This window comes from Phascolarctos cinereus, unplaced genomic scaffold (assembly GCF_003287225.1).
Source record: "Phascolarctos cinereus isolate Bilbo 61053 unplaced genomic scaffold, phaCin_HiC Scaffold_4;HRSCAF=312, whole genome shotgun sequence".
Classification (NCBI taxonomy): domain Eukaryota; kingdom Metazoa; phylum Chordata; class Mammalia; order Diprotodontia; family Phascolarctidae; genus Phascolarctos; species Phascolarctos cinereus.
Genome location: NW_027555847.1, coordinates 148,928,121 through 149,072,299, shown reverse-complemented (window position 1 = coordinate 149,072,299; position 144,179 = coordinate 148,928,121). Strand labels below are relative to the sequence as shown.

The 144,179-nt window shown below is 38.5% G+C and overlaps 1 pseudogene; it reads right to left on the bottom strand.

The window, feature by feature from the left end:
* Positions 1 to 84,858: 84,858 nt before the first annotated feature.
* LOC110214478 (large ribosomal subunit protein P1 pseudogene) lies at positions 84,859 to 85,240 on the bottom strand (annotated as a pseudogene).
* Between the last annotated feature and the right edge of the window lie 58,939 nt (positions 85,241 to 144,179).

Sequence of the window (144,179 nt, the reverse complement as noted above, 5' to 3'; positions counted from 1 at the left end):
TTTGAGTTAATTCTTAAAGGAAGTAAGTGATTCTTAGAAGCAGAAATGAGGAGGGAACACATTCCAGGCTTAGGGATAGCTAGTACAAAGGGATGATGATGGGAGATGGTATATTGTGAATGAGGAATAGCAAGGAGGCCAATTTGGCTTGTCCATAGAATACAAACATGGAAATAATGTATGATGAGTAGCTTGATTGAAGTGGAACACTAGGAAGATTACTCAGGTAGCATTGTCAAGGATGGATTAGAGAGAGGATAGATTGAAGGCAGGAAGACCAGTCAGGAGACTATTACAACAATTTTGAGAAAAAATAAGGCTCCAAACTAGGGTGGTTATAACAGGAACAGAAAAGAAGAGTTGGGTGTCAAAGATATTATAGAGTTAAGGACTTGACAACTCTTTGGATATATGGGATGCAGGGGCAGGGAAAATTCAAAGAGGATGATGGTGTCATTAACAAAGACAAAGAAGTAAGGAGGCTGGGCAGGTTTAGGAAAGAAGATGATAACTTTAGTTTTAGAAGTGCTATAGATGTTTTGAAATGCAGGAGTAGAGGTCTGGGAGTAGATTAAGAGCCTGGGGATCAATTATCTGGGGATAATTCTCAATCTCTCTCTCTCTCTCTCTCTCTCTCTCTCTCTCTCTCTCTCTCTCTCTCTCTCCTCTTCCTCCACCTCCTCCTCTCTCCCCTCCTCCTCTCTCCCTTTCTTTCTCCTTACCTATCTAATCTATGATAATCTATCCCCAATTTGAGGAGAGATAAGGGAGTTACCTACTCAAGAAGTGACAAAATCACTTCACCAAGGTAGGATAAATAGAGAAAAGAAAAAGGCTAGGATGGAACCATGGAGAAAACTCATGTTTAAGTGGTGGAAAAAAGGATGCGATGCCAGCCAGAGATTGCAACGATTCAGGCAGAAGGAGAAAGCAGAAAATGTAGGGTCAAAGAAGAAAAGAGAGGAGAGACTGTTAAGAAAGAGAAGGTGGTCAAATGTGATAGATGCCACAAAAAAAGTCAAAAAGGATAAGGACTGAAAACAAGTTATCATGTTTGGTGATGAGGAAGCCACTAGAGATCTAGAAGAGGGGTGTTTCAGAACAGTGGTGGGTATAGAATCCATACCGCAAGGGGTTGGAAAGAAAATGATGGCAAGGAAGTGGAGGCAGGGAATGTCGACTCATTTTCTAGGAATTTGATGGGGAAGGTGAGGAGAGAGATAGAATAATGATGTGGGGGCAGTTTTTTTTCTAAAGAAAGTCTTTTTTTTTTTTGATTGGTTTGTTTAAGATAAACATAACTGGACATTTTGACAGATAGAATGTAAGCTCCCTGAGAACAGGCACTTTCTTTCTCTTTCTTTCTTTCTTTCTTTCTTTCTTTCTTTCTTTCTTTCTTTCTTTCTTTCTTTCTTTCTTTCTTTCTTTCTTTCTTTCTTCCTTTCTTTCTTTCTTTCTTTCTTTCTTTCTCTTTATATCCCCAGTGCCTAACATAGTCTCTGGGATATAAAAAGTGCTTAATAAATGCTCGCTGATTGTTAATTGATTTTTAGATGACAAGGGAAAGAATCAGTAGATAGGGATTACCTTAAGATGCATAAGAGAGAGAGGGAATGTTTGCTAGAACTGATTAAAGAGGAATCATACAGAATCTCAGATTGTGAAGGAATGCAATAAATCAACTAGTTTTACTCACATCTGTACATGAATCCCCTCAACAGTATTCCTGGTGAGTAAATAACCATTCTGCCTTCTCTTGAAGACTATTAGTGAGGGTAAACTGCACACCTTCCCAGAGTAGCCCATTTCACTTCTAGATAGTTTTGTTAGGAAGATTTGATCCTCGCACCAACTCTGTTCAGTAGATGCTATTTTTATCTCTATTCTTCAGATAAGGAAACTGAGGTTAAGACAGGTTAATTCACTTGCTCAGGGTTGAACAGCTAATTAGTGTCTGAGGCAGAATTGGAGCTTGGGTATTTCTAACTCTAAGTCCTGTATTCAATCTACTTCAACAAGCTATCTCTTATGAGCTTAAGCTTGTCTCTATGTGGTTTCTATTTCTCTTAGTTCTGACCTTGGGTGCCACAAAGAACATGACAAAGAACATGTCTTCATATGCTTACCGACAACTATTATGTCCTCTCTCCCTACATTGCCACTGAATCAATCCTTGCATAGTATGGATTTTCTCCATCTTGTCATCTTGTCCATAGCCATCCTAAAATGTGGTGCCCAGAACTAGACACAGGCCCCTAGATGAGGTCTGACCATAGAAGAGTAGTAGGACTATCACTCTCTTATTATGAATGTCATAATTCTTTCAATATAGCTGAACACTGAATTTGTATCATTTGGCTATTATTTTTCATGGTCTGTCATATTAAACTTGTTCACTAAAATCTCCAAATTTTTCTCAAATGAACTGCTGTCTTCTCTATTTTGTATTGATAATGTGGATTTTTTTTAGTCCATATGTACATTCACTTTGTTAAATTTCATTCTGTTGTATTTAGTCCATTATTCTATCCTGTTGTGATTTTTCTACTGTTTCATTATGTTCACCATTCCTCCCAGCTTTGTCTCCATTGAAAATTTGACAAGCATGACTTATATGCCTTCATCCAAGTCAAAGATAAAAATGTCAAACAACACTGCACCAAAGACAGATCTTTGGGGAACTTCACTGGTGACCTTCCTTCACATTGGTTTATACTCCAGTGGAGCTGTAATTATTTTGATATAGGTATTCCCTCCATTGGTATGGTCCAGCAACTCCATATTGACATTGAACTGGTAATGACAATTCTTTCAATCTGGTCATTTAGCCAGTCAGGATCCCCTTAACTATACTATCATCTAGCCCATATGTCTATGTCTTGTTCACAATAATTGCATTTTGTCAAATACTTTGTTCATATCTAAGTAAACTATATCTCTCGATCTTTCAGTCTCACCAACTCTGTAAAAAGAGGAAATGAGTCCAGCTCAGCATGGCCTGTTTTTGATGAAGTTATGTCGTTTGTTGAGGTCACTGCTTTTCTGTCTAGATATATTTACAAACCATATTTTTAATAATATATCCTAAAATTTTTTGTGAGGAATTAGTGGAATTCAGTGAACACAAATCACTTTATTCTCTTCCATTTTTTAAAAAAGAGCCTTCTCCTGTCCTGTAGTATTTCCCCCATTCTCCATGATCGTTCAAAAACCAGTAATAATTTCTCAGCAATTATGTCTGTTCATTCTTCCAGTCTTTAAAGGAGATGTAGTTCATTGTGGTCTGATCATTTGAATTTATCAAGGGCAGCTAGGTCTTCTCTTTATCTCTTCATACCTAATGTTGAGTTTCAACTCACTATTAACTATTTTTCTTGTGCATTTCAAGTCTATATTTAATTTTCCTCGGAAAAGAAAACAGAAGTAAATGAAGAGTTAACTAGTTTTGCCTTCTCTACATTGCCCATTTTAATTTTCCCATATACCCTGAGAAGCAGTTCTAATAGCTCTCTATAGATCCTGCTAACTAAAAAGCCCTTTCACTTAACTCTGTGTAAGGTAGTTCTGCTACCTTATCTGGGCATTTTACTTACTGAAGTGGGCAGAAGAGATATTTATATAAAAAGCACAGAGAAGCATAACTTGAAGACAAAAGCAGACAGTTCTGAGAGTAAAATGTACCCTCAGATGAGAGTGCTAGGAAAGAGAAACATAGACTATTCTGAAAGAACCCAAGTGGAAGCAGCCCCACAGAGGCAAGGGTACTGACATGGCTCAGATTGTTATATTACATTATTTCCCTTGAATTTGCACATGATGCCTCCTCCTCCTCTTCCTCCTCCTCCTCCTCCTTCTTCTTCTCTTTCCCTTTCTCATCCTCCTCTTCCTCCTCCTCCTCCTTCTGCTTCTGCTTCTTCTGCTACTTCTACTTCTCCTCCTCCTCCTCCTTCTTGTATTTGGACATTTATTGCTGAGAAACTAAGTTAAAGAACTGATTGGGGACCATGAGAAGATTGTATTTGACTATTTGTGCCATATCTGACAGAAATGTTGATTTGGAGTTTCTTTCTTTTTTTGTCATTAATTAATTAATTTATTTTTAGTTTTCAACATTCATTTCCACAAGATTTTGAGTTCCAAATTTTCTCCCCATCTCCTCCCCACCCCAAGAAGGTGTGCATTCTGAATACCCCTTTCCCCTATCACCCCGTCTTTCTCTTATTCCCTTCCTCTTCTATTTTCCTGTAGGGCAGGATAGATTTCTATACCCCATTGCCTGTATATCTTATTTCCCAGTTGCTTGTAAAAACAATTTTTAACATTTGTTTTTAAAACTCCAAATTATCTCCCTCCTTCCCTCCCCACCCCCCTCATTAAGAAGGCAAGCAATTTGATATAGATTATACATGTGTAGTCATGCAAAGTACTTCCATAATAGTCATATTCTAAAAGACTAACTATATTTCCCTCCATTCTATCCCACCCCCCCCATTTATTCTATTCTCTCCTTTGAATGTGTCTCTCCTCAAAATTGTTTGCTTCTGATTAATCCCTTCCCCAATCTGCTCTCCCTTCTATCATCCTCTTCCTATCTTATCCCCTTCCTCCCTATTTTCCTGTAGGGTAAGATAAATTTCCATACCCAATTGAGAATGTTATTCCCTCCTTAAACCAAATCCAATGACAGTAAGATTCACTCATTCCCTATCACCTCCCCCCTCTTCCCCTCCACTGTAAAAGCTTTTTCTTGGCTCTTTTATGTGAGATAATTTACCCCATCTATCTCTCCATTTCTTGTTCTCCCAGTACAATCATCTCTCACCCCTTAATTTATTTTTTATATCATCCCTTCATATTCAACTCACCCTTTGTCCTCTGAGTGGTTTTATATATATATATATATATATATATATATATATATATATATATATATATATGTATGTATGTATGTATGTATATGTATGTATGTATGCATGTATGTATGTATGTGTATATTCCTTCCAACTACCCTAATAGTGAGAAAAGTCTTATGAGTTTCAAAAACCATCTTACCATGTAGGAATGTAAACAGTTCAACTATAATACCTCCCTTATGATTTCTCTTTCTTGTTTACCTTTTCATGCTTCTCTTGAGTCTTGTATTTGAAAGTCAAATTTTCCATTCAGCTCTGGTCTTTTCATCAAGAATGCTTGAAAGTCCTCTATTTCATTCAATATCAATTTACCCCTCTGAAGGATTATACTCAGTTTTGCTACATAAGTGATTCTTGGTTTTAATCTTCGCTCCTTTGACCTACGGAATATCATATTACAAGCCCTCTGATGCCTTAATGTAGAAACTGCTAAATCTTGTGTTATCCTGATTATGTTTCCACAATACTTGAATTGTTTCTGTCTGGCTGCTTGCAATGTTTTCTTCTTCATCTGGTAACTCTGCAATTTGGCTATAATATTCCCAGGAGTTTTTTTTTTTTTTTAGGATCTCTTTCATGAGGTGATTAGTGGATTCTTTCAATTTCTATTTTACCCTCTGGTTTGAGAATAGCAGGGCTGTTTTCCCTGATAATTTCTTGAGAGATGATATCTAGGCTCTTTTTTTTTTTGATCATGTCTTTTGGGTAGTCCAATAATTTTTAAAGTGTCTCTCCTGGGTCTATTTTCTATGTCAGTTGTTTTTCCGATGACACAGTTCACATTGTCTTCTATTTTTTCATTCTTCAGGTTTTGTTTTATAATTTCTTGATTTCTCATAAAGTCATTAGCTTCTATTTGTTCCATTCTAATTTTTAAGGAATTATTTTCTTCAGTGAGCTTTTGGACCTCCTTTTCCATTTGGCCAATTCTGCTTTTTAAGGCATTTTCTCCTCATTGGATTTTTGGATCTCTTTTGCCATTTGAGTTAGTCAATTTTTTGAGGTATTATTTTCTTCAGTATTATTTTGGATCTCCTTTTAGCAAGCTGTTGACTTATTTGTCATGATTTTCTTGTATCACTCTCCTTTCTCTTCCCATCTTTTCCTCTTATTTACTTTTCAAAATCCTTTTTGATTTCTTCCATGGCTTGAGACCAATTCATATTTTTCTTGGAGGCTTTGGAGGTAGGAGCTTTGACTTTGTTGTCTTCTTCTGGTTGTATGTTTGGATTTTTTTTTGTCACCAATGTAAGATTGTATAGTCTGTGTTTTTTTCTGCTGTTTGTTCATGTTCCCAGCCAATTGCTTGAGTTATAAACTCTCTGTTTAGGTAAGGCTCTGCTTTCGGGGTGGAGGGTGTACTGTCCCAAGCTTTGGGGGTTTTGTGTAGTTGTTTTCAGAGATACTTCTAGGGACAAGTAAATTTTCAGTTCTTCCAAGGTGGTATGGTCAAAGGCAAGGTGTTTACTCCTTTTCTGGACTGTGCTTCTGGTCTATGACTGACCACAAGCACTCTTGTCTGAGTTGGAATTGTAAGGAGTATTCTTTCTGTACAGCCACCACATGCTCCCCCACACCAGGCTTTTCCTTGTCCCAGGACCAACACCCAGGACTGTGACCCAAATCCAAGCACAGGCAAAGCAAGAGAATCCTGCCTCAATGTCAGCAAAGGGATCCCTGAAATGCCCCTCTACTCAGCCACTTGATTACCCCCACCATCTGTGGATCAAGAGCTCAGGAAGCTGATGCTGCCATTGCCCTGAGACTGTGCCAGGACTGTGACCAGACATGCTCCTCTCTTACCCAGGTCAGACAGACCTTTCCTACTCATCTTCTAAGTTGTCTTTGGTATTTGTGAGTTGAGAAGTCTGGAAATTGCCACAGCTGCTAGTGAATAAGTACCCTGAGGCCTGCTCTATGTTCACTGGAGCCCTGTGTTTGCTGGTATGGCCCACACTGAACTATGCTCCTCTCCCAGCCTGGTGTGATAGACCTTTCCAATCAATCATCCAGCTTGTCTTAGGCCGGAAATTTGTTTCACTCTGTCTTTTTGTGGGTTCTGCTGCTCTAGAATTTGTTTAGAGTCATTTTTACAGGTATTTGGAGGGCTTTGGGGAATAGCTCAAGCAAGTCACTGCTTTTACTCCACCATCTTGGCTCCACCTCCCATGCATTGGAGTTTCTTAAGGTAGAGGTGGGTCACACTACATACAAAGAGGTACTGATTTGTGTCAGGAGAGATTGAGAAAACAGAAAATTAAAAGGCAGAAACTGACTTAAGAAATTGCTTATGGTAACTACTAGCCGATGGATCTGAGAAACTGACAGAAGTAGAGAAGTGAGACAGAGATATATGCTGAGCTCAGCTGACTAGATATAGATAGACTCTACTTGTGGGAGATGATTTCATTGGAGAAAAGCTTTAATACTGGTTGCTGAATAGAGAAAGCAGAATTCCTTGCTGTTTGAAACACTGACTGGAAAAGGGCTGCTTTACTCTTTAGTGATATCTACAATTTGAAATATCACCAGTAACCATGATGGTGTGGTTACCAATATGGAGTCAGATATCCTGGAGAATGAAGTCAAGTGGGTCTTAAGTCAAGTAAGCCTATTGCTAACAATAAGCCTAATGAAGATGATAAAATTCTGCTGAGCTATTTAAAATAGTAAAAACTGGTGTTGTTAAATTGCTGCACTCAATATCCCAGAAAATTTGGAAAACTCCACAATAGCTACTGGATTGGAAAAGATTAGTTTATGTCCCAATCCTAAAGAAAGACAATACCAAGGAATGTTCAAATTACCAGACAATTGTGTTTATCTCACATGCCAGCAAGATAATGCTTAAGATTCTGTGTGCTAGGCTTCAGCAATATGTGAACTGAGAATTACCAGAAGAGCAGGCTGGTTTTCAAAAAGGCATTGGAACTAGAGACCAAATTGCCAACATTCACTGGATTATGGAGAAAGCAAGAGAATTCCAGAAAAACATCTTCTTCTGCTTCATTGACTGTACTAAAGCCTTTGACTATGTGGGTCATGACAAAATATGGCAAGCCCTCAGAGAGATGGGAGTACCAAATCATCTTACTTGTTTCTTGTGGAACTTGTGTGAGGGTCAAAAAACAATAGTTAGAACGGAACATGAAATAACTAATTGGCTCACTATTTGGAAAGGAATATGACAAGGCTGCATATTGTCACCTTACTTGTTTAACTTATCTGCAGAGTACATGATGTGAAATGCCAGACTGAATGAATCAAAAGTAAGAATTAAGGTTGTCAGGAGAAATATCAAGAATCTCAGCTATGCAGATGATACCATTTTGATGGCAGAAAATGAAAAGAAATTAAGAAGCCTCTTGATGAGGATGAAAGAGAAGGGTATAAAAGCTGGCTTGAAGCTTAACATTAAAAAAACAAACAAACAAACAAAAAACAAAACTAAGGCAACTGGACCCATCACTTCCTGGCAAATAGAGAAGAAACGGAAGCAGTGTCAGATTTTGTATACTTGTGCTCAAAGGTCACTGCAGATGGCAACTGCAGAAAATCTGGACAGCCTTGCTGACAAAGGGCTGTATAGTCAAAGCTATGGTTTTTCCAGTAGCAATGTATGGCTGTGAGAGTTGGGCTACAAAGAAACCTGAGTGCTGCAGAATCAATGTTTTCAAACTATGTGCTGGAGAAGACTTTTGGGAGTCCCTTGGACAGCAAGGAGATCAAATCATCAATACTTAAAAAAATTAGTTCAGACTTTATTGGAAGATCAAATACTGAAGCTTAAATACTTTGGCCATATGATGAGAATACAGAACTCATTGGAAAAGATCCTGATGTTGGGAAAGATCAAAGGCAAAGAGAAGAAGGGATGGGGAGGGCAGAGGATGAGATATTTAGATGGTGTCATAGAAACAATGAACTTGAACTTGGACAGACTACAGGATATAGTAGAGGACAGAAGGGTCATGAGAGTCAGACATGACTGAACTACTGAACAACAACAACAAAAACAGTTTGAGAGTGTGAAACCCCTCAGGGGCTTGCTTCTACTATCCCTTACTGACCTCTATGATTGAGAGTGGGGACCTTCAAAGCCTATAGAGAGCAGATATGACTAGCTTTGTAGATCTTAGACTCAAAGAGAACTGTTTTTCACTGAAAGCGCAATGTTATCTCAATCAAAAGAGAAAACCCAGAAAGCTCTACAAATCCTGAGCTGTTGTATGATAAAAGAAGTAAACATTATTTCAGAGACCCTAACAAAAAACCAAACAGACAAAAAACTTTCATCCAACTGGAGTAAAGAGAGATTTGAACAGGGAATGATCTTGCCCAGCTTTTGACATGGGGTACTATTCCCTAAAGAGATTGAACACATCAAGGCCTGCAGTCCAGAATTATGAATTGCCTCAGATACAGACTTCCCTACTTATGTACTTCAATACTAGATATTTGTAAATTTGTGCTCACTTTCCCTTGTGGACATTATGTACATTGCTGGGAGAGTGTCCATGCTTATAGATGGACTATTATGTTATGCTATGATTATTATTGATTTTCCTTCTGTTAGTAAATATTTCACGATTATGAGTTAATGGTGTCAACCTGACTGATTTGCTTAAAGGAAAAATATTCTGGGAGGGGCTCAGGACTCATAGTTAAGAATAATAGATGTATATTTCCCACACCTTTCCACACATACCAGAATAATCCCTAGAGCCCTGAGCATGAGTCGTAGTAACATGGTCACTTCAGGAATGTGCTACAGCCAGCTCAAAGTGACTTGCAAGAGCTGATAGTTCAATTTTGAGTGTGAGCACTTACATCTTGGAAGCCACAAACTAAGGCTTTATTATTTTGTTGATTGTCCATACTCAAGAAATGATGGAGGTAGTGTTACTAATGCAGATTAAACTTACAAGTTTGTTTTGTGTAATTTTTTTTTCTGGAGAGCCAATTGTTAAACATTTACCAGCATACTCATGACCATTTCCATCTGAGGAACCACCTCAACTTGCCATAGTAAAGATGTATGAGGTCAGGGTATAGTCCTACATCAGAGAGATATAGAAGAGTTTGGGGTTGAGCATTACCCCCCACAGGCTAGCTTTCATTTTCAACCTCCACACATTCTGAACTTTGGTACCCTTGTATTCTTACAAGACAGTTCCATATTTTGGAATTTACCTTCAGTTTCCTGCCCCTGAGTTCAATTTCTATACCTTTCTCTTAAATATTTAAGTTAGTTTATGAGTTTCCTGTGCATACACATTGGTCTTTTTAGATAACTCCTTTTTTTCTTACTCAGTGAAATAATTTCTCTTTGTGTCTCATGAATTTTTGTTTTTGCAAACTTCCCATTCCTCTCAGACTAATTTCCCTATATGGGATGGTTCATAGGTCTTTTCTCTGAGTCCTCTGAAATCTGCTTTCCCCAATTCTAGGATATATGTCAGTCTATGCCCAGATTTTCTCTCCTTCTCTAAGGATACAAATTCTAAGATGTATTGGTCCTTGCAAGATTGACATGATTTCTACTTCAGTCAGTTCTCTTCCTCATTGATCAGAATCAATAGTCTAGAAGTACGGTAAAGCCAACCAACAACACCTTAACTGTTCTGCTTTGGCAAAGATAAAGCTCTAGGAGATGTTCTGATAAAAGTCCCCATCATTCTTATGTGCCGGGCATATAATTATTTTCCTGAACTCCTCTTTTATCTTTCCCTTCTACCTAGATGGTCTGTAGAATATTTCCATGATGATACCACTAGTCTTTGTTGTTGTTTTTCACTTTTACTGAAATGCTCTCCACTATGCTACTCTCCCGTGGTTCTTTGATCTCTTCCCTTGAGTATATGTTCTTCATATTCAGTGCTACTCTACTCCCTTTTACATATTCTGTCCCTTTTGCATGAGGTGTTCCCTTCTGTAGCCACATTCCTGTGATGAGTATCTTCTTTCTAGGTCTCAGTTCCTTTGTACCTTAACAACTCTAGTTCATCTTATTTATTACCTGGATGGTGTATAATTATTCACAACCATCTGAGGCCATAGTTTATTGCTGACTCCTTTCCTGGAATTTGTCCTGTGAATAAGTTACTGGGTACCTCTACTGCTATTCCCCTTCCATTATTGTACCTTTGCAGATAGATACGTGTAACAGTTTTCTCCTTTAGTCAAAAGTCTTCATAATTAGGTTTTTGAGATTGTAGGCAAATATATTTTTACTAAATTTTTACTAAATTTTACCAAATTTTTGCAAATATATTTTTACTAAACCCTTGTTACTAAACCTCTGTCCAAGAGCCCATAATTCTTGTTCTTTAAGCCATGGTCCAGTGATTCAAATCCTGTTTTCAGACAGTTATGTCCATAACACTCCCCTCATTCCCCAATTCTACCTTTCTCTTCTGAAGCCTATGTCTTTAATGGGCAATAGTAAAGAGAATAGCACCACCTGTGTTCCTACAGTGTGAAGTTTCTTGCTCAGGACTTCATAATCTTTACCAAAGCTTCCTAGGTTTCTTCTGGCAAATATCTGTATTTCCCCATATAGTTAGTATTCCTGAGGTTTGACCAATTTTGGGAGCTTATTTGCCATTTTTTGGATACACACTAATAAAGACAAATTGCCTTTCTATTGTTAGGTCAACAAACAATGGCTTCAGTACTTGGTGGGAAGGAGTCATCAACAACCACCACTTACCTTTTCTTACTCTGACCTTTATTATATAATCTCTCTCCTGATGCCACTTGTGAATTCATATCATCAGTCCTTGGAGGACAATCAACTATTTATTCCTCAAGGGGTCTGGCTCCCTGCTCCTTTTCCTCTTCCTCAACACCAATGGGAATATCTTCATACATATTACTTTGTTCCCAGTGTTCATAAGACCCCAGATCTACAGCTGGAAGGGATCTCAAAGACCATTTTGTTCAGTTATCTTATTTTAAAGATGAGGAAACTAAGGCAAGAAGATTCGGTGATCTGCGCGAGGTCCCATGGGTAGTGTCAGAGGTGGGATATTGAATGTTCCTTTTTTTCCCCCTTCTTCCTCTTTTCATATTCCTTCAACATCCAACCTCTGAACAGGTCAGAATTCTCTCCAGTTTCTCTCCAACCCCACTTTGTTTTTATACTAACAACCTTCCTTTTTCTTCAAGGGACATTTTCTTTTCTTTGATAACATGGAAAGTGGTGAGACATTCCTATAACCATTTTTCTTTCTGTCTGAGAAGGTAGACTAACCTCTGCTTTGTATATTCACAGCGCCTGCTTGTCCATGTTGGAAAGACAAACATCGAACCTACTGTGCAGTGTTAGGAAAATTCTCACTGCCCTTCATATGGGCTTGAGACAGGTGAGGATAGAACTGAGGGAGTAGTGACAGGGTTAGCGTTAGCACGGAAGAGGGTCATCTTTTCTGAAACTAGAGAGAATAAGGGGTGAAAACATTGAAAAGATTCCAAGAAGGTATTGGCATTGCATGGCTTCAATATTCTCAGCAAAGCAGTTAGTATAGTCACCTGCTTTGTGTGAGGGAAAACATGATCAAGCTGTAGTACCCATCATGGGGCAAATGACAAAGATAACAGTTTGTGGTCACTATCTCTCCTCCTCCTTTCATTGCCTGTAGTCTATACCTCATGTTCTTATACTGCCCACAGTCTACACTAAGGGAAAGCCCCATACTGCGATGATCCTTATTGTGCCTCCTTATTCTCCCCACATGGATAGCTGCTCTTGCTAAGTAGAACACAGTAGTCCCAGGGTAGTGCTGCCATTGCTAGATGATTATTACTTACACACTCTTCTTGCTGTTTGGGGGTTCAGGTAGGAAAATTAGTCCTCTTCCCCCTAGGGCGTTGGCAAACAGCAATGATTTATATGTAGAAATTTGCATGTAGAAATACATATGTATAAATGATTTATATGTATAAACCAGTGCTCTTTCTCCTACTTATTGGTCTTAACAGGGAGAGCAAGGGAAGTATTGAGTGTACTGGGGTAAAACGACTCAATAATTTCTTGGATTAAGCCTGTGATTTTGTTGGTATAGGGAATTTCCAGGAAAGAAACTCCCTACAGCAATACAAATCCTCACTTTCTCTTTAGAGTCACAGGGACAGCATATCTCAGAGTCAGGACTTGAACCCAAGTCTTTCCTGACTTTGATGGTGGCTCTCTATTCATTATTCTATGCTGCCTCTCAAATTAATAATAACAATGGTGGTGATGATGATGATAATAGTTCATGTTTATGTAGTACTTTAGCACAGGGTCACGGATTGAGGCCTGAAGAGGTCTTTAAGGGTCATCCTGTCCAACCCTCTCACATTATAAATTTACAAACTGAGGTTCAGAGATTAAGTGACCTGCTCAGGGTCACACAGTTTGTTAATGTTTGAAATGGGATCGAAACTCAGTTCTTTCTGACTGCAAGTCACTCAGTGCCCTATTTAGTTCAAAAGCAATCCTGTGGGGTTGCCATTAGGATGGGGAGAACTATTGGTATATATGGATACTTTCTTCAACTACACAGATAAGTAGCTCATATATAACCTATAGTCTTAAAGGGTTGTCTGAGGGCACTAAGAGTTTGAGTAACTTGCAAATTATAGACTTAGAATGCAGTAGAGGCAGGAATGAAACCCAGTTCTTTTTGATTACAAAGCATGCCTTCTATTCCTTATGCTACATTACCTCTCATGTATATATGCTTTCCATTTTACAGATGAAGAAATTGGGACTTAAAGGGTTAATTGATTTGCCCAAGGTCATTGGTATTCAAACAAAGGTCCTCTGACTATAGTTTTTATGTGTAAAGTACTTTAAAAGTTTAGTAAGCTCCAACATTTTACCTATGAAATATTATCTTTCTATGATAGCTTTCGAAGAGTTCAAAACAGGATAGGGATCTAGAAATCACTATTGCTGACAAAAGTTCTCAATCGTTTGGGAAGAGGAGGAGTTTAAATTTCAATATATCACTATAAAATACATATTTTCTTAAATCTCAGGTTAGAGCACATTCATGAATCTGCTATGCGTTTAAATCTTCAAAGACATGCTACTTTTAGTCATATCATCAATATAATTTTTAATATATATTTTTTAGTCTTTCAATATTGCTTTAATGGTTACATATCAATTCCTAAAAGCTATATGGGGGCAGTTAAGATGTTCATACTTCTTTTCTGACTTCTAATTAAGCATTCTTTTCATGGTATAGTAGATAAAGTTCTAAACTTAGAGTCATAAAGACCTGAGTTTAAATTCCCCCTTAAACATTGATCAGTTTAAATAATTGGGCTCATTTATTTATTCATTCTTTCATTCATTTATCCATCCATTCATTTATCTATTCATTTATTCATCTATCTATTTATTTATCTGTTCATTTATTTATTCTTTTATTCATTCGTTTGTTTGTTTGTTTGTTTATTGTTTAAGCCCCCCACCCCGCCTCAGTTTTTGGGGATTATTTAAACTATTTGTTAAACATTGATCAGCTTTAATTATTGGATTTATTTATTTGTTTGTTTGTTTGCTTATTTATTTGTTATTTAAACCTCCCCCCTCCTCGGATTTTGGGGTGTTACAACAATAGCATCTTTCTCATAAAGTTTGCTTTTAGGCTCACTGGATAGTAATGTAAAAACCTTAATTTGTCTAAACCTTAATTTGCCTTATAAACGTAAGGAATAGCAACAGCAACAATAAAAATTTACTTCGATTATCAGCACAGTGGTGTCTAAACTCCAGCCCTTGCTCCATACACAAAGAAATGGCTGTTGGATATATTGTTCTCTAACTGCCCGGCTGTTGGAAGCCTGGTAGAGCCTAACTGTGCTCAAGGAAGCGCCTGCTCATTGTGTAGCCCAGGAAAGAGACCAACAGTGCTTTGGACGCCATTCACTTAGCAGTCCTCTCTCAGGTCATTATAAAAACTTCTTTGCAAGCAGAGGCAACAAAGGCATTCCCTTTTCTGAAGAACTTTCTGAGTTCAGAGATGGGATGGCCGTAGCCCTCTGGTGTCAAGGGACTATAGATGCATTTCTGTCCGGGGCCTTTCGAGGCCATTCGGGGTATAATTTATGTCCATCTCCATGTTGAGTAATGGAGATGACCCTGTGACTCACAAAGCTTTTATAACAATAGGACCCAGGGAGTTCAAGCCCTGCATATAAAGAGTTAAACAGTCTACCCTTCTTGTAGCTACCTTGACATTCTGAGGCATAGTTCCTAACCTAATCCTTTTTAAATCAGATTAGTCCATCCCCATTGCTGACAGTTCACTGACTAGTGCCTTGCTCAAAGACAATCTAATCTGAGATGCAGAGCACTTGCCACGGTTTTATAGTATCAGAGTAGTAATTCATGCCCCGAGTAATAAAGAAACTCATTAAATGTAGAATCTCCGCTCTTGCTTTGTACTCAGACCTCCCAGTAGTTTAAGTTATGCATAATGAGGCTAAAGACTTTAAGGGATAATATAAAAATTATCTACTATTCTTTTATATCTAAAATTGTTCATTTGTTTCCCTTCACTACATTGCTAACATAACTAGGAAACAATATATTACCCTAATTACATGTTATTTATTAGTCAGGAAGCAAATAAGTCATTCGGAGACAAATCCCTGTAGTTATTCATGGAACTGCTTTAGATGACAAAGATAGAGGAAACCAAGCAGTCTTTCATTATATTTATTACACACTCTTTGTGCTAATGAACAATAACAGGCTTCACTGAAATAATGGTCTCAGCTCCAAGTTGTACGGAATGCTATAGAGGCCATATTTATCAAGGGTATGTCCATGTCGGGCTTTGGGTGCCTCTTGTGTCATTGCCTTCTATTGAAGGCCCTGGTGGATGCAAAACAAAAGTAGTTTGGGGGATTTTCAAAACACAATGAAGACTAGTTAGAAGGCTTTTTAAAGACAACCTGTATGCAAGACTTCTTTATGGAAATGAAACGAATATTGATCTTCCCATACTTATCTATAGAAAGCATTATTTATCCTCCCCAAATGGCAAATGAAATGTAACATACATTTGTATATATATGAGATATATGTATATGTATGTACACATGTATTACATATGTGTGTAACATATACATATGCATATATAAGTATATGTGTAGAAAATGAGGGAAAAGGGGGAAAAAGATTCTGAGAAGCATAGTATTTCCCATATTATAGAGAGGGCAGCCCTTGGAGTTAGGAAGACCTGGGTTCAAGTCCCATCTTTGTGCTATGTGAGCTGCTGAGTGGCCATGGGTGAATCACCTAACCTCTTGATGCCTGAGACAACTTTCTAAGACTATGAGTTACAGACCAGTTGCTGATCTGACTTCATGAAGGGAAATTCTGCATTGGGAAGCCTACACACCAAAAACATTATAGGACCAGTCATGTCATCCCTGTCCCAATCATACTTGTAAAACAAAAACAAAAAACTTCATGGTCCTAGCTCTTTGAGATCACCTAGTGTAATACATGCATATATATATATATATTATATATATATATATATATAATATATATATATATATGTATATATGTTTGTGTGTATGCATCTTTTCCTCTGACAGGAACTTTAAAACTGTTTTGTTAAAAACTTAAATATCAATTTGTAATTAACCTTGCTTAGTAACCATTTACATTTAATTAATTTGAATACATGAAGTATCATAACAATTTTTAAGTTTCTCTTTCTAAGTCCCCATTAGGATTCTTTGTCCTTTTTTTCTTATTTACCTTTTCTCACATGATCATGGTAAGTTTGTAAATGAATAATGCTAATAATAATAATATCTTGAAGGACATTTCTTATATTTTAGGAGACTATCTTATATAACACAATATGCATTCACTAGTATATCTAAAAGGAATTCTTAAATCTTCCTTTCAAAATTTAATATATATCCATTGCCACCCAGACATGCCCTTCACCAAAGTATCCCCGACATCAACGGTCTTCAAGTAGGGTGTATGTGGGTCAGCACAGTGGATAGAGCATCAGCCCTGGAGTCAGAAGGACTTGAGTTCAAATCTGTTCTCAGACCAGACACTTGATACTTACTAGCTGTGTGACCCTGGGCAAGTCACTTAACCCCAATTGCCTTGCAAAAAAAAGTGGGGTATATATATATATATATATATAACAATCTATTGGTGTGCAGAAAAAAATAGTAGGTTTAAGGAGGACAACATAGTTGTTCAGCACTGCAGTTACTACCTGTGTCTGCAGACTGTGTTCCCAAGACAGGTAGTCATCCCATACCTGTCCCCCTCCTGCACACTTGGTTTTCCCCCTTCCCCATCTCTACAGCAACAGCAGTACAAACTCTTTGCTTATTCCTCCCCAGCCTTTTCTCTTTGCCCCTAGGAAGCTAGCATTTATATTGGGCTTTAAGTTTTACCAAGTATCTTACACATATAATCTCTTTTGATCCTCATAATAACCCTGGGAAGTGCTATTATCCTTCTCATTTTACAGATGAGGAAGCTGAGGCAGGCAGAGTTAAGGGAGTTGTCTGTGGTCACATAGCTAGTAAGTATCTGAGGCTGGATTTGGACTCAGCTTTTCCTGACTCCAGGTTTGGCACTACTGATTACCACCTGTCCTGGGCAAGTCACTTAACCTTTGTTTGCCTCAATTTCCTCATCTGTAAAGTAGAGATAATAATAATACTACCTCACAGGGTTGTTGTTAGGATCAAATGAGATAATAATTCTTCAGTGCTTGGCACAATGCCTGGTACATAAATTTTAGCTATTATTATTAGTTATTGTTACATAGATGCAAATCCCATCTCAGACTAGCAGAGTGTTAAGGACAAGTCATTTAACTTTGTGAGTCCTTCATCTATAAAACTGGAATGGTTGTATTTGCTCTACCTCCTTAAGAGAGTTGTGAGAATATTAAAGTTTAGTTGTTAGTATCTATGTATATATCTATTGCCCATCACTGTAAACTGTGAACCAAAATGCTCACAAATTGCCATTGATGCAAGACAAAGGTTGCCTGCTCCACTCCACCCCTACAATCTTGCTAAGTGAACCCCCAGGGTAATTTGCATGGCTCTGGCACTTAGAGGCTAGTGGGATGATGGGAGTTGAAAGAAAGCCCAGACTTTTCTGTATTCTTTTTGTGATTTCATAATTTGGGGACAAATATCAGTTATAGCCAATGTATTAATTATGGAAAGAACATATTTTGATTATCCTAAAGATTGTGAACTAATGATCTTGAGCATTTCCAAATATTAGTTTGGGTACAGAAGAAGAACAAAGATAACAAACTCTTACTGATGAACCTCTTTTTTTTTTTTAAAGAAAATGAACCTCTGAAACAGAGCTTTACAAAATGAGCATCTCACATTCTTATATACCAACTCCTACTGTAGTCCTTGTAAAAAATCTTTCTTTTTGAAAGGATCCATAGACTTCATGCCTTTAGGATCATGACAAGGGAGAAAGCTTGCTGTCTATTTCTTTTTTACGCAAGTTGTCTAGGCCTGTGGTAGCTCTAAGAAGGAAAACATTCTTATTTCACTTCTTTCAGGATAATTGAACCAATATGTTAGCACTTAGAATTGTTGCCTGATGGGGTACCAGAACTGTGTTTGAGGATTAAACCACAGATAACAAAGGAGTATAGAAAAAAAATATAGCAGGGAATGAAGCCAAGAAACTCAGCTGGGACCATATCTCCTTTTGAATTAGCAGATTTACCCTTCAGTTGCTTTTCATTCAAACATTTGTCTAGCTCTTCTTCAAAACTGTCTGTTGCAGTTTCTCCTCCATAGGAGTATACAGCAGGATTTCCCATCCCAGATCAGACCACTGGTGCATGTAGCCTGCCTGGTATGCTAACTTTGGCAGGTGGCCAGGAATAAGGTTTCAGTGAGGCAAACGAACAACAATGCATATTGCCAATTATCCAAGGCTGTGAAACTGGATGAGCTTGTGGGTGGTGGGAGGGGGGAAGACAACCAGGGGGAAATGATCAGTTTAGGGCTAGGCGTGAAGTTTTCTTCAAGAACTGACTCACCCATCCCTGCTCTAAATCCTTTCTAAGCTCCTCACGGAGATCAAATAAAGTTAGTTTGTCAAATATATATTTTGGAAAACCTGCCTCTGAGTCAAGAGCTATGAGAGTGAGTGAGCCCAGGCTAACTCTATAAATCCTGTTAGAATGATAAACCCTTCTAAATCTTCTCCTCTCTGCCTTTGGCTTCTGCACCATGGCAATATTTTTGCAGACTAGTGAGGAGTCACAGGCAGGAACTCTAACGTCAGCCAATTATGTGGACCCGATTATTTCTGGGTTATGTTTAATTCATCTAGAAATGTGTACTTGGTGACTCAGTGAAAACTCCAAGTATGTGACTTTAGCCTAGTCACATTTACCCAAGTTTTTGAACTACTTTAAGGGGTGTATGTGTGTGTGTGTGTGTGTGTGTGGGTGGGTGTGTGTGTGTGTGTGTGTGTGTGTGTGTGTGTGTGTCTGTTGGGGGAAGATTTAATATGTGACCCAGGAAAATGAAAACAACCGTAGCTCACATTTCAATAGTGCTTTGTGGCTTAAAAAATGCTTTACATATATAATCTTATTCGAGCCTCACAAGGTTCTCATGAGGTAGTTTCTTACAGATATCCTTTGCCTGATTTTATGGATTAAGAAACTGAGAATTTAAGTAATTTGTCCTAGGACAAGTAGCTAGTAAGTGGCTGACCTGGAACTAAAATTCACACCTTTTGCCACCAAATCTTATTAATACACCACAGAGATTCAAAACTTACTGTCTATAGCTATCTTCTTGGTTTTGGTGAGAAAAGAAGTTATTGAATTTTGATTTAGATAAGTAAATCAAAAGATACCTTGGAGTGATGGACAGAGGACCTGCCTTGGAGCCAGAAAGAGCTAGGGTTAAGTCACGCTTTGCACACACAAATTTTGTTACTGTAAGCAAGTTACATAACTTCTTAGTGCCCCATGTAACTCTAAGACAATAAATCACTGATGAGTCACCTATTTTCATCAGAAGAGGGCATTTCCACACAGGGAGTGGGGCACACTGATGAAATCCCAGGTCCTGAATGCCCACCCTTCAAAAAGTCCATAGCCCTAGTTTAAGGGAGAAGAGATAATAATAATTATGCCTCACAGTGGCATAGTACTTTCTGGTTTACCAGATACATTCACATCCTCATCTTATCTATCATAAGATCATTTGGCCCTCACAATAACACTGAGGTAAGTAGGGGTCAAGGATTATAATCCTCATTTTACAGACGAGTTGCAAAGAGGTTAAGCAATTTGTCCAAGGTCACTAAATGGTAAAGTTAAGACTGGAACCCAAGTGTTTTGACCCCTAAGTCCAGTGATCTTTCTACTTTATCATCTTACTTCAAAACTGAATTGGAAAAATCTGCACTCTTGGGTTCATGTTGAACGTCAGAGTGGATAAAGAAAGGTAGGGGTAAAGAAGAAGGTATTTCTACTGAATTTATTAACAATAAGAACTTTAGATTTAGGGACATCAGTGATCATCATGTTCAACCCATTCATTTTAGAATAAAGAAATTGACATCCAAAGAAACTAAATGACTGGGAGGTGGTATGATATGGGGACTGCAGTAAGAGGACCTGGGCTCAAATACCACCTATTTCTTGTATGACCATAGACAAGTCATTGTACCTCCCCGAGCCTGTTTGCTCCTCTGTAAAATGAAGTGATCATCTAGATGACTTCAAAGTTTTCCTATGCCTCAAGATCTATGATCCTATGGTTTTGGGTCTCAGTGTCCCATAGTGAGGCAGTACTGGGGTCAGATTTAGAACTCAGGGCACTTGATTTACAATTCAGGGCTCTTTCAATCATAAACATTGTTAAATTTCCACCATATGCCATTCTCAGTACTATGGGTTGGGAACACCATCCCTATCCCCCCAAAATATATTTTAATGGGAGTCAATAAAAACAGAGAGATAAATGTAATACAAATATGTATAAAATAAATGTTTAATGGAAATATGAAATACTTGGAGAGCAGTTATGGGGGTGATCACTTTCATCTGCTGAACAGGGTGGGAGGGAGGGCTGGGAAAGTCTTCATAGAAAGGTAGCATCTGAACTCAACTTTGAAAGATAGTCCTTGGAGTATGTCAATGGATGTAGGTCCGGGCAGGCAAAGAGGTGAGGAAAGTGACTTCAAAATGAAAGGAGTGGGATGAGCATACTCCTATCCAAATATTGACAAATATCCACATGCTGTGATTTCTTCCTCATTATTAAAAGGCATTTATTAAACACCTGCCTGGGTGTGTGACAAAGGGTCTATTGATCTAAAGAGAATGGTGTCTGGACTTAATCCCTACCCTGCAGAAGTTTTCAAGCTAATTAAACTAGTCTTTCAATCAACAGCTTCATCTGCATAAGGAAGACATAAGTTTTAGGGGGTTTTGTTTGTTTGTTTGTTTGTTTGTTTTTAGTCTTGAGTGAGATGAAAGTATACCATGTGCCTTCATTCCTTTCTGACAAGCTCTTGGAGTGCCAATCTTTTCTATTTTCAGTTATAGTTGAGTGTCTTTTTGGCATGCCCTTAGCCAAGACCATATGCTGCCTCCCAGGACTTATTATTGTCTGCACTAAAAACATTCTAAGGGGACCTTAATCAATCTAACTCCTTTCAATTTTCAATGTAAATGGAAAGAACAAATGGAATTACAAGTTATATGTGGATAGTGAGTCAGAACAACATGGCACTTTCAACTTCTCAGTGTGTTCTTGGTAGCATTTAGCAGTCATACTCCTTTGTAAAATTTACCAGACCATTCAAATGGGTCCCGAATTTCCCTGATATGGCTATTCCCTTCAATGATGCGTGTTGCAACTCATCCATACCTGCCCATCCTGGGTGCCTCTTTTGCATGTCTTTTCAGAAGTTTGCCATAAGGGGCCCACTCAATGTGTTGAGAGCCTTCCTTAACTCCTCTTGATAGTGTGACGATAAGAGTGGACCACTTGGACCAACCTAAAGTTATCTCTCACTTGACACAAAGGCTAGCCCGTATCCTTTTTGAGTCATACTTTTCTTTGATGACATCTTTATTTGTTATACATTACAGTCTGCTCATACCCACATGTACTTGCCTTCTGAGTGATGCTCCATGTGAATTCTTCAGAGGTTACAGCATTCTATAACTTGAAGATCTCTAAAAACATCTTCATTTCAGAAAGAAGTACAGGGTCATTAGGAACTCTAATTTCTCATAATCAATCCAATATCAACTATAAGATATCTTAAGATTCTAAGAAAAAATATTTTTATCCAACTAAATAATTTGTCCTTGAATGTTTCTCCTGTTTGTTTTCTTCCCCAATCTGCTATGTAATAATAATAATAATAATAATAATAATAATAATAATAATAATAATAGGATTTAGGTAGTGTTTTATGTTTTGCAAAGTGCTTTATAAATATTTTTATCTTATTCTATCCTCACAGCAACTCTGGGAGGTAAGTGCTATTATTATTCCCATTTTTCAGATGAAGAAATTGAGGCAGCAGAAATTGAGTGATTTGCCCAGGTTCAAATAGTGAATAAGAGCCTGAGGCCATATTTGAACTGGGGTTTTCCTGACTCCAGATCTAGCACTCAATCCCTTGTGCTACCCAGCATCTATCAGTTCAGTAACAAGGGCCCATAGCTCCAACAGTGCTTAGTCCCAACAATCTAGACTTCAACAGGAACTGTCCAGAATGTCCAGAGTCCATGTCCTGAATTGGATGAATCATCTTCAGGGGAAAGGACTGACATTATTGAAAGGAGGGGGAGGGAGAATTAGCCAACATGAAGGCTCATTCACCTCTGACTTTCTGGAAATGTGGTTTCTTTAGGTCAGTGGCAAGTACGTCAGCAGAACAGCAGGCTGGGCCCCACTGTGATGGATGGCCGTGAATGAAGGGCACTCAGGGGTTCACTCAGAGTGATTTATATTTGTGGACACAAATGGAGGCTGCTGGCTTGAAAGTGAGATGGAGGGTAGGGTGGAGGGGGGCATCCGTGTTGCGGCAAACTCAGTGATGCGTATATTGGACTTCAGGCTGTGAAAAGCCTGGAATTTCGATCTTCCCATCATAGTCCCTATTTCACCATTCCTAACCCTGACAGAGACAACTAAAGAGGAGCTGCCCTCACTAAGCCTAGTGGAAACTTCAGTATAGAAATGATGCTGTGTGCATTTAGAAAAGAAATATCTATCAGCGGAGTGTGCCTTTTTTCCCATGCCAGGGAAGGTTGTAAAATGCAGACTGTCTCTACAGAGGTGAAGTGAAGAGGAAAATTGGAGTCAGCTAGCTGAATAATTCAGACCAAGCTTCTCCTTTCTCCCTCCTGTACAATTGATGGCAAAGAGGCCTCAGAAGCCTGGATTCTCTTGTGTCACATGTGGTGGTCTTACCTTTGCTGAGACATTGTAAACTCCCTGAAGGCAGGAACCCTGGTTTATACTTCTGAAAACTTGATACAGTTGCCTAACACAGCATTGAGTACAGAGAACTGAGCAAACATTTTTTAAATTTGTTAGTTGATGTTATCCAGATTGATTTGAGACAAAGCATTATCTAGTGGATAGAGGGTTGGCTTCTAAACCAGGAAGATTTGGCTTCAAATCATTCTCTGACATAATGGCTGTGACCTTGGTGAGTTGCTTGACCTCTCAGTGCTCTAGATAACTCTCTAAGATTCCTAAGTCTTCAGAGAAGGTGCTGATCTATGTCTGCAGAGGGAATTTCCTCATTCAGGAATTCCCTATATCAATGAAATCATGGGTCTAGTTCTTATCTGGATTCTCTGTATTGAACAAATTAATAACATAATTTCTCATTCACTTTGCCTTTGTAGATTGACCTGTGATTTCATTAGCAAAGGATTTCCTCTAACCAAAGTAGATGTCACTTTATCTGCAATTTAGAATTTTAAAACTTTTAAAAATTTATTTATTTTATTCTGAACTTAAGAAATAAAATAAGCATTTCCATAACACAGTAGAATAGAAAAAAGATAATTGTACATAAAACTGCAAATCTATTAGGTACTACTTGCTATTCCTTGCAATGAAGTTGCTATGAAGTTATCATGTAATTTTCTTTTTTTCCCCTTTTATTCTTCCTTGTGCTCTCTGCCCCAGATGGCTACCATTAGACACACACACACCCATACACACACACACACACACACACACACACACACACACACACACACAAAGCCATTTTATACCTATTCTGTTTATCAGTTCTTTCTCTAGATGCAGATAGCATCTTCCTTCATATGTCCTTGGTAGTTAATTTGGGTATTTATAATAGGCAAAATGACTTAGTTGTTCAAATTTGTTCTTAAAACAATATTTTTGTTACTGTACACAACATTCCCTTAGTTCTGCTCATTTCGCTCTTCATCATTTCATGCAAGTCTATCCATGTTTTTCTAAGATCATTGAGCTCATCATTTCTTATAGCACAGTGGTATTCCATCATAATCATGTATCCCAGTTTAGAATTTTTGAGAGTTTCTTGGGAGTGAAAAGTTTAATGTCTTACCCAGTAAGTATCAGACTTTTGACTTGAACCCAGATTTTCTTGACTTTGAGGCTAGCTTTCTCTACTACTCCATACTACTTCTTAGGGCACTTAAGAGTACCCCAAACTTTATACCTCTGTAAATGGAGGCAGCTACCAAGACAGCAAAATCCATGCTCTGCTGCCCAATAGCCAGATTTCCTCCCTCAGTGTGAAGGCATTCCTCTTCAAAGCTCTGTGGTTCCATTCCTTCTGAATGACTGAGGAGGGGAATAAGAAAAGCTTAGGGACAAGTGGAGAGAAAGAGAAAGATACCTGCTCCTACTCCCCTAACTCTTACAATATAGATCCTGTAGGAGGCTCCAGGCACATTCTCCAGCTTTGCCTTTGATTCTTTCAAGAGCCCTTTTAGGTGGGGCCTGCCCTTCCAAGTCTCTGGTGCCCAGTAATGCTTGATGACCAACCCCAACATACCTTCTGCGTCATGATCACTGAGATATCAGGACTAAAACTCCAAAGAATGTTGTGTTTTCCTTATGCATGTGGTATTCTTGATGGAAAGACTAGCAGAATTAGATTATAAATCCTACAGGTCAGGGAGTAAGTCTGGCTAATAATAAAGCTAATGTTTATATATAGTACTATGTACTAAGCCATATGCTAAGTGCTTTACAAACACCTTATTTAATATTCATAGCAGCCCTGGGAAGTAGGTGCTATTATTACCCCCATTTTACAGATGAGGAAACTGAGGAAGAAGTTAAATGACTTGCCCAGCTAATTAGTGTCTGAGGTCAGATTTGAACCCTGGTCTTTCTTACTCCAGGCCTGGAATTCTAACCACTGCCCCACCTACCTGAACTGCCTTGCAGTGTGTCCTATATTTTAAGAAATACAGAACCTATAGGCTTGCCATAGCCATAGAACTGCTTAATCAGGAAATGTTTTTTGACAGTAATGATGATTAATTAGCACAGTGTAATGGAACTTGAAGTCCTAGGACCTGAGTTTAATCTTGTCTCTGACATTTACTCTATGTGTGCCCTGGACAAAGCATTTGACCCCTTTGGGACTCCATTTCCTCATATGTAGAGTGTTTGTATTAGACTAGAATGACCTTCAAGGGACTTTCCAGTTTGAGTCGTGTAACCTCTTTAAGGCTCAGTTTCCTCATCTTTAAAATGATAGGTTGAATCTAAGATCTCTTCTAGTTCTAGACATAGGACCTGATAATTCTATGCATCTTGTCCTAGGATGCTATGAAATCCTATCACAGATTCGTTTAACTACCAACATTTTTATGATTTGTTTAAAGTTACATAGGTTTTGACAGAAACACATCTGGAATTGTGGATAAGATTCAAATATCATGGCCAATCTGTTAGAATCACATCTCCATGGGATGAAACATACCTGCTTATTGGTCTATCAATAATTTTTTTTTCCCGATTTATTGTGGTGGTGTGAGAAGATTGCTAAAGATGATAGGTTTAGAGGACTTCGAATTATCTGCCTAAAATTGCTGGCTTCAGAAGCAACCAGGTTTTCTAAAGTTTCTTGAGTGACATTCTAGAAGCCAGTGGTGGGGTGGGGGCCTGGGGAATGGGATCTAGTGTCAATAGAGGGAGTGAAAAAGCCATTTATTGCCATCCTTTACCAGTGTCTAATGTGGAACTCCAATGGCATCCTATAGGCAATAGAGCCCTTCAAAACTTAACCCCAGCCCACTTTCTAGGCTTTGTGCTAGGCATTAGGGACGCAGATACAAAAGGGAGACAATATCTACCCTCAAGGAACTTACATTCTAATACAGGGAGATAACACTTATAACTAGTGGAGTTGGAGACAGAGGGAAGTGTTTTGGAAGTCACAGGGATGGTGAATGGAGCACTAGGGGAAGTAGTCAACATATGCTTTCTGGCAGCACTGGTAGCACATTTCATTATAGTTCCCAGAACGTGTTGTTTGTTTGGCAGGGGGACTAGGTATGTATTATTTGCACGGCAAAAGGGGCAGGAAACAAGAAAATAGCTGGGGGTAGAAAGCTGAATGGGACGTGAAGCATGACCTGGGACCAGCTGTGTGAGTGGGCTAGTTTGTTCTCACTCATTTACCAATGAAATGAGTTCCAGCTTCCCAGGGCATGGCCTTTGGAGGTCTGGCCCTCAAAAACAGAGAGGAAATCTTCAAAAAATATTCCCACCAGGCCTGGTTATTAATACAAGCTCTAAAAAAATGACTATTAGGGGTAGCTGTGGATCTTTTTGACAGTAAAAAAAGAGAAGGCTTATCATTTTGTGTGTGGTTCTGTTCTATAGAGGGCAGGTAGGTGGCCCAGTGAATAAAGTTCCCAGACTAAAGTTAAGGAAGACTCAGCTTCCTCGGCTCAAATCTGGCTTCAGACACTTAATACCTGGGTAACCTGGGCAAGTCACTTAATCCTATTTGCCTCAGTTTCCTCATCTGAAAAATGAGCTAGAGAAGGAAATGGCAAACCATTCCACTATCTTTGCCAAGAAAACTCCAAATGGGGTCATAAACAGTCAGACATGACATACATGACTGAACAACAACAGCTCTATAGATGTCTTTTAGTAGTAAGCAACCAATGGGCTCAGTGCCGCATGATATTTTGTGATTGAGCACAGCTCTGAAACTCTAAGGGCAAGGAGCAGAGCTTTCTGCCCATTATAATGCGTTAGCATAAATTCAACAAAACTGACCTGCTTTTTAAAGTTGCTACAGTATGAAAGGAAGGCACCATGCTAGAAGGCTGCAGATGGAAAGATTATCTATCTATCTATCTATCTATATCTATCTATCTATCTCTTTTTATCTATCTATCTACTCCCTTTCCTCAATCCCTTACAGCCTACAAGGGGAAATATAACATATCCTTAAATAAGTACAAAGCAAGGTAGTATATGATAAGGAAAAGGACAAAGAGAAAATATTCAAGGAAAGTTTGAAGAATGCAATAATAATTTTATCTGGGATAATCAGGGAAGACTTCATGCAGACAGTGGTACATAGGTCAAAATTTAAAGGAAAAGGAGGATTAAGATAAGTAGAGATGAGGTAGGAGTTTCTCCTGGGGTAAAGAGGAATCTCGATCAATGCCCAGAGGAAACAGGGGGCAAGACAAGATCAAGAGAAAACTAGGGCCAGTATACTAGAAAAAACCCAGAATTTAGAGCCCTAAGACCTTTGTTCAAATCCTTGCTTTGCCGTGTGACTTCTGTGACCTTGCCTCATGCCTCTGTGACCTTGGATAGGTCATTTAAAGATGGAGCCTCAGTCCCTCATCTATAAAATGGGGCTAATAATGCATATGTTATCTACCTCATTTGGTTGTCATAAGGTAATATGAGGAAATATATATAACAAATTTTTACTTAAGAAATCTGCAAAACTGTAGTGTTGAGGTAGAAGGCATAGCCCCACCATGTCCCTCTGCCATGATTCCCTTAACAGCTTATTGATTTCTTTTGCAAATTATTGACTGATAGTGCCAGTGAATTGTATATTTTCAATAATCTTACAAGTTTATCAAATATTTTAGTCTTAGATAAAGTAGAGGAGCCTAGGAATCTTAATATGTCACATATTTGGCTTCACAGGTTATCAGAAGCACAGATTGTAGCTCTTAAGGACTCTCTGTTTTGTTTATTTCAAGATAGAAATGCTCCTCCCCAATAAATTTTTAGAAGTTATTTTATTTTAGACATATTTTATTTCCCCCCCCCAATTACTAATGTTCCTCTCTCCTCATCCCCTCCATTGGAAAAAGAAAGAAATGCAGAACTCTTGTATTATATAGACAGTCAAGCAAAAGTTTCTATTTTTATATATGTTGTTTTTGTCTATCTCTATAGAACGTAAGTTCGATGAGGGCAAGGGCTATTTCACTTTTGTCTTTGCATTCCAAATACCTAACACAGTGCTTGGCATAGAGTAGGTGCTTAACCAATGCTTGTTGATTGATTGACCATGAGATGTTGGCTCATGCATATCAGACCCTTCATTCTGCCCCTTTAAATCCTGAGTTCAGGATAGAAACCGTTTTCATGTCATGTACTTGAGAATGACATTACACTGTCTGTGGCTTTTCCTCTCTGATAGGATATCCTCCTTGTCACCGGAAGAGATCTCAGTAAAGGGCAGTTAGCCTTCTGATGAAAGTTTATTTGATGATACAAAACTATTCAGGACCAAAATATTGCTGTAGAAAGTACTAGAGCATTCAACAGTGAGAATTCAAACCAATCAGCAGAAACTCACTTTGTACTACATTGTCTCTTCTATACATATGCCCAATGTAATGTAACTCACTAAGGACTTTCAATCATTTATGCTATTGTGGGATTTTGTAAAAAACAAACAAACAACAAACAAACAAACAATGTCTTTGAAAAGGTTTTGATGGGAAAAGGATGAAAACACCACAAATTTTAACCCTGAGCACCTCAGGAGGATCATGGGGAAGGGAGGGAATGACATTTATAGGAGGGAAAAGTAAGTAAGGTTGGTTGTAACTAAGCTAAATGTCACCTACTTCCCAATGTTGTCCTCAATTTGACCAATGCTTAACAATCCTTTACTCATGGCGGCCAAGACTTTAATGAGGGCAGGGATTCTGGGGCTTTGCAGCAACATTTAGAAGGTGTGGAGAGTACATTCCTCTTTAAGCAAGTAGAGCTAAGTTTTTTATCTAATTATTGATCAATCATTTAATCAATAAACATTTGTTAACTACCTACTACATACCAGGCACTGTGCTAAGCCTTGGAGATACGAAAAGAGGCAAAAGACAGCCACTGCCCTTAAGGAACTTATGATCTAATGAGTAATTATTAATTATAATTTATTATTATATTAATTATTAAGAATTATTAGATAAATAAAAAAATAGTATGATAGCAGATGGTATGATTACTGTCCCTACCCTTCTGGAACCATACTTCAAGTGAGCTCCTCTTTAGCCCAGCCCCTCCCTACTCTCATCCCTACTATGGCCTCCCTCAGTAGAGTTATAGGATATCTTTCTCTATCTACACATGTCTTGGGTCCTCAAGTATGAGGATGGGAGACATCCTGAACTCCCATTCAAGTGAATTTGCCTTGAAAAGTTATTTTGAAGTACCTCACACATTGCTTGCCCAAGGTAGCTTTTGTGGTTGCTTCCCTACATATCCAAATTGCAATGATGTCTCCAATGGCAGTCCTTAACGTTGAAGGCTGTGGCTATTGCCGTGTTGTCTACTGAACTTTCTACTCTCTATCCATTTACTTTATTCCAGCAACTCTGAGAAGGCCATGGTGCTGGTAGATCAAGGGGGACGTCAAAGAAGCTCCAAGTACATTAGGCAATCATCCCTACTGAGCTGAATCTCAGGAGACAGCTCTTACCCAGAAGTGAAACAGAGATGCCCACTTACAAGTTGTATTTGGTTTAAAATGGGAATTCAGTTCCCTCTTGCAATGCTTGATTTGTGCACCATTTAGAAATATGCGTAAAGGTAATGGCTTTCCTTTGCCAAATTGAGGAGTTTTCCTAAAAAGCCTGACAACAGAGAGTGATGGAATTTCCTAAAATGTCTGGTAACAGTATAAGACATCAACTATTGGATAAAGGCTACTGATGGGGCACTGGAGACTTCTGGTGGTTGGTTGCTTGAGGAACGGCTATGCCTCTTGAGACTATGAAAAAGAAAAACATAACAAACAACTCAGCAACAACAACCTGGCCATATTTGTAAAGTTGGTGAGCTTGAGGAGGGCAGCTCTGGAGGAAGCCCTGAACTCTTTGAAGAAGGTTTCGACTCTTGGAAGCAAGATGACTCAGTACAGGCAGGGACCCAGCTGAACTCTTCCAACATTCTTCTTCAAACAACTTCAAAATGACACATCAAATAAAATTTTGGACCAGCAGAGCCAACACAAGATCAAAGGGGAACATTTTTCTAGCCTAAGACACTTAGAAGTTCTGCAGGAGAGGTCTGTAACATCTACACGGGCCCAGAGCAAAGAAGCACCAGCACTGGGCCCCAAAGGTGGCTGCAGCAGCAGCAGCAGAAACAGCAGCTTCTGGAGCTCTCAGCCCAGAGATAGAAAGGGAAGTAGAGAACAGGTCAGAAAAAGATTACAGAGGACCCTTTGCTGGCACTGAGTGCAGCTGGCACTGATTCGTAACTCTATTGTCCATAAATAGTTGTGGGTCACAGTTCCAGGGCTAAGAGGAGCACTAGTACTTGTGGCTGCAGGGGAGTAGGGGCCCTTCCTGAGTAAAGACCAAGGAACAGACCAGGAGCAGTGACCACACCTCTTCCAGGATAACACCATCATGGAAGCATTGAAAACTTGCAGACACTCAGAACTAGTTCTGAAAACAGCAGCACAAAAAAGCCTGAATCTTGGCACAGTGCATACCCACACCCAGGTGAACAGAGCCCAACTTTAACATAAAGTTCAAAGTGAAGCAATAGGCTGGGAAAATGAGCAAGCAAACACACAAAAACTTGACCAAAAAGTTCCTATGGTGGCAGGGAAGACCAAGACATAAACTTAGAAGACAACAATAGCAAAGCATCAAAGAAAAATGCTAATTGGACCCAAAGCCAGCAAGAATTCCTGAAAGAGTTAAAGAAAGACATAAAAGTGGTAGAGGAAAATCAAAGAAAGAAATGAGAGTGATGCAAGAAAATTATGAAAAAAGAATTAATAGCTTGGTAAAAGAAGCATTAAAAATACTGAAAAAAATATCATCTTAAAAAACAGAATTGTCCTAATGGTAAAAGTCACAAAAATTCACTAAAAAAAAAAAAACTCTTAAAAGCAGAAATGGAAGAAGAGCTCATTGAAGAAAATAATTTCTTAAAAATTAGAATTGGGAAAGTGGAGGCTAATGATCCTATGAGACTTCAAGAAACAAAAAATTCAAAAGAATGAAAAATAGAAGAAATGTGAAATATCTCATTGGACAGCCAACTAACCTGGAAAATAGATCAAAAGGAGGTAGTTTAAGAATTATTGGACTACCTTAAAACCATAATCAACAAAAGGGTCTAGACATCATATTTCAAAAAATTATCAAGGAAACCTCCCCCACCAACATCTTAAATCCAAAGGGATCTTATAGAAATTGAAAGAATCCACCTAAAATGACAACTCCCAGTAATATTATAGCCAAATCCCAGAGCTCCCAGGTCAAGGAGAAAATATTGCAAGCAGCGAGAAAGAAACAATTCAAATATTGTGGAGCCATAGTCTGAATCACACAAGATTTAGCAGCTTTCATATTAAAGCAGTGGAAGGCTTGGAATATGATTTTCTGAAGGGCAAAGGAACTAAGGATTACAACGAAGAATAACCTACCCAGCAACCTGAGTATAATCCTTCAGGGGAAAAATGGACATTTATGAAATAGAGGACCTCCAAGCATTCTTGATGAAAAGATCAGAGCTGAATACAAAATTTGACATTCAAACAGAAGATTCAAGTGAAGTATAAAAGAGAGTAATTAAAAGGGAGTCAAACTGTTAATATTTCTATGTGGGAAGATGATACATGTAACTCCATAGAACCTTATTATTATTATTATTAGGGCAGTTAGAAGGAGCATGTAGACAGAGGACACGAATTTGAGTTGATTATGTTGGGATAATCTCCAAAACAAAACAAAAAAAAACATGGAGGGGTAAGAAAGAGGGATGCACTTGGATAATGGGGAAGGGAGAGGTAGAATGAGGAACGTTTTCTCAAATAAAGGAGATATGCATGCAAAAATTTTTATACTGGAGAGGAAAATTAGGAGGGCTGGGCAATGCTTGAACCTCTCACTCTCATTAGAATTAGTTCAAAGAGAGAAATACACATATACACATACACACACTCAGTTGGATATAGAAATCTATCTTATCCAAAGGATAATGACAGGAAGATATCAGGGGAAGGATGTAACAGATTTGAATGTGGGAGAAGGAGAAGGATGGATTGAGAAAGGCAGTGTTCAGCATGAAGAGCCATTTGAGGACAGACAGGGTAAAAAGACAGAGAAAAGGATAAACAGAGGAAAATGGGATGGAGGTAAATGCATAGTTAGTGATTATAACTGTGAATGTGAATGGGATGAGTTAACCGATAAAATGGAAGCAGATACCAGAATGGATTGGAAACGAGAATCTGACAAAATGTTGTGTGCAAGAGACAGATTTAGGACAGAAAAACACACAGAGTTGGAATGAAGGGCTGAAGCAGAATCTAACATGCTTCAGCTGAAGTGAATTGAAGACTATTACGCTATAAGAAATGACAAGGAGAGTGGTTTCAGAAAAATAAAAAAACATGGCAAGAACTACATGAGCTGATGCAAAGTAAAGTGAGAAGAACTGGGAGATCACTGTGCACAGTAACAGCAATATTGTAATGATGATCAACTGTGAAAGATTTGGCTACCCTGATCAATATAGAGATCCAGGACAATTCCAAAGGACGCATAATGAAAAAATTCTATGAGAGGGAGAGAGGGAGGGAGGAAGAGAGAAAAACAGAGAGAGAGAGAGAGAGAGAGAGAGAGAGAGAGAGAGAGAGAGAGAGAACACTGATGAACAGTGCAAATTGAAGTACAGTATAATTTTCTCACTTTTTTTTCAATATGGTTAAGATGGAAATGCTTTGTATGATTTCCCATGTATAACTGCTATTGTGTGATTTGCCTTCTCAGTGCGTAGAAGAAAATCTGGAGCTCAAAATTTCAAAAAAATGTTAAAAATAATCATTGATTTTAAAAAAGAAAAAAATATAAGTTCTCCATTCTTGAGGACCCCCTTGTGCTTCTAACTTACTTCAGCAAGGAGGGGGTGGATAGTATCCTGTGGCAGACATGCATGACCACAGGAGACCTGTTTGCATGTAGATTATGGGGGAAATTCAAGATACTTAATCCTGACCATCTGTATAGAGGAGGGAGATCCTGGATGGCTTAGATCCTATAATCCTAGAACCTAGTTTTCTTACAGAAAAAAGCAAATTTCCAGATCAGCACCACCTTTGAGAGTTACTTTATGGATAACTACAAATTAAGAATCAGTCATTGAGTCAACTAGCTTTTATTAAAAGCTTACTATGTACCAGGCACTGTGCTATGCTCTGGGGACACAAAGGAAGGTGAAAACACTGTTTCTGTTCTCAAAAGCTCATATTGTAGTGGGGAAGGAACAAGTACATAACTATATGCATTCAAAGTATATACAGATTAGATGGAAGGTACTCTCAAACAGAAGGCCTTAGGGGGAGATGAGGGAGGAACATCAGGGAAAGGCAAAGGGCTCCTGTACAAGACAGAATTTCAGATGAGTATTGAAGGAATCTAGAGAAGCTAAAAGGGAGAACATTTCAGACATTGGGGACAGTCAGTAAAAGGCATGGAGTCAGGAAATGGTACATCTTACATAGCTGAATTATAGTGTGTGATGAGGAGCCAAATGAAAGAATACTGGAAATATTGCAAAGATCCAGATTGTGAAGATCTTTAAATGACAGAGGACTTTGTATTTGATCTTCTAAGTAGTTCAGGAGCCACTGGAGTTTACTGAGTACAGAAGGGGTAATGTGGTCAGAATTATGCTTTAGGAAAACAGTTTGGCAGCTGAATGGAGGGTGGATTGGTGTGGGGAAAGACTCCTGGGGGATCAATTAGAAGCTAGTGCAGCAATCGAAGGGAGATATGATGAGGGCCTTAACTAGGGTGGTGGTGATGATAGCAGAGAGAAATGGATGAATATGAAGTAGAAACAACAAGTTGTGACAATTCATTGGATACATAAGAAATGAATTCAAATGAAGAATTGATGTTACTAAGGCTGTGAGCCTTGACAACTGTGATGATGGTGGTGCCCTCAACAGTCACAGGAAAGTTGGGAGGAAGAGAAAATTTGGAGGAGAAAAATAATAGGTTCTATTTTATACATATTCAATTTGAAATGTCTATGGGACATCCAAAAATCAATTAATGATGTAGGAGCTCAGGAGAGACACTAGGGTTCTATGTATAGATTTGAGTCATCGGTGTAGAGATCAGAATTGAATTCATGGAAGTTGGTGAGATATATTATCTCTTAAGACAATATAAAGCAAGAGTTTTTAACCTTTGTGTGTGTGTGTGTCCTGAGCCCCTTTGGCAATCTGATGAAGCCTTTGGATACCTCAGAATATAGTTTTTAAATGCATAAAATACCAGAAAACCAATAATTTTGAAATACAGTAATCAAAATTAAAAAAAATATATATGCATATATATGTATATATATGCATATATATATACATATATATGTATATATATGCATATATATATACATATACATATACACATATATATATATTCATGGGCCCTAGGTTGAGAATTTCTAGTACAGAGGGAAAAGAGAAGAAGGCCCAAAGCTACTGGATATGACATGGATGAAGATCCAGCAAAAGACACCGAGGAGTGGTCAGATAAGTAAGAAGAAAAGCAAACAAGAATGGTATTATGAAACACAGAGAGGAGAGAGTACTCAGGAGGAAAGGATGTTGGGTAGTGTCAAAGACTGTAGAGAGTTTAAGGAGAATGAGGATTGAGAAAAGACTATCACAAAGGATGTGAACAGACAGTTCTCAGATGAAGAAATTGAAGCCATCTATAGTCATATGAAAACATGCTCTAAATCATTATTGATTAGAGAAATACAAATCAAAACAACTCTGAGGTACCACATCACACCTGTCAGATTGGCCACCATGACAAAACAGGAAAATAAGTGTTGGAGAAGACATGGGAAAATTGGAACACTAATGCATTGTTGGTGGAGTTGTGAAATGATCCAACTGTTTTGGAGAACAATTTGGAACTATGCCCAAAGGGCTATAAAAATGTATATACCCTTTGAGCCAGCAATAGCACTTCTAGGGCTATATCCCAAAGAGATACAAATGGGAAAAGAACCCACATGTACAAAAATATTCATAGCAGCTCTTTTTGTGGTGGCAAAGAATTGGAAACTGAGAGGATGCCCACCAATTGGGGAATGGCTGAGCAAGTTGTGGTATATGAATGTAATGGAATACTATTGTGCTATAAGAAATGCTGTGCAGGCTGACTTCAGAAAAACCTGGAAAGACATGTATGGTCTGATACTGAGTGAAGTGAGCAGAACCAAGAGAATATTGTACACAATAACAGCCACATTGTGCGATGACTATTATTGATAAACTTAACCCTTCCTAGCAATACAAGGATCTAAGACATCTCCAGAGACCTCATGATGGAAAATGCTATCCACATCCAAAGAAAGAACTATGGAGGTTGAACTGCTATTTTTTTCTCTTCTGTTGAGTTTTGTTTCCTCTTTCTGATAGTTCCTCCTACTGGTTTTAATTTTTGCTTATAACATCATTAATGTAAAAATATGTTTAATAGGAATATAAATATATAGCCTATATCAGATTGTGCGCCATCTTGGGGAAGGTGGTAGGGAGAAAGGGGGAGAAATATTTTAAACTCAAAAGCATATGGAAGTGATTATTGATAAATCAAAACAAATTAATAAAATTAAAACAAAAAAAAAGAAAATTCCATCAAATATAACAATTAAGAGATCACTGGCAAGTTTGGAAAGAAAAGTTTCCCTTGAATGACAAGTTCAGAAGTTAGACTGCAGAGGGTTTAGTGGCAGGGTAGAGAAGAAGAGAGGAAGTATAAAGCCATAGCATATATAGCTTTCTCAATTAGTTTAGGTAAGGGGACAAAAAGAGATATTGAATGATAATAGGGATGGTTGGATCAACAGAGGGTTTTTAAGAATGGAGGAGACATAGGTGTGTTTGGAGGCAGCAGGAAAGATAGGCAGAGATTGAGGATGAGAAAGAAAGTGAAGACGATAGGAGGTGAAATCTACTGGAGAGGGCAGGAGGGAGTGGGATTAAGGGTACGTATAGAGGAGTTTGTTTTGGCGAAGAAAAGGGCCACTTCATCAGAGAAAGCAGAGAAGAAGGAGATAAGGGAGGAAGATATTTGAGTGATGTGAGATGAGGAAGAGGGAATTCTTAAATAATGGTCTCAATTTTTTTTTAGTGATGTATGAGGCCAGTTCCTCAGCCAGTTGGTACAGGGAGTACACTGAGAAGTTTGAAGAGAGGTGAAAAAAGGTATGGACTATCCCTTGTGGTGAGTGGGATTATATTGTAAAGCATCGTAAACTATTGTAATGAAGTGACAGTTCGGTTGAGGTTATGTAACATAAATTTGCAGTGGAAACAATCAGTTCCAGGCATTGGATCTTCTAGAAGAAGAAGTTTCTCTAATGCATTCTCTTCTTTGGAGAAGAAAAAAGACATTCTACATGTTTCTATTCAGAGTCACTGATAGCTGAGTCAAAAGCTGGAGATACTGGGGACTTCAAGACCAAGATCAATGGAAATGGTAAAAAGACAATACTGGTCCTGTAGTTTTCCCTCTTTGACTAGGCCTTTGTCATGTATTCTCCATATATCTGCCCCTCCCTGTGTACATCCTAGCCATATGTGTGCATCTCTCTAATTATAGTCTCAATGTCTGGCTGCTCTTCTTCCCACTGATGCTAGAGAAATATACCTGTAGAGGAATATACTCCAGATTTATGGAAAGATGTTTGTTGCTACTTTTTGTGCTTTGCCATTTCAATAAATACCTTTGCTTTAAGCTAATTGTGTCTTCTGACTAATGAAAGGTAAGCTTATTGGTGGGGACTCATGAGCTATAGTTCCAGGGGATATGGACCAACAAAGTACCTTGAACCTGAGGTAGCTATTCTCAGGGGAATCCATTCTGTGAGTTCGTAGGCATCCTCAGGTGCTTTATATGAATTGGGCCTTATCTAACCTCTGGACCAAAAAGAAATTGACCCTTCAATTTATAATCTCGAAAGTTTGCTGGTCATTTGGAAATTTTTACTTATAATGTGCTGAGTGAGATGTTTAAATACATGTGAAACTATGTCTATGTGCTACTGAGGTGCTAGGTGCTACCTAGCCCTCTGCTGGTATATCTTTAATGATTATGCTATGGATTAAGATGCCATTAGTCACCTCTCATGCTGGACAGAGAAAATGAAACTAGTGATGCTTAGAACTCAGCAGTTTCTTAAGCTTTTCATCAGATAACTCCTAAATTTGCTATGGCTCCAACCTGCCTGTCTCACTGATTTCCAGAATGAAAACTGTAGCACCACTGGGAAGTGAGGAAGCATAAGATTTGCCTTAAAGATAAAAAAATTTAAGGTTTAGACTAGAAAGATGTCTAGCTTTGGTGTTGTTATTGTTATTGTTGTTGTTTTCACAACATAAGTTTCAGAGAGCTCTCTCAGCCTTGTGTTTATGCTGGCTTCTCTTGTGCCATTCTGGAGGTGAGAGAACATGTTATCTGAAATAAATAAGATTACTTTATGTCCAAAGCCCAGCACTATTCCCTCTACCTGTACATAAAACAGAGGTAACTTGCTCATTATTTTTGTCCAACCCATAGTTTACTCTTCCCTGGGACCCTGCAAGTGCCAGCTACACTGGTAATGGTAATGAAGAGCAAACTTGAAAACATGAAAGGAATAGTACATCACTGAACCAGTGGGAATTTCCACTTGCAGCTTTCCTGGAAGCCACTGAAGTTTTTAATCCCTGAGATAAGGTGCAGAGAGGCAGCCTGGTGCAGTGGATAGAGAGCTGTTCTGGGAACCAGGAAGACCTGAGTTCCAGTCCTGCCTCAAACAATTATTGATTATGAGACCCTGGGCAATGCACTTGACCTCTCATAGGCCTCAGAAACCTTTCTAAAACCAAGTTGCAGAGATGCTACTGTTCTGTGTTGGTAGAAGCTCCTCAATAGGAGTTCCTCTTAATAATAAAATCAGAGTTCTACTTAGAGAGGACAGAGAAAAAGAGAGAGAGAGAGAGAGAGAGAGAGAGAGAGGAGAGAGAGAGAGAGAGAGAGAGAGCTTTTAAAGGGGGAAGTGATTTTTTTTTAATGGAGAAAAGGAGGGCCATGTGAGGGACTCCAGTGGGGAGGAACTTGCCACATGATTGGACTGTGGCACTGCCAATTCATTCATTTCAGCCCTGTCAGCAATCAATGGTGATCACCACAGGATAAATGCAGCTGCTGAGATCACTATTGATCATCAGGATGACTGGGATGATGGCCTTGGCCGTGCTGCAGCTCAGCTTGCCTCAATCATTCCTTTTAAATGACTCCTCTCTAGAGTCCAAGAGTCAAAGGAAGCAGAGACAGCAAAGCATGGAGCAATCCAAGAAAGCCTTAAAAGTAGGTTTCTTTTTCATCTATTCATGATCAGAGAGAGAGGGAACAAAAAGGGACAGTGAGGAGGAGGAGGGCCAGTTCAATGCAACACTTAGAAGAGAGGATTTCCTTTCCCCCTGTTAGAGAGATGGGTATTGTAGATTTGGCCCCTACCATGCCTGTCATTGCTCCAGCAGCTTACCCTTGGTGGGGACCTTGTGACTCAGCCTTTGGCAGCAAATGCCAGAGCTAGGAGTCACTGACTGTGACCAGTGACTACTTCTATTCTCTCAGATTTTTAAAAAATACATATCTCATTTTTTTTTCATCTGTGATCAGTCAAGGAGAGAAAAGGCAAACACTTTGAATTTTACGCACGCGACCAGAAGAAAGAGATAATGCTAGCACTCTTTTAAGTGTAGTGTAGTTTTTTTTCTTTTTTAAAGGTTTACTCTCTTCTCTTTTATACAAAGACCAAGACATTTATGATGCTAAAACCAATGTAGCATTTCTTCCTTTAGCACTCGCTCTCTTCCCACCCCCCTTCTCACCCTGTGCTTCCAACTCCTCCTTGGACATATTGTTAGATGTATTAAATCTGGGGCTGTATTGAAGAAGGCAAGTGGAAAATATTTGATCCTGAGCACTGGAGCATACGGAAGAGAATGCAGTTCTCCTGAACATTTATTTTGTGTTCCTGACACCAGCCAAGGAGGTGGAAGGGCCTGGTGCAAACATTTCATCGCCCTCTGCCTTTCAGGGTCCAAAGTGGAGAGCTATTACTGCAAAACCAAGATGATCCTGAAGAGCTCAGAGCAATGCCATTGAGCTGTACAGGGGCAATCGATGGGGATATTAGGTTTTTCAGCTTTCCAATATTTGGCTCCTTTACAACCCTACTCTATAAAGATTTATGTAGCTTTGGGGGATGGTAGGAAATGCGGCCCATCTGATTTTGAAGCTGTCAGTCAGGAAATGAGATCGAATGACTCCTTTTAAGTGCTGCTTATGCCCTGTGCAAGTGTATATTCAGTTAGGGTGCCATAGATCAAGATGTCATAGCCATCTCTCAAGGTTGGGATGAGGAGATGCAACCAGGGCTGGCTAAGGCAAAGCAGTTTCTCAAGCTTTTATTCTGATTCCCTCTAAAGCTGCTGTGGTCCCAGACTGCCTCTTTCTCTGACTTTCAATATGAGGACTGTTTTTTATTTGACTTTGTATGTCCACTACCTAGCATAGTGCCTTACTCATAGTGTTTCAAAAAGTTTCACTTGGACCCTAGAGAACATATGATAAAGTCATCAAGTTGGCTCCAGGTTCTGATGTTCTAGGATATGTTACCTAAAGGTTGCCCCAATTTTCCCATGGGTAGATTAATTTTGAAAGGCAAATACGGTCTAATAGGGGACAGCTAGGTGGCACAGTGGATAGAGCACCAGCTCTAGAATCAGGAGGACCTGAGTTCAAATCCCACCACAGACACATGATACTTACTAGCTGTGTGACCCTGGACAAGTCACTTAACCCTGATTGCCTCTCTCTCTCTCTACACACACACACACACACACACACACACACACACACACACACACACACAGAGACATATATGCACATGCATATATATACACATATGTGCACAGACATATACATGCATGCATATACATATATACATGTATGTACACATATGCATATATACATATATGCATATACACATACATACATACACACTATACATATGGTCTGCTAGCAGTCAAAAGAAACCAGTTGTCTCTCCTTGGTTCTTCTCCTTATTCTTTGTATGCCTATAGAGTAAGTTACTTGAGACCTCTCTATTCCTCAGTTGATTCATTTGCAAAAGGGAAAATAAAATACTTGCTACTCATATTCCTCTTATTAAGATTAGAGGATTAATGAAGGAAGAGATTTTAGCCTCCCCAGAGTCCGAAGGCATATCAGAGTCTGAAGGTGATCACCAGGGTAAGATTTGGTACTCTTTAGCTGAAAATATAACAAAGGTATCAATTTATCAACAGCTTTACAATTCCCCTGAGATGTAATTAAGGGTGATTTTTTTTTTGAGACAGTGCAGCAGTGGGGTTAGATCCAGCGTGTATTATGGAGCTTTGTGTCAAATGAGTTCAGTTAATTAAAGTATGGTGCAACTCAAATGGAGGTGATGGCTAAGACCATTTAGCTTTACTAGCATCCGTGATTGATCACTGCAGTCTTAACCCTGTTCTGATGTCTTATAAACAATGTAAGTCACAAAGGGAACTGGGCAAGAGAGTGTGGATGACCGAGAGAGACACCATCTCCATTAATGCAAAAAAAAAAAACCTAACAAAAAAAACCAAGTTAAGAAGCACATGTCAGCAGCATAATCTTCATCCATAAGGGAAAACACACAACATACTAACTGGTTCCTGAATATCCTAATTATCTAATTAATAGGGAAAGGGAAAAGTAGGAGAGGTGACTGGTGCTTAAGATATTGAGAACTTAGTATCTAAAAAAAATATCACTGAATTTCCTGATTGGTCCTATAGACACAAAAGGATTGCTTTATTTTTAAGATAGCATAATACTAACCCCTATCCATTTTAATAAGACCTTTGGTTCACAGACCCATAAGATTAGAGTTAGAAGGGACATCAGATGTCATCTAATCCATCCCCCTCATTTTATAAATGAGGAAACTGAGATCCAGAGAAATTAAGCAAATTTCCTGGGTTACACAGGTCATAAGTAATAGAGCTGAGAACCCAAGTTTTCTGAATTTGGATTCAGAGAAAGCCATTGATTATTGCATATTTATATTAGAATCACAAAGGGTTTTTAACACTGCAGAATTGTCTCCTATGTATGCCCCATTGTGGCTTGCATACCAGAAGCTTACTTCTGGCAAAAGGCAATTAAAAAATATTAATTTTTGTGCCCACATGACCTGATGTAGCCTGAATAAAGCTTACTCTCTCTGTTAGTAGTAATAATTTCTCCTTGTTCTGGACCTGTTTCAAAAGATAAATTTTAGTAATTGCATTTTGTACAGTGTTAATTATTTTTTAAAAAAAACATTTTCTGTGTGAACACTGTCAATGTTCAATAAATAATCATAATGGTAATTATGGTAACAAATTTGATGCTTATGGAAATGAAAGATAGCATGGCTTTGAGCCAGAGAAGGCATAAACTTGGAAGCTGGTGTGTGAAATTTCCTTACCAGGCTCTCAGCCCATGCACCTTGGGCCTATCCATACCTGGTTAGCACCACCTCACAAAATGGGTAAAGGTCATGTTGTCTTCCTTGCATGCTCTGGCTATGGAAGATATTACTTATGGAAGATGAGAATTAGAAATTTCATTTAGGGTCAAGATGGTAGCTTTGTGATGTCTTCCAGGGTCTACTTAGGACAACTTTAATGTGCCCAGTGTATATTGGGTAAGACATGAGTCAATGGGGATAAACTCAGATGCCAAGAAGGAAACAAATCACTTCCCAAAGTAGGAAAAAGCTGGGACAAGTGGCTCAATATTTCCTCTTCCTGGGAAGCCCAAAGAGACAGGGCTTCTCTCTCGGACAAGGCTGACACTTTTGTTAGAAGCATTTGTTATGAGCCTAAGTCTCACATCTACTTTTGTGCAAATTAGGTAATCTGACCTGAAGAAGAATCTTGCATTTCTACCTCCTCTTTCTAAAGTCTTCCACCACTGCTCAGTGGTAGACCATAAGTCCTACCACAATGCAAGAAGTGTCCAGGGTTTGCCTTTCCACTGGTTTCTAAATTCAAGACCACTGTTTTGAAAGCTCATTGTTATCACTTATTGTGCCAGTTCCCTTGGTTCCAGCTCATAATTTTCCAGTTGTCCTCATTTTGGTCATTGCTTAGAAATTTGCCATTGACTGTTGAATTAAACTAGAATCTGCCTGTCCATAAGCATTGCCCAATTGGCAGACTTTAGAAAGAGGAGGTAGAATAATAAGCCTCTTCCACAGGCCAGATTGCCCAATTTGCACAGCACTATAGTAGATGTAAGACTTAGGTTCATGAAAAATGCTTCTAACAAAAGTGTCACAGCAAGCCCTCCATATATCATCATTCCCTTCCTATCACCATGACTGTTCTCTGAAGAGCCCTTAGAAGTCTTGGCTGCAGAAATCTAGATGGCATTCCCAGGCAGCCTCCACAGAGCTATAATCCAAGGCCACATTTTACCAGCTCTTAAGATTTCAGTTTTGTGATTTTAAGCACACCTATTAAGTTTTCTTTGCTTTTGCAGGATGTGGTAAAAGGAGGGAATTCTAGGGTGATATCTTGCAAGGGATCCTTGATGCAAAGATGGTACAGAGAAGCAATTCCCCTTTCTTAGCCTGGTTTTTGTGGAGATGACTATAGTTTCCAAAGATGTCTCTAAGTTCTATGCCCAGAGAACCTTTTCAAAGATGTGGCCCAGAGAGAAACCTCTACTTAGACTCTGGCTTACTTTCCAGGAAAATCTTGGGGCATGGAAGAGGAGAACATCAAAGAAAGATGGTAGTAGCATTGCACCAAGAAAAAAGTGTTAGATATGGAGTAATGGGACCTTAGTTGGAATCTTGGTTCTATTATTTAATTACTATGTCACTGTAATCAAGCCATGTCACCTCTTTAAGCCCACTTCTTCATCTGTGAATGAGAGGGTTGGAATAGATGACCTCAAAGTTCCCTTTTAGTTAAAAATCCAGATTCCAAAGTTCTCAATTGCTAAAATATGATACCTACTCATTAAAACTTAAATACTGGGTTAGGCTGTTAGTATTGGCAGACCAGACTCCCTCCCTGCCCCCTCCACTCTGTCCCCTCCCCTAGGCCCCAGTCTTATAGGATATAGAATGAGGTATATACTAATGGTCAATGCTGTTGCTGTTCAGTTGTTCATTTGTTTCTGATTCTTTGTAGCCCCATTTGGGGTTTTCCTGGAAAAGGTATTGGAGTGGTTCACCATTCCCTTCTCCAGTTCATTTTACAGCAGAGAAAATTGAGGCAAACAGGGTTAAGTGACTTGCCCACGGTCACATAGCTAGTAAGTATCTGAGGCCAGATTTAATCCCAGTTCTTCCTGACTCCAGGCCCAGCATTTTATCCACTGTGCAACCTAACTGCCAATAGTCAACTCTAGAAGACTGCTAATCAAACAGGAGTAGCTGGGTGACCCAGTGGATAGAGTGCTGGGCCTGGAGTCAGGAAGAACTCAGATTAAATCTGGCCTCAGACACTTAATAGCTGTGTGACTGTAGGCAAGTCACTTAACTCTGTTTGCCTCAGTTTCCTCATCTGTAAATTAGAGATAAAAGCACTTACCTCCCAGGGTTGTTGTGTGGATCAAATAAGGTAATAATTGTAAAGTTTTTTGCACAGTGTCTGGCACATGGTAAGGGCTTCTTACTTGTAAACAACAATAGCAGTGATAGGTAGACACCTGATGTATTTCTGAGCAAACACTGATGGGCTGAAGGTTCTGACCTGCAGTTGTTCCTAGTCTCATTTGGCATTCAATTTCCATCTTACATGGGGAGGCTGCCCCCAGGAGAGCCAGGGAAATGCCCAAAGCCAGTTTCGGAAGTTCTGTCAAATGACTGTAGAGATTCCTGGGGCCAGTGCCTGGAATTCTGCTGTGTGGTGGGTTGTACAACTATAACAGCTTTCTTGCCTAAGGCCTTTGATGAACAATTACAGAAACAAATAGCTGCTAGAGCAGCTGAAAGAAACACACACACACACACACACACACACACACACACACACACACACACATACACACACACCCCACCCAAACACACAGAACAAACAAAACAAAAAATGTTGCTCAGTGCTGGTCCCCATCATTCAAATGGAAGCCAGATGTATTTTTTTTTTCCATCAAAGGCCTGAGAAAGGCAGTTTCATTGAGAACAGCCTCCGTGTTTGGCTTCAACATAATTACTGAAACAGAGATCAACTCATTATTTCATATTCCTTCAGAAACAAACAAACAAAAAAATCGAATAAAAATCTCTCCCTGATGTTCTGCAGCATAAAGACTCTGATCTGCCAGGCAAAGCTTATAGCTCAACAGCTGATGGACAAGCAGAGAATGTTCCTGTTAATGAAGCTGGAATGTGGAACGTGATTGTAGACTGCCCTCAGCTATAGCTTATGAGATAGCTTGTTGATAAGCCTTATACATGAACTGTTTCCTACAGACTTATGTGAGCTTGATGGTATCTTTTCCTTTAATTCCATCTTCTGCACACTTTGTTTTTGCAGGTCTTTGCACTATAGATCTTCCACTCATTAACTCTATCCAATACTGAAGAGTTTGAGAGCCAGTTCCTAAATTGCTTCTATCCCAGCACATATTACCCTAATTTGATCAATGTACATGTCATCTTTGTCCCTTTTAAAGGGAAGCATTTCCAATGAACCACTAATATAGAACCCAGACCCTTGTTAGTCTGAATGCCCTCATCAGGATTGAGCAGGATAGATCTTATCCTGCTTAAAGAGAATGTGTCTTATGAAATTAAAGAGTAGGAAACATCTCCTGACCCTTCCCTCCCCAACTCCACTGCATTCTTACCAACTAGTGTTGTTCCTCAAATGTTGCCATTAAAATTCTCTCCTTGTGTCTCAGTCCTTTATTTGATTTTTTTAAAAATCCCTGGGAGAATTGCTTATTAAAATATTTAATTGACCCTTAATCTCATTAATGTGGACATTCCCTTCATCACTGCAGAACATAGTTTGATCACATCTTCTCATCCTTTATGATTATTGTCCATAGGTCCTCCAGAGACAATTTACCCCATACAGTGAACACCTTTGACATTTTGTGGTACCACCACAGTCCTCCAGCTATCCTTTTTTATTTAGCCCATGACTGAACTATATCAAGTTTTGATTACACATTTTGGGGACACTTCTTACTCATAATTCATTCCTGGAAAGATGCTGCTGCCTTCTTATATCCACTACATCTCTTTACTGAACTTTAGGTTACCATAATATTGATTCTTTGGAGGGATCTCTTTGTGCAATAGATTAGTGTTTTTGACTGATAATTTACAGGATGGTGACTTTTCCTACTTAGAAAACTCCCTTTAGGGTTCTTTGCCCTTTATAAGTTGGTTTGCCAGCTATCATGGAGGGGCTGAGGAAAATAGATAACTCTTTGAGAGGCAGCTTGGTATAAGGAGAACAGGGCAAAGGACTCAGAGTCAGGTAGACCTGCACTTAAAACCTGCCTCAAATACTTACTAACATGTGACCCTGGGCAAGTCATTTAACTACCTCAGTTTATTCATCTGTAAAATGAGAAGATTGTACTTGATGATCTTCAATATCCCTTATAGTTCCCTATCTACGATTGAATGAGTTAGTATGTGAAAAGTGCTTTGCAAACCTAAAAGTGCTTTACAGATGTTTTGAAAAATTATTGTTGTTGTTTTTTGTACTGTTGATCACTCTCTCCTCTTTCATACTCTATTCTAAGTTTTCAGGATACCACTTTTCCCTGTTTTTCCTCCTACCCGACTGACCACTCCTCTGTCTCCTTAATGGATTCTTTTCTAGATCTCACCCCTTAACTGACTGTGTCCTTCAGGGCTCTGTACTGGATCCTCTTTCTTTCTCTCTTTATACTACTTCACTTGCTGATTTCATCAGCTTCCATGGATTTAATTACCATCTCTATGCTGATGGTTCTCAAATATACCTATCCTACCCCAAACTCTGCTGACTCCCAACCTTGCATCTCCAATTGCCTTTCAGACATCTCAAAATTATGTCCTATAGACATCTTAAACTCAATAGTTCTAAAATGGAGCTCATTATCTTCCCCCCACTGAAACCCCATGCCCTTTCCCCCCCCAAGCTCCCCTACCTTCCCTATAACTGTAGAGGACAATTCATCCTCCCAGTACCTCAGGCTTGCAACCTAGGAGTCATCCTGTGTTTCTCACTGTCTCTCACCTCCCATATCCAATCTTTTTACCAAGGCCTATCAATTTCACCTTTGTAACATCATTCAAATATGCCTCCTTCTCTCCTCTGATACTACCACCACTCTAGTGCAGGACCTCGTCACCTCATGGCTTGATTATTGCAATAACTTGCTGGTTGGTATGACTGCCTCAAGTCTCTTCCCACTCCAATCCATCCTCAAGTGATTTTCCTAAATTGCAAATCTAATTACATCACCCTCCCCCCACATTTTAAAAAGAGACCTTTATTGTTTTCCATTCATACCTCAGTCATAATGGGGTTATTGTTGTTATTCAGTCATTTCTCTCTGGGATATTAGCAACTTTCATTCATCTTTTCTCCCCTCTAAGTAAAAATAAATGGATCTCTTTTGGGGCCTCCACAAAAAAAAAATAGTCTGATTCCTCATTGTGGCACAGAAATGATCCCTAGTTCTTGAAGACTGTAACAATGGAGTGCAATCTCTGCCTAGTTCTATGATGCTAGAAAGGCTTTGAGTATGGTCGTGGCTAGTAACAGACTGAGAGACTCATCGACACATCAACAAAAAGGTGGGCCCTTGATGAGAAATCGTTTGGTCAAAGTAACTTAAGAAACAACAAAAAATACAAAAAGACCCTTAGTCCTGTGTGTCTCCCCACCCCACCTCACACACTATACCCTTTTGCTTATGCAGTAATGGTGGCAGAATAAGAGGCAGAATGCATTAGAAATAACATGGATTTCAAACATACATAAGCATCGACTTAGCTATTGGCATACTATATGAAATCTGTGTCCAATAGTCAATGAAAGGGTTGAATGGTTATAAATATTTGCATTATTGTCATAAACAAAACCAGCACAGAAAAGAGGTTCAGCTAAATGCCAGGATGCCTTACAGGCTGTCCTTAGAGAGATAACTTTTTAAAAACGTTGGTAGAAATTGGGTTTTTTTGGGCATCTGAAGGTCACAAAAGAAATCAATTCATAGGATATTTGGCCATCTTTTAGTGCTCATAATAAGCATTTGCAAAAAGATCAACATGATAATTATTGCAGCTTATACATCAACATCTACAGAATGAGGTAAAGAGGTAGAGAAACTCTAAGAATATCAGAGCAATAACCTTTGAAGTAAACAAATTATTTGAGACATTGTGGCTTCAATGAAAATGAAAGGGTGGTTTAAAAAAAAAAGGTTGAAAGATGTGGTCCAAGAGTACTGCATGGGGAATGCCCAAGACTTACAAACCAACAAAGAAGTCTAATACCTATCCATTATAAATGCTTTCTTAAAAAAAAACAGATCAAATAATAACTCAAAAAATGAATTTGATTTTATTTTGACAGACAGAAAATGACTCATTACTGATCTGGGAGTCATTCTTGAGTTAGCTGTCCATGTACAGCCAGATTTCTAATTCATTAAAGATCAAAATTAATACAAAACTAGAATAAAAATGAGAAAAAGATATGGCATGCAATTAAAATACTTCCAATCTGATCTGTTTAAACAAGTTATTGATGCCAAAGAAATAGAAATGAATAGAGAAAAAGACATTGACAAATTATAACAATTTCATAAATGTTTAGTGTAAATCAATTGCCCAAACTAGGAGACCTGTAGCATCTAAATACTGCCTAACTCAGCAAGTAATTGACCTACTTGATAGACAGATACGTAAGCTAAAAGGAACATGGATTTAGAATATAAACTCATCTGTGAAATCTTACCCAGAAGATTATGAACAGTACCAGATTATGAACAGTGGAAACCATATCGTTTCATAAAATAGCAAGAATCAGTGAAGGAAATAAAGCAGAACAGCTTAGACAATTTGGTGAGAGACTCAACTAAGCAAAATTATCCTCAGGGAATTTAAAGATGAATCTGGAAGAAGGATAAATGGGGAAAAAAGATGGAAAAGATTTGCAAATATTATTAGAACAAACTCTTCACCCTTAAGGACGGTGGAGCCATTGTAGTTGAACTGTATTACAGTTCTCAATGTACTTATAAAGGAAATAGAAATAACAGTGAAGAAAGAAAAAAATAAGGAAAGTAGCTACATTAGAACAAGTAGAGACAGGAGATTTACAAAAATATACAGGTGGTGGCAAATTCTCGAAGACATTGAGAGATTAGTTGTCAAGGAATCTGAAAGAATGGAACATACTAAGGGTGTGGAAAAAACAACCCCAAATCTTGATTCCAAGAAACATTAGTGAATATCACATCAATAACTATTGACCCATATATGTTTACTTTCAATTAATCAACCTTTCACATTGATAAAAATAAATGTTATGGAAATTATCTATTCACACTTTGAGGGCATTTTTTTTAAAAATGAGGACATTGGAAGAGGATAAGGAAGATTTTTGCAAGTGATATTATATAGCAGACCACACCTTAACTACCATAAACTGACTGAAAGATTTAGAGAATACAAGATTTGGTGGCATGAAATGCCCCCCTTGACAACTTTTCCTCAACAAGGTGTCTCCTATATACTTGTCAAAATTACATGATTCTTTGAAAGATGATCATGTTTGCGACCTTCTCATCTTCCTGAGTTCAAACTTGGCCTTAGACACTTACTAGTTGTATGATCCTGGGCAAGTCACTTACCCCAGTTTGCCTCAGTTTCTTCATTTGTAAAATGGGCTGAAGAAGGAAATGGTAAACCACTCCAGTATCTTTGCTAAGAAAACCCCAGATGAGGTCATGAAAAGTTGGACAGGACAGGAAATGACTGAACAAGAATAACAACAAAGGAACACAGATACACAGTCTATGATTTGATTCATCAGTATATTTCAGACAGATATTGCAAATGGACAATGAATTATATCCAGTAATGAAGAGATAGAAAATAGACTGGACTGACTAGAAAATTAGGTAGTCATTTTAATGATTCCAACTTTTTCCTGAAAGAGAAGCTTATCAACACTATTGTTATTCTAATGCTATATGGCCGTGAGTTATTAAACACCACAACCTCTGAAGAACTGGAGTTGAGGCTCCCCAAAAAGGCTTTGGGAAAGTGACAGTTTGACATGAACTCACTAGGACATATTATAAACAAGAATTATGAAGCAGGTCAAATGATGTCAGAAAATTATATGATTGAAAAAGTTGCACTAGGCACATAGTGACAATGAGACATAATCAATGGACAGCTCACATATTCCGTTTTTATCTTCATGTTATCTGAATAACTCAAGGAAGATCTGTCCTATATTAAATTTATGGGAGGACGTGAACAAGAGTCACACAGGATGTGTAGGCATGGATGGGTTACAATTTGCATCATTACCCACATCTAGGAGATCACAGACCCACTGAAGCATTGTTTTTGTTTTTCCCTGTGGATTGTTGGGACAATCTCTTTTGTGTAAGCATAGATATTATTGAGAAGGCACTGTTATTTTATGGGACTTGATGCAATCAGCATCAGCACAATGTTATTGAAAATGGGGTCATTTGGGATACTTCATTATCTATATGGAATTCTTCTTCCATTTTGATTCTGAGTAGGGCACCCTCCATGATACTGGTGAGCACTGGTGAGACTACATCTCACAGTTTAATACTTTTATTGAAGTTAATAACTAAAGGCTTGTTGAACAGGATTATCTTTGAAGTTGCATTTTTTAAAAAGAATTTTCAAGCAAGTCAAGGAATTCCCATATATAAGGGGCCTGGATGATATAAGGGGAAGTGCCTTAAGGAGAGTGTGGTGGCAGTGCCTCTTGACATAAGTAATCCCATTTCAGTGAAGACTAGTAGTCACATACACTCCCTAAATTGGTGTTTTCCTCTATCCTAGTTCTTGTGCAAGCTCAGACAAAATATAGAAACTGCTCTGTTTCATCCTGAGGCAGATAACAGATTAACAGATTTTAAAGTCTTGGTTACCTCTCCTGGAACACAACAAACTGACCCCAAGGCCAATGGCAGACCATTTGGGAGGCCAGATTGAGTATGTGCTTTTCATATGCTATAAGGATCTGTAGAAAATGAGTTATTTTTTTTTAAAAAAACAACCTCATTTGCCCCTTAGAGACTTCTATCCTCCTTGGGTCAGCTGAAGGTTCTCCATGCTAAGGCTTGTAATTATGGGTGAAGTATTTTTTTTTTCTGATTTGCATCCTTAATTGTAAGCTGTGGCCATTTTCCCCATAACAAGAGTCTATTGATTTTTCATATTTTTACTGAGAATGTTCTGTATATATGTGTATAGAAGTCATGTTCTGCTCAAATAGTAATGGATCATTGTGAGTAGTATACAGACTTAGAAAATCACAATTATCCATGTTGTATTGCACTTTTATTTATTTTGTTAGCCGTTTCCCAGTTACATTTTAATCTAGTTCCTGCCACACTCAGATATTTTGCAGGCCACTTGCCACCCTGCCCTTAGGCTTGGCGTTTGACGCCTCTGGTGTAGAACATTCTCACGAGGATTATATAAAGATGAGAAAATGGAAACATGACTTGGTAGCTATTGATGTACTCTTTTTTGTTTGTTTTTAGGCTATTGGGGTTAAGTGACTTACCCAGGGTCACACAGCTAGTTAGTGTCAAATGTTTGGTCTGAGGCCAGATTTGAACTCAGGTCCTCCTGACTTCAGGACTGGTGCTCTATCCACTGTGCTGCCCCTAATGTACTCTTGATTAGATTTTATTGAGTGACCATGCACAATTCCTCCCCATCTCCCCGCCATTCTTTTAGTAATTTGTCTTAGGATATATTGTCAAAAAGTCCTCCTATAGTGTTTTCAATATTGTATCATTCCAAACGTGAATTTTCTCTGTGTAGACTTAGTGTGGACAAACAGCTCTTTCAAATTTCTTCTTCAGTGTTATTTCTGTTTTGTCATACTACATGGTGGTTACTGAGGTGTTAGTTTCCAAATATGGTGGTTGTATTATCATTTGTATTAAAAATGTATTGTTATAGAAACCCTGACATCTGTTCTATTTTCTATTTGTTCTCTTTCTGATAATTTAATTTATGAATGCTCTTGGGATGATATGACTGCTGGTTCTTATGAGAAGGTTTTGTTCTTTTATGAGGCAATGCTACATGTAATCTTTTGCCATCCTCCTCCATGGAATTCCAAAAATGAGTTTGCATTGCAAATTGGCGTGGCATGTGGCTTCCATATATTTCTACTTTACCATAAAGTAAAGTAGACTTTACTAAACATGATGTGCTTGTTGGCTAAGGAATTTTATGGGAATTCTATTTGATCCTTGTTGTAGCAACTGATTGATGTTGCTTATTTTAGGATAGGGGAGACCTAGACATGTTTGTAGGCAGTAGGAAATTAGCCAGGAAAGAGGGAAATATGAAATTATATGAGAATTAGGGTGACAGAGGGGGCAATCTGTTGAAGGAGATGGGATGGAACAAGCAGAGGGATTAGCCTTGGTAAGAATACAGCCATTTCATCATGTGAGACAGAGGTGCTATACTTGGTCAGAACATATATAGAACAGTGTTTTCAGTTCTTCCTTATCAGAATTGTTTATGTTTTTATTCTGAGAATTGGGGGGGAGAGTCTTCAACTCCTTTTGGAATGATTTCACCATTAAAATTTTATTCCCTGAGATCCTACTTCTCTCTTTTCTGGACCTTTGAAATATATTCTCCCGAAATCTAGGGAAATGTGAGACTATGTTTAGTTTTCTGCCCTTTCTCTAGCACAGAACTGGAAGTGGAATGATCACTTTTCTCAAGGGTCCCAACATTTCTACACTGACAACCAATTCTCCCAGAATCCGATTCCAAATAGTATTTTCCCTCATTTCTTCCTCTACCTTTGCATGAATGAAATTATTATTAAGGTGAACAAAGAATTTATTAACAACTCTCCTTTTGATAAATTGAGAACTCTAGCAGCTGTCTGGATTACTAAAATGCCCCATTATTACTATATCATGCCTGTGTGCAAGGCTTATGATCTATTGCCTGAGCTCCTCATCTATTTCTTCTTTCTGCCTTAGTGGTCTGTAACATACTTCCTTGCCAATATTACTTCATGCTTTCCACCATGCTGTTCCCCTTTGGTTCCTGGATTTGCTCTCATGATTATGTCTTAATATACAATCTACTGCTCTTTTTGTCTAGTCTGTTCCTTTGGCATAATGCATATTTTTTTTCAGAATTTTAGTCTAGTCATAAGTTTCATTCCTCAAAATCTCAATGATATCTATGAGGTCAGATATGCTTACTTGCCACAGTATCTCTAGTATACTTTGCTTATTATTCATATGTTGTGTGCTTGCGTGAACATCTTGGGCCATGTGATTTATTACTAGATCTTTATCTGGATTTAATCTCATGTGAATTATTGGTGGACATCTCACTTTTTTTTTGCCCTGTGTTGTAGCTATTTCCTATGATCTCTAGATTGGTAGAGGCAGTTTTTTTTCTTCCTCTGCCCTTGCCTCCCCAAATTCCTTTTCGGATTAAAGACAGTGTGATTATATTTGTAGGACTTCAGGAAACTATATATCTTATTAGCCCTCCTGAAGTATACTTCATCCCAGGTGAAAAGTCTATATAATTCTTGTATTTTAAGCTGTGGTTTAGAAATCTAAATTCCGTTACCTGACAATATTTACTCAACCAGTTGTTGATTTCCCAAATCTATTTCTCTCTTTTAAAGCCCAGTCCTGGGCTGTTAATTATCAGACATGATGAAATCATCACCTTTGCCACTAAGGCCTTCAGTTTCTTGCCTGGGACTTCAGAATCACTAGCAATGCACTGTAGATTACTGCTGGCAGTATCATTTGCTCTCCTGTATGTCACTACAAGTGGCTAGAGTTTATCAGATTTGTCATGTCTTGGAAGATTCGCTGTCATGTCCTGTGTACACGCCCCATGAAGGGAGCTGACCTCTCAATTGTAAAGGTCAAGTTGGCAAATAGCTGCCTTATACCCAGCCACCACTTTTTGTCTCTCCTTCCTCTGAGTCTTACCATAAGCTGATACCATTTGTCGTTTCACTTCATTATTCATTTCTTTTGGAGCTAATATTGTAATTATTACTATGTTATAATTATACTTCAGAGACTTTGACTCCCTCCTTCAATTACTTAGCTCCAAGTACTTAGTTTTAACATAGTTGAAATATAATAATAGCTAAAATTTGTATAGCACTTTAAGGTTTTACAAAGCACTTTACAAGCATTATCTCATTTGATCCTGTTGGGGAATTTCTCAAATCCAGAGGTCCTAAGAGCCTCCTGGAGAGTAATCTCCTTGATCCTTTTGATTAGAGGTCAATAAATCAAGAGGCAAGGCTAGAAGATAAACAGTTTAATTAGAATCAGCTGATGGGCAGTTGCCAGGTGGCCAGGAACTCCACAGAAAAAGGGGAAATTCACATGTACAGTTATCCCTTTCACATTGTGACTTGCCTATATCATGGTTTTGATATATCATGGGTTGGCATAAGAAATTAAATGGAGAGGTTTTGGGGATAGTTTGGGAAGCTGCAGATGACTCATGAAGGCCAGCAGATGACACAGAAAAAGTTTGGAAACTCAGAAAATGCAAAATACATATGTATAGTATTGTATAACATCAAAATATTTTATCTTTTAATACCATAACAACTAAGACTTCTTCTCTGGCATGAAGGGAGGGCCAAAAATTTATATGCTTTTCCAGGTCATGAGCATACTGGGCCCCTAACCACCCCTGTCCCCAAGCCCAGTGTGAGAGGGATAACTTTACAGAGTTTCACACAACTGTAGGGCAGGTGGCAAAAGGTGAGGCTGTTCATCCACTTTCCTCATTTGTGAGGTTGAATAACAAGGATAGGATATCAGATGATTTGGGGAGAAATATCTTAAACGTGAGTTTGTAACTTCTTAATCTTTGTGTAGCCCAAGATCAGGTCTGTTCCTGTGAGGGTGTTTCCCCGTAGTTAATCTCATCAGACCTTGTTGTGGGGCAGAAGATCTCTAGTTAATCTCATCAGAATATCTAGGTGGTAGTGGAGGTTCTAGCTAATAGAGGTTTCCCTTTGAGGTGAAATCTGAATCAAATACCGACTGAGAGTCTTAATTTCACACAATCCTGTAGCTCCTTTTCTTTGACCTCTATGGCTATTCTTTCTGAGAAGATGTTGCCCCTAAACCCACAGCATACAGGTTTTCTCCATTTCCTCTCCATTCCTTACAACAACCTTGTGAGGTAGGTGCTATTATCATCCCTATTCTATAGTTGCAGAAACTGAAAGAGAAAGGGCTTAAATGACTTGACCAAGATCACAGCTGGTAAATTTCAGCTCTTCCTGACTTCATATCTTGACCACCTAGTTGAGAGATACTCTAGACATTAGCTCTGACTTGCAAATAGTTACTAAAAGTTTACCAGCCCACAGAAACCTTCAGCACTACTGGAGCCAATTTAATTTCTAGGGAATACAAAACTTACCATCTGCTCTCTCATTCCCCAACACATTCAAAGATACTGAAATTAAAGCTTCATTACAGTGTTCTGGTTTATATGAACCCCAACAATTGTTATAGTGTAACACTAAAAAAAAAAAGTACCATAGGGGCACAATAAGGGTGACTGGATTTTTACTAGCCGGCCACCTTAGTGGGTCCTGGGTTTCTATGTGAAAATATCCCTTTGGTAAAGCATATTTCTCCAGGGAAACAAAAAGCTTGTGGGTATACACATTGGACAACTGATCCATCTATTTTATAGGATATCCCTTGGATTCTGAGATTGCTTTAGGGGCTTCCAGATCAGAAAGCACTGTATGTTTGATCAGGGATAGCACATGGAGAAACAACTCTTGTTTGGAGCTCCCAGAGATCTAGAAGTCCCCTAGGCAGGTAGATCAGTTCCATTAATACCTTACCAGGTTTGACAGGTAGGTCTGAAATCAGCGGAGGGGAGAAGTATAATCCATCAGTACCCATGCCATGCTATGGGTTGTGGTCTAGCCTAAAGGGAACCTAGTACTGAAGGGATTAACAGGAAACTGGGGGAGGAGTGGTTGAAGGTCTCTTTTGACCTGGATCAGTCACATATGTGTGTGTGTGTGTGTGTGTGTGTGTGTGTGTGAGAGAGAGAGAGAGAGAGAGAGAGAGAGAGAGAGAGAGAGAGAGAGAGAGAGAGAGAGAGAGAGAAAGAGAGAGAGACAGAGAGACAGAGAGACAGAGAGACCCAAAAGGTGAAAACCCACAAAAGGGGCTAATGACCTCTAGCAATGGGAAATTTCAGAAGTGGGGCCTGGGATTTGGTTACATTTGTTTGAAATTTCCAGGGAAATTTCAGGGAAAAAATTGGTTATACAAGCTCACATAAGTCTTATAATCATTCACATTTATATAGCACTTTAGTTTTTCTGTGTTTTTGTCATAACCTTAAGGAGAAGGTAGTATTGCTATTACTACTGCCATCTTACAAATGAGGACACTGAGGCTCAAGGGGCTTAAATGACTTACCCAAGGCCACACAAGTATGGGATCTGAACCCATATCTTACCTGTCCAGCACCTTTTCTACTCAACTCTTCAGGCTGTTTGAGGAGAGTTGGGAATTGAAGTAGAGAGATAAAACATTTATTCAGCACTTTCTATGTGCCAGGCATTGTTACAAGTATTGGGTATACAAATGTCAGGAAGCAAGGAGTGTATTTCTTGACAGGAGTATACTGGCAAATGCTTAACAACTTCCTCTATGGGGGGAAGGGAAATGACATACTTTTAAGTTTAATCTGCATTATTAACTTTTTCTCTGTCATTTTCTTAAGTCTAGAACAGAGCTGTCAAACATCCTGCTTATGGGACCCATTGTTGCCTGCATCAGAACCAGATTAAATATATATTTGGGAATTTTTAACAAAATAAATGAAAATACAGCAGGACATAGATAATGTTCATATATGGTTTTGTAAGTGTGACCAGGAGAGATCCTAATAGATGATTTAGTGGTCCTGTTTCTATTTGAGTTTGCACAATCAACAAAAACAATAAACTAAGCCCATGAGTTGTAGTATTTGCAGATTTCTGAAGTATAAATACTCACACTAAAATTTTAACGGTTGGTCATTGATAGCCAGTATGAGCTAACTTCAGCATAACTCTGGACTCTCTGCCTTCAAAGAGCTTACATTATAATGGGGGAAGACCACACAAAAAGGGGGAGTGGAAAAGGGAAAGTATATATCTGGAAAGTGGTTTGGGGAGAATACATGTGTGGACACTGGTGTGGAGGCCTTAGTCCTATGCAACTTAAGGCAAAAACTTATCTATTAGAGCAGGGTCACCCAGATATATAAGTCTAGTTTCTAATTTTGGAGAAAGGTGAGAGTGATAACCACTAGAGAGGGTAAGATGAGGGAGACAGGCAGAAAGTGGTAGCTCAAAAAAAGAATGAGGAAAAGATCCTGGAGAAGCCAATGTCAAGAGTTAAGGAATAAGAAGAGAAGCCAGGAACTGACCAAAACTCATATATATTCATGGGATAGTTGGTCAGATGAATAGCTAGAGATTCCTGGGAAGGAAAAGTGAGCTTATAGTGACAGCTATGTTTTAAAGGGGTCACCTGGTTTTAATGACCCAACTCCTTTGTTTTTTAAGATGATCAAGGCTAGCCCTGTACTTGAATGAGATCTGATAGGTTGTAACGAATGATTCACATGGCAAAATGGATCATTGGTTGAAGACCCTTAGGGAACCAGATGGTTGGGACTTATCAAATGAATAGGTGCATCCAGCTACTTAACGGCCCAAAGCATGCTGTTTCCTTGGCTTCAAGGTTGGTGACCTTGGCTTGACAGCCTGATCCCAATTTCCAGCTTAACTTCATGCAAACTGCATCTGCCTCATTCCATAGATGGATCTTTTATTTCCAACCTAAGCCAGCCCACCTGATCCTGGATTATAACCTGATTTCAGTCAACTGCAACATGAAAGCTCAGCAGAAAGAGGGTGGAGGTGGTTCCCTTATCAGCTGAGTACCCTGAAGCACAATGTGAAAATAGTAGAGAAATCCCATATTCCCCAAGAGATATATTTGACCTTTCTTGTCTCTGTGCCTTTGTTCACATTTTTCTCTTCAACTGAAAGACCCACTCCTCTTTTCTCCATCCAAACAAATATTACGCATCTGTTGAAGCCCATCTCAAAGCCCATTTTCTGAATAAGATGACTAAGATTAGATCATAAATGATCTTATTCTTTGAATTCTCAGGGCACATGACCCATGAACCTATTTTCATTGGATGCTTAATTACACACCGCCTGTGAAACTCCCGTAGGATCAATCAATCAACAAGCATTTCTTAAGTATCTACAAAGTGCCAGGCATTGTGTTAGGTGTGGGAATATAAAGATGAGGAGTGACACAATCCTTCCTCTTAAGGAGCTTATATTCTAAAGGGTGAAAGTACATGTAAAAATAGAGATGAAGAAATGTGAAGAGAATAAATACAAGTACAAGCAAAGTAGTTAAATTCATGGTAGTTTGGGTAGGAGAACATTAGTGCCTGATAGGGGGGACAATCAGGAGAGTTTAGTTGAGCTGCATCTTGGAGGAAGAGAGGGACTCTGTGAGGCAGAGAGGAGAAGAAAGTCTATTCCAGGTCTAGAGGTTGGAGTATTATAGAAAAGAAAATCAGTTTAAAGGGGGAGCAAGGTACAATAATACTTAAAGGGTAGGATGGGGCCAGGTTGTTAAGGGCTTTAAATCTAAACAGAAGACTTTATATTTTATCATAAAGGAGATAGGACTGGAGTTCACTGAGTAGGGGGAATGACATGGTCAGATCTATGCTTGGGAAAATCTTTGTGGCAACAGTGGGGAGGATGGACTAGATTGGGGAGAGAATTGAAGCAGAGAAAGAACAATAGTCTAGGTGTGAGGCAAGGAAGGAATGAACTAAGGTGGTAACTGTGGCTACAGGAAAAAGGATGGATACCATAGATGCCGTGGAGATAGAAATAGCAAGATTTGGCAAATGACTAGATATGTGGGGTAAATTAGAATTAAGCATCAAGATTTCCAAAGAGGTTACAAACCTGGGAGACTGGAGAAAATGGCAGCATCCTTGATTGCAATAGGGAAGTTTGTAAAAGGGGTAGGTTTGGGGGAAAAGATAATGAGGGTTTGTAAAAACCTGTTGAGCTTAGGATGTCTCAGGGACATCCAGTTTAGAATGTCTGATAGGAAACTGATGATAAAGAACCAAAGATCAAGATTGGAAAATGTCAGTCCTGGAATCTGCCTTAGTGAGTCCAGTTCTCTCATTTTCCTGATTCTACTTAGAATGCACCCAGGTGATTGACACCACCAAGAGTTAATAGGTGATAATAATGACAGAATTTGTGTATCACTAAGTTTTGCAAAGCACTTTACCTATGCTGTCTCCATCTGATCTCATGAAAATTTTTGTGAGGTAGGTACTACTAACTTCTGTGAGCCTCATTTTTCTATAAAGTGAAGATAGGAATGAAACCTACTTCACTCTGTTACTTGTGATAAAATAGTGTATTCATAACACTTTGTGATTTTTAAAGTGCTTTATAAATTAGAAATGTTAATTTCTACATATTTTTTGTTGGCATGAGGAGACATCATTAACTTATAGTTTAACAGTGCTTCCCAGACTATTTTTTTTTGGAGTCACGACACTCAATACCTTTCACCAGACTTCATGTCATTTATCCTAAAGAGTGCTGTCTGGCAGATAGATAAATTTAAATTTAAAAGGAATTATAATAGTTTTGACTTTTTTGAGGCAATTAGAGATAGCCTAAGAGCATTATAAAACCAGGCTTGAGAAATCACTGATTTAATAGATCATGTTTGGGAACAGAAATGTGAATGAACTGGGCCAACATTTTGCTCTACCTAGTCTGTCTCTGATAGATGTACTAAGAAACATGTTAAGAAAGGAACCATCCTCAAAGGTTGCTATATACCTCAACATATCCTCTTTTCCCTTATGTATCTGCCAGCCATAAACTTAATTCAACATTCTGAGAATATATTTCTAATTTCACTTTGTATCACTTTGGGGGGTGTTAATAAGTTCCTTAAATTTAATATCTGTTCTAGAAAATAATGCCTTTAATTTGTTCTGAATGTTTCTTATTCTAACTTTCAAGGTGTGTACTTTCCTTCCAGTATTCTAGGACTTAATGAACAGGTTCATATTTACCTTTATTAACGCTGTTTATGTTTCTGTAATTCTTGATGATAACTCTCCTTGGCCTCACTAGACTGAAAAAAGGTTGTCCAGGAGAAACATTTATTTCAGTTTCTCCCCCCCCCCCATATAACCATCTGCCTATCACTTTGAGCACTTTATTTTCCCTTCTCTGTATATTTGCCAGTTCTTTTATATTTTCCTTGAGATGAAATGATAACTGCCTATAATACGCCAGATGTGGGTATACTATAGTTTTGTAGAAAGATAGGATGGTGTTTTTGTTCAGTTTCCTTTTTTTTTTTTTAGGTAATTGGGGTTAAGTGACTTACCCAGGGTCACACAGCTAGTAAGTGTCAAGTGTTTGGTCTGAGGTCAGATTTGAACTCAAGTCCTTCTGACTTCAGGGCCAGTGCTCTATTCATTGCACCACCTAGCTGCCCCCTCATTCAGTTTCCAAAGTGTCATAATAAGAGGTAAATTCAATGGTAAATTCATGGTAAAATTCAACACAATTTAATTATTTTTTAAAAGTGTTATTGATATCTTTTGTTTTTCCTCCACAGTAATTTGCCAATATAGTTTTCTTAGTCCTCCCATTAAACTTTCCTTTGTAATAAAGACTAATAGTTAAATAAAACCAATGACTCTGTGTTTTGTAAACTTAAGGTCCCACAACTCTATGAAGAAGTTTGTTATACTATTTTTTTCTGGAACTGAAATTAATCATAACAATTCATTCAAGTTTGGCTGCCTGTTAGCATTGTTCCCATTTACTTTATTGTCCTTATTTTGTGCAGTATTTTTCTGATTCTAAATCTATTCATATAAGTCTTCCCCTGTTTCTCTGAATTTCTCATATTTATTGTTTCAGCAAATAATGTCTCATCAATTTAAATCAACAAGCACATATTAAGCACCTACTTTGTGCAAAGCACTGTTCTAGATCTTGGTGATATAAAGATGAGGGGACACAGATTCTCAAGGAAATTAAATTGGAGGAGAATAAATACATACATAATTACTACGCAAGGAAAAGAGCCAGGCAATAGGTGATTAAGAAGTTTGAGCAGAAAGAGATCATTTTCACTCAGGGGCAGTGATAACTTTCATTAAAGGATGATTCAGACCAAGCTTCTTCAATGACTATAAATTTAATTAGGACCATAAAGATCTTGTTTATCCTGCTATCTTCATGATGAAACTGTACATCTGAGACCTCAAAATACTAGTTTTAATACTCTCTTTATTAAGATGATATACCAACCTGTCAAATACTTGTTCTACATTATAGCCCTTCAAATATTTGAAGGGTGTGATCACATTCCACCTAAGTTTAATCTTCTCCCAACCTAGCAGCTGCAGTCAAGAATTAAGAAACATCTCTATTCATAACATTGCCATCAAGTTACATGACCATGGCCAACTCATTTAGTTTCTTGTTGCTTCAGTTCACGTGATTAGAAGGGGGAACAAAAATGATCAAAGCCTTATAACAATTAATGTGGTCATGGAAAAGGTAATCCAAACTTAAATTTTCCCTTTTTATCCCCAAACAAGTAGATGAATGCAAAGACTTGGCTTAATGATACTATTTCAGCACTGACTTCTTGGATAGCAATTGCAAATGATTTCAAGATATGAAACAGGTGTTTCTGCATGGTCCATTGGACAGAATGAAGAAAAATGTCCTCCTGGATTACCCTGCAGATGATGTACTCAGTGGTTTCTACTTTCAAATGAAAAATATGCTCAATCATATAGCCGACAGAATTCCATCTGGTCTGTCTGCAGTATCCTGAATTGAAAAAGAAAGGCCCCTCCATTTCTAGACTTGGGCTACAGTCTTGCCATGTTCCGGTGAAGCAATTAAAACAGGTGTGTGTCATCTACACCTGCTGCCTCTGCAAACAGTCAGCACCCATACTCATGGACTGGAAAATTACTTTTAGGTTGTGTCTGTATGGCAGCAAATGGCTGTTTTGGCAGGGGCTAGACTGGCTGTTGAGTTCAGTGTGGAGATCAGTGTCGATGCAAGACCCAGTTCATCCCTAATTCAAACCTTTGTTTCCAAATATCTGTTTGTGCACCATTCCAGGCAGTTTTCCAGACAAAAGCCTGCAGATTGGCTTCTGGTGGGTCTGGTTCCCATATGGCTATAACTGGGGCTAAAATTTAGAGCTTTTTGGAAAGACTTACCTCATATAGGCCTCAGCTAGTAATTATAGAATTTTAGAACATTTGGAAGTTTGGAGTTCCATTCATGAATTTTGATATACAGAGTGCTGGGCCTGGAGTCAGATAGGCTTGAATTCAAATCCAGTTCCAGGCACTTACTAATTATATGATCTAGGGAAAGTCATTCAACCTGTTTTCCTTAGTTTCTTTGACTGTTAAATGAGGATAATGATAGCCCTACCTCCCAGGGTTGTTGTAAGGATCAAATGAGATAATACTTGTGAAGTCTTTAGCATAGTGCCTGGCACATAGTAGATGCTATATAAATGCTAGATTGCATCATCATCATCATCATTATCACCATCATCATCATTATCAGTCATGACAGCTGACTTTCAAGGCAAAGGCCTTGAAAGTGAGGACACACTTCGGTCTACAATTTCCATTATTTCACCTCCTAGCTTGGAAAATTTTGGTCAGAGATCTATAATATAATAATACCCACAGTGGGCATTGTTTCATTAGTCTTTCTGAATCTCCACTTCTTAATCAGTAGTTTGGGGAGATTGCTTCTTGTGAACTCTAAAGTGTTCTATAAATATGAGTTATTATTATGCAAATCCTCAAAGGATCTACCTTTACTAGTCTCTGTCGCTATAGATAAGCCCTAGGAAGTTATCTGATGTACATTTTGATGAAATGATTTGCCCAGGGTATATAGCTAGTAAGTGTCAGAGGCAAGATTTAAACCTACATCTTCTGGGCTTCAAGTTTATTATTCTAATCACTGTGCCATGCTATCTCCCAGTTATCATCATTGTCTCATTTGTCTCATGCATTATCAATGCTGTAGTTATTTTTATTATTTCTGAAGACCTTCAAAACAGGTCCAACCCAAGTTGATCCTTGACTACAGTTATTATTAAATGCCTGGATCAATTACTAATGTTTATTAATGTTCCTAAAGGGTAATCCATAACAATGTGATTTATAAGCATACCAAATATGAAAAGAAAGCATTTTTAGGTGTTTCAGTCAAATAGTTGATTCATTCATTATATACTATTAAGAAGAGCACTGGAGCGGCCATTAGGAAACTTGAGTTCTCATCTCAGCTCTTCTAATAACAAGCAGAGTGATTTTGGATTGGGTCTAAATTTCCTCCTCCATAGAATATGGATCTTGAATTTAGGGACTTTAGAGGTCCCTTCCAACTTTAAAATTCTGTCACACATTAATCCCTGAAATTTTCTATGGTGGTGTCTTAATGAACTAAGATACATTAATGATTACAGAACTGAGAAGGATTTTGGAGAACATTTAATAAAATCCCCTCATTTATACATGTGTAGCAAAGTTAGTTTTCCATAATCTCATGCACTTAGTTGAAAAGTGCCTAATGATCATTATGAAACTGATCACTTAATCTGAGCCTCAAATGCACCAGGATAAATTTGTATTCATTTGGATAATTTTTTGCCCAAGATTGCTGTTGGACCAAATCTTCTCTCCATTGGATTTTTGTTTGTGAAGCCCAATTTGATTTCAGATAAGGCTGAAAGTCAGGATGTACACAGCTCCAGCTTATTTATATTAACAGAGATTAACTTGAAACAAAAAAGGGAGATTTTATAATATGTATGGTCTATACACATATATGCACACACACATATATATAGGATATAGTATATATATATACATATGGTCATATACGCACATATATGACATTTATGAACACATAGATGATAGATAATCTTTCCAAGTTTCAGTCATAAATTTACAAAGCATTTATGGCTCCATAATTAAAAATAAAGAACTTGGAGGCTCATACTTTATCTCATACTTTTAGAAAGCCATGTACTACCCAAATGAGTGGGGGTGATAGATGAAGTCTTAGGGATAAAGTCTCCCCAATGATCCTGTCAGTTGCCACTGTCATCGATTTCCAAATGACAGAATCTTAAAAGTTAACTTCAAATGATAGTAACTTAATTGAAATACTAAAAGAGACTAATGTAAGGTAAAAAGAGTCAAGATCTGTTGGACTTAAGGTTAAGTCACTTCTCTTGGCTTCATTTTCTTCATCTGTAAATGAGATGTGAACAGAATTGTAACAGGATTTTTCGTTTGTTTTGCTTTTTACTCAGGGCAAGATCAATTGGGTAGGATGGAGTGGAATAAGAGTTAGTGGCAGCACAGATTACAGGTCCACCATGGGTGTAGCTGTACTGTAATAGGTAAAGGGAAAATGGTTGGCATAGGGAGGACATATCCTCCTTCCATGGCAGTGCCATGGGGAAAATGTTTGCCTCATATTAGCTATGGCTCTGGATTTGACTAAATGACTCAAATTTGGATGACTTAAATGCAATGACTTAAATCTGGATTTGACTAAATTTGACGAAGTCTTAAAATCTTGTCATTCTATATAGTCAATTAAGCAAACAAACAAAAATCTATGGTAATCATAGATCTATGCCATATACTACAGACAGATGAATAGATAGAGTGTTTATTAAGTGCTTATGGTCTGCCAGGCACTGTGCTAAACACTAGAAATACAAATAAAAGCAAGAGGAATTCAGTTGCAAGGATGAGAAGACCGCTAAGGAGGAAGTAGTCCTGGGACTTATGGGCTGAGATATACTCTTCTGATAAAGGGATGTGGACTGCCATGGAGGGGCAAGGATAAAGAACCCAAGGAGGCCGTGTGGTTTCCCTGCCTCCAGTTTCTCCTCCCTCTAATCCATCTTCCATCCAGCTGCTAAAATGATTTTGCTGAAGTGTAGGTCTGATGTTGTCCCAGCCTCCCTCCCTAATACCTAACTCAAGCTCTAGTGGCTTCCCATTCTCTCTACGATCAAATATAATCTCTTTCGTTTGTCATTTTAAGGATCTTCACTAACAGGTCTCTTCTCTTTCCAGTTTTCTTTCACATTTTTTCTCCTTCACGTACACAATAAGGAGAAAGGAAGGAAACAAACATTCATTAAGTTCCTGCTAAGTGCCAGGCACTACTAAACACCTTATATATATTATTTTATTTGAATCTCACAACCACCCTGAGAGGTAGGTACTATTATTGTCCCCATTTTAGAGTGAGGAAACTGAGGGAGATAGTAGTTAACTGCCTTGTCCAGAGGGAGACAGCCAATAAGTGTCTGGTCTGGGATTCGAACTCAGGTCTTCTTGACACTTGGCCCAATACTCTATTTTGTCACCTAGTTGCCTGTATAGTTCAGTCATACTAGTCTAATTTCTGTTTTCAAGTGACACACCATCTCTCATCTCCATGCATTTGCACTGCCTGGAATGCTCTTCCTCCTCAGCTCTGCCTCTTAGAATCCACAGCTTCCTTCAAGACTTAGCTCAGACACAACCTTCTGCAGGAGGACTTTCTCTAGGTCTCCTTTCAGCCTCCCTTCCCCAGATACAATAGACTTCCCCTAGTAGATTACTTTGCATCTAATACATACACATAAGTGTATGTATATGTATACGTGGAATACATATAGTATATAATGTATACTACAAAAAATAACATAATCTATGGAATGGGGCAGCTAGGTAGCACAGTGGATAGAACACTGGGTCTGGAGTCAGGAAGACCTGAGTTCAAATTCAGCCTCAGAAATTAACTAGCTGTGTGACTCTGGGCAAGTCACTTAACCTTGTTTGCCTCAGTTTCTTCACCTGTAAAATGAGCTGGAGAAGGAAATAGCAAACCACTCCAGTATTTTTGCCAAGAAAATCCCATTCCAAGTCATGAAGGGTTGAACACAAATGAAACAACTGAACAACAATATCTATAATAACAAATATATGCATGTACACACACACACACACACACACACACACACACACATATATGCATATACATATTTTTTCTCCCCCATTAGAATCTACTTCTCTTGAAGGCAGAGATGGTTTTTGTTTTATCTTCATATCCCTAGGACTTAGCACAGCAGTTAGTGTACAGTGAGTACTTAATAAACGGTTGTTGATTGACTGAGAGTGAGGAGGCCTGAATTATCAGAACTCTGCTGCTAATTAGCCATATGGTTTTGGGTAAGACACTTGAATCTCTCTAGTTCTTAATTGCCTAATAACTCACATTTACATAGCACTTTCAGTTTTAATAATAATAGCTAGTATTTACTCATAACTTTAAGGTTTGCAAAGCACTTGGTGCTATCTCTGATGATCCTCATGACAACTCTAGGAGACAGGTGTTATCACTGTCCCCATTTTACAGATGAAGAAACTGAGGCTGAGAGAGGTTAATGACTTGCCCAGGGTCATACAACCTCAAATGTCTGACGCCTGACTTCAAGTCTGGCACTCTAGCCACCAAGCCACCTCAATTCCTAGGAAATACTTCTACAAAGAGCTTTCCTCACTAAGATCTTGTAAGGCAGGCATTTCAAGTATTACTCTCTCCATTTTACAGACAAGGAACCTGATCCTGAGAAAACTGAAATGACTTGCATGGTTGCAAAGGTAGAATCAAGCTTAGGGCATAGGGCTCCATGGTCTAGGCTTAGCTCTCCCTCCACTGAACCATATACATTTTCTAATGCCTTCGAAATCTGAGGTTTTACATGGCAGATAGTGCTAATTAATTCAGCTTTCAGAGATGCCAAAAACAGAAATCAGAGCAACCTAATGAACCTTGATGATCCCTAAGGTCCAGCTCTAAGTTCTAATATCCCCCCCACATTTTGTTGAAAACTGACAGCCCCTGCATTGGGCAGCGATGATTTCCAGAGGACACAATTGGATACTTCCTTGGCAATATGACTATTTATTCCAGCATCACTTGAGTAAATTAAATTGTCTCTTCCAATTTTCCCCCAAGCTGCTCCTCGCGGTTGATGGGATTGGATGGGAAGGCAGAGGCTGGGAGTTGAGTCTTGGTGATAGGTACACCAGGACACGTTGCTGAATGTGACAATGCAGAACAGGAGGGATCCCTCCTCCCCCAACCTGTTCTTCATTTTCAGTACAAGCTTGACTAAGCTGCCATTCAGCAGTTGTGGGAAGAGATAGATCGTCTGAAAAAGCAGAGCCAAATATTTGATTTGGATGATTACGCTGCAGGTGTCTCATCAGAGCTGTGCTGCCTAGATTACTAATTATTTTCCCTCAACTTAGGGCCTATTGCAGTGAACACATAGAGCATGGCAAAAATCCGGAGGAATGGCGCTAACAAACGAAACCCTAGCCTGTTGATGTTTTCTTCCAGAGGCAGTTGAGACCATCAGTGGACACAAAGGTAGATAGATTCCATAAAATAGGATTCCTTCCCTCCCCCTCCCTATTTTTAAAGCAGTATCCTTTTGGAAGTGGCTAGATCCACCTTGCTCAACTCAGAGGAAAATAAATGTCGTTATATAAAAACCAAGCCAGAAACAGTTGGTGTCATTATCTGAAACTCGTTTCGTCTTTCAGGAAACCACCCAGGCTATCTTCACTTTTCAAGAGGGACAACTAAGTTGACTCCAGAGAAAAGGATGGGGAGCAATGGGGAGAAGTTAAAAGAAGGCAGATTTGGGCTCACTGTGTGACAGAATAGAAAGAATATGGGAAAGAATTGTTTCCTCTTGGAGAGAATTCTGAGTTTAGGTTCAGGAATTAAGGAAAACCTTAATCCCTTCTCTAGCAGAATGACTCTCAATGGATCAATTAACCTCCCAGGGCCACATTTTCCTTATCTATAAAATGAATGGCCTGGGCAGGATGACCTCTGAGGTCTCTTCCTGCTCTAAATGAAGGTCTTATTCTTCTGTGTGCCCCAGGCGACTTTTTTGGATTTACCTACTAAGTCATTGATGGGCTACTCCAAGCTTAGGAAATCACAGCTTCTTCAAATATTGTTTGAGAAAGAACTTTAACACTTAGAGCTGTCCAAAAAATGGAAATGGAGTACCTAGTGTGGTAGTGAGCTTCTCATCACTGGAAGTGCTAAAATTCCACATTAATACAGTGTTTTAAACCTTTCCTATAGTAATTATCCCTATTTCTTTGATGAGGAACCTGAGAATCAGATAGATTATTTGACAGTCAGCCAAAGAACTATTTCTAGGATTTCTAGGACCTTATCTCCAAGTATAGTGTGTGTTTTCCATCATACCACCCTACCTGTCAATAGTCCACATAGACTGAGTGATTTTTTTTAAGGAAGTTAGTAGGGTTTAGACCTGGAAATGGCATTAGAAGTAATTTTGTCCAGGTTTTCCTCTTTTTTTTTTTCCCAAAGAGGCAACCAGGGCCCAGAGAGGTGAATCTTACCAAAGTTCTGGCAGTAGGCGGCAGAGCTAGGATTCAAGCCTCTCTCCTCTGACTCCAAATTCGATGCTTTTTCCATGCCATCACTCATGCTTTAGATGGGGATAAGGTGACCTTCTGAGTGCTCTTGAATTCTGAAGCTTTACATGCCTTATAGTAACAATTAATTCAGATTTCAGAGATGCCAAGCACAGAAATGAGAGCAACCTAAGCCTGGAGTGAAGCTGATCATCTTGGTGAGAGTGAAGAATTGAAAGTCTGAGGGTCCATTCCCATACGAACCAATGCACTGAGTGTATCCATGGCTACATACCCATAACACATATGGGCACCATCCTGAAAATATATAGCATTGGTCACAAGGGGAACAGGCTGAAAATGTGGAAGGAGGAACATAAATCTATTTCCATTTCAGGACAAACTTGGAATTCATGCCTTATTGATTTTCATTGGTAAGATAGTCTTCACAGTTGAAGAAAACATGTTCTCTCTGAGTATTGAGTTGACCCAGTTCCTATTTCCTAAAACCTTGCAGTATGTTTTCAATACAATGCAAGGTGTCCCAAAAGTCTGAGTGCTGTTTTTGTTTTGTTTTGTTTTTTTTGCTCTTACAAATTTAAATAGCAGCTAGGGCAGCTAGCTTGCAAAGTAGAGAGAGTGTCAGGCCTGAAGCTAGGAAGACTGATCTTTTTGAGTTCAAATCTGGCCTTAGACACTTCCCAGCTGTGTGACCCTGGGCAAGTCACTTAAATCTGCCTTAGCTTCCTCATCTATAAAATGTGCTGGAGAAGGAATGGCAAACCAGTCCAGTATCTTTGCCAAGAAAACCTTAAATGGGGTCATGAAGAGTCAAACATGACTGAAATGACTGAACAGCAAAAGACTTTTGAGACAACTTGTATATTCAGACTTTGTAATGCCTGCACATCTCTCTCTCTCTTTCTCTCTCTCTCTCTCTCTCTCTCTCTCTCTCTTTCTCTCTCTCTCTCTCTCTCTCTCTCTCTCTCTCTCTCCATATATATGCATATATATTCATACATGTAGACATACTATGTATGTTACAGTAATATGTATTATATATTAATATATTACATAGCTATACATTTATCGTGGACAATGATTTTGCTAATATATGTTTAAGATGAGAAGAGAAAAATCAATAGAATTCCTCATGGAAAGCATATTGTATTTGGAGTCAGAGGTTCTGAGTTTGAATCTTGCCTTTTGACTACTGAAGATTGCAAGGCAATGGTAGGAAAACTAAGGGTGAGGTAGGATTCTGCTCTACCCTGCTGATGACATAGCCCCTTGGTATTATGGTAGTGCAGTAAATGGGAAAGAACACTGGTTTGTAATCAGAGGGACTGGGTTTGAATCCTGATTCTGCTGCCTAACAATGCAATACTTTAGAGAAATTATTTTTATAACTAGACTAGTTTAGATGGCCTCTAAATCTCTTTCTTTCCTCCCTGCCTCCTTCCTTCCCTCCTTCCCTCCTTCCCTCTGTCTTTTCTTTTCTTTTCTTTTTTCTTTTCTTTTCTTTTCTTTTCTTTTCTTTTCTTTTCTTTTCTTTTCTTTTCTTTTCTTTTCTTCCTTCCTTCCTTCCTTCCTTCCTTCCTTCCTTCCTTCCTTCCTTCCTTCCTTCCTTCCTTCTTTTTTCCAGAGAGTACATTCTGCTTAGTGGTAATGTTTAGCTATGACTGGTGAATAAGTAGCTTATCTGCAAATTATCTCTTTCTTTGTCTGAGGGAACACAAGAGGACCTAAAACTAAAATTCAGGGGATGCTAAAACATAACACGATGACTTTTTTTTTTAACATGACTTATAATCAGGAAGGCAGAGGAGTATGTGAAGTGAAGAGGTTCTAGAATAGTGGACTCCACTGCCTTGCTGTGAAATTCTGACAGTCAACCAATAGATAGATAGGAATGTTTTCTACTTCAAGCAGTTGGGTCTATGAGAGGTTATGTTGTGGATGACTTACCCAGGGTCGCATAGCAGAACCGATATTTGAATCCAAGTCTCTTGACCCCAAATCCAATGCTTTTCTTACTATAATATATCACCTTATTTTACAAATGTGGGAACTGAGGCTCCAAGACATAAAGTAATTTGCCCATGGTCACACAGATAACCAGCAGCACAGTCAGGATGAGAGCTGTCTTTATGCGTTTAGTCCTGAGAAAGACTTTCTCTGCTTGGCCTCTAAAGGCTGAAATGGGACCAAGGAGCAAAAAACAAAAACAAAAAAACTGGACAGTTGCTGTCAGCTAGAATAGAGGGTGGTTTGATCAACAGCCTATTAGGAGTAAATGGAGAAGGTGATTTTGTGAAATGGGCTTTATGGCAAGAGGAATCTCAATGGCCTTCGACCTTGGGTAACTGTGACAACTATGCCTCAAGCTGGTAGAATGTGTTGAAGTAAAGTGCAAAGGGGGGATGGTGGCTGTAGCCCTGGGAAAGGACATGTATTCCCATCTCCTAGAAGCTGGTGCTTTGGGACAAAGTTCCCCTCGTTCTGAAGTAATTGTTAGTTTAGACTTGTTACAGTAACATAGTTAATATCCTTGAAGTATATTATCTAGTCCAACTACTTTATTTTACAAATGAAGACATGGAGGCCCAGAAAGACCTCCATCAGTCAGTCAAAAAGCATTTATTAAATGCCTACTATGTACCAGACATGTGCTAAGGCACCACGATTGATAGAATGTAAGCTCTTTGAGGACAGGGACAATCACACTTTATATTTGTACCCCCAGCACAGAGCACAGGACTGGCACATCCTGGGTATGTAAATCCATTCTTTCTTTCCAATATACTAGGAGATTATTGTGTAACCGTCTAAAAGAGTTCTCTGACTAAAAAATGTCAAAAGGCACCAAAGGTCCTCTTTGATTCAAAAGGAGAGTGGATTTAACTCCCCCCCCCCTTTTGCAACCTGTGGCACCTTATTAATGATGCTTAATAAGTAGTAATGAATAATTGTTGAACTTGAATGAATCTTCACTCACTGACTTTTCTAAGCCAACTTTTCCCAGAACAGGGAAGCCCTACGTGGCCAGGCTTCTTAGGAACAGCATAAAGTGTGTCACCTGCTTTTGTCCTGCTCAGCAGTTGAAACAGTGAAGAGAAGTGAGGCTTGGCTCTTCTGGGGTTTCTCTTTTTCCCAGCAAGCCCCTCTGCCCATCTTAGAAGACTGCTGGGCTCTCTCCTGGTGTCAAACAATCCCACTGTTTCAGAGGCTGGTAGCACCAAGCAGGTGGTCGCCCCTTTCAGAGAGAGACAGAGTGGCGCTCTCACCCTGTTCCTTGCCCTGAAGGCTTTCTGGCAACGTCAAGCATCGAGGCACAGCAAGTAATAAATTTCCTTCACCACAGGGCCAAGGGATAACACATGGGTAGATTTTCTGGGGTTGTTTTTACTTTATTTAGTCTGCATGGAAATTCGTACTAAGCAGACTGAATTAGAAAGAGGGGCTGCTAAACTGACCAGGAATGTAGGAGGTCTCAAGGAAATCCAAATCAATTGTCTCATGTGATGGTGGCAAATGATTCAGGTTTTGTTTTTGTTGCAAGATGTAAGTTTCATCCAACCCCGCCTGCTCATCCCTACTAGGCATGGCAAAGGAAATGATCATGGGGAGACCAGACAGTCTGTTGTTCATGTTGTTACACTGTTATGGTGATTGCAGTACAAATTCTCAGGGTGGGAAAAAAAAGGTATAATGACAGATTGTGTGATTATACCCATACTTAGAATTAAGCTGTTACAATACAGACAAGCTACTGCTCTCTAATGTCACCAACAGAAACCTCTTTGCTTGGAATGGAAAGAGACTCATTGGCAATTAGGAGTTTCCCTACAGGACTACATTTTCAGACCTCACCAACACCCCAGTCAGAGAATGCTGAGGCTCATCAGAATCATAGAGGAATGCACAGATACCCGGGAGCTGCCATCTGATCCCCAGGTTCCTGATGTGGTCCTGGTTATGTATGGGGCTGTCATTATCAAAACTCAGCAGCCTGCAATGCACAGAGCTTGGCTCTTGTGAAGTGCCTCTCTGCCAATTTGACGGGTGATAATGTGGGGCTATGATTCCTATGATCCCTTCATTTCATCATTGACATAAGAAAGGAGAGACAATATATTTGGTAGACAGCAAAGTGAGGTCAGGGCTCAGATGATATCCCTGACCAGCTGTCAAAATCTTGCCTTTTGACTACTGAAGATTGCAAGGCAATGGTAGGAAAACTAAGGGTGAGGTAGGATTCTGCTCTACCCTGCTGATGACATAGCCCCTTGGTATTATGGTAGTGCAGTAAATGGGAAAGAACACTGGTTTGTAATCAGAGGGGCTGGGTTTGAATCCTGATTCTGCTGCCTAACAATGCAAACATATTACCTCCCCTCTCTCCACCTGTTTTCTGATCTGTAAAATATATAGGTAAAACAGGATGAATCTATGATGGTCTCTTCCATCTCTAGATTCTAGGAGTAAAAGTAAGTACTCTATAGAGGATGATGGACAAGATGACTCTTAAAGTTCCTTCAATTTCTAGACCCCATGAAGGAAAGTGAGTGCTTCGCTTTTTTGTAGCAGCAAAGAATTGGAGATAAAGGAGATGCCCATCTTCTGGAGAATAACTAAATATATCATGATGCATGAATGTAAAAGGAAATTACTATGTTATTAGATTGTGAGCTCCTTGAGGTCAGGGACTATCTTTTGCCTCTCTTTGTAGCCCCAGCACTTAGCAAAGTACTTGCCACATAGTAGGCATTTAAACATGTTTGTTGATTGATTGAGCTGATATAAAGTGAGGCAATCAGAACCAAGAAAACAATACACAAACATAAACTACAATAATGTAAATGGAAAGAACCACAACAATAAAAAAAGAAACTGAATACTATGAAATTATGGTAAATAAGGTTGGTTCCAAAGAAGAGATTTAGGAATGTACCTCCCTCCCTTATTGTAAGAGAAGGGGGACTATGGATATGGAACACTCCATTTAATTTAAAACTTGGTTTTATGCTGGCTAGTCTGGCTGTATTATTTTTTTCTCTTTTATTTTTATTCTTATAAAAGATGGCCCTCAGTGAGAGGGAGAGAGAGAGAGAGAGAGAGAGGAGAGAGAGAGAGAGAGAGAGAGAGGGAAAGGGATATGTTGAAAAATGAAAGTGTTATAAAAACAAAAGATAGCAACAAAATTTAAAAAATAAATGTGTTTTTCATGTGTTGATGAGTATTAGGTTTATGACAAAGATAATTTAATAAAAAGAAAACCAGTGCTTTATGATTATGGGAATTGCTTTGTAGTCTTCTCACAAATAATACCAACACTTTTCAACCTAACAAACTCTTAATTCCAGGATATTTTTACTGCTGTCTCTGCTCTTCTACATGCACATCATAGAGCAAAATAAGGGTAAATTTTTTCTCACTCACCTTTGATTGGCAGGTCTCATATTCTCAGAGGCATCTGAGTGTAATGGAAACAGCTCTGAACAAAATCTAGATTCAAGTCCTTTGATCATTCCTTCTCTCTTTCTAATCTTCAATCTCTCTTTATCCACTGGCTACTTCCCTGCTGTCTACAAATATGCCCAGCTCTCACCCAACCTTAAACAACCTTCGCTTGACCCTGCCATCCCCTTAAGCTATTGTACTGCCTCTCTCCTCCCTTTCACTGCCTAGAAAAAATGAACTTTTCCTTAAAAAAGTGATCTAAGCTCCTTACTCCATTTCTTCACATACTCCTCACTTCTCGCCCCCTTTCAATCTGGCATCTGACTTCACTGGGACTGAAACTGTACACTAAGATGCTACCAATGATCTCAGTTATTAAATCCAATGGCTTTGTCTCAGTACTCATCCTTCTTGACTTTTCTCTACATCATGTGCCACTGTTGACCATCCTCTCTACCTTCTCCCTAGTATTTCATGGCACTACTTTTTCCTGGCTCTTCCACCTGTCTGACCAGCCTCTATTGCTGGATCATTATTATCCTTTAATAACTTCCTATCTCCCATGCATGATTATAACCCACAGCTCTATCCTGTACCATCATTATATTCTCTCTCTCTCTCTCTCTCTCTCTCTCTCTCTCTCTCTCTCTCTCTCTCTCTCTCTCTCTCCCCCCCTCCTCCTTCTCCTCCTCCTTCTTCTTCTTCTCTCTTTCCTCTCCTTTCCCTTCCTTTTTCTCTCCCTTTCTCTCCCCCCTGCTTTCTCTCTCTTATTTTTATCTACACTACCTTGGTAATCTGATCAACTCTCATGAGTACAATGATTATCTCTATGACTCACAAATCTACATATCTAGCCCTCATCTCTTTCTGGAGCTCTAGTCCTCCATCATCAGACACCTGCTGAACATCTCCACCTAGATGTCACCTGACAAATTCACCTTGAAGAATTCAGCTGAGCCATTACTGCTGATCAGAAATCTTTCTATTACATTCATCTCTTCCCCAACAGTGATTGTTCTAAACAATTTCCTCTCTTCTTAGTTTCTTACTCTATTCCTACCACCCATCTTATAGCTGATGTCTTAGTCAGCTACTTTCCAGGGAAGACTGAGGCTTTCTGATGAGAGCTAACTCTAGTACTCAAAATTCAATATCACCATACTCTTTTTTCCCTCCTCTTGTTACAGAGGAAGGAGCATCTCTGCTCCTAGATAGAGATGAGCCCTCTGTTTGGGCCCTTTATCCCATACCCTCCCCCCTCTTCTAGGGTCTTGCTTCAAGAATCCTACTTTCTTTCCCATGCCTATTTATTGTGTCTGTGTCTCCTGGCTCCATCCAATTTGCCTACACATATACTCAGCTTTCCCCAATCCTGATAAAACCTTTCCTTCAGCCTTCTGCCTCAACCAACTATGATCTCAATTTTCTCTTCTTCACTGTTCAACTTCTTGAAACAGTTGGCTATTCAATGGCTCCATTTCCTCAGTATCTCTTCTCTTCCTTTTGTTGTCTGTCTTTCATCCCAATTCCTCTATCAAAACTTTCTCAAAAGGTATGATTTCCTAAATAAAAATTCCAATAACATTTTATTGTATTCTCATTATCTATTTAGACATCTGCAGCATTTGCTGTTTTTAGTCACCTCCTTCTTAGCTTCTCTTGGTTCTTCACCAACAGCTCTAACCATTCCTTCTCTGTGTCCTTAATGAGCCTTTTTTCTCTTCCTGATCCTCATATTGGTGTTCTTCTTCTCTTGCTATTTCATTCACACCTTCTAATTCAACTACTACTTCTACCCTTATGACTCCACAGTCTGGGTCTAGCTCTGACCTCTCTGCTAAGCCACAGACCTGCACTACAGACTTTGTACAAGACACCTCCAACTGGATATTTCACCAACACCTCAGATTTGATATGTCTAAATATGACCAAAGGACAGCTAGGTGGTGCAGTGGATAGAGTGACAGGCCTGGAGTCAGAAAGACTAATCTTTCTGTGTTCAAATCTGGCCTGAGGAATTTCCTAGTTGTATGACCCTGGGTAAGTCACTTAACCCTGTTTGCCTCAGTTTTCTCATCTATAAAATGAGCTGGAGAAGGAAAATGGAAAACCACTCCAGTATCTTTGCCAAGAAAACCCCAAATGGGATTACAAAGAGTCAGACATGATTGACATGACAGAGCAATAACAAAACTGACCAAAATACTATCTCCCCCAACCAAGTCCCCAAACATTCTCTTTTGACATTATTATTTTTACCAGTGGTACCACTACTGCCTAGTCTCCCATATCCAAATGTTAGCACTATATTTGAAATTTTTTCTTCTTCACTTCTCATATCCAACGTATTTCCAAGTTTCATTGCTGTTATCTCTGAAGTATCTTGGATCCATGATTTTGTCCCTTTTCTCACTGCTAATACAGGTTTGTACAGTTCATCTATATTGCTTGCCTTGTCTATTGTAATCACATCCTAGTGCATCTTCATTCATCTACTCTCTAGGTGTCTTTCATGCTATCACTAGACTAATAATCTTTATTACACATGAATTTCATCCTGTCCTTCTTCTAGTTTAAAAACAACAATAACAAAACAATAGCTTTGTTAGCTCCCTATTACGCACTGAATAAAATTCAAAATCTTTTGCTTTGCATTGATAGACTTCCACAATATTGGGCCACCTTACCTTATACAACTTCTCTCCACATACTCTATCATCCAGCTAAACTTGAATATTTATCCTTCAAACACGCACTGAACTTTCCCTCCACATTGCTTTTGCTTATGCTGTTCCCCATCCCTAGTAAGTTTCCCTATCCCTATTAAGTTTCTATTTATCTCTTAAAGTCCAACACAGATGTCACTTCTTCCATGAAGCTTCCTTGTTCTTCCCTCCCACGAAAGCTTCTGTCTTATCCAAATTTTGTATTTCCTTGAGCATTCTTCATAGTATTTTGTACATAGTAAGAACTTCACGAAGTTTTTGAATTCATTACTACCCCATACTAGAGCAGAGGCTCTTAACTGGGAGGCTGAACTTTTAAAAAATATATTTTGATAACTGCATTTCATTAAATTGGTTTCCTTTGCAATAATATATTTTATTTTATGCATTTAAAATATTATTCTGAAAAAGGGTTGATAGGCTTCACTGGACTGCCAAAGGGGCCCAGGACACACAAAAATGTTTAGAACCCCTGCATTTGAGGGATTTTATGAAGGAACTGGTAGTGGTTACCAAGGGTAATTCACATTTGGGTAACTCACAGGGTGGTCACTATTGAAAAATCTTCCAGGGAACTTCCTGCTTACCAATCCCACTGTGTCACTCCATTTCAGTCCAGCTTTCTGGGGATTCACCCTCAGGTTCCCCTTGTGATCCGGGATAGTTTCAATGCTGATAGTCAGGCCAGAGAACCTCATCTGCAGAAGGAAGTTACCAACAAAGGTATGAAACCAACTGATCAGAGAATGGAATAGTGGGAGTGAGGAATCAAAGGTCTCTCCAAGAGTAAAACTTTTTTTTTTAAAGAATTTGAGAGGTTTCTGAGATGAAAACAGAAGGAAAGGAAATAGCTTCTGTTTCTGTTATTTACAAAATCTACCTTGGGTGAAATAAGGTCAATGCTGATACCTACTTGGGCAGCAGCTGATTTCCCTCCTGTGGGGCTTTATAGTCTAGTAAAAATTTCATGTCCCCAAATTAACTGCCTAAGAGATCTATTCTTCCTACATAAGCAGAAGGCAACACAAAGCTGAAAAAATGACCACAAGAGTGTAAATCAATAGCAAGAAATAAAAGACAATTTTAAGTTAAAAAATAATTTTCTTTCACTTATTTCAATAGCAGATGTAATTTCTTATTTTTACATGGAGATAAGAAGTTACTTAAATAATAGGATTGAGCCTCCCAATTTTTACTTTAGTTTTCTGTATTCAGATTCTAGAGTCAAGTCAATGCAGTCATCTGGGGAAGTTTGAGGGATTTAGCAATAATAAGTTAATGGCCCAATTTAGTTGTCTTAATCAACAACAAAAGAGATAGCATGGCCTATAAAGAAGTAACCTTAGAAGGAGGAAGACCTATGTTCAAGTCTCACTTAACATAACAGGACAAGCAACTTAATTTCTCCTTGTTTTGATCAATTAAGAGTATGAGTTGCACAAATGGGAAAAGGACCCACATGTACAAAAATATTCATAGCAGCTCTTTTTGTGGTGGCAAAGAATTGGAAATTGAGAGGATGCCCATCAGTTGGGGAATGGCTGAGCAAGTTGTGGTATATGAATGTAATGGAATACTATTGTGCTATAAGAAATGATGAACAGGCTGACTTCAGAAAAACCTGGAAAGACTTATATGGTCTGATGCTGAGTAAAGTGAGCAGAACCAAGAGGATTTTGTACACAATAACAGCCATGTTATGCAATGACTAAAAATGTTAAACTGAACCCTTCTCAGCATTTCGAGGATCTAAGACATCTCCAGAGGCCTCGGGATGGAAAATGCTGTCCACATCCAAAGAAAGAACTATGGAAGTCGAATCACTATCACTTATTTTTACCTTCTGTTGAGCTTTGTTTCATCTTTCTGATGGTTCCTCCTATTGGTTTTAATTTTTACTTACAACATCACTAATATGAAAATATGTTTAATGGGTATGTAAATGTAAGGCCTATGTCAGATTGTGCTCCATCTTGGGGAGGGTGGGGGGAAGGAAGAGGGAGAAAATTTTTCAACTTAAAAGCATATGGAAAAAAAATTTTAAAAAAAGAGTATGAGTTGTATAGATGATGCTTGAACAATGAAAAACCAGTGGAGGTTTCAATTTGGTGATTATTATCAGATTATAAGGACTAAATTATTATTATATTTAAAACAACAGATCTTTACCTATTTACCCCAGACCAAGTAGGATTAAGCAGAAATCTGGATTCCAACCAAAATCCTCTGACTCCAAAGCCAGTATTCTTTCCCCTACAACGTATACATTTTAGAATTATTTGTGTCTCCCTGGCCAGATTGCATATTTGAAAGTTTTATTCATCTTTGTACCTCCCAGCACCCAGCAGAGTTTCTTGCCCATAGTAGGTTCTCAGTAAACGTTTGATCAAAGGAATGAAGCTCTGATCTACCTATGTGTGAGATAACAGTTTCAGTTCTTCCCTGCCTCCCTCATTTAAGTCACTCAACCTTTCTGTGTACTGTTTCCTTGTCTGAAGCTCAAGGTAATTCACATCTACCTCCAAGAGGTGCTGGGAAGACTAATTAGTTAATAATGTTTGTGAAGTGCTTTGAAGATGAGAGGCCCGACACAAGTACTAAGAATTAATATTATCCAGATCACATATAAATCCTTCTCGGGTGCCACCACTCAAGGGACCTAACTGGAATTCCTCCCACTCACACAAAGCACATGTCTAATTCAAGCATTTGTGAATTTCAGGACGGAAGAATTGGGTTGTTTTGTTGATGACTGAGTCTGAAATAATAACAGTTGGTCTTGTGGTGGCTGTTTGTGTATTTAGAAGTACAAAATTCCTGGGCATATTTGGTCTAAAAGTTCAGAAACATCTTTCTGCCTCCTGTATTTGCTCCTTCTTATGTAAGTGTGTATGCTGTGGAGGTATGTATGTGGGGGATAATTGATGAAACAAATTGGGAAATCCCCCAAGGTTTCCCCTTGTCTTTTTCTCAAGATTACTGACCTTGCAGATGGAAGTCTCCTTCCAAATATAAAGAAGTCCTAACTCTGAGATTCACTAAGATACCCTTTCCCCTTTCAACTGCTATTTTCCGTTAAAGTCTTGCCTCAGGTTCTACTGAAATTAGTGGTGAGAAAAATCTATGTAATGAGGCTCATCATTTTGATCTCTTACTGCCTTCTGTTACTCCATAGGCATTTTGGCTTAAATGTTTAAACACACACACAAATATACAAGTATGCCAGGGCCCCCCAACCCATCATAGCTTAGAATATATTTAACCAAGTACCAATCTCTACTGAAATACAAATTATAGACCCTCTCATTTCTTTTCTAATATAAAAGGCCCAGGGAATATATAAGCCTAGAGGCTTAACTGTGTAACCTAAGACTTAACCTCTTTGTTCTTTAATTGCTGAAACTTAGAATCAGAGATTTTGAGAGCTGGAAAGAACCTTAGATAGCAATAACCCTTTACATTTGTAGAGTACTTTGTAGTTTACAAAGTGCTTTTGTATACCTTTCCTTACTTGATCCTCTTAGTAACCCAGTGAGGTAGGTAATACAGGGATTGTTCTCATTTTTAAGAAATGGAGGCTCAGAGAAGCTCAGGCTATTTGCTCAAGATCAAACAATTTGTAAGCATCAGAATGGGACCTTGAACCCAAATCTTTCCAAAGCTCTTTCTCCCTTAAAAGGTTGTCCTTGACAATAATGATAATAACTCACATTTGTATAGTATTTCCATTAAAATGAACAGAACAGGTATTATTGCCCCTATTTTCAAGACAAAGGAACTAATGCACACAGAAATTAATCACTCACATGGTTAAGATTGAGGATTATTCAACCCAATTGCCTCATCTTACAAAGAAGACTAAGGTTCAGAGAGGTTAAGTAATTTGATCAAGGTCTCACAGCCAGTTAGTGGCTAAACCAGAATTAGAATCTAGATTTCCTGACAATGTTGCATTATGTTGGCAGTCCCTTAGAGGAAAAATGTGATGCTGCTGCTGACAAAAATCCCAGTATTACCTCTTCATTAATGTGCTTTACCTACCATATTTAGTATTTTATTTTTTTCCTAGTTACATGTCAAAAAAATTTGTAGCATTCAGTTCTACAAGATTTTGAATTCCAAACTTTTCTCCCTCCTTCTCCCCATCTTTTTTTTTTTTTAAGGCAGTTGGGGTTAAGTGATTTGCCTAGGGTCACACAGCTAGTAAGTGTCAAGTGTTTGGTCTGAGGTCAGATTTGAACTCAGGTCCTCCTGACTTCAGGGCTGGTGCTCTATCCACTGCGCCACCTAGCTGCCCCTTCTCCTCCCCATCTTGAAAATGCTAGGCAATTTGATATCGTTTATACAGGTGCTGTCATGTAAAACATTTCCATATTAGTCACAATTGTGAAAAAAGGAACAGATCAAAAGGGTAAAAACCCAGAAGAAAGCACACAGTAAGTGAGAAAAATATGTTTTGATCTGCATTCAGAGTCTATCAGCTCTGTTTCTGGATACGGATAGCATTTTCCTTAGTAAGTCTTCTGTACTTCTCTTAGATCACTGTGCTGTTGAGAAGAGCTGAGTCATTCATAGTTGATCATCATACAGTGTTGCTGATACTGTGTACAATGTTTTCCTGGTTCTACTCATTTCACTTTGCATCAGTTTGTGTAAATCCTTTCAGTTTTTTTTTTCTGAAATCATCCTGTTCATCATTTCTCATTGTACAATAGCATTCCATCACATTCATAGATCACAGATTGTTCAGCCATTCCCTGGTTGATGGGCATCCCCTCAGTTTCCAATATTTTGGAACCATGGAAAGGGCTGCTACAAATATTTTTGCATATGTAAGTCCTTTCTCCTTTTTTATGATCTTTTTGGGATACAGACCTAGTAGTGGTATTGCTGGATCAAAGGTATACACAATTTGTTTGCCCTTTGTTCTTAGTTCCAAATTACTCTCCAGAAGTGTTGGATCAGTTCACAATTCCACCAACAGTGCATTAGTGTCCCAATTTTCCCACATCCTCTCCAACATTTATCATTTTCTTTCTGTTTTTTGTCGTATCTGCCAATCTGATAAGTGTGAGGTGGTATCTCATAGTCATTTTAATTTGCATTTCTCTAATCAAAAATGATTTAGATCACTTCTTCATATGCCTATAGACAGCTTTGATTTCTTCATCTGAAAACTTTTTGTTCATATCCTTTGACCATTTATCAATTAGGGAATGGCTTGTATTCTTATAAATTTGACTCAGATCTCTATATATTTGAGAAATTAGGTTTTTATCAGAGTCACTTGGTGTAAAGATTGTTTCCCAGCTTTCTGATTTCTTTCTAAGCTTGGTTACACTGGTTTTGTTTGTATGAAAGCTTTTTAATTTAATATAATCAAAATTATCTATTTTACATATTGTAACGCTCTCTATCTCTTGTTTTGTCATGAATTCTTCCCCTCCCCATAGATCTGATAGGTAGATTATTCTTTGCTTTTTTAATTTGCTTATGTTGTCTCCCTTTATAATCATGCACCCATTTTGACCTTCTCTTGGTAGGAGATGTTGGTCTATACCTAGTTTGTGTCCTATTGTTTTCCAGTTTTTGTCAAATAGTGAGTTCTTATCCCAATAGGTGGGGCCTTTGGGTTTATTAAACACAAAGTTATCCACTCTGCTACCCAGTCATTCTATGGGACAGTTTATTCCATTCACATTCACAGTTATGATTACTGCCTGTGGATTTCCCTCCATTCAATTCTTCTTCCTGTTTGTCCTCTCTCTCCTTTAATCCTTTTCCTCCTCAGCAGTATTTTGCTTCCATCAGCCACCTCCCCTGATCTTCCCTCTCTTCTGTCAGTCCCCACCCTCCTCTTTACTTAATCTCTTCCCCTCCTAATTCCCTGTTGGTAAGATCTATTTCTATATTAGACTAATTGTGTATATTATTCCTTCTTTGAGCCAATACTGAGAAGAGTAAGGTTCAAGCTATGCTCATCACCCTGCCAAACATCTTCACCTCCCCTATAATAGGTCTTCCGCACCTCTTCATGTGAAATAATTCATGACTTTCTACCTCTCCCTTCCTTCTGCACCCAGTGTACTCCTCTTTCTCATCCTTTAATTATTTTTATGTCATTCCCTCAAATTCACCTTATGCCTGTACACTCTGTCTATGCATATTCCTTCTAGCTATACTATTAGTAATACAATTTTTAAGAATTACAAGTATCGTCTTCCTATAAACAGTTTAACTCTATTGAATCCCTTATGTTTTCTTTTCTCTTTTTACCTGTTTATACTTTTCTTGGGTCTTGATATTAGAGGTCATATTTTTGGTTTAGTTCTGGTCTCCTTATGAAAGCTTGAATTCTTACTATTTCATTGAATGATCATTTTCTCCCTTGACATATTATGCTTAATTTTGCCAGATAAGTGATTCCTGGTTGAAGTCCTGGTTCCTTTGCCTTCCAGAATATCATGTTCCCTGACCTCCTATCCTTCAGTGTTGCAGCTGCCAAGTCCATTGCAATCCTAATATTTGAATTGAATTTTGCACATGTAAGTCCTTTCTCCTTTTTTATGATCTCTTTAGGATACAGACCTAATAGTGGTATTGCTGGATCAAAGGGTATACTCAATTATGAGCATTTGTAGTATTTTTCCTTGATCTGGTGGTTCTAAAATTTGGACATAATGTTCCTTGGAGTTTTTATTTTGGGATCTCTTTCCTGAAGTGATTGGTGGGTTCTTTTTAATGGCTATTTAACTCTCTGGTTCCAGGGCAGTTTTCCTTAACAACTTCTTGAAAGATGCTGTCCGGGTCTTCCTCTTGATTATGGCTTTCAGGTAGTCCAATGATCCTGGATCCATTTTCTAGGTCAGTTGTTTTTCCCATGAGGCATTTTACATTTTCTTCCATTTTTTTTCATCCTTTTGAATTTTTTTTGATTGATTCATGATGTCTTATAGAGTCATTAGCTTACACTTGCCCAATTCTAACTTTTAGGTGTTGTTTTCCTAAGTTAGCTTTTGTACTTTTCTGTTTGTTCAATTATACTCTTTAAGGAGTTGTTTTCTTCAGTAGATTTTGGTATCTCTTTTCCATTTGGCCAATTCTACTTTTTAAGCAGTTTTCCAAGCTGTTGCCTTTTTTTTCATAATTCTTTTGTATTACTCTCATTCTTTTCCCATTTTTTCTTCTACCTGTCTTATATGATTTTTAAGCTCCTTTTTGAGCTCTTCTATGAGTCCTTTCTGGGCTTGAGACTACTTCCCACTTTTCTTTGGTATTTTGCTCATAGGTGTTTTGACATTGTTGTCTTCTTCTGAGTTTGTGTCTTGGTCTTCCTTGTCACCATAATAACTTTCTATGGTCAGATTTTTTTTGGCCTTTTTCCTTTCTTTTGAATCTGAGCTCTGTTCCCAGGGTGGAAGGGGCACTGTCTCAGGCTTCTTGTGCCATTGGCTGCAGGCCCTGGCTGTTTACCTGGTGCTGCATTGATGTTGCCTTGAGGCCCACAGGAGACCCTCATGTCTGGTGCTGTGCTGAGCATATGTGTGTGTGTGTGGGGGGGGGGTGCCTGGCACTGCTGGAGGCCATAGGGGTCTGGCAGCTTACCTGGTGCTGAGCTGGGGTCCTAGTGGCATCTGGCATGTGCTGAGGCCCAGTGGGATGTTTCTGTGTTTCCTCAGGGCTACACTGAAGCACGTGGCAGTCTGGCCTCTGGAAGCTGCCTGTTTGCCCAGGACTATGCGGAAGTGTGGGTGGCTCCCTGTTTGCTCAGGACAACACTGAAGCATAGTGATTTTCAGAGCTGGAGTCTGCTAGATACCCTTGCTATGCTAAAGCATGTGGAGCGTCCTGGTGTAGGCATTTACCTGTTTCACCACCCTGGGGCTCAGGATCTCCCACTGGTTTGCTGAGGTGGGGCTTGCTGCTGGCTTGATGGGACACTTCCTGTTCTGGACACTGCTCCCCTTTTTCACAAGTGAGATGGACCTTTCTTGCCAATCTTCCAAGTTTCGTGGGCTAAAAGATTATTTCATCCTGTCTTTTTGCTGGTTCTACTGCTTCAGGATTTGTTTTGGGGTGCTATTTTATAGTTGTTTAGAGGTGAATATGGAAGAGTTACAGCGATTTACTGCTTACTCCAACATCCTGGCTCCCAGAAGTCTCAATACATAATTCATTCTGGTTTTTTTTTGAGTTAAGCTTTTAATTTAATGTTACAAAAAATATTTAGTCAAACAGACCAAAGCCCATGTCATCAGCGAACTCCTCAGATTCTTCTTTTTTTGCTTCCTCTTTCTTCTCCTCAGCTGGGGCAGCTGTGCTAGCAGAAGCTGCCCCTCCAGCAAAGGCAGCACCACCAGCTGCTGGGGCAGGTCCACCAACTCCTACATTGCAGATGAGACTTGCAATGTTGATGTTGGACAGGGCCTTTGCAAATAATACTAGCCAGAATGGTTCAACATTTATATCTGCTGCTTTAATGAGGGCATTGATTTTATCCTCACTGACTGTAACATCATCGTCATGAAGCATGAGGGCAGAGTAGATGCAAGCAAGCTTGAAGATGGCCATTTCAGCAGAAGGATGAGGAGAGACTTGTAGTAGTGCTAGTCACTGGATGAGAGGGGGGTCTTCCCAATACGGCCTTAGCTTCCAAAGAAGAACCAAGCACCTTACAGACAACTGAAGAGGAACCATAATTCATTCATGAAACAGCCTCACTGCAGCAGGTGAGATGTAAATATTTTACCTACTGAATTTGTTCAATAAATACATATGAAGAACCTACCATGTGCAAGGCTGGGTGTTAGGGGGTAAAACCACAAAAGTTGACTGAGTCCCTACCCTCAAGGTGCTTATATTCTTAAAGGGGCTGGGCATAGCATGCAAACAGATAAGTCAAAACAAGATAATTTGAAGAGACCACTCACAATAAGGAGATCAGGAAGGCTTCCTCTAGGAGGTAGGACCTCAATTAAACTTTGAAGGAAGTCAAGGATTCTGTTTAATTTATTCCACATGGTGCCTAATGCGACATTCTTTGCACAGAATTAAGCATCATGTTTATTTCTGTTAATGTGCCTAGTTTCCATTCAATTCAACATTTATTATACTCTTTCTATATTCTAGGGAGGCATTGTGCTAGGTGCCAAGGGGAGTCAAAGATAAATGTTACACAGTCCTTGCCCCTATGAAAGTTACTACATTTCTCCTAAAGAACACACTGAGTATACATTTGTAATACTGAAACTAATTTTTGACTTACGAAACTAATATTCATTCCTTTGTAAGTTAAATCTTATTTATCTGCAATTCAAGAGCACATCACTGGGCTCATAGTGACCTCTTAATGCTCATTGACTTAAGAATAAATGTCGTTTTAGTTGTTCTCTTTGAATCTGTTTTTCCTCAATTTCATTTCCACCAGAAGGTTTGATTTGCCCCCCTACCTGTTAGAGATTCTAGCTATCAGACTTTGAGTAAGTCACGTGATTTTTCCTAGGACCAGTTTCTTATTCTATAAAATTGAGACAATAAAATTTAAACTTATTAAGATAATTATCACAGCAGATTAGATAGGATGCCAGATTTGGAGTCAGTAAGACTTGGGTTCTTGTCAGGGTCGTGCTGAGGTCAGTTCCAACTTCCTCCTGAAAGCCAATTGTCAAATGTTCAGTATGAACATTTATACCTTGAAAATCTGCCAATGTTATAAATCAGGGCTTGATTTATTGTTTTGCTGATTGTCTAGCTTTAAGAAAGTGATGGAGAAAATATTAATGATACAGATTAAACTTAAAAGTGTGTCATGGATACCCCCTTTCCCCCCAGAGCTGGTTGTTAAATATTTACCAGGTCATCCCTGGTTCCTGTCCTATCTCTTAAATTTATTAGTTAGATAATACTGGGTGAATCCTTTAACTTGTCTGTGCCTCAGGCCATTCTTCAAGACTATAAACTTCAGAGCAGTTTTTGGTCAGTACTGATACAGGGGGTTTCTTCACCAGAAATTCCCTATATCTATAAAATCAGTTATAGACCTAATTAACTAACTAACTAAATAAGAACATATACTCCCTACCTCACTGGGTTGTTAGGAGAATCAAATATAATAAAGTATGTAAATTACTTTGTAAACTTGAAGTGCTAAATTAATGTCAGCAACTATTATTTTTATTATTCAGAAATGCAGAACAGTTGACTCATTTGTATTTCCTCTCATTTTCTAGTCACTCACCTTCCACCTCTTCTCCCCTCCACCATCTCCAAGATTATTGAGCCTCATAAAATGGACAGAATGTGGGTAATAGAGGTAAGGAGGAGAAGTAAAAGACCTGAAAAATCCACAAAGCAGATAATCAACTTGGTAACTAAAAACCTCACAGACTGGCCTGTGTGTGCCTTGCAGATAGGCACATTTTCATCTGTTGCCTTTTTTACTTCTCAAATTATCTGCAACAGTATGGCCTGCAAGGGCCTTGTTCCCTAAAGAATGGCTCTTCCCATAGCTAGCCACCACTTGGAGTTAATTTGCAAAACAAGGTCCAGCATTTTGCAGTTATATCTATTTCTTTTCTCTCCCTCACAGACAGTTTATTGTGGACACGCGCGCCCACAGCGTAGCCACAGGCTGAGCTAGATGACTGTTTCTGCCTTTGTGTGTTGCTATGAGGAAGAGGACAGTAATCACCTCTGACTGGCCCTGTCCTTTTCTCTCACACTCATCTTTTGTGCTTCCAGTAAGACTGTCTTTTGTCATTCTTGCCACTGGAGTTTTCAAAAGCTGGAATCCCACTTTCATTGGCCACTCGGAGAGTGTACAGTATATTTGATGTCTGGGACATCAAACAGATGTTCGTGCTCACAGTGCAGAAATAATCCTAGACAAAAGAAGATGGTGGCTGCATAAAGAATATGGCAGGGCAGAGAGTCTGGGGATTACTATTAAAAGCCAAACAGGATCCCATTATACAAACAAAATCCATTCATTTTGTTAGAATTTTTCCTCAGAATGCTTTTATTTGAGGATGGGAGTAGTTGGAAGGCTGATTCTTCTAGAAATTTATCAGCAGCTCTTTCCCACCTCTGATTTTAAACCTGGAGTCTGATATTCTTTTAAACTCCACTAAACACGGGCAGTACCGTTTAGCCTAAAGTTATGCACACCCGTATACGTGGCCACCACAGAGTAAGCATACCTAATTATAGTTTTCTAATATGGAAAGTCAGCTAAGGATCAGGTCATACAATGCCTGGCGAATTATAGCACACATGTTCAGAAGCAGTCAATGTTCTCAGGTTCAGTCTTCCCTACTTATTATTATTTTAACAAGAATGAATGGGAGTTTAGAGGAATCGGCTGTATTTCCATTTCAGTACCTCCCCCCCCCACCCTGTTCTCTCTTCTTGGCTGCTGGATAAGTGGCGCTTCAAGAGTTAAGGAAGGGGCGAATTAATTGGAATGGGAGAGTGGAAAGGGGAGGGTAGGAAGACTGCACAAATCAAAGGAGCTTGTATCACTAGAGGACTGTTTAAGGGACCCAGTCATGCTCACAATAGCATTTCAAGTTCACCTTGTGTGTGAGAAAAGAGGGCCTTAATGGCTCTATAGAAGGAAGGGGAGAGAAAGAAAGGGGGTGGGAGAGATAAAAGAGGAGAGGAGGGTGAGGAGAGGGAGAAAGAGAAAGGGAATGAAAGGAGAGGGAGAAGAAAGGGAGCAAGGAAAGGAGAGGGAGGGAAGGAAGAAAGCAGAGGGAGGGAGGAGAGAGAAAGTGCAAATCCAAATGTCGATTTGTAGACATAGTGAGGAGAGCCTGCTGGCTGACAGGCTGATTTATTGGATTCTTCCAGTTAATCACTGCCGGCCTGTGGCCAAACGGATCTCCAGCAAAACTGAAAGGCAGCCGAGGGAAACAGGCTTATAAGCATAAAGCCGCATAATGGTGTTCAATGAAGTGTGAGACTTTTAGTTCAGTCTCACTGAGCCGGCCGCACTGCCGGAATGTCAAAGAGGGATTGTGGGTGGAAAAATTATGGATTTAAACTGCTAGCTGTAAATGAGGTCAATATGTCTGGTTCATAAACAGTCCGAGCCTATTCCAAGAATGCAGTGAGGGGGAAAATTAGCGTGAAGCCAACACTGTAGACAAACCTCATTGAGATATAATTGCAGCTATAAATACAAGCGAAAAGCTTACCGAGTGCAATAAAATACAGACACGCTTTTTTATTCCCCCTTATTCTTCCTTCTTTGAATCTATGCATTTGTTAAGTGTTGTGCATCTATAAAGCACCCCCCTTCATCTCTCCCTCCCTCTCCTAGTGACACCCAGTGTTGCAATTAATTGAGTGTTCTTGATCTCCCATTCTATTTTATTCAGGCGAGATTGGAAAAAATCAAAAGAGCACATCTAAAGCATTTTCTTCCCTTTTGCTTTTCTATTTGAATCAGGTTGAAATGTGTGAAAAAAAAAAGCATAGCTTATTTTTTTATGACGGAAAAAAATCGGAGTAAAAAGCCTTTTTAAACTAATACATCTGTTAGATCATTTGAATCTCAATTTAATGAGGTGACATCAAAGACGCACGCGGGATCCTACGGTGGCTTTTCTTTTTCTCTTTTCTTCTTTTTTTTTTCCATTACCTGGTCTTTGCTCGTGAAACATTGACTCTAAATTAATATGATGTTTCTTTTCTTCTTCCTTTTTTTTTTTAAGACCAAAGACTTTTATTACTGAATTTTGTACAGGAGCTCAAAGGACAGAGGACAGACAGCAACTTGCTTCATCCAGTTTAAAAGCCAATACAGTAATAAATTGAAGTCTAATAGCCATGGTCAGGCTGTCTTTCCCCCTCAACCAATTGATTTAAATGGCAGTAATTTGGTGAGCAAGGCTAGTCCTGTTTAAATTAAACCCATTAATATAATAGCACAAGTCCTGAATGAAATCCATCTGTAGCAGAGCCTCCACCGGTCAGTGGTTTGATAACTGTCCAGGGATGTCCTGGACCGCCCACATCTGTACAAACAGGAATTACAAATTACAGGCAGGGTCTTGATTTGGGGGAAGGAGAGAGAGAGAGAGAGAGAGAGAGAGAGAGAGAGAGAGAGAGAGAGAGAGAGAGAGAGAGAGAGAGAGAGAGAGAGAGAGAGAGACTTCAAGAAGAATAACCTTGGTTAGTAAGAGCAAAAGGTTAATTGTATTAATAACAATAAGCAATGTTACTGAAGGAAAAGCACTCAGCATCTTTCTTTCCCACCCCCACCCTCATCCCCATCAGTACTCATTCTCAACCATCACGCCCAGGCATACTCAGGTACCAGAAAAATAATTTCCTCAAAGCAGGCTATATTTGGTTTCAGGTCTAAAGTAAAAAAGAAAAAAAAAAAGAATCTCATTTTGTATTAACACAGCCTTCATGAAAATACCTTTGCAACTTCATTTTTGTGTGTTCAATCTGCGCTATTTATTCAGCCTCACCTACAAGTCCACTGATGAAGTGGTTTGCTGATTGGGACAAAAGATTAGTAATCAGAAATGCCAGTGTCCATTTGTGAAGGGAGCCCCTATGCAAATATGGGAAATCACCTCCTTTCCATGTAATGGAAATAACATTTACTAAAGGTTTTTTTGTTTTGTTTTTAGACTCCCCTGCTTCCTCCAAGACATAGGTCAGGTGTCACCCCTTTTGTGAATCCTGTTAGTGGTTAGCATTCTCTACCTCTTGAAATTACTTTTCAGAATCTATATTTTATATTATATTCTCTAGGTACATGCTGTATCCCTCCAGAAGAATATAAGCCCCTTGAGGGAAATGGCTATTTTTTAAAAAAAATGTTTGTATTCTCTTCATTTAGTTCAGTTCCTAGCACAGTGTAGCATGTAGTAATTTATTTATTGAAAGGGATCTGAGGTTACTTGAATGAAAGAACTACAGAAATATGTAAACTGATGATCTCTCCAAATAGGAATGGTTACTATAAAGTAATGAGTTTGAATTTGGTGTGTGGCTGGTAAAACCAGTCATGATCTCCACCTCCAGTGTCAACTTGAGCACACAAGTTCAAAAACTAGTAGTAATAAACTGGTCTTAAAGAGCATAGATGAAGAGTTAGATGAACTGGACTATGTTTTGGGCTCTTCCACTTTTACTGGGCAGGTAACCTTAGTCAAATCATTTAATCTGTGTCTCAGTTTCCTCATCTGTAAGAAAACTGGGGAAAACAATCCCTTCTCTGCCTATTTCAGAGATTGTAAGGATCAGGAGAAATCATCTATGTGAAAGGAATTTGTAAAGTGTAAAGTGCAATTTAAATCTAAGGTACTAATATTAGTAAGTTTACAGGAATCATGGATTGTCAAGGTTGCAATGGGTCTCAGAGGTCATACTTACCCAGGCTGTATTAGAATAATAATCAAAGGATTAGGGAAGGGCCCTTGGAGGGCAGCTGGCATTTTCTACAACAACCCTGAGGAGTGGTCATCCAGCCTCCACTTGAAGGACTCTAGGAATGGGGAACTCAAATTATTAGAAAGGTTGTTTTGGGTTTTTTTTTTAAAAAAGAAGTTGTGCAGAGCTACAATTTTCTTCTATACAACTTCTACGTACTGAGTCTAATACTGGTGTTTATGGCGAGGCAAAATAAGTTCAATTCCTCTTCCAAAAAACAGTCTTTTAAATACTGTAAAGGCAGGTACAGATTCAAAGGAAGAATATTGAGTGTTTTTGTCTTAGTAACATTACTTATTGTTTCTAATATCCTCACATTGATGGGAAGGGTAGAGTTAGCTAGTAAGTAGTTGATCTTTTTGGCTCTTGCCTCCCTTCTGAAAAGGGATGAAGCTGATTCTTTAACAGACTTTGCTTATCTTCTCCATGGGTAGTGATCTTTTCTTTGACCATCACCTTCTCCTTCATGACCTCTTCTTCTCTGGAAATTTATCAGTCACATATGATTTACAATAATTTTTTTTCATTTTTAATGTAGAGGCAATATAATGATCCTCTGGCCCCTGTGGTCCCTTTCTCCACTATTTTATGCAGCTTATATGATATAAAATGTTATTAATTCAATCACAATAGCTCAGAGCCCCCAGAAATATTAGGAAAATTCCTAACATTTAGACAGAGATTTGGCTCTCCATTCTAATTTAAATTTTGCATATTTCCAGACAATACCTGACTTCCTCAATTATTATTTTCTTGGCATAGTATAAATATATAGTACAATCCTGCATGGCTTGAAGACTAGGTTTCTTTATATATGAAGCAAAATCATGGTACTTTTCTTAGCTAAGAAAAGGGAAAAGAGTAAATAACAGCATCTTTTACTGGACAGGTATGGGGAGGGGAAGTTGAAGAAAGAGTTGACCTTTTGGAATTTCCCTAAGTCCCTCAAGAGGTGATTACAACTGGCAGCTTCAGTCTGAGTTATTTGTTCCAACATGTATGCAGGGACCCAATAACCCACCTCAATATCTCCCTTCTCTACCATGGTGCTCTGTCTCTCTCTCTGTCTCTCTCTCTCTGTCTCTCTCTCTCTCTCTCTCCCTCTCTCTTTCTCTCTCTTTCCCCGTGTGTGTGTGTGTGTGTGTGTGTGTGTGTGTGTGTCTCCCTCTCTCTGTATCTCTGTCACCATTGACATCAGCTTACCTTGTTAAGTTCTGATGTGGACTGAAGATACCATCTCTCCTATTGCTGCTGCTGCTTAACTTAGGTAGCTCCCACTTCTTTTTAATTTGCCCTCTTGCAAACTGAGTGCATCTTTTTGAAAACTCCTAGGCATGATTCAAGTTCGCTTTCTGGCCCAAAGTTCATGATAGTCCAAATTGCTTTTGCAGATGAAAGGAAATGTTTGTCCCCCTGAGCTGTAAATCCCAAAACGCCATTCAGTTCTCAACCCCACTCTACAAAAGAGGAGTACTCTGAACCAAGTAGTGGACTCTGAGAAAGGGGGAAAAGGTACCTGAGCAGGCTAGTAGATAATGTAGACATGATTATGGACAGGATGATATAGGTGGATGGAATGAACCCCTAAGGAGGAGAGATTGAAGTAAGAGTTGGGGGGATGGGATGTAGCACTCTTTATTCATGACACATTTAGACTCATTTTAATCAATCAATCAATCAATCAATATCAATTCAACCAACATTTATTAAGCACTTACTATGGACCATTGTGCTGGAGATACAAAGAAAACTGAAAACATATCTTGCCCTCAAGAAATTTTTATTCTACTGGACTCTGATTTGATCTACAAATTCTCTCATTTTAGGAACCTCTAATACCTTAGCGAGTTCCATTCCACCATTTTCATAGGTTCTCACAATTTCTGTGGTGAGGATAGGGGAGGTAGGAAGAAAGTGGAAAAGTAAGACTGCTCTAAATCTTTCCTAGAGTTGAGCCTATGGATGTGGGGAAGTTAAATGTCCCTGATGTGAGTTGGCCCTTCTTCCATTCAGTTTGACGTGTTATAACTCTTTCTACCTGAGCTCCCATACATTTAGAGAATAAACAACACAGACATTTTCTCTTGTCTTTAGACCCCTCATTACCAACTAATAGCCCACAAAGAATCCTCTCTGAAAATGTGCTCAACACCTGGAATGCATTACCATATTTCTTCAGCCAATTATTTTGTGATCTATTTTGGTCCATCCGGGAAGAAGAATTTCCTTTCAATACAGGTACCTTAAAAATTAGCTGTTGCTCAACATGATTTTGTTTTGTAAATGTAACATAATAGGGACATGAGCCTCTGCTGTTCCATTATGGTATATGACAACAGCCACTAGCTTAGCCCTTTCCTCTGAGGTCAATGGAAGTAGGAAAAAACCGTTAAAGGGGAAAAAGTGAATGTGTTTTTCCCCAGCCTCAAGAAGATTCAAAGAGAAATGGCAACAATGTGGGCTGCACACTGCTTTCACCATGATGCAGGGAAGAGGGGAATTAAATTCAGTTGTCCTATCTTGGCTAGGAGAAAGGGCTGTAGACCTTCAGTAGAGATGGATAGTCAAGAAATTATCACAGCTGCTGAAGGGACATTTTTGTGGATGGGGTAGAACTGTGGGCTTGATTAACAAAAAGTCAGAGATTAATTGACTAGTCCCTGGGCATCATAATCTAAGGTGCCTCATCCTGAAAGAGCAATAGCACTTCCTTGAGGAAGCAGATGCAGTAATGGCAGCAATGGCATTGGGAAGTGGGTAGCAATGACAGAAACAATGGAATTGTTCATGAATCAAACTGAGGAGTCCTTGGATGAAGCAGAAGAGTTTCTGGCCCAAGCCAGTAGCTGCAGGAATCTGAACTGGTAAGAATGAAGTGATATAGGTGATTCAGGAATTCTTTGACAGAGTCTAAGAGTTAGTTCCTAGAACAAAAAGAGAACCAGGAGCCATGGGGCCAGAATAGAGAGCAATAAGGCAGAGAACCACAATGTGAAGGAACACTCTCAGAACTTGTCCTTTATTTGTATATTAAGTCACATGGACTGTGTAGATTTATAAAAGGATAAAGGTGGGGATCAGGTCTCTAGATACCCTGAGCTCTCACACTGCTTGGGCAGAACTCAATTCCAGCTTGGTGTCTTGAGTCTGGAGTAACTATATGAGTTCCTGGGGCAAGTGAGGCTCACAGATAGGTGGGTTGTTTGACTCTTTAGTAACCCTACGCTCCTTTCATGAGAGGTTTTTGACCCCAACTTGGCACCAGAAATCTGGAGAAAAATATAGATTCCTAGGGAGGGTTGGGATGATCAGGGGGGAAAGTTTCTTTTTTTTTTTTAAGTTTTAATAATGTCTTTTGATTTTTGCATCATGGTCACAGGTCCCTTTCATGAGGAATTTGCACAATTTTCCTTCCTGGTTCTAATGGATTATGATGGATCTTCAGGCCCTAGTTCCAACCATGTGGAGGCCCAGTACTGCTAATCTTGGAGATTTGATATGACATAGCAAGTTCTGATTGGTCCATTGGTCCTCCCCCCTCCCCATATATAGGGCAGGGAGGTGGAGGTGCTACATTAACTAAAAGAGATAACTTTTTGCTCAGCCTCTTGCTCTGCATCTCCTATGTGTTAGGCATTGGTCTCTGTCTCTAGACTCATTATGAAGAGAGGTTAGGAAGAGAGGTATGTTTTTGGAACCCCTTTCTCTCTACCACTCCCTCCCTGTAAATCTGGTTCAGAAACTTGTCTGACAAGTATGATATATTATGATCTAGTATTACCCTACCTCTTGTCTGAGAGGAAGGAGATAGATTTCATTTTTATTTGTCAGGACCTTAACTAGTTTTTTCATAAGTCAGAGTTCAACTTCATTTTGGCGATCTTTTCATTTATATCATAATCATCATGTATATTTTACTCTTGGTTCTGCTTATATCTCTGTACATCAGTTTATTAAATTTCCCTTCATTTCTATGAATTCCTCATGCCGCTTCTTATTGCCCAATAATATCCCATTTTATTCATATACCCTGAGGGGCACCCATGTGATTTCTAGTTCTTTCCTACCACAGAGCAGTGCTGCTACAAATAATTTAACATAGATTAGATCTTTATTTCTGTCTTTAACCTCCTTGTAGCATTGAAGAAGTTTTCTTGATCATCTCTGGTCTTGGGAATAAATCTTTTCTACACTCTTTGCTTTGGGTAACAAACTTGTATGTTCCATGTCTTGCTAGTTTATTACTCATAAGAGAACTGAGGGATATCAAATAAGAGTTACCAGTAAATAAAATGCATATATTTTCAGAGCTTCAGGGAGGGAGCATGAGATAAAGCAATAATTATAGAGAAGCATCTAAGATTGAATGTGGTCTATATATGCTCAGAACTCCTTTTTTTGAAGCAGCATAGACCATAACATTATACTGCACTGGTTTAAATTTAGACTACCGCCCTCCTCTGTCCAAATCTAGCTTCAAAAAAACCTATGTGCTAGCTCATAATTGGTGTAATTTTTCAGTGAATACATATGCATATGTATATTACATATGTATATTACATATGTGCAGTTTATATATACTTATACAAATGCACATATACATATTTCCTATTTAAGAAATGTTATTTTAGGCATTTGTCTTCTAATCATTAATGTCAAGTATTTGTCATTGATTGTACTTGACTTAAACTTAATTTATAGTTCAAATGTCTGTAGTTGTCACTGTATTGATATACATTGCAACATCCTCCCTGTTCTACGTTCATCTCCCTGTTTTGGTCTTTGAGAATTTTTATGAATGAAATATTCATCATCCTCTAGCCACCCGAGTTTTAAGCCTCTCTGAACTTAGCTAGGCAAGTCTCTGGATAAAAGACATACATCTCATCCCTGAGACATTTCTATTCCAACTTGGTAAGAGCCACCAGAGCTGGTATTCTACTGGAGTAGTTTCCTAGAGTTCATAGTCAAGCTTATACCATGATGCGTCAGTAAAAGAGGACTTTAGTGGAAGATGATTTAAAAATAATGACAAAATATTCTATGTGCCTAACCTTTATAATCCTACCAGCATGACAGCAATACATCTTGCAAATACCTCCAGCTCATTAATAATATAAGAACCTTTAGTTGAACGGCAAAAAAAAATATATTTTTAAAAATTCTCTTCTATGTGAGGCACCTAAGAATAACAAAGGAAATCTTATGGGGGATGACATACTGCATTAGTCTATAACGAAGCAATGTCAGTTCCTTGAGTGACCAAGGCCCAGGAGAAGAGAAGGAAGAAAAGCAGCATAAAAACTAGATGAGCAAGGTCATTTGATGGACAAGAGCTGAAACTGGTATGTGGTCTCCAGCTCAAGGTTTCTGGTGTTAGCTAGAAGAACAGCTCTGGTGTCTTTTCATTATCTTTAATACCATTATAAACGTATATGTCACCTAAAGGTGGATAGTATAACTGGCTGTCCCAAAGGAACTCAGTGAGATAAGTAGAGAAAAATGATTGCTAAATTCACTGTTCACCCTTTCTCATTTTAAGAGTTATTAAAATAATATAAATAAAAAATAATAAAAAATAAAATAAGTAGCAAAAAATAGATTGCTAAATTCACTGTTCACCCTTTCTCATTCTAAGAGTTATTAAAATAATAAAAATAAAAATAATGTACATAAAAATAATAAAAAAAATAAAATTCAGTGTAATGAAAAGAGTGCTAATCTTCAAAGCTGAAACCAGCTACGTGACTATGGACAAGCCACCTTAGCTCCCTGCTCCTCTGTTTTTTCATCTGTAGTATGGGTGTAATAATACTTGTCCTATATCTCTTACAGGATTATGAGGAAAGTACTTTGAAAACTTTCAAATGTTACAATAATCATAGTTAAAATTAACATAGAGCTTTAAGGTATGGAAAATGCTTTACTTACATTATCTCATTTATCCTCAAAACAACTGTGGGAGATAGGTGCTATTATCTACTCCATATATGAAGAAATTGAGACTCAGAGACTTACTCAGAGTTAAATAGCTACATGTCTAAGGTAAGATTTGAACCCAAGTCTTCCTGACTCATAGTCCAGCACTCTATCCACATCTTCAAATTGCCTAAGAAATAGAATAATTAACCATTATTATTACTGCAAATCACCTGAGCCAACCCAGTATCCAGTTCTCTCTCTCTCTCTCTCTCTCTCTCTCTCTCTCTCTCTCTCTCTCTCTCTCTCACACACACACACATACACACACACACACACACACACACACACACACACACACACACCCATACCATACCACACAGGAACATCATGTTCTTTAAATTCCCTAAACTTTTGAGGTTTACAAAACCTCAAAACAAAAAGTTTTTCAGCTTTGCAAAATAGAAAAAAAATGGTTTAGAAAAGGTAAGCAATTAGTCATGGCTTTTTATTTTTAACCCAGTTTGTGATTAAATTTCAATGTCAGGAGGAAATCCACCCCTATTCTCTGTGTTGCCAGCTGAGGCCATACTTACCATTCTCTACCACAGCCTCTAACCTCATTTAAGTGCATGGGAACTGAAAAGAAGGATTCCTTGCACTCAGTTATAAGGGGAACTTCCACTGTTACCATGTATATATACCTCATCTGAACCTTGTTTTGGAACTGGTTTTTTAGTTCAATGCAATTCAGCAAATATCCACTTAGTTCCTATTAGACATGAAGCCCTGTGTTTGGGACTACAGAATACACAGAAATAAGTAAGGCCCAAAAAAACTTATCCATCCCTTCCTTCACCAGGAATTTATTGGATACTATATACCAGATACTGTTCTAGGTGCTGGGGGTATGAAGACTAAAAATAAACAGTTCCTTCCCTCAAGAAGCTCACATTCTATGGTGGGGGAAGAATAACAGGTACATAGATAAGAAAATATGAAAAAATATTCAAAGTAAATAAAAAATAATTTAGGGCATTGGACAATTAGAAACAGTTGAGGGAGAGGATTAAGCTAGTTTCCATGTAGGAAGTGGCACTTGAGCTGAGACATGAAGGTAGTTGAGGGTTACAAGAGGTGTGTATACTCAAGAAGGAAGGACATTTCAGGCATCAGGGATGGCTAAGACAAAGGCATGGAAGACAGGAGATGGGATGGCTGGTACAGTGAATAGCAAATAGGACAATTTGGCTGTAACCTGAAGTGCACGAATGAGAGTATTAGTCATTAAAACTAGAAAAAGAATTTGGAGTCAGATTGTGAAGTGCTTTGAATGAAAAATGGAGAAATTTTCATTTTACCTTAGACATCATCTTGATGAAACTTCTTGAGCACAAGAGTGATATAGTAGTCAGAGCTACATTTTAGGAATATTACTTTGGCAACTGTATGGAGGATTGGATTAGAGAAGAGAGGAGTTGACTAGAAGCAGAGAGACCTAGTAGGAGGACATTGACATTATCAAGGTGAGAGCCTACAAAGACCCGAGCTAGGGCAGTAGCTGATTCTCAGAGTGGAGAGGAGGGGATAGATGCCAGAAGTCTTGTAGAATCATCAAACCTTGTAAAACTGACAAAATCTGGCAAGCAACTAGATAAGAGAAGTATATGCATCATCATAATATGTAGCAGAATATGATTAGCACCACAACAGTGTTGCAGATGAAAGGCTTTTGAGGGTTCAGAGGAAAGAGAACCAATATCCTGAGAGAATCAGGGAAGGACTCATGGATCACAGGATCATAGACACACATCTAGGTAAGGACAGGACACTAGAGGTCAACCAATAACTCCCCATCTTAAACATGAGGAAAATGACACCCAAAAGGCGTAAGTGATATGTGAAGGTGACATAGATAGTACATAATCGAGGCAGAATTTGAACCCACATACTCTGACTCAAAAGCTAATTCTCTCTTTTTTTTGCTTTTTTTTTAGGCAATTGGGGTTAAGTGACTTGCCCAGGGTCACACAGCTAGTAAGTGTCAAGTGTTTGGTCTGAGGCCGGATTTGAACTCAGGTCCTCCTGACTTCAGGGCTGGTGCTCTATCCACTGTGCCACCTAGCTGCCCCTCAAAAGCTAATTCTCTACCATGCAACTCTACCATGTTGCATTTATGGAGGAGGTGGCAGCTGAGAGAAAGAACTTGAAGACGTGGTAGAATGGATTGAATTTCAACTGGGGGAAATAGTACCATTTGTTGAATTTACTAAATTCTTCAGTGACTGAGGAATTTAGTATAACATTAAGGATTTTGAAAAGGAGAATGATATAATCAGAGATTGCTTTACAAAGTTTGTTTGGGCAGTGATTTGTAGAATGGATAGGAAAGTGGAGAGACTAAAAGTAAGAGGCCACTGAGGAAGTTATTGCAATACTCTAACAAGGGCTAATTAGCCTGAGCTAGTTTGTAGTCAAAATGGAAGTATGGGGCAGTATGTCTAAAAGATTGAAGAAGAGATACAATCTTTGGGATTTAGCAATAATAAGATATAGAAAGTGAGAGAGATGCAAAGGTTGAAGATGGCTCTATTTCAAATCTGCATGACTAGTAAAATTGTGGTGCTTTGAGTACAAATTAAGAAATTAAAAATATACAGAACATCACCAATAACCATGATGGCATGGTTATTGATCTAGAGCCAGAAATACTAGAGAATGAAATCAAGTAAGCCTGAAACATTGTTAATGATAAGGCTAGTGGAGGTGAAGGAATTCCAGCTGAACTATTTAAAATCCTGAGATGATGCTGCCAAACTGCAGCATTCAATATGCTAGCATATTTGGAAAATTCAACAGTGGCTACTGGACTGGAAAAGATCAGTTTATGTCCCAATCCTAAAGAAGGGCAATGCCAAAGAATGTTCAAATTACTGAACAATTATGCACATTTCATATGCCAGCAAGGTTATCCTTAAGATTCTGCACACTAGACTTTAGCAATATGTAAACTGAGAATTACCAGAAGAACAGATTAGTTTTCAAAGAGGCAGAGAAACTAGAGACCAAATTGCCAACATTTGCTGGATTATGGAAAAAGCAAGGGAGTTCCAGAAAAAAACAACAACAACTTTCTTCTGCTTCATTGACTACAGTAAAACCTTTGGATGTGTGTATCACAACAAAATGTGTCAAGTCCTCAAAAAGATAGTAGTACTAGATCATTTTACTTGCCTGCTGAGGAACCTATATGTGGGTCAAGAAGCAACAGTCAGAACTGAACACTGAACAACTGATTGGTTTCATGTTGGGAAAGAATAAAAAACAAGTATATTGTCACCTTATTTATTTAAGTTATATGCAGAGCACATCACATGAAATACCAGGCTAGATGAATCAAAAATACGAATTAACATTGCTGGGAGAAATAGCAACAGTCTCAGCTATGCAGATGATACCACTCTGATGGCATAAAGGGAAGAAGAATTGAGAAGGCTCTTGATGAGAATGAAAGAGGAAAATGTAAAAGCTGTCTTGAGGCTTAATATAAAACAACAACAACAACAACAACAACAACTAAGATCTTGTCAACTGGTCCCATCACTTCCTGTCAAATAAAAGGAGAAGACATGGAAGCAGTGTCAGATTTTATATTCTTGGGCCAATAGATCACTGCAGAAGGTGACTGCAACCATGAAGTTGAAAGATGCTTGCTCCTTGGAAGGAAAGCTGTGGCAAATCTGGATAGCATACTAAAAGGCAGAGACATAACCTTGCTGACAAGTTTGTATAGTCAAAGTTATGGTTTTTCCAGTAGTGATGTATGGCTGTGAGAACTGGACAATAAGGAACGTTGAGCACCACAGAACTGACACCTTCAAATTGTGATCCTGGGGAAGACTTTTGAGAGTCCCTTGGACAGTCAAAGGGATCAAATCAGTCAATATTTAAAGAAATTAATTCAGACTATTCATTGGAAGAAAAAATACTGAAGCTGGAGCTTAAATACTTTGGCCACAAAATGAAAAGACCCTGATGTTGGGAAAGATTGAAGGCAAAAGGAGAAGGGGATGACATAAGATAACTTGGATAGATAGTGTCATGGAAGATATGAACATGAGCTTGGAAAGACTTTAGGAGATAGTGGAGGACCTTGTATGCTGATGGTCCATGTGGTCACAAAGAGTCTTACATAACTGAATGACAGAACAATAAAAATGAGCACATATAGAGAAATCTCAAGAAGAAGCAGATATGTTAAGAGATATACAATAAATTCGGTTTTGGACATGAGCATGAAATGTTGGTGGGAAGTCCAAATAGACATGTCTAGTTAGGCAGGTAGAGATTCAGGTCTGGATAGGATAAGGCTGGAGATAAAAATTTGAAGTCATTCATACACAGTTGATAGTTAAAATCATGGTGTAATCCATACACCTATGGACCAGGAATAAAATCTTATAAAAACTATGGCAGAAGAATGATGTGAGTGTCTATGAAGATGATTATCAGTTATGCTAGAAATTCATAATTTAGGTAGGGTTTGGATTAGATGACTTCTAAGGTCCCTTTCAGTTCTAAAATTCTATCAGTTTTTCTAAATTAGAGAGCCCATTATGTGCAAAGTATTGTGCCAGTTACTAGGGGAAATATAAAGGTAGTCAACACATGATCCTTACCCTCATAGAGCTTACACTATCTCATTATTTTCTAATTAGATGAGAGATAGAATTTAGAAAAGCCATCTAGACTGGAGATACAGATTTTAAAGTTTGTAGGCAAAGTCACAGGAGTTAGTGAGATCATCAGGGAGAGAGCACAGAGAGAAAAGTCAAGGTCAGATGTCAAAGACAGAGCCTCAGAGCCTTGGAGAACACATTTATTTAGAGGCTTTAAAGAGGAAGAAAACCAAAGAAGGAGGCAGAGAAACAATGATCAATGTCTTAGGAGCACAACCAAAATAGCTCAGAGCCATGAAATAAATGAAAGAAGGAAGGAATGAAGAAATGACTGAAAAGGCATATAAGTGATTACTATGTACCAAGCCCTAGGGATACAACAAGAAAAAAAAAAAAAACTCTGTTAATTGCTATCAAGGAGCTCATACTCTGAGGAACCAGATCCTAAAATAAAGTTTAGTTGTAAGATGGATAGAAAGCCCTGAAAATACTGAAGGTATTACTGCAGGGTTGATGGCAAGGCCTAGGGGTCCTTAAATTACTTTAGTAGGTCAGATGACAGGGCTTAAAGTCTGGAGTCAGTGGTAGGGTAGATGAGTAGATGATGAGGACTAGTAATCATCCATCTCAGTGGAAGGAATAGAGTTGGTGACTCCCATCTCATTCAAACCATGTGAGCAGTCAAGCATCTCTGTTGGCCTCTAGGTGGCCTGGTCCAGAAGAAGGGATGAAGGAAAAGATAGGGAGGAAAAGCACCCCGGGATTAGTCAGAAGTAAAGTGAGAAAGAGGAATTGGCCAACAATGTAAGATGTAATCCTTAAGATCTTATTGAGAGCAAAAGAAAGAATGCAAAATTCTGGATCTTGTAGTCAAACCAAGTCAAGTCAACAAGCATTTATAAAGCACGTGTGGTAAGTTTTGAGGATACAAAGAAAGAAAAAACAAAATGAAATACTTAGTGTGTGCTTTTTAACTCTAAAATTATTATTTTTAACATTCATTTTTTTTTAAATTTGAGACCTGAACTGTCTCCCTCCCTAGTCCCTCTCCCATTCATTGAGAGGGCCAGAAATTATATCAATTATACAAGTGAAATCATTCTCAAATGTGAAACACATTTCCATATTAGTCATGCTGCAACGAAAGCAAGAAAAATAAAGAAAATGAAGATATTATACTTCAATCCATTCATTAGTTCTCTCTCTGGAGGTGGATATCATTTTTCATTATGAGTTCTTTGGAATTGTCATGGATCATTGTATTGATAAGAGTAGCCAAGCCTTTTATAATTGATCATCTTTACAATATAGCTGTTACTGTGTAAAATGTTTTCCTGGTTCTGTTCATTTCACTTTGCATTAGTTCATATAACTCTTCCCAGGTTTTTCTGAAACCATCCTGCTCTTCATTTCTTATAGTACAATAGTATATCATCACAATTATATAGCACAACTTGTTCAGCCATTCCCCAATTAATGCATATACCCTCAATTTCCAATTCTTGGCCACCACAAAAAGAGCTCCTATAAATATTTTTGTGCAAATAGACCCTTTTCCCTTTTCTTTGATATCTTTGGGATACAGATCTAGTAGTGGTATTGCTGTGTCAAAAGCTATGTGCAATTCTATAGTCCTTTGGGCATAGTTCCAGATTGCTCTCCAGAGTGGTTGGACCAGTTCACGACTCCACCAGCAGTGCATTAGTATACCTATTTTTCCACATCCACTCCAGCATTTGCCATTTTCCTTCTTTGTTATGTTAGTCAATCTGATAGATGTGCAATGGTACCTCAGAGCTGTTTTAACTTGCATTTCTTTAATCAACAGCAATTTAGAGCCATTTCCATATGACTATAGATAGCTTTGATTTCTTTGTCTGAAAACTGCCTGTTCATATTCTTTGACCATTTATCAATTAGGAAATGGCTTTTATTTTCAGAAATTTGACTTAGTTCCCTATATGTTTGGTGTATACTTTTTGCTAAACTATCTAGCCAGTTCTTCAACACCAACATAAACACTTGTAGATGTAAAATATAAATAGACATTTCATTTCTATTTTTAAGTTTGTATCATGGCCCAGGACATGGCTAATTTCAGTATTTGTAGTGTGTGTGTATTTTGGGGTGTGTGTGTGTGTGTGTGTGTGTGTGTGTGTGTGTGTGTGTGTATTCAATCCAATTTAGCAGTCTATGGTCTTTAGTGCTGATACTCCATTGAACATCACACCCTGAAAGTGATCTCCAGTTTTTGTCACCTTTAGAATGTGATAAGTTAAGTGACTCCCTTAATATGGTACTTGGGCTCAGAGTTATTTATGCTCCTCCCAATACCTAATTCTGGGATTGATTCTCTTCTAATAAATACCAGTCAAAGCAAGCTAGTATGCAGGTGGTATACTCCAGGCATGATTCCAAATGAGATAGCTAAACATAAATTGTCTTTAAATAAAATCACTTGAGGAGGGGGGAGGATGAGAAGGGAACAGTGAAAAGGATGTTTCTTCTTGCTTTTGCTCTAATAAACATTCAGCTAGTCAGTGGGGGCCCCAGGCAATGTGGTAATATCAGACATCTAGAGTTGCCCAACCTGGGTATAGTGGAGAAAGAAACAAAGGTAAGAAAAGGAACCAGATCCCACACCCTAGAAATGTTGTTGCTCGAGGGCCAAAGAGTAATTTTGCTGACTTTTCTCTCCCTTGGTGGCTCTGGGGCAGTTGTTAGAATTTGCTTATTGTCTCAGAGATTTTTCTCTTCTAGACCAATCTGTTGTAAAGTTATCTCTGGTAGAAGACCTACTGGGATCTAGTATGGAAAATCGCATGAAATTTCATCTTGAGCCAAACAAACACCCGGACCATGATTTGTATTCTCTCCTATTGGGAGCAAGGATTATGTCAATAAAGACAGAGGAAATAACTGAATATTTCACTTTTGATCCACTCCCTATTTATTTCTCTTTCTGTCTCCTTTTCCCTCCTCCTTTTGCTTATAAAAGATGCCAAACCAAAAGCCTAGGAATAAAGGGCACACAGTACACCCACAAATTTTCACAGATGCACTGCCTTTTCCCTCCATTACTATGGATCAATTTGCTATCTGCAACAAATAAATCCATTAACAAATATTTATTAAGCACATTCTGTGTGTCAGGTATAGGTGTCAGTGAGATGCTGGGCATATGAGTAGAAAGAATGAAACAATCCCTACCTCCAAGGAACTCACATTCTGTAATAGGTGGCTAGATTGCCACATAGCACAATTATACACTGTTACCAACTTTTCGACAGGTCTTAGCTCCAACTCCTATTATACCCTGTCATCCACATGGACATCAATGTTTATAGATGTTTTCTTAGAAGAAGCACCTACAAATATGAATGTGTGAGCATGAGAGTGTATACAAACACTAATAGTGACTCAGTACACTGCTTTATTTGTTATTATGTGGGAGTCTTCAAATTTAATTTGCTAAAATCTAGGTCAGAAGAATATGTTAGCTTTCTTCACATAGACATAGCTTCCTAATGCTGGCAAAATGCTAAGAAGTTTTTTGTTGCACTTATAGCTTGAAGATGTTTTTTAAATAAAATTCATGTTTTATTGATGCATTCTAATGTTACTCTCATTTCCCAGTAATCCTTCTTTCCCCAAAAGAACCCTCTCTTAAAACAATGAAGGCCAGTTAAGCAAAACAATCATATTGATTACGTATGATAGCATAAATCTTCTCATTCAGTTGTTTTTAATCATGTATGATTCTTCATAACCCCACTTGGGATTTTCGTGGCAAAGATACTGGACTGCTTTGCCATCTCCTTCTCTAGCTTATTTTTACATATGAGGAAACTGAGGCAAACAAGGTTAAGTGACTTACTCAGAGTCACACAGCTAATAAGTATCTGAGGCCAGATTTTATTTTGGGAAGAGGAGTCTGCCTGACTCCAGACCTGCCACTCTATCCATTGAGCCACTTAGCTGCTGATATGCATCGTAGGAGTGATATACATCTGTGGGTCCTAGTGGACAGGATTTTGGACTTGACATTGGGAAGATGGCTCAAATCCTCCCTTAGATACATACATGCTCTATGACTCTGGAGAAGTCACTTAACCTCTCAGTCTCAGTTTCATCTGAAAAAATGGGGGCAATAATAGTACCTGCCAAGGTTATTGTGAGGATCAACTAAGATAATACACACAAAGTTCCTTGTAATCCTTAGAGCACCATATAAATATTAACTTATTTATCATTAGTATATTTCAGCACCTGTCATCTGATGTCACAATCGATCATTGCATTTATCACAGTTTTGATGCCTTTACATTCCTGTGGTTGTTGTGTTTATTGTTTCCTTGGTTTTGTTTATTTCATATATATCTATGTAAGTTTCTCTGAATTCCTGGTAATCATACTATAATAAAATAAACAAAGAAACAAATAAATTTGCTCTACCATAACTTGGTTGATAGACTCTGTTGCCATTTTATACTAGGCATGTTTATTAGTTTATACTTCTGTGGCCATATGACTCAATATAAACCCATGAATGTATATGCTTCCAGATTTTCTCTTTTAAGAACAGGAAAAGGCCAGCCAAGAACCTTCCTAAGTTTGAAAGGAAGAGTACTTTCCTCTTCTCTCCTTGCCTCTCCTTCCCCCTTCACTAACCATCCTAACCTCAGTCAGGAGTTTTTAGCTTGAAGGAAGCATGACCAACCAGGTTGCTATTGGCTGTGTGTCTCAGCAAAGGAGAGGAATTAAGGGAAAGATTGCCTTTTTACATTGGGGTGAATCATCATTATTTTCTGAAGAGTAAATTCTGGGCATAAATGTCAGATAATAGGATGGTTGAAGCTAAATTTTGGGCATGGTTGTCAACCAGATTTGGGGTTAAGTATTCTTGAGACTGTGAGGAGGCTGTATTCCTTAGCCAACCTCCACCCTCAATTAATTAAGTCAGTAAACCTACCTCAACTAGGGCACCTAGTCTGTGGCAAAGCTCATACTTGCCATCTTCTCTGCAGAATGCTACTTCTTGTTCCATGTCCCCAAATACTCTATGTCCTTTTTTCAGAATGCATGGTCCTCAAACCCACAGAATGAAGCACTGTTCAATAAAATGCCTCTCTCTGTATGTTGAGGGACAAGATTTGGGGGGAAGAGATTGCTGCAAAGTGTCCCTCCCTTTACCACAAACGTGATATATTAGAAGTGGGTAAGAAGCCCAGCACGAATTGTAACAAGAGACTCCTTCATTTAGAGGTGGGCAAGGCTGGTAGGGATTTCAATGGCAGGACTGAAGAAGTTGTAGATGATTGGGGGAGTGCTGATAAAGAGAAGAGTTCAATGAGGGATGAGGCACCTGGCAATGTAGTGGTGCTACCACATTCCAAACTCCTTGTGCAGGAGAGTTGTAGAGGCAAGACTGCCCTGGGAGATCACCATGGCAAAAGACCCTGGGGTTGGGAGAGGGGCTGGAGGTCATTCTGCAAGGTATGAAATAGTGGGGGACTATGAGTCACTGTGACGGCAATGTCTGAAAGGTGTGGTAGAAGAAGTAAGCCATGTTGAAGAAGAAATATACCTCTTGGATGTCAGCTTCCTGGGACAAAGTCCCAATGGCCTTACCTAGTTGCAGCAATTTCCTTGATATACTGAAAGGAAAGTAAGGGTGGATATATGTTAGCACATATTGCTGATGTCTATACTGTATAGAATCTAGGTAATAGAGTTTGCATACAAATAACACAGTATATGGTTATTTCTACATGGACATGTAGCATCAACTTATAATCATGCTTATTAGAATTTTCAGGGCAATACATAATTTTCATTAGTTAGAGAGACAAACATGGGGTGGCAAAGGGAAACTAGATTATGAATGGATTATATATAAGTACCTTTGTTGAATGAAAATAATAAGTCTATTACATTGCTTACCATTGTGTATAATATTTATGCCATGTTAGGGTGGTATATTTGCAGAGTAAATACACTTTTAGTTTTACATAGCTGCTTAGTTATTAATATTGTTGAAGAAATATAAGAAATTATTGCTGGCTGGTTTTCACTCCTTCCTAATTTGATCTAACATAATATTAAATCTGTAAGTAGATTTATAAGTCATTCAATGATAATGTGCTAGTTCAGCCTCTCTCTTTTCACTTAAAAATTATTTCTATATCCAAATATTAAAAAAAGGACAACCCTCCCCGAAAAAAAAACAAACAAACAACAAACCACACAGACAACAAAACAAGAACCCAAGTTTTCCTAACTTAGTGGTTTTGTCCTTGATTCAACACTCAACACTGGCTCATTTTTTTCTTTCCAACAGTTGTTGATTTATGAGGAGTTTCTGGTTTAAGTTAATCAATAATGCCTCCCCTTATTTGGAAGAGAGAGGAGGGGAAGCAATTTCTAGTTAGAGGGAATCCTGGGTGAATTAGCTGGGATCAGAATTGTGATGTTGTTCTCGAAAATGAGCCTTTTAATTCTTTTATGAATCCTTTAGAACAAAGATTGGGTTAAGGAAAAATTGTGAGGCTTGTCTTTACCAGCTTCTTACCTCAGCTTTTAGGCTACTTTTCTCTATTCTTTCTTGGTCCTTCCAATCCCTTTGGAAACATTTTTTTAGGTCTAACTCCCACAGGACATGCCTTTCAGTTTCCACTCATCTAGTATGTTACAATGGTGGCTAAGATTCCCTCCAACTCTCAAATTGTGTGATTCTGTGATTCTAAGTGATGCAGTAGATAAAGTATCAGCTCTGGAATTAGGAAGATCTGAGTTCAAATTCATCCTCAGACATATCACTTAAGCACTGTTTAACTCACTTTCCTTATCTATGAAATGGGGATAATAATAGCATCCTCATCCCAGAGTTGTTGTAAGGATCAAATGAGATAATATTTCTAAAGCTCTCTGTAAACCTTAAAGTACAATATGAGTTATTATTGCTATTGCTATTGATTATTATTAGCTAATTCCTACAAGGTATTTTGTGAAAAGAAGTTAAGATATTACTCCTTACTAGATACATTTGCATTTTATACAAAAGAGAGAGATCCAACCAATCAAAAACCATTTATTAAATGTGCCTCCTACATGCTAAGCTCTGTGCTAAGTCCTGGTCATATAAATGAAAATTGAAGCAGTCCTTGCCCTCAAGGAACTTACAATCTATCTGGGGAGGCAACCTGTACACATATGTATTTCATAGGATCACAGAAAGGACATGAGGGGTCATCTAGTTCAACTCCTTCATTTTATAATGGAAGAAATCAAGAGCCAGGGGGGCGAAGTGATTTGGCTGAAGTCACATATAAAATAAGCATTAGAGGTGAGATTTGAACCCAGGCCCTCTATCTCTAGGGCCAGTCTCTTTCCAGTGTATTATTATTACACAGTACATATTGTATTACATAGTACATATTACATATTATATTACATAGCCTATTAAACTTGTATAGTGTAATAAAGTCCATTGAAACTAGGAGAAAAATGGGTGTGGGATCTGGTTCTTGAGATTTACTCGGTCCTCGTCCAGGGTGCCCTCAGTCCATTTTCTTCAACTATAAAATATGAGTATCTTGAGTACCACTTTCCAGGGTTGTTGTTAAGTATCGAATGAGATAATGTATGTAAGGTATAGCTATTGTTAACAGAAAAGCCTTTAGGACCTAGAGAGCTGTCAGTCAATAAACGTTTATTATCTGATAACTATGTTCCAGGTACTTTGATAAGCGCTAGAGATATAAAGAAAGGCAGGGGCATCTAGGTAGTGCTATAGATGCTCCAGCCTTGGAGTCAGGAGGACCTGAGTTCAAATCTTGCCTCAGACACTTGACACTTATTAGCTGTGTGACTCTAGGCAAGTCACTTAACCCCGGTTGTCTCATCAGAAAAAAAAAAGGACAAAAAAAAATCCCCTGCCCTCAAGGAGCTGATGGTTTCATGGGGGAGATACCAAAAACTACATACAAACAAGATGTCCACTGAGGAGATGGAAGGTAATCTCCAGGAATCGATAAGCCGGTTCTTAATGATGGAATTTCAGAGGCCTTAATAAGTGGGGGTGGTATAGATATTTGGGGGTAAGAATTGCCCACTGCACCTCAAATCACCATATAAACTCTGCTTGCTCATAATAATGGCCCTAGGCATATACATCCATGGTCAGAAATAACATGAACAGTTACACAAGAGAGTCTTTCTTGGGGGCAGGGGCATCTCCAAGTATTTGAAGGGCAGAGGACAGACTAGGTAAAAACTGTGGGCTAGAACCATCAAATGGAAGCCACCATGCCTACTCTCCACTCATTTGTATTTTGTGAGGGACAAAATCTCCCTCCTTTTGATTTGTAAGTTGCCTTGATACATGCCTGTATTGTGACAATTGAGGTTGATTGTCTTGGATTAGTTTAGCTGTTAGCTTTAATTTTCCTTTTGAGCTGTTAACCATTCCAAATGTGCTTGATACTGTGATGAGTTTTACTAAGGAGATTTTCTGTTTAGGGACCTGGGCCCATTTCAACCTCGCTTTTCAGTTCACATAACAAAGGCTTGAATAAAGACTGTGCTAATAGGAGATGCTGGGAGACCAAAACGCCAATTCAATTCTGAGGTTCTAAGGCAGTTTTCAGGGTTGCTTGCTGCCTCCTTAGCATCCTCAAGCAATGAGAAAAGACAAAAGACATTTCCAAAGCACAGTGATTTCTCCTAATAGGCGATCATAATTTACAAAGAACTCATCAGGCTAAGTTTAATAAGGAAGTATGAACTGTTCTTTTTAATCCTGTTTGAGAAATGATGATAGCTTAAGTGAGGTCATTTTCTGCCTTCTAGTAATAGTTATACTCCTTCTTTCCCAGTACAATAGAACAAAGTTGACTACACAATTATCCCTTCCATGTCAGAGGGGTTAGGGGCATAGCACCCTCACAATCTGGAAAATATGAGCAAAATTTTTGGCCCTCCCTTCTCATTAGAGGAGTCTGAATTATTATGATATTAAAAGATAAAATGTGTTGGTATTATACAATACTGTACATATATTTCATGCATTTATGAGTTTCTAAACTTCTGTGTTATCTGTTGGCCTTCACAGGTTGTCTGTGACTGCCATGAAATTCCCCAAAAATTCCCATTTAATTTCTTATGGTGACTCTCAATATATTGAAACCACAGTAGGGAAAGTTGTGATGTGGAAAAGATAACTGTATACAGTGTCTTGTCATAGAAGACTGGTTAGAAAAAACATCTAAATCTACAATATGAATGTAGTAGAAAGAATATTGGACATAGAATCAGAGCACCTAGGTAGAAATCACAGTTCTGCTACTTAGGGCCTGCATTCTTTAAACAAGACGTTTTCTTTCTCTAGAATTCATTTTCCTCATTTACAAATTAAGGAGGTTGGATTGGACCATCTCTAAGGTCATACATAGATCTCACAGGAGTTGGAAGGAATTCCAGAAGCCATTTTATACCACCTCCTCATTTTGCATGTAAGGGAGTTGGTCTTTCACAAACCTAATTAGAGAAAGCTAGCTAGATAACAAGGGTTTTAACCTAACTATAAAAATGCCGACATGCCAAGTGATCTTGTTATGTATGCAGATGAGATGCAAATGGATCCCCTGAGTGAACGTGAGGGAAGTAAATGTGAGAGATGAACAGGCCATGCCTTGAGATGACCATTAGAAGTCCTTTCAGTAAATCTGGGAGATAGATTAGAAGAGGAATCTAACTCTAACCGGGACAAGATGCAAGGAACTTGGAACCCAAGTCTAGCCAGTAGAAGATGCATAGATTTTGTGCTCAACAAAACACAGATAAGTGGCAAACAGGTTAGAAGAGGTACAGCAGAACTATAGGCAGAGACAACCAATAAAAAGAAAGGGGCCAGGACTCTCAGAGTAAAGTTGGTTGGGCTTATTGGGAATGTGATTTGTTGGAACAGAAGATGAGTTATTTCTGCCTCCTGAGCTTGCATTTACTAAGACCATAATCCTGTATCTTTTTCTCTCCCCTAGAGCTTCTTTGTGGGTATCTAAAACCTTTTCCTCTAAGTATGGGAAAAAATCTATTTACCTTTCATTATTTTAAATGTTTGCTTTATCTTTACAGTGTTAACCTCCAACATTTGATAGTCCAGTGTACTTATTAGTAATATTTTTGGGAGGAGGCTACTGCAGAGAAACATTACCAAGAAAAAAAAAGTAGACATAGATCTAACACTGAGATGTTTTGCCAGAAGTGCTGCTTTAGATTGGAATTTTGAGGTAACAGAAAGGTAAAGACAATTACAGTTCCTTTGGTACTACTTCCCAAGGATATATAGTAATATATATTGGGAAACTTACCTTGGTAGTATATAGAAATAGTATATATTGGGAAGAACCACAGTAAGGATTCAATAGTAGGGGTTAGGGTGCAAATAGGTGATTCCACAAGCCTAATCATCACATTACCCCACTCTACCTCTGCTCTGCTTAGAGAAGGAAACTCATTTTACCAGCGGTCTAAGTGTTTGCCCAAGAACACACAAGCAATAAAAGCCAGAGGTGGGCTTTGATCCCAGGTTTGCTAACTCCATACATAATATTCCTTCCATTGTATGATCTAAACTGATAATCCTATAGCTATGGTAAGTGGTTTTTTTTAATGGTGTTTTATTTTTTCCAATTACATGTAACAACAATTTTTAACATTCATTTTTATAAGACTTTGAGTTCCAAATTTTTCTCCCTCCTTCCTAAGACAGCATGCAATCTGCTATATGTTATATATATGAAATTATGGAAAACATATTTCTGTATTAGTCCTGTTGTGAAAGAAGAAACAGAAAAAAGGAGGAAAAAACTACAAAAAAGTGAAAATTGCATGTTTCGATCTGCATTCAGACTCCATCAGTTCTTTCTCTGGATGTGGATAGCATTTTCTATCATAAGTCTTTTGGAATTGTCTTGGTTCTTTGTGTTGCTGAGAAGAGCTAAGTCTATCACAGTCGGTCATTACACAATGTTGCTGTTACTGGGTACAATGTTCTCTTGGTTTTGCTCACTTCAACTCAGTGTCACTTGATGTAAGTCTTTACAGGATTTTTCTGAAATCAGCCTGCTCATCATTTCTTATAGCACAATAGTATTCCATTACATTCATATACCACAACTTGTTCATCCATTCCCCAGTTGATGGGCATCCCCTCAATTTCCAATTCTCTGCCACACAGTCACCATTTTTACTTATCCTTATGGTCCTTAATCGGTTGTTAACAAACCATATCCTGATTTTGTAGGTTAACATTTTGGGCTAAATAATGCAGGATTAAATCCTCAACTGGGAAGAATTCTCCCTGTTAAAAATCCCCATGACCTCAACCATGTGCAGGCATGAAAGATGTAGTTCCAAAAAAGTCATTGTTCTATGTATTCTCAGTATATTTACGGAGAGAAAAAGAGAGAGGTCCCCAACTGACAACTCCTGCTGTAAGAAATACCCAAATATGATACAGAGTACAATACATTCATTTAAAGTATAAAAGAGTCCTTACTGCATAGAGTGCAAGAGGAAGATAGGAAGAGGTTGCTACAATTTAAATTTTGAGGCCAAACAAATAGATACAGGTCTACTTACCTCTCTGAACTCCATTAAGTGGTTCCACAAAAACACATTAGGTAAAAACAATGCTACAGGGGATGGTTAGTTCCAGAGGAACAATGTTATAAATATAAGAGAGTTATGGGAGAATTTAAAGATATTTCAGTGGGGTTTGGTAATAATATATCAATGTTATTTTAAAATGAGGATGGCCAGGACACTTTGTGAGGTATGCTTTTATTGTTAATGCTAAGCATAGTCACCTGGGCACAGAGTAAGCTCTTAATAAATGCTCATTGACTGACTATTCACTGCCTGAGTATGGTTCCTAGGGTAAATTGTATTGTGCACTTCTGCCCTTTCCCTAAATAATTTATACTGGTAAAATCAAGTTAAAATGAATAATAATAATTACTACAGTTACTCCTTATTTCTGTAGTACTTGCAAGTTTATGAGGCATATTCCTCAAAACAGCCTTATAAAGTAAGTATTCCAAGAATTACTATTCCTACCCTATGAATGATGAAATAGGAACTCGGAGAGATTAAATGATTTCCCCAGCGTCATCTATCTGGTAATTGGCAAAGGCAGGACAAGAGCCTTTTGACTCCAAATTTGGTACATATTCCACGAAAACTAACATTAAGGGCAGTTTTGAAGGACAAAAGAAGTAGTCACGTAACATTTGGGAGAAAAGTACTCGTTCTATGGATTTTCATGTATTTGTTTATTTATTTCTTGCCACTGGGGTGTATGGGGACTGTTGGAGGACTGTGAGTGCCGTCACATCTTTCCTAGTGCTATTTGGTTGAGCCATCTTTTCCCATCCTCCCTGTCTCTGAGTCATTGGCCAACGACTTGGTAATAGCGGAGGAATGAGGGACAAATCTTCCTCGCTTGTAGACAATGCTGATACTGGGAAGACCTACTTTAATTCTTATTAGAAGCTCTTATTGTTATGATGAGACTTCAAGCTGTGATCCTGACTTTCTGATACATATTGTCAGTTTTATGCTGTTGTTGCTATCAATAAAAACTCTAGAAGTTAGAAAGGACAGCCTTTTCCTTTCGAGATCCCCTGAAACATTTGTTGGTGTTCTGTTGTTGCTGCTGTTTCAGATAAATCATAAAAGTGACTATTATTATTACCCATATCTCTGGCACAGTAAGCCTGCATTTTCAGTGTTTTTTCCCTGTTCCACCATCTCTGTAACTGTTACAAGTGGTAACCTCCTTCTTGGATAATGACATTTCTTTTAAATGTAGCTCTTTAAAAAGAAAACCAAGTTCAGTATAGCAAAAGAACATTTGAATGAGAAGATAGGATATTGGGGTTGTTAGAAGTAATTTTTTTCCCTTTCAAAACCATTGCTGTATCAGTCTTTCTTCTCCCTCCTCCCCCAGCCCTCCTCCCCCCCACCCCCAGCAACTATTTGGTTTGCAGGAACAGACTGGTTTAATAAAATTGGCCTTCTTCCTTCTACTAAAAGTTTACCTGCGAGAGCCCCGAACATAATAAAATCAGATTATGAAGGCAATCATATTTACTTGTAATAAATCAAATCTTGCAGACATCAGTTAAGTCTCCCTTACTGCACTGGGACAATATCATGCATGCATACATCAATACCTGAGGTGTCAGAAATATATTTCATAAGTTCAGAAAAATCGCACACACACACTTGCAGTACCATTATGAGCAGTGAATTTGTAATGTGAACATTATGATGTATAAAGTGGCTTTGTTCCTACATTTAATAAGCATTGCATGTCAAGCCCACAAACATAATGGAATTTGCTGGTGATTTCTTGCCATTAAATGTAGGTTATTGTTTTTAGGAGGTGAGGAGAGAACTTCTCTATGTGTTACCTATATTATCCATTTTTGAGGATTCAATCCCCTTCCACACAGCAGCATCCTTAAATTAGGAAATAAATAAATAAAAGTAAAAGAAAACCCACTACTGGGACATTAAATTAGGTTGAACTAAAATAACAGGGTAGTGGGGGACTTGCTTTCAGTCTGGAATTAGCTTACCACTTAAAACAACAACAAAAATCTCTGACTTTCCTTTAATAATTATAGGTGCATGTGAATTTATGTGTATGTGTGTGTATTAGAACATCTGTAAAAATCCCCTCTATACTATAGATTCCACAGTGAGGGCCTATAATATAGAACTTTTTAATGACAATATCTAAGTAAGTGAGACTGTTTTCATGAAAGGCGGTTTAAAATCACATAAAAATTAAAAATGCAATCGATGAATGGAGCATGGGTCTGAAGATCTTTGTGTGTGTGTGTGTGTGTGTGTATGTGTGTGTAAGGGTGGGGGTAGGGAGTAGATGGGTAGAAGACAGTGAAGGAGCAAAGATTTGTGTTCCTTCTGTTTGAAAATATGTACATAATTCAAATCATTTGTGGGTTAGTCATCAAAATAAGTTGTGCAAAATCCTTGAATGAGAGGGGGAAGACCAACTCTGCCATATGGCGTGGACACAGATAGGATCTGCCTTAGGTTGAGACTGAGTTTTCCATGGAATAAGCTGAAGTCTCCCAGGCCAGGGGATGAAGAAAGGACGAGGCTGAAAGTTTCTCATTCAGGAAAGGCCAGAAGCATCAGATTGGTCTGCAAAAGCAGAGTTGATTGCCAGGGATACAGGGTGCTGAACTGAAGGGCCAGAAGCAGAAGACAATAGTGACTGGATGAGAAGCAGGAGTTAAGACCAGGATCAAAACAAAGTGCAAAGTGAAGAGATGTGGTCTGGGGGGATGGGGGATTAGGGGAGGGGGTCAGGCTATAGGTTTAAAACCAAACAGGAGAAGGGTATCTGAATTCCATAAAACGTCTGCACAATTCCCTGCCCTTGGTTTACTGCAGATTCATGCCTGGTTTTATGCAGGGGGCTACAATATTTGTAGCCCTGTTATCCAGGCTTCCCTAAATTATTTGTAGTTGAATAGCTCCTAATGCATTATTCTCTATACAGTGGTTATTCTTGAAGATTTTTTAAAAAAGGGAATCCGTGTATGTAGTATTCACTGTATCTGCTATAATTTGGGGCTTATTTTTAAATGATGTAGGAGGAGTTTGGGACAGTAAAGAGCTCTGAGGATGAAACTGGTAAATGTGTGTCAACAAATGTCGTTAGTGAAGGAGAGGACACACGCATTTTGGTTTGCCTGATGAACTTGGAAAAGTAGACTGTTGTGTAACATTTACAGCGAAAGCGCATTTCTACATCATCTTATGGTCCAATACTATGGTACTGTAGATCCTACCTTAATAACATTTTTCTCACCCCTTGTCTTCTCTCCATTCACATAGCAGCAAATTCCAAGGCCCTCATCACCTCTTACTTAGACTATTGGAATAAATGTTTTCAGACAACTGTTTTCCCCTGATGATAGTTCCTTCCCTTTTCCAACCTGTCCGTTATACTACTCTCAATTTTTTCCTAAGGCAGTGATCTTGTCTTGTCACTCCCATACTCAAAAGCAAAAACAAAAATGAAAATGGAAACTTTGGTAACTCCTTATTGCCTGTAAGAGAAAATGAGAACCCCTTAGCTTGGTACTTCAAGCCCTCTGCAGTCTGGCTCCAATCTTTGTTTCCTGACTTGTTTCACCTTACTGCCCTTCATGGACTTTCTATTCTAGCTAAACTGCACTTCTAGTACTTCTCTGAACTAGATGTTCCATTTCTAGCCTCTTCACATTGGTGCAAGCTGCTCCTCCCCACCCCTACACCCTCATGCATGCTCAGATGCAACTCCTCCTTTAACCTCCTGCTAAAAGTATTCTTTCTTTTCTGAAACCTTCCTAGGGCATTTGAGATCTCTCATTCTTATTTATAATATGTTTCTCAATGTACATGTTGCACATCTTCTGGGAAGAATATATGCTCCCTTTGGTCAGGGACAGTCAATAGTAGATATTTAACAATCAGCTGGGGGGGGTTGGCATGTGGCCACCACATACCTTAAAGTTTTAATCTACACTATTAATGAGCTGTGTGACCCTGGCAAGTCACTCAATCCTGTTTGCCTCAGTTTCTCATCTGTAAAATGAGCTGAAGAAGGAAATAACAAACCACTACAGTATCTTTGCCAAGGAAACCCTAAAAAGGGTCATGAAGATTGGATATGACAGAAAAATGACTGAACAATGACAATACACAATTGACATTTTCTTAAGTCTAGACAATCAGCAATATAATAAATCAAGCCTCAATTTGTAATGCCTCCTGATTTCTGAGGTGTAAATACTCACATTGAAAATTTAACAATTGGCCTTCCCAAGCTGGTTTGAGCTGGCTCCTGCACACCCTTGGACAGTGTTATATCTACTGTTACAGTTCCATTACCTATCAGAGTGTGTTACATAGTAGGCAGTTTCTCGTTTGTAAGTAAGGGTATTGGACCTGATGACCTCTAAAGTACTTAATGTTTGTTGAATTGAATTGAATCGAATTTGTTCAGTTGAACTTATACAATTCAGTACAACTCAGCAGTAGGGCATACTAGATATATAGCATTGTCATAGGCATTTTGGGAGATCAATTGATCAATCAATATTTATTAAATGGCTGCTGTACCAGTCACTGTACTAATCTTTGGATACAGAATACAGATATAGAAGAAGCTAGGCTAGGATGAGCACCATGTAGAAGAAAGGATATCAACTTTAGAGTAAGATCTGAGTTCGAGCCTCATCTCTGATATTTGGTGGCTATGTGATTTTTGGCAAGTCTTAGAATTTTTCTGACCTTCAGTTATTCTGTTGGTAAAATGGGGAAAATAGTGTCTGTGCCATCTACCTCCAGGGTTGTTGCCAGCAAAGAGATTTATAAACTATAAATACATATATCTGTGCACATTATTACAAGCTAGTTGGGAGCAGGGTGACAAAAATACCTGATTGAAACAGTTAAGTAGCAATTCAAGGATGTATAAATAAGTGATAAGATGAGTAGTCCAGACAATATATTCTTTTACCACAGGAAGGAGATATCAGTTAATTCAAATGAGTGATTGTGGAAGGTTTCATAAAAGAAGGGGAATTTGGAATGGGCCTTGAAGGATGAACACACCTTGTTTAGACAGAGAAATAGACCAGAGGAAGAAGAGGCAAGGAAATTATCTGTCTGGCAGAAGCAAATTCATTAACTTTTTTGTTTTGTCATTCAAGCCCTGGCCAAAGAAATTTCAGGCATCTTTCAAAAAGAGCTCTGAATTTCGCTTGTCTCAGTGTATTTTCAAATGGACCATTTCTCTGCTTTTTCAATATCTAAGATATGAAATTCCTGTCCACAACCTTTATCAAAGTTGCTATTTAAAGCATTTTTAATATAATACCTCCACAAATGTCGGACTCTGATAACTCATCATGGTGTAGAGGTCACCCTGGATTCCCAAAGGCTATGCCAGTGGTGGTGCTAAATCTGGCACATTCCTTTGTGCTGGAAAGGTTTTAGGTAGGATCTGAGCATCAGATGTACATACCCTGCTGGCCCAAGATCAGCCTAACTAAACATGGAGAACAGTAAGCTGATTCTGGAAAGCAGTTTGGAACTATGCCCCAAAGTAACTACGCTAAGAATACCCTTTGACCCAGACTTACAAGGACTATGCATATACCCCAGAGAGGACAAAGAAAGAAAAAAAAAAGGACCCACAATACAAAAAGGTTTATAGCAGCGCTTCTTGCAATAACCCCAAACTGGAAACTAAGGGGATGCCTATTTATTTGGCCAATCATTGAACAAATTATGGTCAATGAATGGTCATAGGCTCCTTGAGAGTAGGGACATGTTTTTTGGTCTTTCTTTGTATCCCTTGCATTTAACATAGTTCTTAGTACATAGTAGATACTTAACAAATGCTTATTAGCTTGACCCATGTCCCCATGAGAAATGATAAATGGGATGGTTTCAGAGAAATCTGGCAAAACTCATATGAACTTAGAAATGGAGAGCAAGAGGACATCAATAACTACCAACTCAAAAACCTACTTTGCCATCCCTACAAAATCATCATGAAGAGAACCCACAGAAATATTGAGAGCATCCTTGATGAAAATGGGAAAAAAGAATGAACAGGTTCTCAGAAATGATAGTCTCTAGCATACTGCATTTTTACAGTTAAACAATTGACTGAAAGGTGCAAAGAATACAAAATTCCAAGGTTTAATTTAATACTTAATAATAGCTAGCATTTGTATAGTGCTTTAAGCACTATAAGTTGCATTTGCAAAATTTTTTGCAAATATTAACTCATTTTATCCTCACAACAGCCTTGGAAATAGATGCTCTTATTGCTTCCATTTTACAGATTAGAAAACTGAGACAGACAGGGGTTAAGTAACTTGTCCAGAGTCACACAGTCTTAAGATCAGATTTGAACTCATCTTTCTGACTCTAAATCTAATGTTTTATCTATTGTACCACCTAGTTGCTTGAATTTGTCTATTTGATGATAAAACCTATTTGATTTGGTAGAGCAAAATGTGGCCTTAAAAAGATCTGTTCCAATAATTTGTTTCTCATGCACATGTTAAGATCATATATGATTCCTTGATAGAGGAAACAACAGAAATGTGTTTATGATTCAATGATTCATATCAAATGAGGTATAAAACAAAGATATTCGTGCACATCCAAGGTATTTGCCACCACAATCAAGGATGCCCAACATAAGTAGAAGGATTATTATAGGTGGTAAGGCCTTCCAGATAGTGCTATTTATGCATGACCTTGTGTTAATTTCATCAATCCTCCAAACACTGAAGAGCCTCCTACATTAGTTTTGCACTAAAAAAAAAGCAAAACACACACACACACACACACACACAAACAACCTTCCCCCCCCCAAAATAAAAGCCAATAACCCAGCAACCACTAAGTCTAACAATCTACTCAGGAAAAGCATATGGATGAAAAACAATGGCTGTCCAGGCACTGAATTAGATTTAGAGTGACAGTCTATGGATCTAGTCCATTTTGCTTGAATAGACACTGGAAATGGACAATGAGCTGGGCCCAGACTTTATTAGGAGGAAAATGAAGGGCTAGATTGCATTTTGGAAACTGTGAAGTGGTCTTAATGATGCAAAACTTCTCCTTGAAACAATTGTCCATTTTTTTTACATCATCATTGTTCTAGTGATGTTATACAGTTGTGAATCATGGAATAGTACATCATATGAAGGACCAAAATAGCAGATCACCCAGAAGTCAATGGAGAGACTTATGATTCAGAGGTGAAAGGAAGTCTGGGTCATCTAGTCCAGTGGTATCAAATTCAAATAGAAATGGATCCCCATAGGCCAAATATTGACTTTGAAAACCACAAATTAATATTAACTGTGTTTTATTATATGCTTTATTGATTTTGTTAAGCATTTCTCAATAACATTTTAGTCTGGTTTGGACCACCAAGTTTGGTACCTCTGATATAGTCCAAACTCCTCTTTTTGCAGATGAGGAAAGGCCCAGAAAGGTGAAATAAATTCCTCCAGTTATACAATCAATGAGTCAAGCAAGCAATAAACATTTATTAAGCACCTACTATGTACCAGGTGTTGTGCTAAGCTCTGGGAATACCAAAAGTGGCAAAGGACAGTCTCTGCCCTCAAGGACCTTACAGTCTAATGGGAGAGACAACATCCAAACAAATATATACAAAATAAACTTCATACATGATAAATAGGAAGTAATTAAGAAAGGCAAAGAATTAGAATTAAAAGGGGTTAGGGAAGAAATGGAGCCAGGAATCAAACTCAAGACCTCTGATAACAAATGCGGAGTTTTTCCCAATGCATTATGTTGTAGGTTTAAATATGCTTTCCACATTATTAACAAAGATGAATGGTAAACAAGAAATGGCCTAATAGATTTCATCAGTGACGTGTAACTTGAAAAGGTGATGGGCTGGCTATTCAAGAAGAGAAATGGATAATAGATGCTATGGTCATGTAAAGTTATGTTATCTTGAGGAAGGTCCCCAGTGAAGGACCTCTAATGGAATATGACATATGACAGGACATAGGTAAGAATTACATAGTATGAGAAGACATAGTGGGTTGTGGAGGTTATGCCCACATTGAAGGGGTAATAGATCCCTTCACTCAGTAAAGGCAGGCAGCAAATAAAAGCAATAAACATTAATTAAATACCTACTATGTTCCAGCTATTGTGATAAATACCAGTGAAGTAGCAAAGTGATCCTCCAAAGGTTGCCTAGTTTTAAAAGAGTCTTCCAGAGGATTTGGAGGGAACAGTGGGACAGGATGAGCTACCATATTTCCTGCCACTATCCTGGATTCCTCCTTGAAACCTTTTTCCCAGGTTCCCCAGGGAACAAAATGGGCCCTCCCTTCTAGAAGTTCTTAGGTGATTAGCTTTTTCAATATGTCTTTCTGGGTCTCTCACATAGAGACTGGACACAGTTCAAAGGTATGATTTGGGATCCCCAACTTATTTATTCTGTTTCAAATGAGCACTGATGTATTTGGGCTAAGAAGTCTTCTGCCTAGGGTTGATCTGTGAGGTCAAGAGATAGATTAATTCAGGGTCCCTGCAAACTGTGGGAAGAAATAACTTGGAAAAATAAAGCCATATCAAAAGAAAAAAATTAAAAGAGTCTTCTAATCAAGCCAGATCACCCACTAACCCCTGTTCTTAATCTTTACCTTATGCTTCTTTGCCTTTGCTCATCCCATATCTGGAATGAATGCCTTCTTCTGAACTTATCCTACTAAAATATTTCCTGTCCTTCACCCTGACTAATCCCTTTCTTCCCTTCCTCTACTGTCTCTGCTGAAATTGTCTTTCCCTTCCCAACTTTCTTATAATACTTTCCCTCCCAGATCTCTCTCTCTTTTTAAAATTTATCACATTCTTCCTTGTATCATCATTATCAGTGAACATGTCCTCTATCCTCCCGATTAGATTATAAACTCCACTCTAAGAATGTCTGAATTATTTCAGCTTGGTCTCCCCAGTGTTTGCTTATCAGCATGCCTTTCACTTATTAGGCATTTAACTTCTCTCCCCCCCCCCCAATTTAATTGACTTGTTTATAACTCTTAGTTCAGTTCTACATTAGCTGTGTGAACTGATTGACCTCATAAAATGGAGTCAACTTGGCCTACAGGGGCCCATTCATTCCTGAGATTTATACCTGCAAAACACCTTAGAGAACATCTTCATAGTTTGAGCCCCTCATCTGGAAGATGAGGAAACTGTATTTGGGCAAGTCACAATCTCTCTGGATCTACTGCCTCCTCATAAAGATAAAAGGACTAGAGGATGCTTAAGGTCCCTCCCATCTTTTAAGTTTTATAATCACATGAGACCCAGAAAGACAGTGACTCATCAAATGCCTACTTAATGGCAGATCTTAGTCTAGAACCTTGATCTTCTGACTACTAATCCAGTGTTCACTATGCTGCTGTCCAATAGGGAACCAATAATTCTAGATTCCTAGGGGTTATGGAAGTGGTAGTGGTTACAGGGTAAGAAGAAACAATCTATATTTAACTGAGGCATGAACATACAGGGCAGCTAGATGGTGCATGGGTAAAGAACTAGATTTGGAATCAGGAAAACTCATCCTCATGAGTTCAAATAGGACCTCAGACACTTACTGGCTTTGTGACCTGGGCAAGTCACTTGACTTGTTTGCCTCAGTTTCTTCATGTGTAAAATGAGCTGGAGAAAGAAATGTCAAACCACTGAAGTATCTTTGTCAGGAAAACCTCAGAGAGGGTCATGAAGAACCAGATATGATTGAAACAACTCAGCAGCAACAAACATGCAAATACAAGCCCATATTCTTAAAGCAGTTAGAAAAGGATCCTGAGACATGCTTTGGTTTATCATTGGTACATATAATCTTGATTATTCTTGGAGAAATGTGTGTGCGTGTGTGTGTGTGCATGTGTGTGTGTGAGAGAGAGAGAGTAGATTTAATCATCAATTGGTTTCAATGCACATTTATTGAGTCTTACATAATTAACATACATAATACCACTCCATGTTTTATACGAAAAAAGCATGTCCCTTGGAAATTAAAAGCCCAAATCCATGTAGGAGGAGTCTATGGGAAAAAATGGAGATGAATGGCTGGTTTCCTAGATCATATCCCTGTTATTAAAAAAAATCCACTTTCTTTTTTTAAATTTATTGTGATTTCTCAACAATCACTTCCATATGCTTTTGAGTTTAAAATTTTTCTCCCCCTTCCTCCCGACCATCTTCCCCAAGACAGTGCACAATCTGATACAGGCTATACATATACATTCCTATTAAATGTATTTTCACATTAGTGATGTTGTAAGTAATTTAATATATTTAAATCATGAACCCATTTTGACTTTAAAATTATCCACTTTCAACCAACATTTGAGCAAAGTCTATCTATATGGCAAGGATCCCATTTGTTGCCCATTTGTTTGTAGTATATCTTGGGTCCCAAAACCCATTGGAATGGGACTCTCTCCTCATTGGTGAAGACTAATGTCCTCTATGCCCATGTGAGGGGCAGAGTGGAGTTGGCAAGAGCCAGAGAGAGAAGAGGTTTGGTCCCTTCAGTCTCTGGAAATCTGTTTAGTCTCTGCAGTTGCTTTGGGTGCTTCCGGCTTCCAACTTCATGTGAAAAGACATACAATGCCAATGCCACTTCAGATTGCTAAAGGGAGAATAAGGCTCTGGGAAGAAGCCAACATGAGAAGAGCTGGCAGTTTCCATTCTGTCCCTATCCCCAACCTGCTACACTAGAGAATCCAGGAAATTTCCCTTTGGGTGATATCTAGGACTTTATGGTTGAGCTGAGTTACTTCACTCCCAATGGGAGAGTTCCTTCACTTTGTATTGTCTGGTACATATTATTCTGTGTATACTTTCTCTGATTTCTGTTTTGCTATCAACTTAGATAAACTGGTTTCTTTGCCGCTTGCCGTGTGTGTTCTTTGTGAAGTGGTGTTTGTTGGAAAGAAGTCAAACCTTGGCTATTGATCTTAGGGTCCTCCTTTCCTCATTAAGAAATAGTGATAAGAAGTTTAGCTTGAACCTGAAACTACACTCTCTAGGTTAGTAATATTTATGGGAGCTGACAGGTGTAATTCTAGCCTGGTACCCCTCATTCTGAGGCAAGCCAAGTGGCTAAGCTTCTGGACCCAAACTCTTGCTTCACCGCTGGAAAGGAATTAAAGTCTTTGGAAATGAGTCAGGCTAAAATAGACTAGAAACATCTATTTTGCTACCTTTCGAGGCACAAAACAATATCCCTGGGTTATGTGGGGGGAGGAGGACAGCCTCATTACAGAAGTAACCTGCTTAGCACCTCTCATGGCACTGACCATTGCCATGTTATCAAAGAGGAAAAGGATGAATAAAATCATAAATGAGATAAACTAGAGCCTTAGTCCCTGTTGGGCTAATGGTTAACTTCAAAGCTTGTTGAAGTTTAATTCTTTGGTTACAGTGTTAAACCGGATTGTCCATTGATGTTGACATTACCTACTAAATCACTTAATTAAAGCTGCCCATGTTTCCTTCTCTCAAGATAATGACTTCAAACTTCCCTCTTCCATTTGGTGAGCTTCTTGAAGAGAAGTTGGTTCCTTTTCAGGAACATACCGGGTAACACCGTGTGAATGTGTGTGTGTGTGTGTGTGTGTGTGTGTGTGTGTGTGTGTGTGTGTGCTAGAAAGAATAATCTTCGTACACTACACAGAGATAGCGCCCTTCTTTGAAAAGCTCAAATTTTGATAGACCTAATTCAACATCCCTCCAACCACCCTTGGAATTATTCAAGGAATAGATATTGTTAATTACCATTGTTTCTCATTGAATCTATTGAACAGTGAGGTTAAGTACCTTGCCTTGGGTCAAATAGCTAGGTAGTCGACCTTTGACTAATCCTGCTCTCTCCCTTAGCCTATAATCCCAGGTGACTACTCTGACAGATTTCTATTGAACTCAGTAATTTTTAAGCAATTTTTTTGCCTTGAGACTGAAAAAGTTGGCGGGTTTTTTTGTTCCATTTTGTTTTGTTTTGTACCTGAAGGGGAGCTTACGGATCATCAAATCACCCTAATAGCAAAGATTTTTCCTTTGGAGCAAATAGGTTTTCATAGGTCAAGAATCAAACAATCAATCAATAAGCATCTATTAAGTGCCTACTACGTTCCAGACACTGTGTTAGATTCTTGATATGAAAATACAAAGAATGAAACAATCCCTACTTTCAGTTCTAATGCAGGAAACAATAAGTCCACATACAAGTATAAGGAGAATAAATACAAGGTTACTAGGGAGGTAGGACATTAGCAATTGGGGAATCAGGAAAGGTTCCATGTAGAAGACATTGCTTGAGCTCTGCCTCGAAGGAAAAGAGGGATTCTATGAGGTGGATGTGAAGAAGTGCATTCTATGTGTGGGAGCAAGCCAATACAAAGGCAAAGGAGACAGAAAATGGAGTGAAGGCTAGTTTCAAAGGATCTTCAGAGTGTGAGAGGGTGAATAAAACATTGATGTTGGAAAGATAAATTGGAGCCAGGTTGTGAAGATTTAAAAAACCTAAACAGAGAAGTTTATATGTGAACCTACAAGTAATAAGGAGCCTTTGCAAGTTGTTGAGAGGAGGATTGGCAGCTAAGGGGCAAAGTGGATAAGAATTAAGAAGACTTGAGTTTGAATCCTGCCTCACAAAGCTGTGTGATGCTGGACAAGTCACTTAGCTCTTCTTGTCCTCAGTTTTCTCATCTGTAAAAGAAAAGTATTGGACTTGGTGAACTTTAAGGTATCTTCCAGCTTGAAATCTATGATACTATGAGCAACATGGTCAGATGTATGCCTAAAGAAAATCTTTTTGGCAGCAAGGTTGGGTTTGATTGTTGAAGGAAAGGGGATGGGGAGATCAATTAGGGCATTGTTGTAGTAACTTAGGCAAAAGGTGATGATGGCCTGAACTAAGGAGAGGGTTAGATGGGAGAGATTTTATGGAGGTAGAAACAACAAGATTTGGCAGCTGTTAGGGTGAGTAAGAGGGAGGAGTCAATGATAACACCAAGATTATTAACCTAAGTGACTGGAAAAATAGTGATACCTTTGACAGGAATAGGAAAATTTTTGGAAAAGATACAGTCCTGGTTTGGACATATTTAATTTGAGATATCTCTAGGATATCCAGCTTGAAATGTTTTCTAGAAAGTAAAGAAAGAAGAGAAGTGAGCCAAGGATAGAGCCTTGAAGAACACCCACTGTTTTAGTGTGTGATAGGATGACCTGCAAAGGCCATTGAGAAGGACAGGGTAGACAGGCAGGAGAAGGAACAGGAGAAAATAGAGTCACATAGAGAGGAGAGAGCATCTAGGAGAGGAAGATGGTCAACAGTGTCAAAGGTGACAGAGTTCAAGAAGAATGAGACTGGAAGGGAAAAAAAGGCCATAGATTTGACAGTTAAGAGATTATTGTTAACATTGAAGAGAAAAGTTTCAGTAAGTTATGAATACGAAGGAAGTATAAGCAAACAAATAATTCATATAATCAACAAGTTCTATCAGAAAAGAGGTAATAACACATTTAATTAGCAAAAGTTTTGACCTCTAGGTTGTTTTTAGACACTACATTTATTCATGAAGCAGTTAATGCTACTAGAAGGAATACATCAAAAGACCCAAATTATACTGTTATTCGAGGATTAGTGAGGATTAGTGAGCTGATGTTTTCATAGGAAAGCTATTGGTAACTTAGTATATATACTTCTTTGACTTTTGTACTAACTGGTGTCTTTTCTTAAGATTTACTACACAAAGGTAATATGAAAGTGGTATTTAGTTTATGGTTGTTATTGTTTTAATGAATAGTATTTTTTAATATAAAAAAGATAACATTGACTAGTTTATGGCAGCTAGATAGCCCAGTGGATAGAATGCTAGACTCAGAGACAGGAAGAACTGATAATGATAACACCTATCTCGTAGAGTTGTGGTGAGGATTGAATGAAATAATATTTGTAAAATTCTTAGCAATGTGTCTGGAACATAGTAGGTGCTTAATAAGTGTTTGTTTCCTTCCTTCCCAAATGGTGTGAGTTTTAGGTAGCCAAGTCTAAAGAGAGTATAGTCTTAATTTAAGGTGTCACCTGCTAGTAGCTACCAAAACTATAAAAGTAATACATTGGAAAAATTAGCCTACTTCTGCATGGGGATAAAATTGTAAACATGAGCCAATTGAAGGACAAAATTCATCCCCAAAGCCTTTTAGTGGCTCTTATTAGCCTTTCAAATCAGTACCAAACTGGTATGTTTGAAAAAAAAATACATCATTTGGCCTCATAATAGATAATCATAATTATCTGTACATCTGCATCCTATCTTCTACACCAATCATGTGATTAATCATGTTGCTATCTGATCACTATCTGCTTTCAAACGTTTGCTAGCCTTGTCTCTTGTGCTTAGAAAAAGTCATCTCTTTGTCTGCTGGACATTTTATGATTTAAAATTTTAGAGCCTTGAGGCAACAAACGAGCAGTACTCATTGTGACTCAGATAGAGATGATTTGTCTTCATCTTAGGGTATCTAACTTTCCCTCATTGCCAGAATGCTCATTAATGTTTTGCATAGTACACATGTACTATGTAATTTGTATGCAAATTATTTTAAAGACCTACTTACAAATTTGGAACAATAATTAATAAATTAATTTACCTATCGTGTTTACACTTCAACTGCCAATTCCCTAGAGCAGTCTACCTATCATTAAGAGAAATTGAGTTTCTATTTCACATATATGAGCTCAACATTTTCTATCTAACTACTCTGCTTCTGTTAGTCAATTTTTTTTTAATGTAGTGACAGTTTTCTGAAATGTTCAGGGTCTTAGATAGGCTAATTATATAATTATCCTTTAGAAAAGAACTTCAAACAGACACTAATTTATTCATTTTCTAATAACTGTTCTTTATTTTTGGACATTAGCCCAAATAGTCTTTAGAAAGCATGAAATCTTAGTAATAATAACTTCTATTATCTTTGTTCATCTTGCATTCTACTACAACTCCTTTAGGCAGGGATCTAGAGTTTTCGTTACAATGACTTGTAGGAAATAATTGTTTTCTGTTGAAACTGATAACAACTGTTCACTTTTTAAAAAGATGTCTTTATAAATACTTCACAAATGGCATCACTGATGTTTTAGGCATAAAGCTTGATGCACATTAAGTTAGGAGTAGATATTGAAAACAAGTACAATTTTAGGTATTTCTACATTTAAAAAAATACATCATCATATCACAAGAGACATGATTCCATAGGCTAAATGGAATATCTTACCTCCATACTTAATAAGTAGTCTTGAACCATATTTGAAGAGAACACCTGAAAAAAATCGTGTATTGGCCAACTTTTTGGAAATGAACCTCTTCAAAATTAAGTAAGTTGGTACTTGAACAAAGAAACTCTGTTCTCTTGTTCAAAGGTTTTCCAGCTTGGTAGAACATGGTAGAACACTCAGTTGTATGGCACAGCCTTCCAGAACCTTCAATCATCTTTTGTACTGTGATGAGATAGATATTGGTGCAGGACTTTAGAGACATAAAGAATAGCAAACTATTTAAGAAGACTAAAAGCAAATGAAGAAAAATTCCTAGAGAAATGAATCAAATAAAGATTGATCTTTGGAGAGCTGAAACTTATTGCTTTGAGACACAGTCCACAATTATGTAATCTCCCTTATTGCCCTTGCTAGACACCTGGTGATCCCCTTGATGTGATCTTGGGAAGGAAGGCTGGCAAAAAGGAGTGTGAGAGAAAGACTAGGAAGTGAAGTGCTGCACTGATGGTTAATGCATAAATCTAGCAAATTCAGAGACAAAACATAATGCTAATAATTAATAGTCATTGTAACTATAGGACTGGCCTTGGCCAGGGCTCATATTAGACCAACATTCTGCTATACCTACATTTTCAGCCTGGTTTGGAGGAAGGAGATACTTGTTAGGTTCAAATCCTGCCTTTAACACTTATTAGTTAGTTTGAGATCATAGGCAAATCCCTCAACCTCTCTAAGCTTCCGTTTCATCATTTGTAAAACAGGGACATAAAATGTCTAACACTTTACAAGATTTCTCCTTCTCCTTCTCCTTCTCCTTCTCCTTCTCCTTCTCCTTCTCCTTCTCCTTCTCCTTCTCCTTCTCTCTCCTTCTCCTTCTCCTTCTCCTTCTCCTCCTCCTTCTCTTTCTCCCCCTCCTCCTCTTTCTCCTCCTCCTCCTCCTCTTCTTTCTCCTTCTCCTTCTTTTTCTTCTTCCTCACTTTCATCTCTCTGTCTCCCTTCCCCTCTTCTCTCTTTTCTGTCCCATCATCTCTCCATCTCTCTTCTCTCTCCTCTTCCTTTCTTCCTTTCTTCCTTTCCTTCTTCCTTTCTCTGTCTCTCTCTCTCTCTCTCCCTAGTGTCATCAGGATTGGGAAATTCCTACAAGGAAAGTTACTGTACTAATGCAAATCAGCAACTGCTCTGCAATTTAAAGTCTTATAAAAAGTTGCCTGGGGCCCTGAAAGGCTTGCCTAAAATTCTGTGGATAGTATGTTTCAGAAGCAGGGCTTGACCCCCATTCTTCCTGACTCTGAGACTGGTTTCCTAGTTATTCAACCTTTCTGTCACTTTCTCTAACAAGTAAGAGTATGCTAAATTGGAATTGGTTGCTTCTGGAGAGAGAGGTTCACCCTAATTTGAGGTTTTCTAAGACTATATGATCACTTGTCCAGGATTTCATTGAGGATTCTTTTTTTGGTTATGAGTTGGTCCTCCAAGGTCCCTTACCACTCTGATGTTCTGCAATTCTGTAATTATTTCTTCAGGTCCTGCAAAGAGTACTGATATTACAGTTTCAGATTGCCTCTGCTACCTTTTTACTTGTCATTGCAGCTCTGCAAAGGGTCCAAATGATCTGAACTTGACAATGTCTGTCATTTGGCCAAAAGAAGGACTGTCAGCTAATCTACTAGAAGCAAATTCATGTAGCAAATTTACCGGAATATCCTTCTCACAATCCTCAGTAGTATTTTTTTCCCATCAGGGAAACAGGCCCTTGATTCCCCCCCTTCCCCACAAAAAAACCCTACACCATTCCTGGCAGAAAAGAGATCACTATGGTTTAATGCTGCCTTGTCACTCAGAGTATAATGACAACCTACAGCTAAGCATCTAGGAAAGTACTCGGAGGACCTTAATCTGAGTGTGACCAGTCAAAAAGAGGAGACTCCACTAAACTAGGCATATTTGTTTCTATCTAAGAGTTGCCTTGCACAGGTAAGCTGGTTTCAAGAGGAAAAGGAAAAAAAAACATGTGAATGAATAGCAGAATAAAGAAGAGTACTTTTGTACCGGAAGCTAAAATGAAATCCTGGTAGTTAAGAGATCAACATGGAGTAACACTGAGAAGGAACCAATTTATTGAAAGCTGTTATCCCAAAGGTGGGATAAAGAAAAAAAAATACTTTAAAAAATAGTGAGATTAGAGGGTTGGTGGTTTACAAATATACCATCTATTAGAGGTAGAACCAGTTCAGTTCAAGATTGTTGGCATAATACAATATCCAGAAATTTGTTCTACCATTGCAGCTTTGCTGGGTGCTGGTTGCCTTGAGAAATAGGAAGCCATTGGCTTAACAGAATGTTAAAGAAACTATGTCTCTAAAATTTAATTTGCCTGGCCACTTATGACCCAGAAAGACTGTTGCTCATAAAAAGAATGGCCATAGATTAATTTTTAGGGTGAGATTCACATACAAAGCTATGAACTTCTGTTACCTATATTTTAAGTATATATTAAAATTAATAATTATTTTAAAATTGTTCTGTTTGTATTTCCTTTTGAATTTGTCTTCCTTTTCTTCTCTATATTTTAATGCTTTATTGAAGTTCTATTTTTGTTTATTTTTTAATACTACCCACTATCCTTCTCTTCCCCCCAACGGAAGACCTCTCTCATTAACAGATATGTATAGTCAAGTAAAACAAATGAATTCATTAGCTCTGCCTAGAAATCTGTCTTGTTTTCCTCCTGTAGTCCATCATCTCTCTGCCACAAGATGGGAAGCATGCTTTAGTACAGTTGTTTTAAAGTTATGATTGTTCACTGCTTCATCCAAAGTCTTTCAAAGCTGTTTTCTATTGCATTTATGTAGTTGCTATTTAAATTTTTCTATTGGTTCTGCTCATATCAGTCTGCATCTGCATTCCAAATTTTTCTGAATTTTTGATATTTGTCATTTCTTACAGTGAAATACTATTCCATTATATTCACATACCACATTTGGTTAAGTCATTCCCGAGCTGATGGGCACCCACTTTGTTGCCAACTCTTTGCTATGACAAGAGGTGCCACATAGACTAGTTTTAAATCGAACTCTGGAAAGAAGGTTGTCTAGTAAGAGGGTTAAGTATTAGAGTAGCCACATTCACAGAGATTGACTTCTGTTGTTATATTTCTCAATGACAAATTAAAATTTTTGAACTCTATACACTTATGGAATTTTTTTGTTTCTTGTTTCTTGTATTTGAGTGTTATACAGAAAACCTAACTGACCTGCCATATTTTTCCTTGATACAAATACATGTCCCTTTATATAATGTGCTACTACTCTTCAAGCCTCTCTTAATTATTCAATAACAAAACATGAAGTGGACTATTGGAACTTCTCTATGACGTTTTCCAGAGATTTCCTGTTATTCCTCCACAGAGAATAAACTATCGTGACCACATAGTAGAAGTAGCCAGTAAAATTAGAAAAGCAAACTCACATCAAGAAGGTGTATGTTTGCCATTGCTCACTTACCTGTAATTCCCAAACATTTACCGGGTCTTTTCTACCTCTTCACAGAATAAATTGGTTCCGGGATCCATTGAAAATAAAAGCCTTTTTTTTTAAAAAAGGTATTTTGTTTCTTTTATCTCTAGTTCTTTGTACTGTACATTATTTTTCCATCTGTCTTTTATCATGTCCCAGTGGTACTGATCTGAATACTTATGAGTCAGTACTCCAAAAGAAAGCCAATCTTATTTTCTATAGTAATTAACCTAACAGGCACTCATTTGTGATGTTTAAAATGTATGAGTATGAAGAGTTCACATCATATAAGAAACTCACATATGTATTTGTGTGTATATATTTACCCGCACATGCACACACAGCAGATCCCCTGGGCAATGATGAAAGCAAGACCGATAGAAAGACTTGGTCTTTGATCATTCCTGACAAAAAAAAAAAAAAGAAAGGAGGAAAGAAAAGAAAGAAAAGGCCTGCCTCAGAACCACAGGATAACATAGGTCAGACTCCTTTAGAATCTATAGTAAAGAGGAGTCTCATGTCCAGCAATGGGGCCTGTCCAGCAACCCTGATAAAAGAGAGCCTCAAAATATGTTTTGATAAAACACCTAAAATAAACAAATTGCTTCTAAAATAAGAGATTAAAAATGAGAATAGTTTTTCAGTGATTAGTCTCTTGAGAAGGAAAACACCTTTAGAAACGGAACTCAGTTAATATGATTCGGAAAGTAAACCAATCCTAACTAAATGGGGAAATCTCTCATAGGAAGGTGATATATGTAGATGGTTCTGAAAGCTAGAAGTAAAAATGATACAATAAAATGGAATGAATCAAAGGCAAGTGAATCTTTCGACTGAAAATAAACCTCTACAAGTCCCTCAAGCCCAGCCATTTAATCCAGAAATCATTCTCTTGACTTAGAGTACCTATAGTGCGGTTTTAGTGAGTCTGACTCTGAAGCGTGAGGTGATAGTGATCAAAGGATGAAGATGTATGCTAGTACTGGCTCAGGAAAATGTCTCAGACAATGTGAGACTAACTAAAAAGGCTTGTCATTTATACTAGGCTAAGGTGACTGCCACAATACGTGATTTCTCCTCTCATCAAATCATAACATCATACATTTAGAACTAGAAGTGATTTGAGGGGTCATCTAGTTTATCTCTCTCATTTTACAAATGAGGAAATCAAGTCCAAGAGAATTTAGGTAACTTGCCCCATATCACATAGCCAGTAAGTGGCAGAAATGAGATTCAAACACACACACATATACTTGTGTGTGCACGCATGCATGCATGCGTGTGTGTGTGTGTGTGTGTGTGTACATCTTGGACCGGAAGACCTTTCCAAATCTCAAATTCCGATCTGAATTTGAAGGCTGTGTAATCTTGCCTGAGATTGGCCAATCATCCTTTGGATTATTAGGATTGCTGAGTTTAAGTTTATGAGAGCCTTTTTTTGGTCACTGAATTAGCATTTTATCTGTAGTCTTTGAGCTGTTGGACAAATTGCCCCACATTCCTGGAATGGTCTCCTCCCTCTCCTCTGACTTATTTTTTTTTCCAAGCTCAGCTTTGGGGCTGTGTCTTGTGGAAAACTTTATCTGATTTGTGTTGTTGCTCTCTTCCCTCAAATTATCTTCCATTTACTTATCTTTATATCTGCTCTATTTCCTCAACAGAATATAAGCTTCTTGAGAACAATAGGTTTGGTTCCACATCTAATAAATTCTCATTGAATTGAATTAGATGCTCATTATATCTGTCAGAAGCTCATTTTCTGAATCACATAGGTATTAGTAGGAAGGTGGTTTTTTCCCTTTTACTTGGCTTTTGAGAGATTGTCCCAAGACCTTGTACCAAGAAGACTTATATAAGCCAGGTCTGAGTAGGACTAGGTGCAGGGGCATTGCTGATTTCAAGGATTATATCTTTGCCAAATTTCAGTGTGACAAGAGACTGTTGATCAATTCCAGGAAAATGTACTTTCAGTGGTTACTGGCAGGTCTGGCATTAGGCTGGGAGACTAGGAGAAGTAGAGGAAGAAGCACCACCATCTAATGAACATGTGTGATTATGACAAAACCAGAGCTCCTTTCTTAGAGGACAAACCTCTTTGTTGTCAAATTATGTCAATGCTGAAGGACCTAGACTTCCCTATAAGAATGTGCTTTGTCTTTCATTCTCAAAGGCATCTCATGACATCAAGGAGATGATTATATGACATGCAATTGAATTTGATTTGAGTGAAGGAGGGCTGTGCAAAGTCACCAGCCTCATTTTCTCCTCTGGAGCCATCTAAGTACAGTGGCCAGATATCTGTCAGGACGGCTGGAGATGGCCCAGTATAAGAATGCAAAACTTGAAAGGAACCTCTGCTTCTCATCTATTCTCCTCATTTTACACATAAGGAAATAGAGATTCCAAGTCAGCTCAGAATTCTGTTCCCTACCCTCCTCACCGTTTCTACCCATTCACCATCTTTCTTCCCCCAAAATAGATCCAAGGATGTGGATTCAAACCACGTGCCTGGATTAAACAATATATAAGTAGTGTTCACAATTATTTAGATTCCTTTTGGTAGACAAAGTAGGTGCTGTCAGGAATGGCCACCAAGATCCAAATGTTTAACCTGACTCAATACAAGGCCCAAGAGCCAGAAAATCATGCCAGGTCTGCTGAAAGAAAATTAAAGATGAAATTCTTGGCTTAGAATTTTCTCCTTACTGCAAAGAAAAGCACGAGGAACAGCAACAAAGAGGATGCCAAGCAGGCAACTTTTCTTTCTGTAATTGCCAGTTTTGTGTCCTTTTCCTCCCGACTCAGAGGACAGGACCATTTTCCTTTTTCACGGAAAATGGAAGAAAGAAGATATTGGCTTTGGCTTTGTTGCTTCTCTTTCCATATAGGGCCATTTGCAAATGCTGACTGGCTTGCTGATTTTGTAGACATGTTCAACAAAATGGGATTCTCTTAGATGATTAGAAATTCCAGACTGAATTCTGAGTCCCATTTTTAATGTAGATTTTAAGGCTATGTCCTCAATGATGATTTTTCTTTTTTCATATTTGAAAATTTCTTAATCCATGACTTGTTGATTGTGGAGAGGCCCACTTCAGCAAACAAGTATTTGAATACTTACAAATTGAATGTTAAAAAAAAAAACTACATATGCTGTATTCATCACTTTTCCATTACAGGTTTTACCTACTCTATTTCAAAGGAAACCTAGTTCACATTTCTTTTCATTAGATAAAGAATTTTCAGCAGATTATAACATATAAACTTCTTGAGGGCATGGACTATTTCATTTTTGTCTTTGCATGCTCAGCACCCAGTAGCTGGTATAAAGCAAACATTTAATCAATGATTATTGGATAAATAAGTTAACAAATGAATAACAAATGACCAAGTGTTCTAGGGTTTTATCTTCTAAGTGTTCCATCACTCCTCACATTATTTCTGGGAGATTTTTATATATGTGTATATGTATATGTATACACATGTTTACATATGTGCACATTCACAAATATATATACACATACACACACACATACATGTATGCATCTGTACGTATTAGATAGATAGATCCATCTCTCTCTCTCTCTCTCTCTCTCACACACACACACACACACACACACACACACTTCCTTGGGAAACCTAAGAATTTATCAAAAATTCACACCTCAATCACCATATAACCAGAAGGAGAACTCTTCAGATTTACCTTAGACAACTGGTAGAATCTGACAAGGTTAAACAGCAATTTGGTTCCTAATGAGTAGGTAAAATGAACTTTTGTTTTCCTTTATAAACAGAGTCCTAAAATTTAATCATAAGAATAATAAATGAGCTACTAGAGTTTTGTGTATTAGGACCTTTTTCAACATACTAACTCATCTAATCTTTTTTTTTTTTGAATAGAAACTTGTTTTGAGGATAGGATTAGAAGATTTTTTGTAACAAAGTGTTACAACTATGAGAATAGAAACTGAAAAAGGGCAAATTTATGACTTGTACTTTAAAAAAATACATATGTACTATTAGAATAGAATCTGATATATTTAGAAATTAGTCAGGATAGTCAGGATGAGAAGTTTATTCTACAGACAGTTCTGAATTCATGTACAACCACACAGACAGACCATTGCATATATTCTGTACCCTGCTCATCTCTATGCACAGTGATTCTATAAAAAGGTGGTTTTCTATTCTTTCAAATGAATGTACCAACCAATACTATGGTTCTATTTCTAGCAGCTCATTACAGATTGGGTCTGTAAACTCGTAAGGGTAAGTAGCCCTTTTAAACCTTTGCATCTCCCCCCTTTACTTCTGAATTTGAGAGGAATTTGGAATTTAAATCAAATTTCTTATTGCCTCCAATGGCTATTACTTCTTTTTCTTTTTTTTTTTTGCCTCTTTTAAAGAATGTCAGAAGAATATAGTTGCTTAAGGGACTCAATAGCGTAAAGATTACAAGTGGTATAATTCAGCCTAGTATGAAGGTACTCAGACCCCACGATGCTTTATATCAAAAATAAAAACCAGGTGGCAAGGTCTCTGCATTATGGGGATAACTTACCTCAAGCATTTGCATATTGAGGTTTGGGAGAATACCAAGATTGGAGTCCCTCTTGCTTCATATGATTCCCTGCCCACAAAAGAGCTTGTGCAAAACGAGCCCTATAATTCAATGCAGGCCGAATGCTGACCAAACTCTCCAAAACGTTAAATAAAAATGAATATCTTGGGTATGGGGGAAAGGAGGATTATCCTCTCCAAAATGCTTGGAATAGAGCCTAAGAAAATCAGTTGAGAAAGCCAAAACCTCATCTCCAGGGTCGGTGCCCAACACTTTCTGATGTGGAAGAAAATGAAGTCAGTTCTATTAAAGAGCCTTCAGTGTTCATACAGATTTCTCCTCAATGTGGGGATGTTAAACTAATATTTATTGCCCAGCTACAGGGCCTCAGGAATCTGAAAATGTTTTCACCTCCACTGGGATAAGTTATAGGCTTTTCCTGAATGCCAATTTTCCCCTGTTTGGAGCAGTGCTGTGAGAGAATGGCATGTCCTGACTGAAAATGAACTGTTCTGAGAGTGAACAGAAAATGATCTCTTCAGAGGGAGCTGAAGCTAGCTGCTCTGAGGCCTGGACATTAGTGACCTGGAGAGGGAGCAACCTCCGCCCGTGGCCAGCTTATCAATGAGGGGCAGCCCATGTGATTAGCCCCTTTCTTTGGAATTTTCCACCTTTTCCCCAGCAGCCTCTCCACCTCCCACAAGGCACCCTCGCTCAGCCAATGTTAGCTGTCTTCAAGTATGGTCTTCCCATGGTAGAATGCAAGCTACTTGTGGGTATTTGCATGTATTTCTGTCCCTAGTGCTTAGCCCTGTGCCTGGCTCAAACGCTTAATAAATCTCCCTCCCTGTCTCTCTTTCTCTGTGTCTCTGTCTCTCTCTCTGTCTCTGCCTGTCTCCTGTTTCCCTCCCCCTCCCCCCATTCTCTCTCAGTCTTGATATTACTGTCTCTCTGTTTCTCTGCCCCTGTTTCTTCTTTCTTTCTACCCCTGTCTCTCTGTCTGTTTCTCTCTCTGTCTCTCACTCTCTGTCTGTCTCTGTTTCTCTCTGTGTCTGTCTGTCTGTCTGACTGTCTCTTTCTTTCACTGTTCCTGATGAGGGTTTGGCAATGTTGGAGTAATGAAACTGGCTTTATTCCCTGGAGACTTGGTGGTAAGCTGGATTTGGCCGTGTCTTAGAAAAAAACTGTGGTCACCTAACTCCTGCTGATTAGGTGATTCCCTGATGGAATGGTGGTGGTGGGGAAATAGAAATACTAATTATATGGAGGGCCACAGGAATCTATTCAGCTGTCTTATAGTTTTAAACGCTAAGAATCCCCTAATTCCCTACTTACCACAATCCCTTTGACATTACTGCCAAAACAAAGAATCCTAGAATCACAGAACTCATAAGGACCTGAATAGGTCATCAAGTGCATCCCCTTGGTTTGAGCAGAATTGAAAGATGACTATCCCAGAAAGATTTTGTTGCTTACCAAATTGCCTAAAAATTCCTTAAAGACATTGTATTACTTCTCTCACCTAATATATTCAAATGTTTCACAACCCTTACAGCTAATTTAAAATAAAAACAACTGGCTTTCATGAAGTGTTATCATGTTCACAAAGCACCTTATACATTTTGTTTTGTTTAAACCTCACAATAATCCTTTTATATAGGTACCACAAGTATTATTCTCCCCCATTTGACAAATGAGGAAACTGATTTTCAGAGAGGTTCAGTAACATGCTTATAGTCACACAGCTACTAAACAGTAAAGATAGGATTTGAACACCGGTCTTCTTGACTCCAAATCCAACATTCTCTCTTTTACAAAGTGCTGCTGCTACAGTAGGGCTTCTTAACTTGGGTCCTGTGAACCTGTTTCAAAAAAACTTTCATAAATGTTTTTCAATAGAATTGATTTGCTTTGTAATGTTATACACACACATATGCACACATGCACACATGTGCTTTTAAAGACATTATTCTGAGGAGGCTGTTGGCTTTACCAGTCTGACAAAGGGATGTATGAGACAGAAAAAGTCAATAGCATTTTCTCTAGAGGCTGTATGGGGTAGAGCAAAGGTGTTAAATATGTCTCAAGGGTCCACATATGGCTCACAACACTCTTGAGTGTAATTGGAACTAAAGTGCGATTGGGAAATATTTAACAAAATAAATAAAAATACATAAAATTTAAAACAAAGTCAATGTGTGGCCTGCAGGGATCCTCATGTACAGCTTAATGGTTCCTGTTTTCACTTGAGCTTGACACCATTGGCATAATAGATAGACAAAGTGCTGGTCTTGCAGTCAGGAAGACCTAGGCTTGAATCCTGCTTCAGACAGCTATGTAAATCTTGGAAAGTCACTTATCCTGTAATGGCCTTAGTTCCCTCATCTGTAAAATGAACGGGTTGGATTAGATGACCCCAAAGGTTCATTTTAGGACTAAATCTATCATCCTATGACTCTTTTGCTATTTAGGAATCAATCAATAAGCATTTATTAAGCACCTACATAGGATCAAAAATCAAATAGTCCCTACCCTCAAGGAATTTACAGTCTATCAGGGAAGATTTTATTAAATACACATGGGGAAATTTGGGGGTAGGAGCTAACAATTTTTCGTTTTAAAGAATAGAAATCCACATAACAATTAAAAATCCATCATACCTACTATTTGTGAGAGGTTATGGTTTGTCCTTCATTCTTGAAGAGGACCATGACATCAGGAAGATGATGATGTGACTTGCAAATGAATTGGATTTGAGGGAGAGAAGGCTGTGCAAAGTCACCAGCCTCATTTTCTCCTCCAGTGTCATCTGGGTCCAGTGACCAGATATAGATCAGGATGACTGGAGATGGCCCAGGATGCAGTGGAAGACCTTGGCCTTTTTAAGCTAAGGTCTTTCCAAGGTCTCACTTTGAGTGAGGCAACGCCAATTCAGTGAATAGGTCTGTTTAAGAAGTGAGCCAAGGGATGGCCAATTTAATAAAAAACATAAACTGGGAGGAGAAGACCCTCAGGATTTCTGGCCAAAAGAGAAACCATTACTACTTACATTCACTCTGAGACAGGGGGCCCCCAAAAATAACCATTAAGTGGTGCTTGGGCAGGGACCTATTGGGCTGGTCTTGGAGTCAAGAAAACTTGGTTCAAAGTCTTGCCTCTTGCATGTACTGAATGTGACACAATCATCTGTAAGTAAGTCACTTAACCTCTCAATGGTTCAGGCAATTCTAAATCTGAGAGTTACAGAGGAATTGCCAATCTCTATCAACAAAGACAGTTTCCACGTAAATAAAATCACAGGTCACTATCAGAAAAACTGGTGGTGATGGAGGAGGCAGTACTATACTAGGCAATTGTGATGCAAAGACTGAACAGAAACAGTCCCTATAGCACAAGGAGCCTATTTTTAGATGGGGGGGGGGATTTTGAGGCATAACATACGCAGATAAACTAAAAGCACCCTCAGAAAGGAGAAGAACATTTCCAGTCTGGTGATGATTATTTGGCTCATCAGTGTCAAGGGTACTGGCACCTGTGATGTGAGAGCTTGCTGAGTCTTTTTCAGGGCTCCTTATCCACCTTTGGTATTCATCTGTCACTCAATTCTTGGCCTGTGGTTCCAGGAAGCTGTAGCATGTGCAGTGGCCACATCTGCTAAAACTGTGTCAGCAGATGGGCTAAATTCTGTTGAGAGTAACTGATAGGCCTCAAGCCTGTTGGTGGGTTAGGGGGATGTCTACCCAAAGTATTTGAAGACTTGAGTCTTCAATGGTAGAATGGGTGGAGGAGAACAATTTGTTCCAACAGCCATGAAGGCAGCTGAAGCAGGTACTGTGGAGCACTTAGAGCTTGGTCAGACATCCAAGACACCGAGCCCCTCCACTGCATCTTGGGCCATCACCAGTCTGCCTGATTTTTGTTTTGCCACTGGAGTTTGATGACTCTGCAAGAGAGAGTGAGGCTGACAACTTTGTGCAACTCTGCCTCATTTAAATCCAATTCACCCATGAGTCAAGACATCACCCTATGATGTCACTGGTCCTCTTCAAAAAAGGACAAACAATAACTTGGCTCATGACTGAAGAAATAAACCATCCTAATTCTAAAGGCATTAGGCAGAACGGTTGCCCTTAGATTACTCTGTCCAACAAGTTAAGGACTAATTTGAGTAGACTTGTTTGTACTTACACATTAAGCATCCTCTGTGCCTAAAGATTCTATTATCTGTTACAGTTTCAGTCATTTAGTCAACACTTAGGTGTTCTTTATGGGTAAAGCACTGTGCTAGGCATAATATATGTCACTGAACCTTTGTGTTAAAAGATGCTACTGATATGTGTTGGATTATGAAGGAAGAGTGCTATTGATATTACACCGAAGCCTGGTGTTTGTGCCTATAGCCATTTACTCTTTCCTCAAACTGAGCCACTCTAGGTTGGACTGCTGTTCATTAGCAGCATCTGCATGTTTAAAGCCAACATCTGCTTCCCCATTCAAGGATGTTTTTTTCTTTGTGTATTTCTTTTGCCCATTTGGGCTACATACTCTATAGAACAGCTGTTTGGGTATCTTAAATGACTGCAGCATTTATCCTATGCCTAAGCTCAATCTATTGGAACGATACTATGGCAAGCTTTGATGTCAATTATGGTGAACTGGTAACACTCTAGGATCTGCATGGGTGAATTACTCTGTCATTTAATTTAAAAAAATAGCTAGCACTTACAAAACACTTTTTAAGTTATACTTAAATATCACCTCATTTGATTCTCACAAGTCTGTGAGGTATGAGATAAGTAATACAGTAATTTTTAAAATCATGTTTTGGTATGAACCTCTGATTTATTTGGTGCAGGGAACTTTCTGTGAGGTAATTCGAATGTACTACTGCAGGATAATACCCTTTCCAAAACTTACAGCCATATGGTTTCATCTGGGTCAATCACTGATTGATTGAATGGTTAAATGACTTGCCCCCATCATAGAATCAGTCAGTCAATAAGCATTTATTAAGCACCTACTACATGCCAGGCATTGTGCTAAGCTCTGGGGATACAAAAGAAAGATAAAAGGCAGTCCCTGTCCTTAAGGCGATCAGAATTTAATGAGGGACACAGCAAGCAGGCAACTATGTACAAGCAAGCTATATATAAGATAAATGGGGAATAATCAACAGAGAGAAAGCACTACAATTAAGAGGATTAAAAAAGGCTTCTGGTAGAAGTCGGGATTTAATTGCAGATTGAAGAAAACCAGGGAAAGTAGGAGGAAGAGATACGAAAGAAGGGCATCTTAGATGTGGGGCACGGCCAGAGAGACAAAGCGTCCTAAGAGGAAAGATGGCATCTCTTGGGCAAGGGATTATATTGAATGAACAGTACGTGGAGGGGCATGAGATGTAAGCAGACTGGAAAGGTGTGGGGGGGAGGTTGGGAATAAGTTATGAGGGGCTCTGAATACCAAGCAGAGAACTTTGTTTTTGACTGTGGTGATGAAACTCAAACCCAGGTCTCCCTAACTCTGAGGCCATCTCTGTAGCTAGTACTTCTCCCTGGCTTTCAGTAATATAGTAGTTATTACCCTTATTTTACAGATGAAAAACTGGCTGAGAGAGGTAGTGAATCACCTATATTCAAAAGGCAGATTTGAACCCAGACTTTCCTGCTTCCAAGCCCCACAGTAAATCTACCACACCACCCTTACTTTTATTAATGAAGCACAGGTCTGAGTCAGAAAAGGAGTACACATGTGCAGGCACATAGATGGGCGTGCATGTGTACACAAACACACCTATACACACATATCACAGAAATAGCTAAATTCAAAACCAGCTTCAATATCCTAGCTCTCCAGCCTATAGAACTAGAATCCACTCCTATCTCCTCTCCTGGCCACAAATGATGGGTAGTTTTCCTGCAGTGATTGTGCCATCACATAAAGCCTTGGATAATCTCTGGCTCACAGATCTTTTCTTGAGTGTGGGATTCAGCAGTTTATTGTAAAAGGCTGTCATTATCATATGGATGGATAGCACAGAAAATGCTCCTTAACCACCAACTCTCTTATGAGCTAAGGAAATTTCTGAAAGCCTAACTTGTCCTGTAACACTGGCTTCTTTCTGCCAACTCTGGAAGGTAAAAAGAAAAAAGAAGTTTTCAAAAAGGAAGGGAAAACTGAGCTACTATAAATGCTAGAAAGTCTTCATTTGAGACAAGGCCATTGATGGGGAGGGTTGTTGTTCTTCTATTCACCCCCCACACACACATACACACACACTAATGCTATAGATGTTCTAGGTTACATTTTTATAAAAGGGGGGAAAACAATCCACCCAAACTCTTTTTTTTTTAATCATTTGTGTCCCTGGATAGCAATGATAACAGAGAAATAGTTTAAAATGTTTAACTTTTAGAATAACCTTCTTCTCTCTGAAGTCTCCTTTAGGAAAAGCTGTATTGATGCAATAAAATAACTTTATATCATCTGGCCTTTTTTTTTTTCTTCTCTCCTTGCTGAGAGCGGGGAGGAAAAAATCAAACTCAGTTCAAATGAGGAGAAATAACATGGAGTAAGAGAGAGAGGGTCAGCTTTGAAGCCAAAAAGACCCAACTCTGGCACATGCTGTCTGTGTGACAATTCTCAACCCCTGACTGTCCCCAAGAAAATCTCTAGAACTATAGAAATTACATTAGAGTTGCCAGATCAGTGGAAGGAGTTTCCATACCAGAAATTCCCTATAGGAAAGGACAATCTTCCCTCTAATAAAAATTCCAAGTGGGACAAAGAAGATTCTTCTACTATCTCTTGCTTCTCCACCTTTCAATGAAACCTTCACAGCACACTCCCCCCAAAGTCAATTACTTGGATGCAGCCTTTACATTAAATATATAGATTGTTAGTTATACAAAAGGGAATTTTCCTGATTTCTCGGCAAGAAACCCTATGTCATAAAAATGTCCTTTCCTTAATCAAAATATCACCTGAATGAAGTCATCATGTTTAGGCTGATTGCATTTCCCCCCATATATGTGCAGCTGCATTTGCCTCTCCATAAATGTCATTTGATTATGAGAATATAAACAGAAAGGGACTCAAAGGGAGTCAGTACAGGGCCTGCTTGTTTACCTGCTGCAGCTTTCTTAGCCGAAGAACAAATGTCATGCAAATGGTGCACCAGCAATGAGCTGCCAATCACAGAGACTTGGCATTCATGATGATTTGCTAAATCATTTAAAGAGACATGCTTTACTAAATGAAAAAATATCAGCGGCAAGGGCCTGTGTTTAAACACGGGGCTGAGTTATTATCCCAGTAGGCCAGAATGAAATGAAGACATCTTCCAATTAAAGCTTGTAGATGAACCCAGACAAACCACCCCCACCCCCAACCTCCTTTTTTTTTTTTTTCATAAAGACAGGCAGATTATGAT